The 144,179-nt window shown below is 41.1% G+C and overlaps 1 protein-coding gene across 1 annotated transcript; it reads right to left on the bottom strand.

Annotated features, from left to right (window-relative positions):
- Positions 1–27,309: 27,309 nt before the first annotated feature.
- suclg2 (succinate-CoA ligase GDP-forming subunit beta) lies at positions 27,310–116,627 on the bottom strand. The gene is made up of 11 exons (XM_056403339.1): positions 116,506–116,627; positions 95,293–95,434; positions 78,915–79,014; positions 77,763–77,853; positions 75,509–75,661; positions 74,307–74,396; positions 72,884–72,980; positions 68,728–68,889; positions 67,356–67,498; positions 37,045–37,165; positions 27,310–28,555 (listed from the first exon to the last, which is right to left on the bottom strand). The coding sequence occupies exons 1-11, from the start codon at positions 116,587–116,589 to the stop codon at positions 28,443–28,445; spliced, it is 1,296 nt and encodes a 431-aa protein (XP_056259314.1). The 5' UTR covers positions 116,590–116,627; the 3' UTR covers positions 27,310–28,442.
- Positions 116,628–144,179: the final 27,552 nt, after the last annotated feature.

Raw genomic sequence — 144,179 nt, 5'->3', positions numbered from 1 at the left:
AGACCCTGATTATGGTAAATAAACCATATGGGTTCAGATTATAGCTAAATCTAAACTACTAAAAGAGCAACTACTACCAACTAAAAGACTTGGTTATAGTAAGGGACAGGTTGTGATCAGTAAAAAAAAAAAGAAAAAAGTCAGAAGTATTACACCTTGATCGATCCATCAGCTTGACCTCCACATTCTTAACTTGCCAATTCACCACATGAAGAGCACAGTGCCGCCTGCACTGACACTTGAAGTCAAGACTTTTGCATCAAATTTGTCTTTCATGTGGTAGTAAAATACAAGCAGTAAAATAAATGCACACACACATGGTCAAAAACCCATAGTTAAGAACAGTGTGGCTGGACATGAGCATGTGTTAGACTAAGTCCTTCACTGCTTGTTTATCATGTTAATGTCAGCTGGAGTAATTTGCTTTTTGAATATATTTGACCTGGCCAGAGGGGCTTTTTAGAGGTGGTATGAAGGGTTTCAGTGTGATGAGGGTTATTCCTACTGACACCCAGTTCTGACGGTGTGTGTGGGATTGACTCAAAATAAACTACAGTGCCTGTATTCATCATATCACCCAGTGCAATGGTGTGGCACAAAGGAATAAGATATTGTTTTATAATAATAGTAATAAAAAAACAAAAATCCCAGTATTTTCTAGTGTATTTTCAGGGATAACAGTCACTCACTCATTGCTCCACTGATAGATGCACACACACACACACACACACACACACACACACACACACACACACACACACACACACACACACACACACACACACACACACACACACACACACATACGCACACACTCCTCCAGTGTGTGGCTCTTAATTACAGGCAGCCCTGGGCAGGACGGGAGTGACGGCAGGCACAGAGCAGCCAGTGGGGTCTGTGTGCACCCAGAGGGTCACTGCCACACCGCTCTCTCAGTTTACTGACAACCAGAGATGAATACTGATCACATCTCCCACACCGGAGGGAGAGAGAGAGAAAGTGGAGCCGCAGATTAAATTAAACAGCCTCTGTCAGCTTCATAAGGCTGTTTGGGTCAGTAGTATTCAAATGAGAAAGTGTGTGGATTTGTTTGTCAATGCGAGTGTATGTATGTATGTCTGTCTTACTGCGTGTGTGTGTGTGTGTGTCTGTGTGTGTGTGTGTGTGTGTGTAACTGGAAAACCTGAATGGATAATCCCATCTGTTCACACACTGTAAATCAGATTTGTTTATCTCTTTCAGTGAAGAAAGAACCATGAACCTGCTTTTTTATTGCTTCTTGGCTTCTGTATCTGAGCTTGTTTGCACACGTGTGTGTATTTTCGATACACTCGTGGCGTGGGTTACCTTTTTTTCCCCCTTGAACCATGGAGAAAAGTGCCTTCATTCGCCAGTTGTAGCAGCAGCCTCACAGCCCATGTGTTGATTACAAGGCCTGGCTCACATACATATGTTCCCTGTCCGTCTGGCTTAACAAGATACAGCCTGGTTACATGCTTTACTAATCATTCCAACAACACATTCTCTTCAGGGACACAAGCCAAACTCCATATTTCAGCACACACTTGTGTCAACATTATGCTATCAACAGTCATAGAAATACGATATTGCGTGAGAGAACAAACAGTGCGGTCTGCTGCCTGCCATCATCTCCTGCATCTGCAAAGAATAAGAGAAGTGTAGTACTTTACTCTATCATTGTAAAATTGCATTATTTTTCCAATTCACTGATTAATTGTTTGGCCTATAAAATGTCATAAAAAAAGCAAGAAATCCCAGTCACAATTCCCTGAAGCCTGAGGTGGCATCTTGAAATTGTTTCATCACACTAACAGTCCGAAAGCCAGAGATACTCAGTGTACTGTCACGAAAGATGAAGAAAAGCAGTAAATGCTCACAACTGAATTTATTGATTATCAAAATTAATTTTCTGTGAGTTGATTAATTGATTAATTTTTTCAGCTGTAGATTTATAGTCTTAAAAAGACTATTTGTAAGTTATTGTGGTCTTCTAGACTGGTAAGTAAACAGCTATTGATGCTAACACTGATTATGTAGCAATAGCAAAACTTATAAATAGCTCCTTTAAATGATAAATCTAAGAAATGGCTTCCAATGCATTGTTAATACCATGATAGTAAGAATGCAAGCCAGGGAAAAAATACTAAAAGATACAGAGGCAAATTATCATACGCACTTTGAAGTGCACATTTCAATTCAGTTGTATTGTATTTTACATTGTTTGGCTTTTTTTTGTTTGTTATCAAATGAGCCAATAATATGGCAGCAGTGCAGTGTATAAAATCATGCAGATACAGATCAGGGGCTTCAGTTAATGTTCACATCAAACATCAGAATAAGGAAAAAATGTGATTTCAGTGACTTTGACCCTATGATTGTTGGTGCCAGACGAGCTGGTTTGAGTCTCTCTGAAAATGATGATCACCTGAGATTTCACTCAGACAACATCACTATAAGATGATGCCAGAGGTCAGAGGACAACGGGCAGACTGGTTGGAGCTGACAGATAGGCTACGGTTACTCAGATAACCCCTCTTTACAACTGTGGTGAGCAGAGAAGCATCTCAGAATGAACATCATGTTGAACTTTGAGGCGGATGAGCTACAACATCAGAAGACCACATCAGGTTCCACTTCCTGTCAGCCATGAACACAAACCTGAGACTGCAGTGGACACACACTCACCAAGACTGGACAGATGAAAACTGGTAGAACGAGTGAATTTGGATTTCTGCTGAGGCAGCAGATGGTTGAGTCAGAGTTTGGTGTTAACAGCATGAATCCATGGACCCAACCTGCCTTGTGTCAGCAGTCCAGGCTGGTGGTGGTGGTGGTGGTGTTAAGGTTGTGGAGAATGTTTCTTGGCAGTCAGTCATTGTTTGAATGCCAAACCCTATCGTAGTATTGTTGCTGACCATGTGCATCTCTTTATGAACACAATGCACCATCTTCTAATGTCTACGTCCAGCATGATCATGCACCATGTCACAAAGCAACAGTCGTCTCAAACCAGTTTCATGAACATGACAATGCGTTCAGTGAACTTCAGTGACCTCCCCAGTCAGCAGATCTGAATCCAGTAGAACACCTTTGGGACGTGGCAGAACAGGAAACGGGCAGCATGAATGTGCAGCTGACAAATCTGCAGAAATGATGAGATGCAATCATGTCAACATGGAGCAGAGTCTGAGAGGAAAGTTTACAACATCTTGTTAAATCCATGACATGAAGAATTGATGCTGTTTTGAGAACACAGGGAGGCCCTACCCAGTATTAGTAAGGTGTTCCTTATAAAGTGCTCTGTGAGTGTACATGCTTTGATGAAGGCTTCATGCAGAAACACTTCAGCAAATTTATCAGCCTAATGATTGCAAATAAATTTACCCTAAAGACCAATGCACAAAGTGATTCTTTTACTGTTTTTGTCTTTGTTTTTTTGGAGTGCCACTAATTTTTTTTCAGTTTTTTCCCATTTCCCTTTCTTCTCTCTTTATTTGTGTTTTTTGCACTTAATTACTCTTTGTTTCTGTGCGCAATCACTGTTCAAATACAACATGCTAAGCATGAACAGTAATTTACTTCATTAAGACAAATCACACTGTGAACAGTGGAATTGCTCAGACGCGGACCAAAACAATCACTAACTGATCTTGAATCAAATATACTTAACACATTCCAGATAAATATCACAGTAATGTCGACATGAGCACAGCTAACAATCGCACATTCATTGCACACTTCTTACATTCCTACTCAAGCACATATCTTACAGTGGAACTTGCACCATTTAGTCTTATCTCAGCAAAAGAAAAGGTGGATATAGAGTTGAAGGATGAAGTCTCACAGACGTAGATATCTTACATTTCTTGAGAGTTCTGGTCAATGAATAAAAGATAGTAGATAGTGATAGTGTAATGTAATGTAAGATAATAAAACCCCCTCTGAGCTGAGAGTATATCACACAGACAGGACATTTAGCTGCATTTCTTCTGTTGGACAGCAGGAATATTTCCTACATTTTGCTATTTGCATAGTTTTTGGAAATGAATAAATTACACGAGAGGAAGTGTGGAAACAGAGTGAGGTTCCAGCACATAGTTCCTTGATCTCCTTGTTCTCTGTGTAAAGCTCTCTCTGTCTCTGTGGCGTAAAACTGGAGGAGCAGAGCGTTCGATCATCTTCACCCTGTCAGCACAAAGACAAAGAGCTGCCTCCGAGCAAGCAGAGCTAGTCATTGGTGAGTCACACACACACTATTAGATACACACAGATACAGAGACAGACCTGTGTGTGGGTGACACACCCACTCACAGACACACACACACACACACACACACACACACACACACACACACACACACACACACACACACACACACACACACTGAGCCACGAGAGAGGACACTGGCTGGAGGAGTAGCTGGCTGGAGCGCCCTTGGCTTGATCTTGAGGCCTGGCCACTGTTAATGGACAAAGCAGCTACACACCACAGTTTCCACACGCATACACACACACACACACACACACACACACACACACACACACACACACACACACACACACACACACACACTTTCATCATGCCCCACCATCGACTAACCTTTGTTGTCCCTCTGACCCCCCACCTCGGGGCCCCTGCTGTCCTGTCACAGCGATCTGAGCTCCCCCCTGCTGGGCAGCGGCGATGTGATTGGAGTTGGGGGCACAGTGTGAGCGTGCATTGGGGTAGAGGAAAAAGAAGACTTGGGGCAACATCATCTCTGTGGGCATCAGCAGTGGACAGCCAGCTGATAGCTTGTCTTTCTATTATTCCACTTCCCCCTTTCATTCTTTCATCCTTTCAGTCCATCTCCTTCCAAAGGTTAGAATGGAAACCTGCAGGATTGAGGGAAAAAAAAAACGAAAAAAAACACGTCCTTCTCCTCCAGTGACCCACTGGCTTGTCTGTTTGCTCAGGATGCATAATTCATAAAGCTGCTGGATAGGTCATGTGATCACCTGCTACCCACTGGCAGCAGCAAGCACGACCAACATGCAGCGCAGTGAAGAGGAGGAGGGGGACGAGGAGGAGGAGGAGGAGGAGGAGGAGGGAGAGTTGTGGTGGTGGTATTTGGTCCAGAGGTGAGAAAAACACCTCAAACGACCTCCGCTCAAAGTTCCTGACATGTTCTGTCAATCAATCAATCACAACCTGCCGATTGGATTCTCACTGTCTCTGCCTGTGTCTCCAGGGAACAGTTGACGTGTGATTGTTTGGAACAAGATGTTCCAGCGTGTTTTTCCCCTTTGAGTGTTACAACCAACCAATCAACCAACCACTGTCTCACTCCAACCATCCTACTCTAAGATAGATGTGTGGTGGTGGAGGGACTAGACTTGTGGACATGTACATACTGAAATCACAGTAATGGACCAAACTAGACAAACAGAGAAATGTTGTCAATGTTAATTACGCTATTTTGAAGTTGATATAAAGATGAAATCTGGAAGATGAAGAACGTAACCTGTATTCTATAGTGGCCTTGAGAGGTCAACGCACTGCAGCTTAAGAAAACACATGCAAATAAACATAACACAAGTATATTCAGAAAACATAATCAATTTTACAACACGTGCGCTGCAAATACAACACAGCGGAAGTGTTTCCAGGGGACACAAAAAAGTGATGAATCTGGCTGGGACACACTTGTTCAGTGCTTTGTGACTTTTGCAGTGAAGAGAATAAAACAAGTGCGCATGGATGCATTACTACACATCCATACAAATGGATCCCAGTCGGGTTCTTCCCTTTTTTGTGCCTCCTGGAAATACATCTGCGGTGTTGTGAGTACTTGGCTATATTCTGTCATTTAATGTGGGGTTGGGTAAGAAGGTAGTTCTTGAGTTGAAATAGATGATTTAATGAACAGAGCATATCTTAAATGCTTCTTGAATCAGCCTGTATTAGAATAACAGAGCAGAAAGAACCTGTCCGTTAATAATAAGTTTCCAAATTCTCTCTCCTTCTGCAGTGACCGACACCTCTAATTTTATTCAACATGGAACCAAAATCTCGGCAGCTGTGCTTCTAAGCCAGGACCACAACACCAACCAACTGTATTGCAGAGATATGAGTCGAGGCCTTAGGAAGTGTCTCCTGAAGGGGGATTTTTGGGGGAAGATTACAGAGTGCTCAGTAAACCCTGCTCAGAGGGAGGCAGTGGGCAGCTCGAGCAGAGGAGCAGAGGACGGATTAATTGGCGAGAACCCTCACTGGGTGTCCTCGCCAGCCTTTATAGTTTTTACAAGATTGCTTTTTTGTCAGCATTACGCGTCAGTATTTTCTTACTTTCCAGTTTTGCAGTGTCTATTTTTCTGACCTCGTCTTTGCCGAGAGTTTGGTTGACTTGTTATTTTTGGGCTTTTTCACTTGTCTGATTCCTCCGCTTGAGGATTGCCTGACTTCTGATCCTGGCCTGTGTTTCTTTAAGTTTATTTTGCTCTGTGTGGATGTGCGGGTCGTCCCATATGACTGTCTCCATCTCAATTTTCAAATTATGACAACCGGGATTCTGGGAATATGATGATACCACATAGTTCAAATAGAAAAAGAAAAAAAAAACAAGAGAAAAATGTACTGGCTTGTATTTCCACTTCTGTATGCATAATGTTCACCCATATGCATCTACACATGTATGTACAGTGCAGGAAGCGCTGCATGTGTATGCAGTGTACACATTCACCTCTCCCTACCACTTTCTTCCACGGAGCGGTAATTCCTGGCCAAAGAGGAGCCTGTCCAGAGCCGGGGGATCTGCCCTCTGCTCCCTCCTCCTGTTCCTGCTTTGATTTCCAATATGTCCTCCTATCACCACAGATGGCTGCAGAGGAAACATTTCCTGGGCCGATGGTGCTAGTGAGGCCCCTGGGCCCCCGAGGCTGATAGGGGGCAGAAATTGGAGAATAATGTAATAGAATCTTTGATTGGACTCTGATGTACAGGACACTGGGAAGACTGCCATAGTAATGTGTCTGGGCTTGGCTGGAAGGGTGCATTTCATCCCTCTCCCTCCCTCTCCCCTCCTCCTTTTTCTCATCTTCGTCTAGCCGCAAGTTATGATTTAATAATATTTGCTACTTGGCGCTGCAGCCGAGGGGTCTGGGGGCCCGGAAACAGGACCCTGTGCTTCCCGTGGGCTGTCAGAAAGATGCTAACAACATGACAAATGTTTGGCCTGGCTGTATAAGAATCTGAAGGTGAATAAGTGGAGGTGTCAGCAGAGGAATTAATGGCTTCACCTGGGCTGGGGAGGGGAGTGGGTGGATTGTGTTCATAGAGGAAATGAGATAATCCATTTGGTTAGGGACATGCGTGAACAAATACGCACATATAGTAAATGCATTGACCTCATGTTTGTCAGTGCAGAAATAGATTCCCGTTTAAATGTTGGACAGAAGTACAAGAGTAGCTGTAAGTGCTGCTCTCAACCACAAACACAAGAACAACAACTGCTGCAAAGAAATGAAACCATTACAGTAGGGTTTCCACCTGTTCTGTGTAATATGGGATTGTCCCATATTAGAAAATAAAATGTATTGAATCAATACAGGACACTATTTGTCATTGTAAATTTAAAAAAGCTCTTTTTTTTTAACTTAGGAAAAAAACTATCAAACTATCCTTTTGTATTTAATAGCCAAATCCATACACATTTTAAATCTAAATCGGACTCCTTTGTAGGTAACAGCTGCAGAGAAGACCCATGTATATCACACTGTTAAGTACAACCTAACTTATCACAGCGCTGATTGTGCACAGAAACTCGACCAAAAAATCTTGGCAGACTCAAAAAATTGTCAAGAAAATTTACTGTGGGAGAACAAAATCTGAGGCATTGGTAAAAGACATCCTTGCACCAAAGGCGGTGGATGAAAACCTCCAACTGTTCAAACCGATGCCTCCAACAAGGCAAACAGAAAAGTTTTTTTCGCCTCAAAGTGCAGTTCTTTACACCTGAAAGTGGAGTGATGAACAAAAGGGTTGATTTCATGGAAAATCCCAATGAATCTGCAGAAGGCACAGTGGACTTTATAGTACGACCTTTTGAAAAAACCTGCTGGTGAACATGCTGACCTTTTGCCTGTAATATGCAGCTTTAGCCTCAGTGTTTCACCGTTCTTGTTTTGAAATGAGTCTCCTGGAAACGGGGGCCTCGTGGGCCATTTCAGATCGGGCCCCACCACCAGACATTCATGCAACAATTTGTATACAGTGTAAATCACTATTTGATGCAAGACTGATACCCTCCATAAGAAGTGTGATAAAGGCCACTTCTTACAGTTGTACAATTTACAATTTTAATGGTAACATTTAATGGGAAAATTCTCATAACCAAAATTTCAGTTACTGCCATTTTATTGACTGAGATTAACTGCATACACCACGGAAGACATTATAATTGAATTACTTGCAGTTGCTTCTCACCAAATAACCACATTTGATCGGCATCAAAGCCATGGTGACATTCTGTGCTTTGGCCATATGACTTCAAGGTAGTTTTAACTTTGACTGTCACTTCAATATAGACTCAAACTGTCCAGCACCCAGCACAGTCTATTGGCTGTTTTTGTTTCATACAATGATCATTGTGTGGAAAAATAATTACAGTGTGTAAATTCTTCTCATCGAAAAAGATTTAATCTTTAAAAAAAAAAAGAAATTCCCATGCTCCCTTGGAGTTATAGCAATTGACATGTCATTCAACACAATGCTGCTCACCTCCTTCTACAGTTGGCAGTAGGGCTGGTTCACTGGTAGAGGTATGGGGATGGAGAGACAGGGCTGCTGAGCCTGAAGCTGCATCCTTAGGGCCTGGCACCAGACAGGGGCAGGGACATCTGCTGTAGCATGACTAGCTCGCTAAACATATGAATTGATCAATTATTGGCTAAAAGACGAGCGCAATGTAAAGACTATGATGGATGTTTCTTGTGCTCTTTATGTCCTCCAGAGCTAAAGCTCGACAGATCTGAGGACTGAAAGAAAGGAACCGGAGGGTCATAGCAGCTCCAGTTTTGAATAAAAGACAAAAATACCTCCATAAAAAACACTGTAAAAGAAATACTACCCTCACCCACTGTCATCTGCTACCTCCTCCACTGAGATGCCCAGAGGTACCCAAAAGGCCATCCATCAGCAGGGACAGGCGCAGCCAATCATGCCTCTTAAAACCAACCAGACGTTTACCCTCACTCACAGGTGGCTGGGCGGTAATTGCCAGGCGCAACTTTGCCCACCTGGGAAGCTGCCATGGGACACGGGGAGGTAGGGAGAAGTCTGAAATGAGTGGGGTGTGGAAGGGAAGGGAAGGGAAGGGAAGGGAAGGGGGGATATTTTCACGGAACAAACAGAGAGTCAGGACTGGCGGGGAGAAGTGTGGCGAGCAAACCTGATGACTCATCTGAGAGTCGCAGTACGACGCTCCTAATTCCATTGTTAAGTCACCATCTTGTCTCTGCGCCTCGTTGAGTTTGGCTTGCGGTGCCTGCTCCCGTAAACACCCTGTTTTGTAGCTCTGCCATCCCGGACCACTGTGGTGATTGTCATTATGCTGCCTCAGCAGCGCGGGGCCCTGAAGAGAAGAGCAATCATGCTGGTGGAGGATCTTAAATTTCACACCCGTACTGTGGGAGGGAATAGGACATGGGGGGCTTTGGACAAGGTGCTAATTGAGGAGGCGATGCACCACCTGTGTGTGTTCCAAGGCGAGCATTCATCCAAATAGCTGATGCAGGATGTGAGGCTTTGGCTCACTGCTTTCATCACACACAAGGATGCTGAGAGAAGCCAATCTGAATGGGACCCCAGATATACTACAAAATCCGTGTTAATTGCACTTGCATGTGGAAAACAGCCAGTTTATTGTTATTTCATGTCTGCGTGGGTGTAATACACCACAGCCGTCCTTTGAGCAGGCATTTTTAGCTTAGATTTTCCACTGTCTCAAAACAGAGCGGTGTAGGCAGTTCAAACTGTGAGATCTGCCAGTGGTTGTGGCGTTAGATGGCGGAGAGCCCGATTCAGATGTCCGCATGGCGATTGGGTCTGTCAGATAGGCTGGTCGGGGGAAATCAGAGCAAAGCTGAAGACTACTCCTCCAGTCATCAATCACCTGCCTGTGGCCAGCTTGCTAGCCAATCCGCCCAGGCCTCGAGCCCCAGGATTCATCAGAAGGGACAAGGCTTGACATCCAGAAAAATGAGCTCAACCCTCCACACGTCAGGACGTATTGGGGCCCAATGTCATCGACTCGCTCAGCATGAGAGGTCTCCATTCAAAGGGGATAAAAAATATAGAAAATGTGTATCTATATAGTTTCTTCTTCTATTTTTGTTGAAATTCTGACAGTCACTCCCTGAAGATCGGCCTTCTTGGCAGGCCTATGACAAGGAGTTGTAGTAGCACTGCACATATGGTCATATGTGTGTGTGTATGTCTCTCACTCACTTCCCCCATCTCACACTCACACACACTCATCCGGGCTGAGGAGATGAAGGGGAGAGTCATCAGGCTGAAAATGATTAATGCCCCTTTTTGTCCATCCTGGCATCTGGAGCACATCTGCCCCGCTGGGACCAGGACAGATATGGTAGCTGCTTCAGGGATTAAGCTGCCCTTCGCCCCCTCTCCTGAGGCTGCAGGTAAGGGATCCTTTCCTGTAGCCAGCACCGCCCCCTCCTTGAAAAACCCCCCAGGGTAGCGCAGTCTGGGCCCACCTTGGAGCTCAACACATTAAGCGGGGATGATATTTATGATGTGGAAATGGCCTGCTATTTATTCAGGGTACAGAGGATACGGAGACAATTGAGCGTAGTCCCTCTGACTCCTCATTCTCTCTCTCTCTCTCTCTCTCTCTCTCACTCTCTCTCTCTCTCTCTCCATTTATTTTTTCATAAATCTCTCTCTTCCCATCTCACCTCACTTCTCTGCTTACATTTCTCTGAGTTTATTACATTTTTGATGCACAGCTTACCTCACAGTCTGAGGGGCCTGAAGTGTGCCCGTGGGTCTGGTGGTCATGTGATAAAAAAAAAGACAGATGTGTCAGCTGAGAGAGATTTTATTTTTTGTTGCCAAACTCTTCAAATCTTTTGAATGTGCTTCAGCTGCTTTTGTCTGTCTGATTAGATTTGTGGTTTTAAGAGACTGGGAGGAGCAATTTCTGAGACGTTCTCATCTATTCAAAACGGACAGGGAGAGGGGAACTGTACTCTGAACTCACACATAAACAACAAAGGACTCTTACCTTAAATACTTTTGAAGCAGCCTGAACAACATTTCAGTAATACTTTGTTGGGCCTGTAATATCCTAATCATTTATAATTTCTTTTTCCTAACATGACTATGAAATTTTGTGCTGATTATAGAGAAAATAGACACAATGTTACAGTCTAACTGTTAGACTTAGAAATGAATGAATTCCAATTAGTGGTTTATGTAACCTACAGTAGAAAGAGCACAACAGGACAGCCGAACATGTAAAAATGAAAAATTCATCTGCCATAGATAAAAAATAACTTACATTAAAAAAATAGGTATAAAAAAAAAATAGGAATAACCCATGAATATTTATTGTTTACAAGAAGCCTTTTTTTTCAAAGGTATCCCTTTAGAAATCACAATCACAACTTATAAATTCCACTTAACTAGTGCGTAAAGTAAATAAGTAAAAAAAACTGTAAAAAGTTAAATAAATACATTTATAAATAAATCTTTTTTTGCTTTAATACTGTATTATTTACGGACATGTAAAATGAAGCGCTACCAACATTTGTTTATTTTCCAGGTGAATGCATCACATGAATCTTGATTGATTTGTTACATCTTACATGTGTCATGACATCATTTGATCTGATTGATAAAGCAGGTATAAAAAAAAAAGGGAGGGGGGGGTGCAGTAACCAGCATGAGCTCATCATGAATGAGTCACTGTTTTCCAGGAAGTCCTCATATAATGGAGTCTAAATGATCATAGTTCATATTTTGAACACATCTACTGAAGGGCATAGATGGCTATAAATAGAAAATAAAAATAGATTAAATAGAAACACAATGCAAAAGCCAAAGCCCACAGGATACACAGGCCACCAATAACACATCAATACCCCCAATACCACATCATGGGATCCGTGACCACTTTGGAGAATACTTTTTAGCCTGGGTGACACACACACACACACACACACACACACACACACATACACACACACATAGGCGGCTAAGAGAAAAAGAAAGGCCGAGGGGAGGAGTGTGTGAGACTATGACAGTGGATCAATAGTTGTGTTTGTGGCGTCGCTCCCACAGGAGTGGAGCAGTATATGAAAAGCCGCTGCTGATGGCTGAAGGTCCTCTCAGAACATTCCCTGTGTGTTTAGCCCAGAGCCAAGGTTAAACCCAGCACAAAGACGCCACAAAACCTCAGCCTGCCTCCCCGGGGCTACATACACTCACACAGGCAATGCTCACAGGAGCCTTTCTTCTTTCCATGTGTGTGTGTATGAGGCAGAAGATGTGTGCCTCATGGCAACAAAACTGTGAGTCCTCAAGTATTGCACAGCAAAAGGCCTTGACAGCATACTGCTTCACTGTTTTTCATATATTTTTAGTCATCATTAATGAGTTTCATTACAATAACTAGCTGTAATTAAATTAACATTAACATTGGGTCAGACTTCTCGCAGTGAAAACAATACAGTGAGAGATTATACAGTATGACAGCCACATTAGGAAATTACCATACGTGGGTTAATATTCTTGTTGTAAATAAAGTAATGAATTTCATTGATGGCAGACTGTAATTGTGAGCCAAAGCAGAGTTAACCTTGGTGATTTATCCAGACTTAATTTCCATCTTAACACCTCTTTATTGCTTTTACTAGCATTAAACAGCCCCTCTGAGAGCAAGGCAATAACTGCGGGGCCATAACACTGCTAAATCATGCATTTAAAGCAGTTCAGTGTGTATATGGAAGTTTCACTACACCCAGGGTGACTAGAAAACTACACAGGCTCAGACAAATATGAAGTATGACAAAAAAAAAAGTCAATCTCCCGAGGCTCATTTTCCTCTCAAATTATATCTTATTCACCAGATTCTCTGCAGACAAAGGATTTGTGTTGTTGTTAATTATAGCGATGGGAGAAAATAGGAAGCTTGTCATGCTCTCTACAGTAATGATAGGATACTCTGTCAAGCAGCTCTCAAGGTGTCTGCATTCCTTCACTTCAGCCGTCCTCCTTGCGTACAGGCCGTAACTAGCTGCGATGTGCCTCGACAGGCCGTCAGCGCCACAGAGGACTGATGGAATACTAATTAGCGTGCCACCACTTGAATTATTCATGCATCTTAATTAGGGGAGAGATTTCCCATTAGGCTTTTAAATATGACTGAAGAGTTTGGCTCCTATTTTGTGCAGGAGTCAGTGTGCGTGTAAATAGATGAGCACACACACAAACATGGGCTGCTATATGCATACATATGTGGTGTATGCATATATATATAGACAGCATATGTATATATATATAGTCATGTGAAGAAAATGGTCAATCACAACTACACATCATTTATCATAAATATACAGCTTTTGCAAAACTGAGCACAAGAAATGCTCGATCACCACAACTTTTTCTTCTTTAAAGTTCATGAATAATAAATAACAGCTGCTTCTCTGCAAGGCTGCACAGAAAACATACCAGTCCTGCTGCCCTGCTATAGGGTTCACCAATTAACTAATGTGCTACAGCTAAGACAGTAGACAGTAACTGCCAGTGCATGATGTTCCTCTCCATCTCTCTGCTTTCCTTTTATGCTGAGGTACCAAGTGATAGCCGGCTCGAGCTGCAGCCACATCCATCTGCTGCAGTTTAGCAGGGAAATTAGGCACTCAATGTAGCATATTTGTTTAAGTAATTGGAAAGTAATTAATAACCTGAAAATATAATAACATGCTCAGCAGCAGCTCTTCTTCTGCAAACCATTCAGGGGAAATGTAGTGGCTGCTGCCAAGCGTGTGTGTATGTGTGTGCATGTGTGTGTGTGTGTGTGTCCTGTCAGCATATTACAGTGCAGCTGCTTTACGCATATCTAGGAGTGAGATAAATAGAAATGACAGTAGAAAGGGGAGAGAGGGGAGAAATCAAATGTTGATTCATAGGTGAGGCACCGACAAAGTGCTCTACATGACATAACTCTGCAGGGTGCTCATTGGCCCGCCCATTTGGCTGTAGACACTGCGGCACAAGCTCCCATAACCGCACAGCGAGGAATAGGAGCCCAAGGATTAGGGCCGACATTAAACCCGGCCTCTAATTACGCTGTTCGGAGATTGTTTTTCATAAATATTTGATGAAATGTCATCTGCTGCTCTGAGGTGCTGGGAGGGGAGTGTGTGAAAGGGGCTCAGTTTTCACACTCAGACACTCACACACACACACACACACACACACACACACACACACACACACACACACACACGTATATGTAGACAGCATACAGCCTGTCTTTTCCCTTTCTTGCTCTCAAACACTTAAGCCATACTTCATTTAATCAGCTCATTGAATCTAGCTGCTAATTTTTGTATAATGCCCATCAGCTGATGAGCTGATTACATTTATTCGAAGGTTTTCATAACCAAGCTCTGACCTTGTCAGGCAGCACCATAGACAAACAATTAACAGCTAAACCAACAGTGTTTCTTTGCTGAAGGTCCAGAGGGATTTTTTTCTCCTTAGAAAAAGAACAAAGTGATGGAACTGTACATTCATGTGGTTGTTTTCCCCCAAATCTTCACACCTGTCATACAACTAAAAGTCATAATTACTGATGATCCTAAACTTCTCAGACAGAAACTGGCAGCTTGTGAGAACCAGTACTTGCTTTGAGAACATCAAAATCTGTCAATATATGTTATAAAATACAGAAAGTGATCTGTTCTGCAATTCTTTTGTTTGCCATTGATACTGCTTGTAAATCGCTCCATCAGTCAAACCTTGGGCTATTTTGTTGCTCCCCTGGGTCTCTTCACATGGATCCTCCTTTACACTAAGGATCTATTGCGATGCACTGATGCAGTATTAGACACACATTACAAATGCCTGAAAAGACAACTTCTGATTTGTGTGGTGAAATATCTTTACTTTGTATGAGTGACTTTAGCGTAATATTCATGATGCTCAGTGCAAAGTGTCCCATACATAGAAGAAAAAGTGTTTTTTGATGATTGGTTTAAACCTAAATTACAAACATATTGTCTCATGGAAAACAGCAGAGCCTCATGTGAAAAAGAATTGAACCAAATGTCACATATCAGTGTGCACAGTTGCAGTATGTTCAGGTACACTAGCATTAGCTGTAGACAAAGGCAAATTCTCAGAAAAAAGGTTTGTTTTGAGATTTATATGAAATTAAAGTCCATTTCATGATTGATTGATCATTAAAGGATGTTTTTAAAAAAGATGGTTTGACAGTTTGAGTTGGATGAAAAAATCACACTAATCACATCTGTGCAGCAAATACGAAGCTTTAACCAGCAGGAAGGTAGCTTAGCTTGGCTTATATGACGAGTGAAGCAGGGGGAAACAGCTCCATCCAAAAGTAACTATATCCACCCAGCAGTGCCTCTAAAGCTTCAGCTTATCAGTTTAATCTGCACAAACACCAAAATGTAAAAACCACAGTTGGCATTTTTAAAACTTATGTCTTGCCCAGAAGCAGTAAGTTTTTGCAGTTTTCTTTTTACACTGCAGCTTTCGTACTGATTAAACAAATAAGATATAATGTGATAATTAGTCAGTGGTATTGCTGCTGTTAAATGGATGGTGTTACCTTCGGACAGAGGCAGGGTAACTGTTTCCCTGTGTCTTTATTTCCAGTTTTATGCTAAGCTAAGCTAATCGTCTCCTGTCTCCTGCTACGTATAAAACTGACACAGCAATAAAGTGAATAAGCATATTTCTCAGAATGTTTAACTGCTTTTCAAAGGCCACACTTTAAAAAGGACTTTTGACTTTTGATTAAGGGGGGGGGGGGGTTGCTGCAGGGGTTTGCTGCAGATTTTATTTGCGAGGCTTGGGAGAGAATTAAATTCTTTGCAACAAAGGACATTTTTCATGGCAAATACTGTTACATCACTGAAACTGTGTTTTTGGCATAGACTGTAAATAAAGATAGACGTAGCCTCCGTCGTGACATCAACCATAAGTTTTCTGAAGGGTGGTTTTGATGCTCAGCGTGGGCTGCTTCACCATCGCCGTCTTCGCAGTACCTCACTTGTGGCTGATTGAGAAATGGTGGGGCATGTGGAGCAAAGACTTTGGTGAATGTGGGTTTGTGGCAAGCATACGCTCACCCACTCATCACTCAAAGCGGCACGCCCTCAATTACGCATGACTTTAAGCCTTCATTAAATTATACGGGTGAGTTATAGAAAAATTCACCCCCCGTACAGTTGTCATGAAGGAGGAAATTAGAAATTAGAGAGACCAAAAACGTTTTTTGTACCAGGCTGTAAACATGTTTCTTTCTGCAGTAAATTTGGACATTGTAACATGAAAGTCTATGGGGACTGACTTCCGGGGATTGGCTTTTGGGGCCAGTCTCAAGTGGCCATTTGAGGGACCGCAGTTTTTGGCACTTTGGTGTTGGCTTCATGTTTCAGCCCTGGAGGTTGATGCTTGCCTTTTGGTGTCTCAAGTCTGCGTGGGCTGAGCGCTTTAAAGTACATGATGCTACAATAAATAACATCTAACTAACTACCACTGCAACACCTGCTGCTATAAGCAGGTGGTGTGCTGTATATGTACAGTACAGGCCTGATTGGCACATTAGATCTGTAAATGTTCTGCTTATATAACAGGTGTGCTAAATATAATGTTATAGACTATGATGAGCCTCATGTTTAACTTTATAGCAGGTATTTTAACTCTGGAGTTTTCATGGGTCCCATGACTTTTTTTTTACCCACTCCTCCTGGGACCTTCTCATTTACAAATTAAGAAAGCATACAACCTGTTCTTGGATCACTTGATAAATCTACATAAACACTATCTCACACACACAAAGCTCTCCCTGAGCGGACGCCTAAGCAGCTGCTGGTTGGGGCTCTTCGGGATCATCGCTTACATTATCAAACTCCACCGTGGAGTTTTTCAGGTGTCCTTGGAAAAGTGTGTGTCAAGAGCGATGGATCCAGGTGGAGGAAGACAGGAGGGATCTCCCAGCTCGCTGCTGCCGCTTTGTAGCTCCACCAAGACGGCAAATTGACAGCTGTTTCACTGCTTGAGAGGCCTGCTTTGAAATTTCTATTTTCCTTCTCTCTGTTGAACGACAGTGAAATGACTCATGAAGAACAGTGGATGATGCAGACATGTTAGTGCAATGATCTGACCGATAAATTAGGGTTGTTCTGCTGTGTGGTCTTGGTGTCTACCATGTCTGTTGAAATGGGCCTGGGCATGAAAGTCAGTGGACTAATGCCTTTATACTGTAGTGGCCTGTAAAATGCAAGTATACTAATATTTAATATTGAGTGTTTCTGTCACATGGTAACATACTGTATTTGACAATGAGAGCTGTTAAAATCCTGTCACGACAAAAATAGAAATACTATGTTTTTACTTGTAAGCATCCAACAGGATTATGTTGCAACAAATAACATTTTTATTACATTTTTATTTCTAATACTGCCCCATGGCTAACTGGCTAACTGCCTCTGACTGACAACACAAGAACAATGCTGCTCCTAATTTATATGTCATTTACATGAGGGTGCTGCCTGAAATGCTCAGCTTCAGCCTCTGTCTTTTAGAATGATATCATGTATGTAGCTGTTGTGCATAATTAGGATTCTTTTATAGGTTTCTCATTGCGAAATAAGAGTTTTGAACCAATCATGAAATAGTCACTGGTTGCTGGCTACATTGATCAGCTTGCAGTGAAGTGCTGTGTCTCAATTAGCATAGTTCCATACTAACATTTGCTGTTTTGAGTGCATAAGTCCGTATGTATGGCAACACGTATGGCAGTGCCATCTTGGGTATGTAGCAGATGGGGAAGGACCCACCAACATATTCTCAATCTTAACTTTCAAACCTAATTACTATGTCGCATGACACAGGAGCACACATGGGACAGTAAAACCTTCATTTTCAAGTCAAGTGATTAAAGCAGCCGGCAGGTGGGCAACAATCATGGTCACGTTAAGGATCGTCATTTCCGGTGAGTGCACAACTGCAGTGTTTGATTTGGGATAACACTACCATGCTGAAATGCACTGCGCCAGTGAGTGTACCGTATGTGTGTACTCCGTGAGTGTACTGACTCAAGTACCCGATTTGAGACACAGCAAATGTGTGCCCCAAAAAGTAGCGAGATTTGTCACTAGTTTTTTAAAGTTGCCAAACCTAGCAAGACAGTCACTCAGCTGGTGACACTGTTGAGATCTGAGATCACGCCACATGGCAAAACCACTACAAAAAAGTACAACAAGGCTGGAAACACAAGCACCTGATGATCGAACTGGATGTAAACAAGGCTGCTGGTTACTCAAACTTGGCAAAGGGTGAAATCATTACAGTTACTGTCCATTATAAAACATCCATCACAGTTTACAAACCAACTTCCTGGTTCAAACATCAACAATGAGGGATTGTCAGAGACATTTTGACAGTGCTCACTTTCAGTTTTACCTGCAGAATAAATAACTTAGATCAAGTCTGACATACATTCACATACACATTCATTCCTCTTTAATATGAACCTGTATAAAACGTCCGCCAGCCACCGTGCAGGCCTCAGGGTGCCCTTCGATTTGGTGTAAAACACTAATCCTCCTCATTTATCCAGACCTGATAAATATGTGTACTTTTTTTTACGAAGCCGTACGCTGGGGGTCCAGTGAAGCCTCCATCTGAGACCAGCACAGACCTGACCAGGTACCCGAAAGGGTCAAGAGGGCGAGTGGGGTTGTTCCAGAGAAACATGTGTCTGAGGATGAATGAGTCTCTGTTCCCACTGACCTTAGTGGCAAGCCTGTGGCTTGATGTGCTTCCACACACTAAGAGCACAAATGTCGAAAGATGGAGAAATGAGCCTGTGCAAACACACTCAGTCTGCACATACAAAAAAGAAAATATATTTCCATGTGTCTGTGCCTCATGACCTTGTCGGCTCACCAGAGCTCATTATAGAGGAAAGCAACGGTGGAATCGGTGGCAATGAAAAAGCAGACAAGACCCTCGGATTGTTGGAGCCAACATGAAAGCGCTCAGCTATCAGGGAGAGAAGTCAGGCGAAAGGGTGCTGGTGGTGGGGGCAGTGTAAGAACGAACGAACGAGCTGTCCACGAACTGGAATATGAAGTGTACTGGTTTGCATAATTTAAGGTTAATGAGGAAACAACAGCAGATAAAATCTCCCTCATTTTATCCCGGGTGGCTTTGCTCTATCGGGGCGCTTTTCATTAAAAAGGCATCAGATGCAGTGCTTTAATGATCTGTGAATTCATCAAAGTTTCACCTCATTTTACATTACATCACGTTCGTGGAAGTGAGAGCGTGTTTCCTTTTCAAAGAGATGCTCAGACCTATTTAGCTGCGGTGGATCAGTGGAGCAAGCACGCTGGAGCTTCTCCATCCCTTTCCAACCAGTCTTTTAACTCTGCCATCGACTAATGCTCACATACTGTAAGATCAGATACATATTAACACAGACAGGTTTCCACTACTATGTTGATCTGCAATACATGAAGTAGTAGTCATTAATACGACTACAGTGCAACTGATCACACAGACAAATGACAGTATGAAATGCATCATATGCGTTACATTAAATGTACCAAATAGGAAACACATTTGTGTGTGTGTGTGTCTGTGCGTGTGTGTGTGCGTATATGAATGATTTTGTGTGAAAAATACACAAAACCTTGACTCTTAATGAGTGTTTTGTACGCAGAGGCAACCTTTAGCCCTCTCTCTCTCTCAGTTATCGTTACAAAGGTAATTCGAGGGACAATGAGGGACAATGCCCCACCCCACCCACCCACCTACCTTCATGTGCCTAATCACACCTCTATTTGCATGGACAGCCCTGAGAATCAGCCTCAATAACACTGTGCTGCTTTGAAAGATGAGTTTTTAATCTGGGAAAGGAGATGAGTTTCTGACCCGCACCTGTTTGTTTCCGTAGTTTCTTTCCCCGTCGTACAGAAGTGACCTGCGGGTAAATTTGCAGAGGCAGGATAGCTGCTCGGTTCCCTAAGTACTGTCATTGTGCATTCATTAATATCCCCATATCTGACATGGCAGGGAAAATGGTTCTTGGCGAAAAAGGGCACTTGTCGTGGTGGGTGAGACTCCCTAACAGGCAATCAGATGAGCTGACAGCGAGTGTCAGCCACTGTGTGTGTGTGTGTGTGTGTGTGTCTGTGTGTGTTTGTGTGTGTGCAGGCAACAGAGAAGGCTGCAGTCTTTGGGAGAGGTGTGGGTATTTATTCTTCTCCCATTGCCCTCTATTGACCCATGTAATGGAGAATTGTACAAGGGGAAGTGTTTGAAATATCCTTTGGATGTAGGTAATGTGTTCATCTAGGGGAGTGGACCCGGCTTTCAACCCCATACGATCTGTCTCTTTCTCTCACACACACATTAGCATATGGATGAATACGGTAATATACTGTGACATGCAGCATCCATATACTTACACTGTTGTTCTTAAGTTTATTTAAGCTATTGAGCAAACTATTCCAATAAGATGTTATGGTACAAATGCAGAAAATTCATGTGTGACTCAGGTTTGATTTTCTCAGTATGAAACTAGTAAAATGTGCTACAGATACCTTCAGTTTTGAAGGAAAGATGAGAGGTTGTCGCATTCAACTTGTGTCAAATAGAGTATAATTCACCACTGCACAGTGTTGCTGGTGGCTCAGGAGGTAGAGCGGGTCAGCTCCTTCAGGCTGCACGTTGAAGTGTCCTTGGGCAAGATACTGAACCCCAAATTGCCCGATGGCAGTTCCATCAGTGTATGAGTGTGTGTATGGGTGTGATGTACGAATGTGAGCAAAGAGGTGAATATGGAATGTACTGTAAAGCGCTTTGAGTGGTCAGTGTGACTAGAAAAGCGCTATACAAGTGCAAGTCCACTTACCGTTTGTTTACACTCATGGATCTACACGTTTAACTGTTCTTCCAAGTGTTTTTGGTCCAGGAACTGTGATGATCCACCATCAATGTGTCCATTAGCAAGGCATTTCATCCCCAGCATAGCATTAACTCTGCAGAGGGTGGAAGCCTCCGCTAATGAATGTGTGCTACAGCGCAAACACACTGAGCCTGTGTGCGCAGCAAAACCACAGCAGGTAAACAAAGGTAAGACAGAGTTTACAATTAGAGATTGTGCTGTCTACCGTATTCAGCTCATGCAAATTGCTGCCATATGATTTGAATACTCCAGGCCAAGATGCGTTAAGCTGGCACCAGTTTAACTTTTCGTGGAAAAGCAATTCACTTGCAACCCTGAATACAAACAAACCTCAAGCATATTTCACTACACAAACAGCTCATCACACCGTCCCACTGAGGATAAACACACACACACACACACACACACACACACAGACTCGAATATGCACAGATTTGCTGTTCATGTGGGTATTTTGACACACATCCACTGAACACAAGTAAAAATAAACACAAACACACCAATCCTGATTACCCACAGCTCCTGCATCAAAACAAGATCCTCAACGAGGCAGATCTGAGCGTGCACGCTAAACTTCATCACCTTGTTTACTGTGTCTGTTTATATCGCTGGATGTGTGAAGGCGCTTCAGTGCAGCAGCAGCCTTCATCTTGCCATTACTGCTCCGCTTTATATTGTTGCCAAAATCACAGGTGACAGGCCACTTTTCCCAGGTGCTCGACACAAACCCTCCTCTCAGCGCGCGCTGCAGGCAGAGCCATTTGACGGCGATAGCACCCGACACACACAGGTTTCATATATTCAGTCTGAGTATGAGACGGCAGAGGGAGAAAAGAAGGCAGTGAAAAGCTACCGTTATCGCTATTAACTGTCAAAGTCACCTTCACCCCGAGGCACAGCCCGCGCTGAACACACACGAAACAAACGCACACACACACACACACACACACACACATTCATAGGCTGCAAGTAGCTGTTGTTGGGAGTGAGTGTATGTTATTTTGAAAAGCTGAGATCAAAACCAGGCCAACACACCTCACTGTTCACCAAACACACCTTCAGCCATCAGAAAAAAAAAAAGATTAAGTGTGAACCATGTAGGAAATAAAAAAAAAAAACTCACAAAGAACAAAAAGTGTCTGTGAATTTCTGCACTGCATTGTCATCGCTGTGCCATATTTCCAGGACCTCAGGATCGCACCTCATCTTTATTTTTGCTCAGCAGACGGCCTGAAAGTGTGGCAATGGAGTGTCTGAGGGTGTCACCCGAACACCTGCCGAGCGCTCCACCAGGATAACTTGGGAGCCTAATTATCAAGCAATTTGAAACAGCATTCTGTTGCCTCTTCCGCCGTTTTAATTAGAGGTCACACCAAATGAGCTTTTAACTACTGTCATTCCAGGAGTGGAATCTTTTTTTCACCGAAGGCTGCTTTGTAGAAGACAGCGCCACGGGCAGCTCGCCAAAAGCAACAACAAAGAAAAGATTATCACGCAAATGGAAACTAAGGAATATTTAAAAAAAAAAAAAAAAGTGTTGCATGTATTTATCTCTTTCTTTCAATTGGCTCTGTTGCCGTTACTAAGGGAAGAGGCAGGTAGGAAGCAAGAAGGGAAGGTATGAAAGGAAGGAAGGGAGCAGCAATAAGGCACAGTGAGGTGTCATGAGGATGTGACAGATAAAAACCGGAGGAAGGAAGGGAGCAGAATGGCAGAATGAAAGGAAAACATCCTGAATAACAAAAAGGCAGATGAAGGAATGAATGGATGTCTGAATGGAAAGGCAGAAAGAGCAGAGGCATGGCAGGAGGGGAGGGAAGGAGGGAAAGGAAACGCGCCTCTGTTAGCAGTTGCTTTTTCTGATTGAAAAAGGGTCGTTACCTGCTTCCTCTACGGAGAGAGTAAAAAAGTGCGGAGACTGAGAAATGAGGCCGAACAGAGGGAAGGGATGAGAGAAATGAGGGACAGCTGAGAACAGTAAATGCATGAAGGAAGCATGAGCAGAGGAGTGATAAAAGGAAGTGTGGAGAGATGGAAGTGAGGAAGTCCGTAAAGTAGGGAAATGGTAAGAAGGTAAAAACCACAGGAAGGAGAGCAAGAGTGAGGGCCTGACAGGAAAAATGAAACATAAAGGAGGAAGGATGATGCACAGTTGTTGTTGTTGTCTTTCGGCTACAGTCGATCACCATGGGGATATTTTATTTGGCTCAGGTTTTATGCTGTAATGCCCTTCCTGGCGCAAGAAGGATGATGCATTAGTGAACATCCTAAATTTAAACAATGGAAGTATGATGGAGAGATGGGATGAACAGAAGCAGGATGAGGTTTAGGAAAAGGACAAAAGAAGGATAAATGAAGCCAAGAAAGAGAGAGAAAAAGAAAGGATAGATGAACAAAAAAGGAGTAGATTAAAGCAAGACAAAATGTGCAAAAGGGACAGAAGAGATAAAAAGTAGCAAATAAGAGAAGAAAGAGAAGGAAGACTGAAAGAAGGAAAAGAAAAGCACTAAGGGAGAGATGGGAGGAGGGCGACGATGGAAGAGAGAAAACAGCTCTACTGATAGAAGGATAGATTGATGCAGACAAGACAAACGGAGGTCTGACTGATGGACAGTAAAGCATGATGGGAAGGCTAACAGCTCTCCTGAAAACACCCCAAAAATTCTTTTAGACCAAACTTATGTGGTCAAACTTTGCACTTGAAACTAAAAGAGACCCTCAGATTTTATTGATTGTGAGAGCAGCGGAGTCGGAGGCTGACAACAAGAGATTGTCATGGAAAGAGGAAGATTCAGGAGGCGTGTTTGCTTATTGCAACTTTTTAAATCTGCCTCCACTTCGCTCAATTTCTGGAGACAGCCAAGGTAATTCAAATCGATTCTAAGTCCTTCAATTACAGACACACTGACAACAGTTTGGAGAGAGGGAAATGGATTTTTCATGCTCATCTGCGAGCCAAGGCCAAAGCTGAGGACCGCAACAGCAGCGCGGTAACAAAGCACAGCGCTCTGGCAGCCTTGGCTCCTCCTTCACTCTTGACGTTTTTACTCTCTCCCACCGTGTTGCTTTTCCTCCTTAACATCTGTCGACAACTATTTTCTATGATTTCAGGCTGGTGGTATGACAATAACGGCGGTGGACAGGAGAAGCTGGATCCGCTCTCTCCTTTTAGATTTCTGTGAATGAGAGGAACAAAACAAACACGCTTCCTTTCCGTGTTTGTTCGATCCCTTGGGGGAGGAATATGTTTGCTGTCTTTATATTAGAACCTCTGCATGAGCACATGTTCATACTGTACACAAGGATAGACACTGCACTCACACACACACACACACAAACTCTCGTGGCCCTTATCAGTCCGCCGACTGCTCGACAGATGCACAGGCAGAAAATTGTAAATATTGAGCAACTCCTTGTCCCTGAAAGATGAAGTACAATAGCCACAGGCAATTCATGCCGCTATTGCTTTTTTTTATGAACTAATATGTTCATAGTTGTTGCTTCCAAATTACTCAATAAATATCCAATACTTCCTGAGAGATGGCCTTGACCCTGTTGTCTGAAAGAATGCTTTTCACCAGCAGCGGCTCTCCCAACACACTTAAACACTGAAGGCAGCTTCATAAAGTGGCAATTACCGTTTTGACATCAATTCAGAAGCACATAAAAAACCTGCCGTGTTTTTTTGCGAAAGCAAAATGGACAATTACAGAGACAAACAAAGTGAAGCACCAAGGGTGAAAAGGAAAAGTCCCCCGCCATAGTAATTCAGCTTAATTAAAGGAGCAGCTCGCCCCAAAGGGTCGTTTAAAACAGCACTCCCTTTCTCTCACCTCCAGAGGTATTAGCTGAGTTAAAAGCAGCGGGCCACATGATAGGAGTCTTCAGGCTGACCTCCAAAGCTTCTTTCCCCCTCATCTATATTTATATGAAGAAGCGACACTAATTTTGCCCAGTAAATCAGTGTGCACATTTTATTGTGACCTCCAGCTTGACACTGAATTAAACAATATCAGGGCCCGAGAAGCCCGCTTTAACAAGCCTTAAATTCCTCCGTCCAATCCATCAGCGGGGATATTTCTGACACGCGGAGGGAAGAGCATGAAATAAGGCAATTATTGAACCCTTCAGCCCATTTCTACGGCTTGGCTGGCTGGCACGCTGCAGCACAGAGACACAGACCTCTGAGTTTGTGTCTGGAGATGACTCTTGCCGATAGGGACGCTGGAAATTAATATGTTACAAATAAATTATAGTAGTTAGCAAACAATTTCACTTGGCAGCTCTTTCTCTACTTCATGTCAAGGTTGGCAGCAGCATGTCACTTCTAGCTATATGACAAACAAGCACATGTAGCAACCGCAGCAATCAGCAGATGGCGTGTCTGGAGTCCCCTTGACTTTGTCCAACAGAAAAACAAGTCACCAGCGTTTGAGAGACGAGACTCGGTTTTCTCTGAGTGTTCCTCTCTGGTGCTCACAGGAGGGGAGGAAAAAAACCCTGCTATGCGTGTGTGTCTTTCATGGAGGTGGCAGTGGATCCTGTGTGTCTGGGCGTGCTCTCAGATTGCCTGACAGATAATCCATCACACAGTCAGTGTGTCTGACAGGAAGAGGTCTCAGTCAACTCTTTGTCTCTGTGTGCGGCTTCGTATAGGGCCTATGAAGGACAGTCGCTCCTCTCAAGTCTCCCTTGGGACGACAAACACTTGAGTTTCATTTGAATACTGAAGGTGGGTGATTTGAGGAGTTCGAGTCTGTGAGTGAACCGGTCAGCAGACGAAGAGCAAATCACTGAGGGAAACAGTGTGAACAATATAATATGCTGTGTGGTATACTTCTGAATTTTGTGTATACCTGAACGAGTTCTCTGAGCTCTTGTTTTTACACTACTGCAGATTAATCCAAATCAATGTATTAATTAATACAATGCATTGAAAAATTGTGTCACTTTGTTCTTGCGTCACCTTCGAGTAAAAAGTTCTTAAGCCACCAAGAACTGGATGTTGACATCAGGTGTTTAACTGAATGTCATTTTGCAGATCAAAAGCCAGCCATCCATAACGTAGTGATGTGTGTAAGTGTTAAGTAATGAGGGTGAGTGTATGTATTAATGATGATCTCTCTTAAGTTTAAGTTTCCCTTTGGTCGAGTTGAGCTGCTGCGATTAGTCGAATAATTGATCAGTCGACAGGAAATCAGAAATCGTTTAGCATTTGATGTTTGCAGCTTCTCGGATGAGAATTTGCTGCTCTGTTGTAAAATAAAAGTCTGTTACAACAATCCTTGTGTTTTACTTACATTTTCAAACCTACTGTATAATTTTAACAAACTGAATATCATTGTATATTGGACATCTCACATTTTTCTCTGGGAAAATGTGACATTTTTTTATTGTTTTCTGATGATTTATAGATTAAACACTTAATTGAGAAAAAAACGGTCAACTCATCAAATATGAAAATAATGGTTAGCTGCAGCTGTACAGAATTATCCACCAATGGTTGTAGTTTCGTAAATGTTCTTTTTAGTTAGCAACCACGACGTGTAACTGATTCTGTAACTGATTAGACTGTTTAGTCACAATATCTTTATACATCACCTTAGTCTGGGAGGAGGAAATTATTATAACATAATGTTATTGTTATTTTCCTAGTTTTCTCATAATTTATCAACAAAACAATTAACTGAAAAACAAACATTATAATTGTTAGTTGCAGCCTTAGTTTGAAACTAAAATCGGACTATGCTATCTTCCACCAAACATAAGTTCTCATTAGTTCTCGGAGTAATGTTGACAAAGATGACATGAATTACTTGGAATAAGCACTTACTGTATATTCAAAGTTTACCTCATGGCTGGACTGTGTTTTCTTTTGCTCAGGTAGTCAACAGTCTGGGCTCAAAGGCACACAACTATACAAACTGTTGAGGGTCTGCTTTTCCCCGCTGACGTTACATTTATTCTGCAAATTTACTCTCTCCAGTGTTGAATGTTTATTTCCATCTGTCTTTTCCTCCAAGAAACTAATGTGATCAAATAAACACAAAACTTGTCTTGAAATGTTTCCTTTTAATCTCTCAAATTATATACACAGTTTTTTCACTGTAACCAAGATATCCTGTCAATATACATTCATTACAATAAAAAAAGTAATATTATATTTTTTTTTATTTTGTCCCCTCAACACCGCTGTATGAAACTATTGTTACTATTGGACTGCAAGAGTTGGCAAGACAGTTTACAAATCCCTTTAGCCTTCATGAAATAGGCACAGATTGATGCAGTTAACACTGTATATCATAGAGTGAAGTAGCACTTTACAAATAAGACATGATGTACATAATTCACAGCATGGGTACTTCATCCATCTCATGTGACACAGATAAGGCCTTGGATCGATTAGTAGACATGAACCAACTTGGACAGTAAAGTAAAAAAAAAAAAAAAAAAAGCAAACAAACCAAAACAGGTATATGTGAGCTGCCATTCATTTCAGCTAAGTGCCATCAAATGATTTCATAACTCATCAACAGTCGAACTCTACCTTTGAAGTGCCTTATGGCAAGACTGGAGGTGAAAGTGGATAAATCCTCTCTTAATTCATATTCTGTACAAATGGCATAATATGCAGAGAGAAAGCCACGTCCTTCACCTTGGAATGGAATGCACAAAGTGTTGGGCCCTGTCTAATCTCTGAAAGAGGCCACTAGAGCTTTATGATTAGATGACTGGATTATTTTCACTTCCATTATGTAAAATAGTAATGAACATGAACATCAGAGTGATTTATCCCAATTGAAACACATGTAATTGAGAAAGAATTATGAATGAAGCAGCTGATCTGCACTGCGCACGCACGCACGCACGCACGCACGCACGCACGCACGCACGCACACACGCACACACACACACACACACACACCACACACACACACACACACACACACAGATGAGTGTAAAAGTTGAATTATATAAGGCGTTGAGGTGATAGACCACCTCAAAACCTGTGGTATGGATATTTTGTTGGCAAAGAATTCATGATTTGGACACTAGTGCCATGAGAGCAAAGGCTTGAAGTTGTGGAGGTCTGAATGTGCGACGGAGATGACGGTCTGAGGCAGTAATGAATGTTAATGATGGGTGGACGGGTGAAGAGTGTAGTGAGGTTACACTGTGGGTTTTCTATTTCTTGATGGCGGCCACCGCTTTCTTGGCGGCATCATCCAGGTTTTCTGCTGCTGTGATGGGCAGGCCGCTCTCCGTCAGGATCCTCTTGGCCTCGTGGACGTTGGTGCCTAACAGACAGAGGAGAACGCTGTTACAACAGGTAACAACAGAAATGACAAAAAACTGGCTTAACAAGGTTGAACCTGATCCCCCATCTGCACCGATGTTAAAAACCACGCTGTGTGAAAGACGAAGAGCTCCTTCGGAGGAATCACTCCACACTCATGACAGATGGATGGAGTTATGGGTGAGTGGTGGCAAATTCAACTGCTCGTCCAAACGCAGCTTTGTCTGTGAACTACATCAGCGAGGCAAAAGGGCAATTTGTGAGCAGTGTTTATGTGTGTGTGTGTGTGTGTGTGTGTGTGTGTGTGTGTGCTCCCCTGGCTGCACAGAGGTCATGGGTAGCAGGTGCTGGATGGTATGGAGGTGCCCATGGCCCGATAGGCCCGCAACCAAGCAGAGAGAGAGAGAGACAGAGAGACAGAGAGACAGAGAGAGAGAGAGAGAGAGAGAGAGAGAGAGAGAGAGAGAGAGAGAGAGAGAGACCAGCAGACACTATGCACAACCCTGAGGCTCTACAAAGTGAACTGGCTGCCTCCCAGCGCTGCACACTGCGCAGCCAAACACAAGCCTGACAAGCCTGTCACAACACAGGGCAGGGGGCGCCGCACTGGACGGAAGGACACACGGAGCGAGGGGAGAGTGAATGAGAAGGAAGAGAGACAGCAACAGAGCAAAAGGTCAAATGAAGTAGGATTGTCTCCTTGCTGCAGCAAAGAAACAGCTAAAACCAGCGTTTGTGGCATTTACTGATTTCACACACGAATATGGACTAAAAGAAAAAGCCATTTACAGAATCTGTCTGATCTGGTATCAGAAATCCTTCTCTCTGTTGGGTGTGAGGACTTTCATTTGTTTTTATTTTTTCATTCTTTTTTAAAGTTTTTACCATATGCCAAGTGTAAAACTGAAACCACTTTTCTTTTCAAATGTCGTAGAAAAATCCAGTAAAAAAAGACAAACAAACTATAATCTACTTCGAAATGAGTCGATCAACACAAATTTAACTGGAAACATTTTACATTTTATGATTTTTTAAAGCAAAAATCACTGGTTCACACAGATTTCTGGTTTCTGAAGTGTTGGCTGAACCAAACAATACAACTGAAAAAGTCACCACAGGTTCTGGAAACTTGTGACAGGCACTTTTTCACAATGTCTAGACATTTTCTGTAACTAATCAACTGATTTATCAAAAATGAAAATTAGCATTACTGTATGTATGTACTTAAAAATATATAATGTGATGCCACACTCACTCTGATCAAATGTGTTAAATGTTTGGAGGTGTGAATGTGAGTGTGCGTGTGTGTGTGTGTGTGTGTGTCAGTGCTTAGACACTTACAAGTTGACCTTAGCTCTCCTCGCTGGCGTGTAATTAAGCCTGCGTGATATGTGAATTCTCCGGAGGCCAGGCCACCCTGATCAATAGACCCTTCATGAGGAATTCTATTACCAGCGCCACTTAACGCCTAATATTTCATCTCTTTTGACCAGCCAGATAATAAGTCATTCCAAACACATTTCTGCAGGCTCACACTCCAAACAATCAATTCTGCAATGTAATTAATTAGAATAAGAGCAGGAAAAGACCTTCCTCTGGCACATAGACTGTGGATAGTGTGTCTGTAGTCATTTTCTCATTAGATACCATAGAATATTTTGTGTGTGTGTGTATGTGTGTGTGTGTGTCCATACACAAATTTATAGTCTCAACTGACAATGGTGTTGCTCAAAGTGAGGAGACAGGGACGGTACTATATGCGTTACATTCTACAGGCTGACCTATGAACTTCATTGGGATTTACAGATCCATATTATCATACTGACAAGTTTGTCTGTCGGATGATTACAACAAAGTTGCGACACAACAAACCTGACACAGATGAAACTCTGGGAGAGGCAGCCACATGTGACCACAGCAAATACATAATGCAAGAGATACTCTCAAAAGACAAATATGCCTATGGAAAGTGTATATAGCTCTGAAACAAAATAAACAACACATGCAGTTTGGCTATTTTTTCATTCCATAAATATTCATGAGCAGGTATTGTGTGTGCGGCTCTGTTTATACATTGCTGCATCTGTGGTACCTGTGTTATCCATGTAATGTGTGGGGAGGGAATCACACATCTGTGGGAGTGCAAAAGAAGAGACATGCATTTATGTGGATCTCTTTCTGCTTATGGTCAAGTGTGTGTGTGTGTGTGTGTGTGTGTGTGTGTGTGTGTGTGTGTGTGTGAGTGAGCTGACTGCAGTTCCACTGTGAGCGGTAGGGAGCACTAATAGCTCACAGCAGCACGAGTGCGGACAGAGCCCAGCTGGATACAACACCACCAGGTGTGTGTGAATGTGTGTGTGTGTGTGTGTGTGTGTGTGTGTGTTAGTGTGTGTGGAGTATGCTAAGTATATGTGTGTGTTCACCTGCAGCCACTAGGTGCTGCCAGAGACCTACTCACAGCCTGGATAGGGGCATACGGTATAAAGTACAAGGCATGCACACATGAAAGGCACACACACCAACAGAACTTTTATTTTGAAGAGAAATTCCATATGATTAACTTTAAAAAGTGGCATTAAAAAGGTGTAAACATAACATTTTCAGATTTTTACTGTTCCATAGCACAAACTGATCACATCTCCAGGGCTGGATGTGGTTACTCATCAGTAGCATTGAGCATGTGAAATCTCTGGATTTCATAAGTTGCTGCTCCGATCTTTGTTTTCTAACAAGTGTCTATTGGATTTTCATGTCAGTCCCAGTCCACATCAACACCATTTTCCCACAGCTCTGAAAGCTGTCCAAACTGCTGAACGACGGATCAACTGACCGGCCTTATAAGACAGCTCAGCGACAAGGCTTTAAACACACTGTTCCAGCCAGAACAACAAAGGACCAAGCAGCGCTCAGTATTTTGCCTTGTGATATATTGCCACTTCACAACACATTTCCTGTTGGATCTCTGCTCTAATTAGCAAGCGTACTTGTGACTATTGTGAAAATGTCACTTTAATGTGAGTCAATTGCAGGCCACCATATTTCAACAGGATAATAAGGCTTGGGGCGGTGCCAAACAGTTGTGCTGGAGGGATTCTGTTGATGCTGCAGTTCCTAAAATTGTGACTAATTCTGCCTGCACACGCTCTGTTTACTGAAGATAAGATCTGATGAGATAAGACCCACAGAGTGACTATAGTTCTAATCGTTCCCTATAAGAAAGGGTGTGTTCTGCTACTGTAGAAGGTAAAGATCTGAAACGAAAGGATGTAAAAGCTTGATAATGTATCTACAGCTGTTTATACATTAGTTCGGTGCAGTGTCAGGTCGATGGGTTCGCCCTGAACCTTGTTTTCTTGCATCAATTAAAGTGACGTGTAATTTTCAAAAGAAGAAATGAAACCATCTTCCTTCTGCAGATAAAAAGCTGAATTTAAAAACAATAAAACACATACTTGCATAATTCGATCCACTATTTTCTTACTTTAGTTTTTCTAATATGATCAGCAGCTAAAGGTGGCTAATGTTAGCTAATGTTAGCAAACTTTATCTTCGCTTTGCTGACATGGAGACTCTTCTCTACTTGTTACATGTATGTTTGAGTATTTACCTCTGGCCTTTTTCACAGCAGACATTTTGACCTGTCACAGGCAGAAAAGCAGAGCTGTTAGTAATAACATTAACAATGGCTTTGTGCTGTTCAAATGGCCCAGTAAGTTGTGACAGTGTGACAGCGAGCCAGCACGAACAATAATTGAGTCAACATTAATTCAATTATTTACACCTCTGCTTTCCCCACTGTGATGTGTCAAAATTTCTTGTGTGTAAAGGGCCCATTATCCTTGTCACTTCTGGCCACAGTGGCTGGTGCTCCAAAAAAACGTACACAGTCTTGAGTTAAGCACCTGTGCGAGAGTCGAGTATTGGGCACTTTCTAAAGAGCTTAATATTCGTGTCAGTGTAGTGACAAATTGTTTTTTGGCCTTTTTTTTTTTTTTTTTTGGTTAGCAGTGCAGTGAGGCAGCTCATGAAGTTACTTAGTAAAGCCAGTTTGAAATAGATGATGGAGAATCCTCATGTATCTCAACCATTTGCTCATGCTTTATGGGAGGCGTTCAGGCTCATTACTGGTACTCTCCTTGTTCTTGATACCAGCGCTGACACCAGATTAATCTGATAGCAGACGTATTAGTGGATATAGAGTGGATGTTTACAGGCAGCTGATATATGTAAAAATAAATATAATTCCAAACAGTCCATAACATCACTTCATATTGAAGAAGACAGATGTTACAGACAAAACCAGTGGTTTGGTGTCTTGCTATCCCTGTTACCTCAAATAATTGGTGTAAAAAAACATTTTCTTTCATCACTGAATGGCACAACACTCGCTCTGACTGTGGTTGTTAGTCCTCACAATAATCAGCATCAAACAGTGAGACTTTTTTCCTTCATAGCCAAAAATGGATCAGCCGTGCTCCTCCCTCCTGCGTCCGGTGTGTTGAACATCAAATGCATCTCATTTTAACGCAGAGCGGGATACTCCTGAACTGTGCAGATGTTTTCTTTCCTTTGATGGGTAAGCCAGTCTATTAACAAGAGTTTTCATGTTTCTTATGTTGTCTAGACTGTTGTTTAAGAGAGACACCCAGTATAGCTAAGTATATTAGATTTAAAGAGCATCACTGACACACCGACAGTTTATAAGATTCATCTAGTTATTTAGTTTTCCATTCGTGTTGACTGTGATAAAGAAACTCCTTGTAGTAACAAATCACATCACTGCTTTCAGAGGGTTCATTCTCTGAGTCATAAACGCTACAGAAACTTGATGTTCTCATCAAAATCTAGAGTCAAATTCAGACCGTGTATGTGTAATTTTATATATCTGTGTGTTTGTGTGTGTGTGGCTGCAGCAGCTATTTAAGCTATAATAACACTGTCAGAGCTGAAGGAGGCATCTCAACCCAACTAAAGGACCTCACGTCTCTTTTTAATTAAATGGGAGAAAAAAATGGCTAGATCTCCTTTTAAGGAGAAAACAGCCCCCACTGGTTGACAGACAGTTGTGAAACGACTCAGTAAATCAATAGGCCGGGGAACAGAGTTAAGTGAAAGCGGTCACCTTTTTCCGTGGACCCTGAGGGCTATTTAAGGGGGATTTTTCCCTTAGTGGCAGACACAAAACAATACAGTAAGTCCATGTTCACACTGCGGCAAAAGGGGGCAGTACAGTACTTCCTCAGGTATCTCTTCTTCTGATACCTTAGATGAAGTACAAAGGTCTGTACTTCCTGTCTGTGCTGAATCTGTGGCAAGAATTTGCAATGGATGAGGATGAGCGCTAATTCTGAAGCTCACGAGCGCGGCATATTTTAGCTAGGATCGCTATCAGCCCACAGCCAACACTCTCGATGCGAACCCGATCGACTAATTCAACCCTATCAGCATCTAGACCACATGGCCCTTGTCGTCCACATATGGGAATACATAGCTTTCCACCAATGCAATCAGCCCAGGCCTTTGACAAGAGGCTTCCCAATTAAAAGTGTGCCAGTTAATCCATCCTGATCCTGTTGAAGAGCGCTGGGCCGTTCTCACTGGCCTGCGGTCAGCCTAGCAAGCTGAGCTGATTGATTCTGAACCAATCTTCTCCAAAAGACTGCAGCCCAGGATGTAATGACCCACAGCGAAAGCTTGGATTAGGCCCGGGCCAGGAAAACGTGGTCGGACCAACCACCAGCAGTGACCTTCTGGACTCACCCTTTTTGGGAGTCAGGTTGAATTACATGGCGTAGTATGAGAAATGAGAAACTAATTAAGGGTCTGTTTTGGTCGCCAATGTAGTTGCTTGTACAGCGACACATTAAAGCGGCCGTGCTAGCTACAAGCCACAAGGCACATTTCAATGTAGTGCAAGTTCAGCTGTGCGCTCCATCAGCAACAGTGGGATTTGGGTGTAAGTCACACACACACACACACACACACACACACACACACACACACACACACACACACACACACACGTCCTTGTTAAAGCTGCACTTTTGGTTCAGGTGTGAAATTATTTCTGACAAAACACACTGTGAACAAATTTTTTTAAAGAGGAATAGTGAAAACAACATCACACATTCTTAAAGGTGTTGATCACTGTCAAATCATTAGCAGGTGAACGCACTTCTATAAATCTTTGCTGGTGCTGGGTGACAGCTACACAAATAAATAACAGAAGCCCCATACTGCTAACTTGTTTTCAGTTCTTCTTTAATTCTGCACTGACTTTTTACAGCCTTGATACTGAAACTACTGAAAATGTTAGTGTTCCAGTATGCCCATGTTTAATATTTAATATTCACAAATATGTGCACATATTCAATAACCATATGTTGAATATATTAGATTGCACACCGCGCCATTAAGACTTGCTACTCGTGTACTTTATTACATTTTAATTTTCAACCAATCTCACTTTATGCTAAATCCTGATTATGTATTTTTCCTATTATTTTAAAATCTAATGAGTTAACATACAATTTATTTCCTTTGAAATGTATGTCCTATTTTGTGAGAGCGAATACTTCTTGATTTTTTTCGCTATAGTTTTTCAGATAAAAATTCTTCTGAGCATGTTTTCATTCAATCGTTTCAATATTTGCATTTATTTATGTTCTGGTATTGTAATGTGGATTTTGGATTTATATGCATTGTGTGATCACCCACTAGTGAGATCATCAGCCATCTTGTAATCAATATAATATGAAATAGTTATATTGAAAATTTCCCAGTTTACGTCATCACAGTTATCTATATATCTATACAAGGTGGTTCACAGCATCAACTCGAGCTGAGGAAGACCTGTGTATGAGTGTATGTGTTAACAGGACTAGGACGAGGACAAAACCATCAGATATAAATATGACACCTAAACATTTCCGACCCTATTGTGCTCTGAACAGACATGTCCATACTGCACAACAGTACCTCTGTGCACAGTTGCGCTCTGGAAAGAGCTTACACGTCCTGACCTACAAACCATACTACCAGAGTGCATACAGAATACAGTGCGGAGGGCTGACACACGCACACGTGCCCGCACTCTCGCATGTGCACACACACCCTTCTCTATGCTCTGGACACACCACTCAGCAGGATCTTGACAATTAAGCTAACCACCGACTGGCCCCATGCCTCGGGGAGTCACTGCTGGCATCCCACACACACACACACGTACACACACACACATAACTCAACAGATTTCATTAGCATATATAGGTGAAAGGTGAGCCAATCAGAGCCGTCTCTGCTGTTTTTCTGGCTAGTGCTAATGACGGGTGCGGCAGAATGTGACACGTATGAGAAATGCATCGCTGTTCATGCTGGAACAATGGGCCACAATGAAGATGGATAGGCTCCAGAGAGAACAGCAGCAATAATACAAAGGCTCTAAAGTTTCAAACAAAGTGGGAAAGAGGTGCCTGCTGTTACACAATTACACAGAAGTGGTAATATACTGGATATATTTTTCACTTCAAAACAGTAGATCAACATGGTGGAAACTGTTTTCTAGTCACGGTTACGGTGATCAACAACATCAAAAAGCTTGAGACAGAATCTTTCCTATACAAATTTTGTTTAAATAATCCGCTTATAGTAATCAAATAGTCAGCTTACAGTGTTCATTCTGAGTCTTTTCACACATGACAACATATGGAACAAAATTTTAACTGTTATAGCCCACTACTGTTGCATACTGCTCTCTTCTAACTCATTTGTACAAGGTTTTTGGACTGACACAGAGTGTAACAACTGGTAACGCCTGTCCCTGTCTGCTCTCCCACCATAAGTTCACTCTGTGTGTGTGTGTGTGTGTGTGTGTGTGTGTGTGTGTGTGTGTGTGTGTGCACTTGCACGCCCTGCGATATCTTCATGGCCGCGGCTCACCAAGTTATTTTACCCTCCTTTCCACTCCTGCTCTTCTCGTGTTTTGGGACTTTTAAAGTTCATAATTATCGCCTTCTCTCTCTCACGGCAGCAGGTGTGTTACGTGAGTGGAGTGTAATGCTTTCACCTTGACCATTCAGATCGATTTGACTCAGAAGTGATCACTATAAGCGGTTTCCACTGTACATTTAAAATTAGACATAACTGGCCACAGTGTATAAAAGGGGCTTCAGCCTCAAGATGTCCATTTCAAAGCAAACAGGCCCTAAAGATGGTGGAGGTGTGAACTTGGTTGCATAGCTTTAAGGCCAGTGTCATTATCCAGCATCATGAAATTCTCATTAAGGTCAAGTGCTTTCGATACAATCTAAATGGAGATCAATGGTCTGTAATTTGGAGAGGGATGATGGACACGCGCGTGTTTTGTGAGTGGGAGTGTCAGCTGGGACCGGCTTACTAAGAGGGTCAGAGAGGCCAACCCTGTATTTCTTTGTGTGTGTGTGCGTTCTGTGAGTGTGTGTGTACGTGCATGAATTGGAGCTGTTTTCATACCTTCAAGCCTGACCACCAGCGGCACCTTGAGCTCCAGCTCTCGACAGGCCTTGGTGATGCCGTTAGCGATGATCGCACAGTTGACGATCCCACCGAAGATGTTGACTAGGATGGCCTCCACCTGCCACAGAGGAGACAAAGGAAGGATTTAACATACTTGTGGCCAAAATGCAAACTCAGTAATGATGAGATGGCTGTATATTATATAACAGATGTTGCCAAATACAAAAGATGCACATCTGTATTGTCCAAAAATCACTATGGTGACTGAACCAAGCTTGTCCAAAGCAAACCACATAGCAGTCAATTGCAATTTTTTTTAATTTGAAAATTTACATCAGTTTTGTGTCCATTATAGCCGTAAACACTCTTTACCACATTAGTGCAAAAGTAACTGTTTCAAGCCTCACCACCAACTTTGTGTACAGTCGGTCATGCGCCCAGAGGCGATACAACAGTGTCGCCAAGGAGGCAGAAGAAAGCGATATATTGTTTAAGTTAAGAGGCCAGCGGCAGGTGAGAGAGGCAACACTGGAACCAAATAATAAAGCAATATTTCAGTAGGAGGTGATGAAGTGACAAACAACAGAAGCTGCACACCTGGCTGGTTTTCAAACCTTCTGATGTAGCTGAGCAATGTATCTTATTTATCCTTTAAAACTGATTTACATACCATGTGTGGTTAAAAAAAAAAAAAAAAAAAAAAAAAAATAAAAAATCAGACTGCCTACTAAAAGAATAAAATACAATCAGGTACACACACAGTGGTCAGCAGATCAAATAGTCAGTTCCCACCCTACCAGTGACCTTGTAATTCAAATTCACTTGTTATCTTGCCAAGTCCACATTTCCCTAACAGCTATCAAGTACAAACCTTTGAGTTTTGAACATGCTCAGTTGCTCCAAACAACCTCGCCGTCTGTCTTATGTTCACTTTAGCTGCAGTTTCTTTGCAAAAGCTATCTTCAACTTTCTTACAAAATGAGCACGAAACTGATATCACTAAGTAGTGAAGCAAGGCAGCTAGTGTGTGTGTGTGTGTGTGTGTGTGTGTGATTACACTAACAATCTAGCAGTTGGTAATTACCCTGGCTAGCTCAGTGGAAAAGTAGACTGAGAGCACACAGGATTAATCCTCCATGTTTGTTTATAATCACTGCTAATCTGTTAGCGCCGATTTGGATGAGCAGCTTGTGGGTGTGTGCGTGCCCGTGTGCGTGCCTGTTGTGAATATGTATGTTTTCAGTGTGTGGTAATGATGTTTACAGGGAGAGAAGATCAAGGACTTGGATTGCTATCAGAGCGACAGCCATGGCATTGTCCCTACATGCTATCCAAATTAGCATCTCCTTATAAACAGCAGAGAGTGACATCAGACCAGGAGAGAGCTCAAAAGCAAACACAGATGTAGGCAGCAGCATAAAGACTCCGATGCCATGCGAGGAATTGAGCAAGCTGTTAGGTCAACACGGAGAACTGTTTCATGCTGATTAAGTATAACATGCAGGGATGTGACCAGGCCAAAAAAAAAAAAAAACACCAAAAAATAAAAAACAAGGGGAAAAGGCAGTCAAACAGTAGCTGCACACTGCAACTGAACACAAATCAGATGTTCATATGAAAAACTAATGAATCATGGCCTCCAGATTACATAAGTAATAATACATGATGAGATGTTCTGATGAGGTGGAGGAGAATCTTTTTCTATAGCAAGAGACATCATGGCATGTTATCTCACTGCCACTTTGTTATCAAATTATCATCCATTCTATAGCCTTTTGTTGTAATCAGTTTAAACTAGGTTAGGCTCATTTTATCATTCATGGTTACTTGTAATTTAATACACGTACTGTGCTCATTCAGACTAAAAACTCTTAAACAAAACTATGTTTCAAATGTCTTGATACAAGATTTTAAGAAAGCCAAGAATGGTATCATTTTTCATATTATTATTTAGAGAATGAAATCTTGTTTGCTATAAAATAATTATTTTTATTAGTGCATAACTATGTCTAAGATCAATAAAAGAATGGTCAAAATCAAAGCAGTTCAAGCTAAGATATCCTGACTTCAAGTTCCTTGTATGGGACAAGCTCCAAAAACACTGGATCCTACATTTCCCACAATACAACACAACAGCATCTTTCATTAGACTGTTCCTGCCTGGTAAATGCTTACATCTTTCAAACTCCATGTACCAAATTTTTATTTATGTTAAAAATCAGAGGTCAGAAACTCAACTTGAGATCACCCTGACCCCATCATTAGTCTGACAAGTAAATTGAGCTTCATGTGTAACAATTAGTGTAATGTCCCTTATTTTAAAGTGGCTATTAATAGGAGAAGTCGAGCCTCAAGGTATCCATGTTGTTCATCACTGCCTCTAGGACTGATACAACATTATTGATGGGATGTTGCTTCCAACACACACTCACCACACACTGATGTGCACAACCTGCAAGTGTTGACCGGCAAACCAAGTGGACATGACCGTGGGTGATCAGAGGTTCCAGCTGTACAGTTCTACTCCAGAAAATTGTGCAGATGAAAAAAAAGCTACATTCAGACTTTTTAAAGAGAGTACATGTGTGAAAACTGGCAGACAAAGAAAGAGGTGTGAAATGAGGCTGGCTTGCTGGTTCTCAAACCTCAAACGTATATGAAACAGTTATTCTGTTACGCCATTAGGTGTGATCTGCAGTTCACTATGCGTATGTATGTATGTGTATCTATATTGTGCTTTGCCTTAGGGCAAGTATGAGCGTGAATTCCCTCAATGCCCTGTAGAGGTGTAGCCCACAGCAGGGTGAAAAGGCCAACACCGCTGCTGCCTCTAGGAATATTGAGCACAGCCCCCCCCCCCCGAAAAAAAAAATAAAGCGTGACTGGAGTTTTAAAATTATTGAACAAACCCCTGGATTTGAGTCTGTGAATAAAATGTGTATCTTTTAGCTTCAACACCACTGATCTGCAATAGATTCAAATGACTTCATACTGTAATTGTATTACAATATGAATTTTCACAAAAGCACAACAGAGCACAAACAATGGTTTCTTATTTTATGCATGTATCAGCAAAGAGTAGACCTTGCAAAGTGCAAGTGCAAAGTGGTATGTATTTGACAGCATAAAACTGCTCCTCACGTTACACAACAGACAAGGTGCCGTAGCAATATCAGGCACCTCTTCATGATAATCAATGTAATTACATAAAGGAGACTATACAACATGGGGTCCTGGGTGGTTAAGACTTCACATACTGTATCACAGTGTTTGCCTCAGGGTCTCACAAACACACACACGCACACACACACAGAGAGCATTATCTGGTCCCCACTGGGGGGCAGCAGAGATTCAGATGGCTTTTTGCAGCCTCACAATGAAAGACTCTATTCTCGCCCCTCTGCAGCCCATTTTTCAACTCTGCCTCTGTTGGGAAGAACCATATTTCTTCCATTCATGCGTCTCCTATTGACACCCATGTATATTAATGATACATAAGACATGATTTATGTTGCTTGGCACAGAAGTAAATGCAGTTTATAGAAATATGGATGTGGCGAGGACTGAGTTACACTTTGCTGTAAGTTTTTCTCTTTTTTTTCTCCCACATAATTTCTCTGTTTTAGGTTTACAAGCAAGCGTACAGCCTGAGGGACATTATTTTCCCTGTGCAAACCAACAACCAAACATAAGTAGACATTTCATCTACAAGTTTTACCACTTCTGCCTATTCCAAGTAAAAAATCACAGATCAGGAGCTACAACACTTTCCACAATTGCGAGTGCACATTTGTTATAGAAAAACATAGCTTCTTTTTAGCAAGGTAGTGGTGTGTATGGGGTTAAAATGCGGCAGTGATGAACTGGCTAAAAAAAATGGGAGCCAAATGTAGGTTCAGTCTCCGTGCTTTGATGCCTTCTACAATCAGAAGTCTAACTCTGCTCTGCTCCATTCATCAGTATCTCAGAAATCCAGCCTTAAGGTATGAAATTGCATTGCACACTCCAATCCGTCTGAAATCTCCAACATCACACTCTGCAGCGTTTTACCTCGTGTCACAGAACCAAGTACAGGCTCTTTCCTTAAAGGCATTCATTTCAGGTGAGCTAACCTGGCAGCGGGGTGGATTTCTTTCATCAGAGCTCAGCATAAAGGCATCAGGTATAATGTGCCAGCTTGCTCTCTTAGAGGATCTTTGTGTGTTCTTTCAGGCAGTGTTACGGTATGAGCTGGTGCCTTCTACCTGGGTGACGGTGAAATGATTCAAATTTTACAATATACAATCGTTGCTACCGGCATTGCGTTACCGTGCCAAGGCTCTTTTGAGTCAAAGTCAAAAAAGGGCCTTCACGGAAGAAACAGGCTTTTCTGCCTGCTTTTATACGCCCCACTAACTGCATTTAGGACAAGAAAGAAATGTAACCCAGACAATTTGACATGGTCCTGTATTATACTCCTGTATCTACTCTGTGTGTTTTCATGAAATGTGGCTTCAATGCACGTATGTCAACATATGTGCTGTTGTTATGGACACTGGCAGATGTCTATTATAAAATAATCAAATTATACAGCTATGGTCATCTGTATGGAGTGAAACATGAAGACAAAATGGAAAGCAACATCACATGTTCAGAAAGTTGTCACATTCCTTCCATAGACTGATAACAAACAAACATGATGTCCTCTTCTCCTCAAAGTTTCAACCCGGAGGGAAATATAAGCATTGTATTCCTTCTCATTCTGCAAGGCTCCTTGTTACGGGTTGAGCGTGTGTTGCTGAATTATCACTCAAATACACATTTTCATGCCCATACCCCTGTTAAGCGCTGCTAATCTCTCTGCAGGAAAGAAAGAAAAGGGAAAGCATCTTGTTTCCTTTGTTACCAGCAAGCAGATAGGAGTAGAATAAGGCAGCGCTGGAGATGGGTGTGTGTGTCTCTCTGTGGCCTATTAAGGGCTATTGTTCTGTCTTATCTACTAGAGACAGCCTGTTCCGTCACCGCCTGCTCTGGCAGTCCTTGTTTATTTGTTTTCGATCTGCTGGGGGCCTTGCGCTTGGCCCTGGGGCCACAGGTTAACATGCACAGCTTTCAAATCAGGGTGGGCTTGCTGGCTCTAATCATACATCTTGGAGTGAGGGGACTGCTGATGGTGATGAGCAAGGTGATGGGATGTATGGTAGGATTTAATTACCTTCTATGATCGATCAGTGTCTTATTTGGGACTTCCTAACATGTATTTTGTTTGGATTTGATGTCTCAGCCTCAACCTGTCAAGTTGTATCCAAACCAGAAAGTATTGAACTTAGCTACCCAAGATTTTCTTTAGTTAATGGGACAGCCAAAAGGGACGCAAGAACTAGATACAGTATATCTGGGCCCCTGAAAAACCGATGGAATTACTGAATACACAAAAACAAACAAAAATAGTGGTGTCAAATTATCACTGCAGAGCATTGTTGATACATTTAAATATAGATGACAACAATGAAGAAATAAAGCCTTGCCTACATAGTCTGCACAAAAAAGCAATATCCCAACACGTTACAAAAGATAAACCTAACACTACCTATCACAGACTTGAGACACAGCCAGCAGTTTCTTAGAATCATTTCATTCCTTGAAACACTGTGTAATTGTGCTGTTACAGCAGTACGATAAGGGTATGGAAGAAAGGAAGAAAAAAGGAGCAAGAATTCATGTGATCTTTGTCACACGTAGAATCAAATGACTAATGCAAGACATGTAATAAAGATGCTCATATGGCAATCTTTTATGGAACGTAACTATTTTGAGCATCAGTTCTGTCAAACTGAGCAGCTATTTTGCCTGTGCAAATCTATTCTTAGAGAGGATACAGAACAGGAAAGAGAATGACACAAAGACAGACTGAGGGAAAAGAGGTTCTTGAAGTCAGAGAGTGAGGTGAAGTGAAACAGATGGAAGAGGAGAGATGGAGAAGAAAAGAGACGGAGAGAGGTGATGGGAAGTGGTGCGGTCCCTGGCTTCTATTGAAGACTAGGATTGGCCCTGGCAAGGAGGGATAAGAGGGAAATAATTATCCGGCCTGCTGAAGCATGACAGCCCTTTCTTGGGAGTGTGGAGAGACAGACTGAGCATTATGTCAAAGATTGGCCATGTCACCGGTGAAGACACCTCTTGACAGACAGTGGCATCTGAAGTTTCACTTGACAGTAAAAAACCCACCGCAATAGGCAGCAGGATACCTGCCTGATCGATGCTTGTGGAGACACAGTTTCATCTGAAGGACATAAAGGTGTAACCACTAAAATCAGTCTACCATCTATATACACTTGATTAGCTCCTGTTAACATGTACCATTTTCCAGCCTTTGTATTGATTTCATGTTTTAAAAATGACTCAAATATGTAATCCAGCGCTATAGATATCCACAGAATATATCTGTTTTGTTATCCCGATTTTCTTTCCAGAAAACAAATTACACTTATTGCCTAAGTGATTTCTTTCTTACAACCAAATCAAAATCTGCCTCTCTCACACACTCACACACACACACACACACTACAACTCCAGAACTCTCAGGTCCTGAGTAGGGTGCAGTGCCATTTTACAGCCTGAACCCTACTGTGCATCGATATAGGTCTCGCTCACATTTATTCACATCCTTGAGTGTTCTCACATCTGCCTTGGCCAAGAGTACTTCATGAGCACTCAGCCACCTCCCACCTCCAGCCCCCCTCTGGCTCCATTTCTCTCCACAGGCCAAAGAATAGAAACCAATCAAGGCAGGAATGGCTTTGCTGCCAGCCAAAAGAGGTTTGTGCAAAGGGATGGGTGAAAGGAGTGAAGAGGGAGTGAAATGAGGAAAGGTGAGATCTGGCGGAAGCCATGTGACCAGAGAATGGATCCTGGAGATGGTTCTTACTGCCTTAAGGTTGGCCATCTCTTGTGACTGAGCAGTGGGGTCATGGGCTGTGACCGCTGCATCACAGCTTTGTGTAACCAACCATTCTGTACTGACTACCTTTCAATCAATCAGTCATTGCACACTGGGGTTCATCAGTTTTATTTGTGCAGCACAATATCATGTGCAATGACTCAATGGGCTTTAACAAGCTTAGAAAAGCAACAGTTCTTCACGTGTTCAAATTCCCAGACAAGTCCAAGATGTCAGGTGGGCAGGGTGAGGAGTCAGTGGACAGGGCAGCTTGGAGGATATGCGATGTTATGGATGAGGTCACGGGGAGCCATTTTGGTGTAGTAGGGGCCAGGTTTCTTATCACATGGTCCCAATGGAAACATCTCTGTTGTTTGATGTTTGTGGCTAGCGATGTAGTCACAAAATTTATCTCTGATTCCAAGTAATAATAAAAAATAAAAAAAAACAAAGCTGTCATTTTTAGAAGGAGAACACATATATAATTTGATAATTTGGGTGTAATGACTGATAGGACCAAATGGGATCAAGTCCGTTCCATTCTGGACCAGTTGGTGTTGACAGTCGGGAGATAAAATCACACAGCATGTGGTGATTAATGATAGTAATCGTTTGGCTTTTGCCAGTCACTGTCAGACATTCCCACTGAGATTATTTCTAACACGTTTGACAGGTGTGAGTGGCACAAATAATATTAATTAAACAAAAACTGACTAAAATGGTGAGAAAACACAGAAACAGTGCAGTGTGTCGTGACTGAGGATATTATTTTGTACTGCCTCTTTGAATTTTCTCTTTGTTTTTTTGATGTATCTCCCTTTCGGTTTTTGCACTGCATTTATTATGTCACTCAACATGTTATTCTCTGTGAGTGTAAAGACTCCAAAAGGGGTTATTTGTAAGTTTTCTCTGCCACCGAACGTGGTTTCTTGCCGGGAGTGGCTGGTGGTGATTGTCACTTGATACAAGCTTTATAATACAAGAGGTTAAAATATAAACAGCGCCATGTTTTACAGGCATCTAATTACACAAGTGCTCCGGTAACCTAACGTAACCCTTACTTTCCAAGCCATGAAGATATGCTTTTTGACTACAGCCTCAACACTGGAGATAAATGTGCTGCCCTGTAATGCCTTGTCCATGTTTGGCATCAGGGCCAAACCATGACAGTCACACCGTATCTTGTGTTTAACTGACGGGTTCAATATGTGTGGGTTTGGACTTTTGTTCCACTTCTACATTCCTGTACTTATTTTCATCTAACAGATAGCACCCCCACTGTTTGGTAAAGGAACCATAGGGAGGCTTGCACTGTGAAGCAGTTACAGGAGACACAATGGTGTACCACTTTAGTAAACAACAGCAAAAAACACCGAAGTTGTTAGCGCCCGACGTTTTACCATTGCATCCTGTCATATGGAAAACTCACGCTGTGAGCACATCACAAGCTTGATTGTGGTCGCTAACCGCATGCATGGCTCAGCATGAGTGTTCCTAACTGTTGCCAATGGTTAATCGAAGTTAACTGGGACTTTGAGCAGTGATGCAAATCTGTGCTTTAGGACTTGAATCACTGTCTTTCTGGATGTAGTTGAGAAAGGGTTAATGGTGGCCATGAAAGAATGCACCAGGTCAGCTCTGTTGTATTAAAATGAAAGGGTGCCAGTGTTCTCACCCTTTCCATATGCGTGACTCTCATCAGAACTCAGATTTTTGATGATAGTTAATTTGTGTTGGAATTTTTGGTATTCCTCACAAAGCGTCACATGGCGCGCTCAAGTGGGAGTCGAGCAACCGATACTAATAACACAACATGACAAGAGGTTCAATGAAAGTGCAGTATTCGTGAACAAATTTCCAACAACACACTGGGAAAACATCCAGTCATCTTTTACATTATTATTTTTCCCATATAAAAAAGAAAGCTTTCATCTTCACACAGTTTGAATTTAAGACCAACTGTTTGCTGCCTCAGGCCAAATTGAATATGTTTGTGGAGATGCACTTGGTAATGTAGTTCATCTTGTGTGTACTACTGTCTTACAGCCTCAATTCTAGCATTTTTTATAATACTCTGGTAATGGAATGGTGAAAGGTTTTTCAGCACTGTAATATCTATTACTATAATATTGTCATCCAACTAATAATTGACTTATTTTTTTCTTAGTGTCACTGACTGTGTGTGACAGTTTCTACGTGTGCATAATTTGTGTTTTTTAATCCACCTGCAGTGCCTGAAAGCCTGGATGCTGACTTTGAAGGTCAGCTCTAAAAAAAATATACTTTGTCATACCTCACGTCTCCCTTTGTAATGGAGATGAAGGAAGGGTGTGCACGGTGTTGGCTCACAGGTACAGCAGGGGGAGGAGGTTACCTTGTTGTTGAAGGGTTTAAAAGGCCCATTCAGACACTCGAACAGCGGTGGACAGTTCAAATGAAGCAGGTCCTGAGCAAGCTATGAATGTGCTACATGCTGCTCATGTCCACATTCTTTTCTGTCACCAAAGAAGTTCCAGAGCAGCTTAGGGGAATTTCTGAAGAAATAAACACTCCGTACAGAATATACAAACACTGTTTCACTCCATTATCTACCTGGCCCATTAACAGGGTTGTAAAATTGTACAGCAGTAAAAATGGAATATGAAATCTTTCTGTTTTTTTCCCCCAAGTAATTTTTTGGCCATTATTGCCTTTATTATAGCTGCAGCTAGAGAGAGGCAGGAAAGTTTGGGAGTGAGAGAGAGGGGATGACATGCAGCAAAGGGCTGCAGGCCAGACTCCAACCCGGCCCCTGCGATAAGGACTGAGCCTTCATGGTACGCGCTCTACCAGCTGAGCCACTTGGCCGCCCCGGAATATTAAATCTTAATGGCATATCAGTTCAAGGATTTAGGTTTGGTTTCAGAAATGAAAGGGGTAAAGTGAAGTCTCAAGTGTTTAAATAATACATTATGATGAAACTGACGATGCTTTCAATTTTATGGTCACAAAAAAAGTAAAATGGAAATTCTGTAAAAATTGCTGTATATTTTAATGCAACATCCCTCCTTAAAATCATTGTAGCTGAAAAGCTAAAACCGTGAAAGTAAAGGGGGCAGAATTAGTGAAAAATTAAAGATATTTATAGCAGGTGGCAATAATTTTAGTGATCATGTGATCAACAGTGATCGATGGTCACCAAAAACTAAATCAATAACCATCTGAGACTGGGCTAAGTATAATTATACTCTTGGGAGCCAACCTGTGGTCTGCATTATCTACAGCTACTGACATATACGAAGATAGTTAACTGTGAGTCACACCATTATATTGTACTGCTTCCATTGTTTTGTAATATATTAAGGGTCTCCAGTGATATTAAAAAGTCTTACTATTGAAAACAATGTCTGTCCTAGTGGGACAGTCTTTGGTGACTTGTCTTTAATAGTAGTTCTCAGAGGTTACGTACAGTTTAAGACTAGCTGTAGGCTGACTACAATTACTGAAGTTTATCAAAGCCAGCCCTATGTTCTCAAATCTGAACTTATCTATTTTGTTCCATTTTTCAATTAAGGATTTGTACTAACTGCTGACAAACTGAAGTTATACCAGACTATACGTTTTTGGAAATCCTAGTTAGTTCTAGTTCTGGCATAATGTGATTATAAACATTTTTAGGGGGTTCAAAAGCATTCTGATCGATACATAGAAAAGGACAGAATATGATACAAGGCATTAGAGAGATGTCATGCATGACGCAGAGTGAGGAGGAGCGAGACAGACCTCTGCGGTGAGCGGGAGGTTTGTCAGATGTCAGTGAGGGATGTAGAACTCGTCTCCTGCTGCTCACGTCAGGGTATCAGAATGCCCCTGAACCCACACACGCACTTACTGTACATACACCTACCTATCAGCACACGTGTGCGTGCGCACACGCACACACACACACACAAACACACACACACAGACACACACACGCCCCCAACATGCACACACAAACCACCTTGCCGTGAATTGGATTCAACAATTGGAGCCAGTGTAGGGCAGTCATATTATTCATCCCCAGAGGGTGTCGTGTCACTGCTGACAGGCAGACATAAATATTCCTCAACCCTTTCACCAAGGGTTAATGGCTGTCCATCAGACAGCAATGAGACGTACAGAGCCACGTGTGCCTGGTGCAGACAGACACAGTATGGGTACTTTCACTGGAATAGCAAGGTCACTTATGGAAAAGAAGCCACGTGAGGCGGGCATGAGTGCTTTGCTTCAGCATGCTTACATGGACACAGATAAATAGATTAAAAAAATGCCACCCACACACCAGAAAATCTTCATACAAATTTACACTCGTATGCATCCGCTCAGATTTACGTGGATACTTTTTTTCAGTCAGATTACAGCCTTACCTAAGAAGTTGAGCATGCTTCTGTCTCTAGCTGTGTTGTGTTCTACTCTGCTCAGAGCAAGAATTATTTTATTAGACTGAAGAAATGCATAATAGTTGGGGAATGGCATACATAATCACCTCAGAGACTGGGTACAACAAACCAGCAACTGAATATAAAAGAGCCAACATTTCCCGCTTTGTTCCTAATGCTGCACGGCCAATCAAAATTAATTTATTCTAATGTATGCACACAGAAGGTCAATTATCTAAATGATTCCAGTTCAGATTGCACCTGATCTTGGGAACCAATGAGCCATCGAAAGGGCAGATGGGTGTGCTTTGCAAGGCAAATCATTGCCCCAACCCTCTTTTTTTTTGTCACCTCCCCACCATTTGCATGTCTAAATGTGCAGCTCCATCCGCTCACCTTTAGTGAAGTGCATTCCACTAATCGATAAACAACTTAGCATTTAACTTGTGTAGAAGGAGCCAGGCCACAGGATAAGATGCTGTAGGTGTTGCCACGGCCAACTGGGAGCTGTTACATGAAATTTTCCTGTGTCCTCAAGTCTCATCAAACAGACAAATGTGCAAATGTGAAGGGTTTTTAGTTGTCTTACAGGGAAGAGATGGTCAACTTTGAGAAGAAGAGAGAAATGATTATGAGAAATATACTGATTAAAAGTTATCATTTTCCTTCAGGTTATTTGTTTTATGTTATATTGTGTCAACATATCCAACATATTAATATTCAGTAGAGCACGCTCTACATCTTCACAGCGCAGGCATGAGAAAACCATTTAGCCCTGTCTCTGTGAAAGTGCACTAATTGTTCTTTGACAAGTAGACATGGAGAGTGTTTACAGAACTTCTAACTTCTTGACTTCACTTCGCTCCCACTCACACTAAATGGCAGACCTGCAATTTTCACCTAAAGGCCTATAAAAAGATTCTTGTGGCAACACAATGCAACAAGTTTCTACATTGTTAATATACAGCACCTCAGGGGCTTTTTCAAGCTGTGAGGGAATGCAACAGCAGCCAATTAAGCAAGGGCAAGCAAGTATTATATTCTGGTGTGTCTTTCACTGTGTGAAATCAGCCACATATATATCCGACACACAGTGTGTTACAGACCTTATGGCAAACAACGGAGAAAACAAACAAACAAAAAACATACTTAGAAGGATAAAGAAGGATGCACTGAAGTAAGAGGATGACCACCGGTGCTCTTAAAAAAAAAGAGACGGAGAGAAGGTGATGAAACACAAAGAAATGAATAAAAGGAAGAGGAGAGGACTTAATATTTTCAACTGGATATTTATCTAAAGAGGCACTTTAGCAGGGTTGGATTAACCTCAGACAGCTGTAATTCTGATGAATGGGAGATTATCTTCATATGCCATTCTCAAGCTTTGCCAACTCCTGCAAACCTCTATATACACACCCCTGATTTGTTTTTCATCCTCGTCAATGACCGAATCAAGGCAGTTTTCAAATGGCAATGACTGTTTTTCGACGCCACTCTGGCTAAATTAGTAATTTTGAAATTGATAGAATAGACATATTCCGCTCTCCACTCACACCTTCTCTTCTTCCCTCGCGTTCACCCCCTGTGGGTATTTGTGAGGTCTGCGTGTGCAGGTGCCAGAAACACCCAAACCTGGTTGGAACAGATGGGCGCAATCAGGGTTTAATTTTCAGAAAGCCAGACACAGATACACTGATTGGGCATGTTAACGTACTAACGCCATACTTTGTTCTGCAGTGGGAGCTGTTACATGAAATTTTCCCATGTCCTCAAGTGTCATCAAATAGAGAAGTAGTCTGCTCTCATATGCAAATGCAAGGATTTTTAGTTGTCTTTTATGGGAGGGGGGGGCGACCAATGGCTCCAAGGCTGACATTTTGCTCCACAGATTTTGATGGAGCTCTGGAGAACAGAGCAGCATATCAATTAGCCATTAAGGGTTTGCTCAGGTATTAGAGGGATCAGAGAAACCAATAAAAGCCTCAGGAGGAAAGGGAAGAGGCTGAGTAGATTCAAAATCAATGGAGGTCTCATCTAGGGGCTTGCACCATGTCAGGAGTGGCATATAAGGCGGACAAATAATGTGACCTTTGAACTGCAGGTGCATGCTCAGGCTAATATCCTAATGAAGACCTAAGACCTTCAGTTCTTTAAAAGTTCCTGATTTATTGTGGATGTTTGAGAGCTGTACTTAATAAGACCAGCAACAATAGACATAACAGTCAGAAATGGCATCCTTCCATTTTTATGTCGATTGTTGGTTAAATTCTGAAAACAAAAGAGCAAACTCACAAAATATTCAAATGCCAATAGCTAATCCAAAAGCACCAGATTCTTCAGTTGGAACCTATTTGAAAGAAGAAATCCTCGCAGTTTTTGCCCTTTCTAGTGGTGAATGGCAACTGAAATGATGCTTGATTATAGTGAAGACCATATAATTGTTGAGGAACGTCGCGTTGAATTCTTCTCAAAAGTTAGATAGCTTGCTGATGTGAAACATGATTATTAGTGCTCTGGCTCTGCTTCAACAAGCAAATACAGCCTGACAAACCAGATCTCAAAAGCAGAATTCAAAGAGCAGTAACTTTGCCAGTCAACAGCTGCCATATATGTTCACTATATGTTTTCTTTAAAACACTATTAGGGCCATCTTCACCAAAACAAAGATACCTGTTTTCTGAGTCCAAAACAATACACTAAACTGAAGCAACCCAGAAGACATAAATACAGTTGAGTTGTTCCATCTGTCTTTCATGTGGCAGATCTGGGGTCATTACTGTGAGGAAACTCAATCATTACCTACTAAACTATAATTAACTCTAAGCCTCTCAGCTACCATCCATAACGGCAAAGAAAAGAAATTTACAAATGGTAAATACTTCCACTGGAAGATATAACTATACCGTAGCAATCAAAGCTGAATTGTGATATGCGTTGAAGGACATTATTATTATTCACTGCTGTTCATGAAACTGGCTGCATGTATCATGTCACTAACTTTCCAAGCAACCATGTCTATACAATTCTCTCGCCCGTCTTGGACACACACTAGCACTGAAAGAGTTAAATTGGGGTTGGGGGAGTCTTTGGTCCCACATCTCATTCGTTCTACCACCCGCTATAGTAAAACTCCACTTAATTCATTTTTTTCCAGTCCATAAACCCTACCTCCAGCACCTTTAAAATCACCAGTGTGTTCCCCACTCCTGCCTTCACTGAACCAGTGAGTGAGGTACCACACTCGCCTCCCGTCCCCACCTCTGCAGATAAACTCTTTCAGTTCCTTCAGAATAGACAGGAACACTCCCATTTTACCACTCTATCAACCCACTGTCCCATATACCAGTCAAGCACAGATGGCTCGGGACTAGCCTGTTTGTGTGTGCATGTGTGGCAGAAAGCGAATGGAAGTCTTCTCCGGCAAGATGAGCTCCAGTGATTACAGGCTGAGACAGTTTTCTAATTATTCTGTCAAACATCAATCCTGTGGGCTGATGCAGGCCGTCCTGTGGCCTGATGGACAATGTAATCACTGCTAGAACCCCCCTCGACACCCCCCACTCCTCCACCTATTTTACTGCTCTCTACACCCATTCCCTCCCTGACTCCTCACCCACTGGACTCTCATTTTCCTTTCTTTATCGCTCTTTTCAACGCAGCTCTCTCACTCATTCCCTCTCTGTCAGTACACTTCTTCTCATCTCCTTTCCCTACACAGTATTTATGCCATTCCCATGTTTGCTACAAGTAAAAAAAGACACAATGATACATCCAGCTGTAGGAATAAGGAAACGATCAAACACACTACAAAAGAAAAGTATATGAATAAAGGAGAGACAGAGGGAAGGAGCAAATTCAAGGGAAGCTGCTGCAGTCTACAGACTAAATCTTAATAAGTGATGGCATCCCTCTGGAATGAAAAACAATTATTTGGTAAACTAAAGATCACATAGGAAGTTGAGACATAAGCCTTTAACTTTTTTTAAACACTGACTGCAACAACCTCAATCGGCTTGATGCTGCAACCTGTTGTAGCATTAAGCCCCCCCCTTTTAGTGGGGCATACAAAAAGATAATTTTAACATACTTATATATATAAACGATTAATCATTTTATATCAAAACTGCAATAAGTGCAATTTCCAAAATGCACAACTCAAAACTCAAACTTGGCTGCTGTCTGATTAATGTGCTTTCTGCATACCGGAGTGTGTACAATTTAAGCTTGGCCAAAGACAGTTTTGTTGAGGGTGAAACACCAGTCTGTTGGTATTTCATTAACAGATAAAAAGACACACACCTGCTCCTCCTTTCTTTTAATGTTTAGTTCTAGCAAAAATATTACATTTTCACTAATCCCATCATGCCATCATGTATTTCTCTGTCATATCCGAACTATGTCTCCAAACAGTCACATGGATACTTTGTTCAAAACACATGGACATGGCTGGGCACATCTTTCACTTTCGCTTATAAAAGCTTCTGGTTTGGTTTTCATAACGGAGCCACTGTGTCTTCAGTTGAGAGTTTACTGCTCCCTCTTAATTTAATCAATCTGAATGAAAAGAGACAGCGAGAAGTAAATATTACAAAATAGGACTGAAGTGGTTATCAAAATTTGAACTTCCTTAACAAAAGCAGCTACTAGCCTCCATTAAGGTTCCATTAAGGTGAAATAATATTTTTTCATAGAGGAAACACTGGTCCACATTTTGATCTTCACTAAGTCTAAGGCAGCTTTATAGGCTACCTTTATCGAGTATTTATTGAGAAATTAGAGTGGGTGATATTGTGTGTTATAGTGCTTTAAATATATCTGAGAGTAAAAGGCCTCAGAGGTTGTTGTCTTGGCAACCAAACATCTACAAAGCCAATGTTGTATCACCCTTAACCATGCTAGAATAGCAATGAAGAAAGGAAAATGACAGAGACATGAGTATTAAGAAAGTGTGGATGTTGTCTTGTTTAGTCTAAACCAATACATTTTAGAAAATAAAAGAAAGGCTGTATCTATTGCTCCAATATTATAAGAGAATGGCATCATTTTCTACAAGTAATTTTTAGTATTAACTGAAACCTGACAGTTTTTATTTATTACTTAACAAATTGGGATTTCATAAATATGCAAATAGTATCCACAAATATTTTTTTATATTCTACTTCTGGTAAATCTTGATCTACACTCATCCTTTACCGTACTTCTCAGGTTTCCCAGTGTAAATCTCTTGTCCATCACTATCCTCCTCTGGCAGTAGCAGAGATAATAGTGACTGAGATAATAGTGTAGGAGAGTCGTGTTCTACATTGCCTCTGCTGCTTCGTGAACAAGGCAGACTGCTGCAGCGGCAGACAGTCATGTCAGCTTGGACAGCGAACTGGGGACTAAACTGGATCATACCATCTGATACCAAATTCTTCCCATAGGCTGTGATTTATCAGGAATACAGGGACAATACGATCTGATTTAGGGAAATGTGAGGCGGTACAAAATGGTTGAACACAGACAATGCATAAGTATTAATTATTTACTTACTAACTCATGAAATGAAAATATGTATGAATGTTTAAATGCGAGTGAATATAAGGTGTAATGTATTTGTTTTGAAAATTCACCATCATTTTTCTTATTTTGTCTGCGTTATATGTGTGATGATAATATGTGTCTGTTTATGTCTGTATGTACGCGTACGTTGTGAGTGCTTCATCTTCACATAGATACACTGTTTTCTTTCCTGACCCGGAGCATTGAAACGAAAATGCGGGAGGCGATTTCTCTGGAGATATGATGAGCCGAACGTTTCATGTGAGCCTCGTCGTCTTTCCATTACGCTCGATAATAAAGAAGTGTGTGGATCAGACAAGAGGCTCGTATCAAATCAGGCCTGGAAAAGCCAATTACACTGACAATAATCTCTCGCTGTACTGCTGCCGGCATGTCTCACCATACAAAGCAACAAATACCTGAAACACGACGAGGAGGAGGAGGGGCACCGAGGGAAGACAGGACATTTAAACAGACAAAATGTACTTGTGGATGCTTGTTCATTAGGCTACGCAGTTGGTAGAAAAGAAACCAAATTTAAGAGCCAGTGCCACTGGGATTTTGGCAATTTTGGTACTTGCTGGCCATGAACAATGGCAAGAAAAACAAACTGAACCATTTGGAATTACCTGCATGATGATGGTCTGATCTCATTTAAGTCTCGTATATGTGTAGACAAACACGATGTTCTTTAGCTAATATCACACAAATATAATCTTTTTTCTTTATTAAACACAGCCATCAAACATTCACAGTGCTGGTGGAAAAAGTAAGTGAACCCCTGGATTTAAAAACTGGTTGAACCTCATTCAGCATCAATAACCTCAAACCAGCTCTTCCAGTAGCTGCTGATCAGACCTGCACAACGTTCAGGAGGAAGTTTGGACCATTCTTCCGACAGACCTTCTTCAGCTCAGACATATTCTCAGGCTGTCTGGTGTGAGTGGCTCTCTTCAGGTCATTCCACAGCATCTCTGTTGGATTAAGGTCTGGACTCTGACTGGGTCACTCCAACAGGTGGATTTTCTGTCTGAAGTCATTCTGGAGTAGATTTACTTTGATGTTAAGGATCATTGTCCTGCTGCATCACCCAGCTTCTACTGATGTTGAGCAGGTGAACAGCCACCCTGATATTATCCTGGAAGAGACCTTGATAAACTTGGAAATTCATTTTCTCCTCTATGATGTCGAGCTGTCCAGGCCCAGAGGCAGCAAAGCCCCAAATCATGATGCTCCCTCCTCCCTACTTCAGCTTTAGGATGTTTTCATGTTGGTATGCAGTGTCCCTTTTTACACAGTACATAGTGCTACATGTTCTTTCTAAACAATTCAACCTCAGTTTAATCAGTCCACAAAACATTTTCCCAGTTGTGTTGTGGAGCTATTTGGCAAACTTCACAGCAATGTCTTTCTTTGGAGAGCAGCAGCTTCCTCCGTGGTGTCCATGTAACCATGCACCATTATTTGCATATGGTTGACTCATGAGCAGAGATGTTAATGAGCTGCAGAGACTATTTTAAGCCTTTACCTGTTACTCTGAGGTTTTGTTACGGTACTGTTCATTCTGCGTTGTGCCTTTGGAGTCATCTCAGCTGGGCGCCCACTTCTAGGACGAGTAGCCACAGAACTAAATTATCGATTTAGACAGTTTGTCCGACTGTGGACTGATGAATATTTAAACTCTTTGAAATCACTTTGTAACCCTTTCAGTTTTATGCAAATAAACGACTTCTGAAATCTCTCTTTCACAAGGCGTGTTTCATATCAGCAGATGCTTGCTGTGAATAGCAAACTCAAAACGTTTAAGTGTTTTTATAAGTCAAAGTAGCTCCAATCCACACCTCCAATCTTGTTTCACTGACTGGAACCATGGTTTACTAACTCCTGACTCCAGTTAGCTTTTGTTGATGTCAATAGCCGACGGGTTCACATATTTTTGCTGCCCACGCTATGAATATTCTAATGATGTTTTTAGACAAATTTATACATAAATGCAGGTAATTCCACAGGGTTCACTTACTTTTTCTTACTACTGTATGGTTCTAGTAATTTAAGGGAGAAAATCTTGATTTCACCATTTTTCAGATTGGACAGAGCTGTTAAAACATAATAATAAACAAAACACTGCTACTGCCCTTGCAAGTGTCATACTGAGGATGTTGTGGAGGTGCATAGCAAAAAGGAGCTGGTGCGGAGTAACCATTATCTCATCCCATGACCCTGCTTAAAACCCAGTGGACTTCAACAAGACAGAGGACAGAAGGGCTGTTGGATTTAATTGGATTAAAATCAGAAGGTTAATGTGAGTTGGTACAAGCCTTTGGCCCTGTTAGAACAAACATAAGCTTCAGAAGCTTGGGCAAATGCATGTAATCTGCAGAAAGTACAAAGCAAACAACTGGATGCATACACAGGTACCAAGTTATGTAGTTCAAACATACCATTAGCCTACTAGCTAGGACTAAAAGTCAGAATATTCCAGCCTCATTAATGACAGGCAATCTCCAGTCTTTACGAAATCGTACATAATTTGAGCCTGAAGGAGTAAAAACGTCATGATGTGAGAGTTTGTTAATTTCACTGTGTATGTACTAAGTATCTGCTAATAAGTGATGGTATTACTGCATTAGCACTGTTCTACATGCATCTCCTGTGAATCATGTATCTTACAGTGAGTCATACTGCAGTTAATCAAGTGAGGTGCACTTTGACCACCACCGATCAAAGGGCAAGGAAAAAAAAAAAAAAGAAATTCAAGGTTTTGGCATGTTGCTTGTTTGTTTACTTTTTTGTGTTCTGCTAATTAATTTACAGCAACATTCAACAGCTGTCACGGCAAACAACCCGAGCTTCAATGCCGCAGATTTAACCTCGACAACTAACTTCAAAAATATTACCCACATTAATAGCCCTGGAGGACAGGAAAGGGCACAGCGTTTGTGGTGTCAGTACATGGCTCAGAGAGCACAAATGATTTCATCAACTGGGTGTTTGAGTGGCCTCACATAATCCCCCAGCATGTGCACACATAAGCGCCAAGGGAGCGTGAAATGAGGGGGGGGAGGTCCTAACAGTCACACTTCTGCCGCAATGTCTCCCAGCACTGGACAGGGCTGTTTGTGATGGTGATACTCCATCAAGTCTGGGACAGATAGAGAGATGGAGAGATGGAGAAGTGGAATGGTGGCAAAGGGTGGAGCGATGACGGCAGATGGTTTGGATGCAAGGAATCTCCATTTATAACACAGAAAACCGGAAAAAGCAGTTTGTAACGATAACACTGGCTAGCAACAGCATACCACATATAATATGAGGAAACATCGTGGGTTAGTGATCAACAACCACAATGAAACCATGTGAAGTGTAAACACAGCAGAACCTCCAATCTCATGCCATGGTATTTATAGCTAGAGAGAATCATGGGTTAGTGATGTTGCCAAGGCGATGATTTAAGTAAATTTTAATTTATTCAGATCTCCCTTGGTTAACAGTGGGATGTGAAATACATGCAAATGGATGCAATGACCATTATGCAGTGTTCTACCAAGGACCTGCCTCAGTGCAGCAATGAAAAAAGTTAAAAGAGTCGTTGCATGAAATGCATGATAATCATGACTGTAAGGATTTTGACTTCTAAAACGCTGCAACAGAAGAAGAACATTTCTATTTCCACCATCATCAGGTGATGAGCAAGAAACATCAAGCAGCTCCTACAGAGGCGCATGGGAATAAATGAAGCCTTCCTTTGCTATGCCCTTCCTCTGAGTGCTCGACTTCACAAGGTCGCTCAATCACACGAAGCTCCCCTCCCTGTGGCATCCAAAGGGCCTATCTGATCACTGGCTGCCTCCCCCTGGCCCCATGGTGTGAACCAGGTGCTGCGATGACAAAACGCTCCTGGCAGCAATAAGAGAACAGAGAGAGCAGAGCTCAATTAGCCCGAGCTCCAATCCCAGATCCTCTATTGATTTCCCACGGATGAGGAATGGCAGACAGGAGAAAGCTCAATCAGACATGCCCATGGGACCTGTCTGTGTGTGCCTGCGTGTGTGTGTTTATGTGAGAATCAACGGGGGACGAATTGGTGCCAGACAAGGTACTGGGATCAGGATGAATACATTAGCAATCCATAGTCTTTATGCATACATGATGGTTAAGTAATGGAGTTGTCTACTGATGGTGCGGTGGAAAATGACATGAGTCTTTAAAAACATGCTGCGCTGTTCTCACCAAGATCAAACGGAAAAAGAGACAGACAAGGCATTAGCTCCCTGAAGGGCAAATCAATCTGACAAGTCATCAGCTCCCTGGTGCATCTCTGGACAATTCCTTAACTTCCTCAATTTAACCTTCACGAGAGGAATGAGAGGGAGAATGTATGGAGTGCGACAACCACATTTGTCCTTCGCTTATGGCTTGGGTTTTCATTCTTATGTGTCAAAAGTGCGTTTTTGTCAAAATTCATGACATGTGCATACACTTGTTATTTGATCCATCACTGTGTATGGATGTGCAGGAACGACGTGTTTTCAGAGTTTGGGTTCAAGAGTTTAGACAACGGCGAATGCACGTGAGCAAGCGTTGATGTCACCTCACATGTTATCGCTCTTTGTTAATATATCAATGTTATAACAGATCTGTAACTCAAGCCCAAGGCAGCACATCAAATTGGAAATATAAAGTGATTAAAATGCAAACCACTAATTGTTTCTCAATTCACACACACGCACCCACGAATCATTCTCGCTCGCCCGCTTGTGTGATCTATGTCACTCTCTGTCTCGCTCCTGTTGGCTTTTTCTATCTTTATCTGACTGTTTTGTTTCGAGACAAGCTATGTAGTTTTATCCAAAACCTAATGTTGTTTTAAAATCAGTGTTAAATAAAATTCCAATCCCTATTAGAAAAACCTGTTCACTCAGCCAGAGTGTCAAGAGTTATTATTATTTTACATTTTTTACATTATTATATAAAAATATGTGTATGGCAAAAATATTAAAGTACTTGTAAAATTGCATAATTATCTTTGCTTCTCTACAGATGTATCATAGCAACATCCCCTATATAGCATAACATCACTACTTGTTATATCAATAGCTGCCTCATAAGGCATTCTGTTTTAGCAACAATTCATTTGAAATGTCTTTGCATTCTTATCCAGCTGAATCCAGAGATGGGGGCACCTGTAGGTTGATTTGAACTCTTCTCTCCACTTCTCTCTGTTCAACATAAATGTTCTTTCACTTCAAGTGACCCAGGCATAATTGTTGTACTGCTGCAATGAGCCATTTTTACTTTGCAGAACTCTGGTCTGTGTCTAAAACACTCCAACACTTGAGATGATCCTGTGCAGGTTGTGTGGCTGCAGCTTGCATATTGTGACTGGGGCGCAGCCATGTTTGCAAGTTTACGTTGTCATAATTGATGACATTGGTTACATTGAATGCTTCACCCAAGCCCTAACCGACTGTCATCAAAAAAACTGCATAGTCAACACTGCACTTCCTCGGGTCCTCAGCAATACATGCCCAACGTTTGAAGTTGATCACATGAGCCGAAGGACAGACAGAAAGATTTCAAGTATGATAATTGAGCCGATGAACGACAATGTGAATGCAAAAAACAAGGGACGAGGGAGCAGAGCGATTAAATTTAAGTGGGCAGTGAGGAAACGTTTTATATACACTACATCCATTTTGCACAATGAGAACAGATATTTGATGCCATCTATGATTCCATCATATTATAACTATAGTACAGATACACTTGACATGAAAAGCTCGAAGGCAAAACACGTAAGCTAACGCTTGCTGTTAAGTCAAACAGAACTCTACAAACTCTAATTTGACATTTGTACAAATGCTTTATTTCCTTTTATGCCAAACTGACTACAGACTAAAAAGAGAAAAAATTGAAAAATCCATATACTGTCTCGTAAATGACCGTAAGAAAAGCTTGTTTAAATTGTCTTTTGAGACCACCCTCTTAACCACTTAAATCAATACTTTAACACAACCAACACACATCTGCTGTCACTGAAATCAATTTCTCTCATGGCCCCTATAGGCTTATTCATACAACATATGGAAAAGAGGGAGAAATGTGGTTACAAAATAATAATATAATACATACAATCGAAAACTTGCTTCCAATCAACTGACAACATGTTTGAAGAATACAGAACATTTGTCACAGCTGAATTCAGACTTGTACCTTGCTAAGAAATGGGTAAGGCATGTTTATCTGATGTGTTTCATCTGACACATGTATTTCTGAGTTCTGGGATGAAACGGCTTGGCGAGTTACCAAGCGAGTTCACTCACTCCACGTCAGTCTTTAGATGTGTGCTTCAGTAAAGTTGCACAGCTGAGGTTTGCACTTTTGCCCTATGTGTTGGAGGTTTTGAATGGACAGCCTTGAAATCCAGACACACACACACACACACAGAGAAAAAAAAAAAATCCACACAATAATACAGTGGGCTGAAGAGTGTCCATATGTACGTACACACTGAGCAATTACACTTCATCAGGCTCCTGGTGAATATATTTTAAGATCCAACACAGGGTTAGTACAGTCTGGGTTTAGCCTATAACACATCGCTGCAGTGTTTTTAAATGTGCTGAAGCAGAAGCGGAGCAGAAGAGGTCCCACGATACACAAAATCCTAACCCTATATCTGTCACTAACACAGGATTTTAATGCACTGTAAGCAAATCTGCAGGAAAACCATTATATGAGGTGGACCCTTTCTCATATAATGGCAAACCAATCCAATGACCTACACAGCCCATAGCTGAAAAAAAGAAGAAATACATCACACAGAGAGCCACCTCTCTCTTAAAGCCCCTCCACCCCACCCCCACACACACACTATCTGCCTTTTACAAGCAATGCTCACTGTTACTGTGGCCTGGCCTCAATATGGCAGCCCCAGTGTGTTGGCTGGGCTAAGTACATGGCTGGCCCCCTATTCAGTAATATTCTGCACGCTGGGAATGAACTCCATTACCATGGTAGCTTGTTTTGTCCCTTCTCTCTTTTTGTTGATGGCTTTGCATTGCTTGTGTTTATAACACAGCGGACTGGCATCTCCCACAGGCCCTCGGCTTCAGGCAGAGAGGTGATTTCTTTCCCTCTAAAATAACACAGCACAGGGTTCTCACATCGCAGGTAACTCTTGTGATTAAAAGTTGTCGGGGTCCCTGGAGGGCTGCATGTGCGTGCAGATTTGTGAATGACGTGGGTACAACCATACAAGCATGTATTTGCACCTCTTTTTGTTTCTGCTCGGTGACTGACTGAGCTGTGTGATTTCAATCATAGCTGTGAGTCTTAATATCCAAAGGACAAAGCCTTGTAAAACAGGGCACCTTTCCTCCTTTCCTCTGCAGCCTGAGGACAGGATGATACACTTTTCATAACACATTTTCCTGGCTCAAGTGGTTTGGACCAGAGCCACTGGCTTTCTGTGACTCCATACATGTTGAAGCACATTGGACATGGGCTCAGACATCTCCATATGGGGATGAGAAAGACAGCGCCTGGGCTCCTGGAGGATTTAGCTAGGGGAGATCCTCACATTGACTTTAACAGGATTTAGCTAGATGAAAGGCAACAGGGAAGAAGAGAGAGATACAAAGAAGCAAAAAGATGCAGAGAAGGAACAAGGAGAAGAAGAGGGAGACGAAAGAACCACAAGAGGAAATGGTGAGATGAGAGACTGGTAGACAGACACACTGGGGAGCCACTATAATGTCCTGGTATGTATCACCACATAGGTGGTGGTGAATAATACTGATAAAGACTCTTTTCCAGAAAACAGAAGACAGGGCTGGAAAGGTAGTAATAGTGGTGTGTTCCCTGTAGAGGGGGAGATAGGACTTAGGAGTGTCACTGTGCCAAGGAGGAAAGTGGTTAAAGGGGGGCCACAGGTGAGTTAAAGCAGAGTCACTGAGCTGGAAAGAAGCAAAATAGTATGACGTTTTACTGGAGGGCAATGGGGGCTGAAGCACAGGGGGACACACACATAATAATCCAACACAAACAGAGCAAGAGAGGAGGAGACAGTGTAGGGAGAACTTACAAGGAAAAACTAAAAAAGCTTACACACACACACACACACACACACACACACACACACACACACACACACACCAACAAGCACACACTCACAGGTTAGCCTCACAGTTCCTATCACACACAGCCAGTGGGGGCTGAAATGGTGTATCATGATCAGCTCTGTGATTATGCAACATTAACACATGCGTATGAACATACCTCCGTGTTTACCTGGGAGGTGCTTCACCCAGCTGAACTGATGCTAATGTGCCAATCTGTGCCTCTTTCACCTCAGAGCGGCGCACGCTGTACAGCTACGGCAGCGTGCAACCAGCCAACAGGAGAAGCAAAAACATTAGGCGCTCTTTAACATTTAATGTATACTTTACGTATGAACACTAGGCCTGTCACAGTAACTATTTATCGACTTCTCGTACAATATATGGGCATGACCTCGATACTTTTTGCTGACCTCCATATTGCCTGTTGTGTTTACAAAAGAACGTCACCAACGTTTTAGCCAACAGGATGCCACAATGAACAGCAGGATTTTCACCACCATTATAAGATTTGAACGCAGCTCCTAAGGGTCTTTTCAGAGCTTAAGCTGAATGAACAGAAAAAAAAAATATGCTGACACACATTTTGCTGTCATTTCTGGTTGCGCTGCATCTGTCCTCTCATCTGCTCTCTGAGTCAAGAGTTTCTGTTGGCGGTGCCACACACACTCACACTCACACTCACACACACACACACACACACACACACACACACACACACACACACACACACACACACACACACACACACACACACACACACACACACACACACACACACACACATACACACACACACACACAGAGTGAACCAGGTGAAGGGAAAATAACGCCCTACTCGAGGCTAATAGGTGTTTTTCCTGACCTATAATTCCAGCCAGAAAGTTTGGAAGAATCCAAATCGACTTGATTTCAAAGCTGCTCTCCTCACCTCTGGTTCAGGAACATTTTGGGTTTAAGCCGAATGAAAGACGACAGCCAGCGTTTCCCACACATAGGCTCTATTTTGTCGGCCCGCCCTGATAGATAAAAACACCTTATTTCAATCTCTCTTCAAACTAACAGATTTTTGGACACACGCCTGTCTGAGTTGTGTGCGCTGAAGTTACTGAGCGGGAACTAGAGGCTTCTCTGTGCACAGCTGCCTAGCAAGCGTCTACCAATAGTCTGTATGTGAGATGTGTAGGGCACATCTGTAAATTGTAGCTATAGCTCCCCTGAACTGCATGAGTCTCTGCATGCACATAGGTCACATGTTGCACCACCCAACACCATGAGTAAATTGTCATCCGGTGAGAAACACTGAGATCCCATTAACAGAACTTGTTTTTATTATTGTTACTTGTGTTATTTGTTTTATTTACTGAGGATATTTTAATATTTTTTTACATTCCAATTCCAATGTCTTTTAAAAGTTCATTGTTCTTTGAAACTACATGTTATATGTTAATATATTGCCATTATATCAGTGGCATAAAATGGTCAATAATATGACAATAACGATGTTTATCGGAATTATTTTTGGGACAATATATTGTCGAATAAAAGTTAGTTATTGTGAGAGACCCAATGGACATGGATTAAGGGTGTCACAATATGCTGGTTTTTAATGATTGTCTTATCTGAAAAATCTGAGATTTATTACTGATTGTGAATAAAAACACAAAGATAGCCAGCAGACATAACCCCACAATTCATCTCCATAGTCATCACCCTGCTATTCTGCTAAATTATAATTACATTCAGTTGATCAAAAGCCGGTTTTGTGGCTACTCACTGACGACCCAGTGCGGATGTTTACACATGCATCGTACAGAATAGTGCCTCATGATTTCATTTACCAGCGAACTGCTTTATGTAAGAACACAAGTTCATTAAAATGTGTGTGGTGATACTATATCTGGCAACATGATATATAGTATGGTACTATATTATGCATTTGCACTAAAGATGGAAGATGTACTTTTCTAATTAAAAGTTGAAAATTAAGTTTTGATATTATTATAATGTGTTTATTGAGAGATAATCATTTTTTGGCATGATATCTAATAGTTTGATATAGCAGGAGTTTTAATACCGAAATACACCAACAAGGGTGTGTTTTAGAAAAATGTCATCATTTACTCTAGCCTTTAAAAATTACAGAAAACAGCCTTAAGCCCTGAGAATAAAATGGATGTCGAGTTGGTCAAAACATCCATCTGCCACTTTCTTTACGGCACAGGCACAAGGCAATAACGAGGTTATTTGGCTGTTGGTATTTGCTGCCTGGTTGTGCTTGCCTACAGGTGATGTGAGGGAAACCTCAATAAATTCAGCCATTCTGTCAACAGACTGTTCTATACGTGGATATGAAGAAAGTGGAGCTATTTATTTTAGCATGGAAAATAAATATGTCTCCGCTTAAAAAGCCGGGGGCCTAAATTCAAACAAAGCTGAATGGTCTAGTACACCCAGCTGAGCTACATAACATCTCACATATTTAACACACACTAGGCTGCACAATCGCTTTATGATTTACTTTTTTCTCCCAATCATTTCATTTTGACTTTTTTTTTCTTTTTTTCTTATGTTCACATACAGTATCCCCGTTTCATCTGTTTTCTCTTCCCCTTTCTTTCAGATAATAATAATGTTTAAGGTAATGAATGCTGCACGGGTAGATAGTGGAGAAGTGAGCAAACAAGAAAGAGGAGGCTTTGTCATCTCAGGCTCCGTCTCTGCTATTTAGTGCCAGCAGTACACTCACATCACTTCCACTCCTCTCAGCACAATGAGCCTGAGACATCAAAGCGGAGACCGAGAGGGAGAGAGCGAGAGAGACGGAGGCAGGGAGACAAAAGCATAAAAATGACTAAAGGAAGAAAGACTGCAAGAGAAGACAGACACCAAAATACCTGTTTTTGTGGAAATGTGTGGCATCATTAAAGCAGGATATTCCCTGCTGAACTGCCTGCCTGGCCACTGAATGCATTTCTTTCTTTTCCACAGCGAATAAACCATTTTAATCGCCCCAGTCAAAAGTCACAGTTGTCTCTAATAAAAAGCACATATTCATGTTTGCAGCAGAACATTAATGGCCTTCCCTACAGCAGCTATTGAGCCTGTTTTGTGCAGTACCAGTGAAAGTAAGCATCCTCATAATATATGCTGTCAAAACTATTAGCTGAGAGGAGAAGAAATGTTTAAAAAAACAGTAGAACAATAACAATGTGAAATGTGAGTGAATCAGTCCGTGTGGGACTTCAAAATGTGAATAAATAGTCAACAAAGGGTCTTACATTTCGAGGCCATAAGCACTGATTGCCTTGATGTTTAAGACAAATAAGGAGAACAGTGCTCTCACCATAACTTATTGACACATGAAATCAATAATTTTTGCCTTGTCACATTCACCTAGGACAGCATGATTTTAATTTCAGTTCCTGCTCATATTTTTGACTTTGGGAGTGGTAATTTGTGTAAAAAAAAAGAAAAAAAAAGAAAAAGAAACTAAATGCAAATGAGCAGCGCTCTCTCTGGCTCTTATTGTGAAATGATTAACATTCCCTCCACAGATCAGAGCAGGTTTCTCAGCTCCCCTGGTTGAAATGCTAATGGTGCTTTCAACCCAGTTTAATGTCAATCCTATTCTACTTTTTTCCCTGTTAGGGAGGAGCTCCCTGTCTCTATTTCCATACACAGCAGCAGGAGGGACAGGCAGCAGGCTTACTCCCCCATCTGGATCTGGGGAATCAGCCCAAGACAGAAAGAGAAGGAGGAACAGGAGGAGGGTGGAGGAGGATCCCTCTTGTCTGGGTGGGAGTGTTTTTGGCGGAGGGGGGTGAGTGCAGACTTTAAAATGATGAATTTGCTTCTGCAGAATCCCACCTCGTTTTAAAAGGGTTCAATAATAATAGATGGAGGCCCCATACCAGCAGAGAGTGACAAGTCTTTGTAGTTTTCTCTCTCCATTATTGATCACATTTCTTTTTTATCCACCATATTCATTTTTATTTTCCCCCACAGACCATTGGGTTGAATTCACGTAAAACCAAATAGAATCTACACACAGTGGAAATGTGAGCAAGGCAATGTATCACCTGCTGGGGTGTTAAAGGTTGGTGGGATTTTAACATTCATCTGCAAAGGTGTGCAACAGTGGTCTGTTCACTGCTGTGTGATTAATATGAGGCAGAAAGTGTCGCAACCATTTATACATCCTCACTGCTCACACTGAGCCATATGAAAGATTAGTTTTCTTGCAGTCTAATATGGATGGAATTATATATTTAAGGAGCAGACTGTGTATCACAGTCAATGTATATGTATTCAAAACCTCTCCATTATCTGTAGAAGTTCAAATTAAGCAAGCTAGCCCTACTCTAGCAAGATTAGAAAGCAGACATGTCATATGAAGGGAAAGTGTGAGCTGCAGGATGCCGCCTCGTGCCTCAATAACCTGTTGAGGTATACTTGCTGTGGTGGTCAGTATCAACAACCAGTAATGGTAAACTGTATATTTTAATATAGATTTCAGAAAATGAGTCTGAAACATACAGCATTTTTGAAAGCATGTAGTGCCAAGTCAAACCAGCATGTGTAAATAAAGGTTTTTAAAAAAGGGAGCAGAAGACTGAATTGCTATCAAACACTGCTCTGTATTCTGTACAACCAAGCCTTGCCAGAGATGCTAACACAGAGGCAACCGGAGATCAGTGCAGGGATGAAGGAGTGACAGCAGCAGGGGAATTAGCAGTGTGATGACTGTCAACACACAATCAGCGCTGCGGTGTCGTTACAGGGCTCACATTGTTTAGTTTGGAGTTATTAGCTTTCTGAACATAGAGCTGAATCACTTGTAAAACACCCCAAGCTGCCACTCACCCAGAGCAGCAAGACTTTCAGAGGCACGCTTTGATTTAAAATTGTTTATTCATTTTGTGTTGCATATGAGCCCGTCTTGTGTTATAATGTGCGCATGCAGATGCACATGTGATAACAAGTCTTTAAAAGAAAAGACGGAGGAGAGATTTATAATACCACTGCTACTGAAAATGATGCCGTATAATCACACTGCCTCCCAGAGTCTGTTTCCCTCAGTGAAACATGGACATATGCCAAGGTCCCTAGTCTAATGAGCGCTGTTGTCTCTGTGACAAAGCACTAACCAGACAGATAGGCCTTTATGAGTGTGATATGACAAGCTACATGACTGCAATATCAAATACTATTCAGCAGGTGGGGGAACTGTTTCTTTTCTAATCAGACTTTTTCTTTGAATATGGGCTTTAAAATAAACAACAGTATTATGTATTTGATTTGAAAATGCAACTTTGTTTTCCATACCTTAGGATCAGCGGTGAGCAGCTTAAAGGCCTCATACACCTGCCTCTCTTTGACTCCTCCACCCAGGTCCAGGAAGTTAGCTGGCTTTCCTCCATGCAGGTCAATGATGTCACATGTGGCCATGGCCAAGCCAGCTCCATTCACTGTGAAAATTCACTGTGTTCAATTGATATACAAAAACGTATTCTGAAATATAGAGGATAACTCAAAAGCCAAATGGGTGGGCCCTATTCAGAGTGAGACTTATGGTGTCAAGCATGTTGAGTGAGTGTTAATGGTGCTACAGCCTCACAATAACCTAATTCACAATGTATTACATGTATTTTGAAGTACAATGAAGATAAATCTGACCATTAAGTCCGGAAATTGAAACAAAAGTCCCTGAGTGTAAAATGTGACGCCAACAGCCGTGAGTTAATTAACATAACATCACCAGCCAGTGAAGGAAAGATGACATGTACTGTAAGAACACCCATAAAGGAAATCTAGCAGCAATTCATCAACCAAAGAAGAGCAAATAGCTGAAAGAAAATGTCACACTTAAAAAGTGAAGCGGTCTTCTAATCAGGAACATTCAATGCGTCAAGTCGGGCAACACAGAGAAAATTTGATTATGACTCGACTCTTGACTTCAGAGAAAAGAGTGTTGATTAAAAGAGGTTCTGCTGCACTTTTTTGCAGCCCGTGTCATCATTTAGCCAACTGCCAGTACGGCTACCCTGCTGAGTTGTGCATGAGCCAAGTGCACAAAAATGTCTTACCTCATTTGGTTTAGCCAAGCTGAACTTGTGTCCTGGCAAGCTCCCCGACCGAGGTCTCAATAAAAGGGAAATTCGCTTTAACAGCTGTCACTTTGGTGGCTTACAGAGCTCTCAAGGAAGCTGCAGGGCCTTAAAAGCTGTTGTTACTTTAAGAGAGGCTGGGAGCTGGGGATGCAGAATGGGGTGTGTGTGCGTGTGTGTGTGTGGGGGGGTAGTGCTAACAGACATCTAATGTGTTTATGAGGCTACGGGGTAAGAAGTGAGAGCACCTGTTAGTGCTGCTGTACACTGTAAAAGCTTTGATTTATGACAAGAGAGGGGGCCTTTAATGAGAATGCTAACAATCTGGCTCACTGGAGACTTTCTGGGCGGATTATAGCTAATTAGAACGCATTGGTTATGGCAGCATTCCTTCTGGAGTCCTCAGAAAGCTGCTTGTAATGTGGACTGGAGGAGAGCCCAGGCTGCCTTTACTTTGACTAAGTTTTAACTGTGTCCGAGCTTTTCACTTACGTGACTTAAGAGACACATTAAAGTCTTATGCCAGGAGGGGTTCACTTATTGATGTATGTGTGTGCGTCTGTGTGCAGGAATGAGGGTTGCTCCCATACCAAAACATGCAATGTTGCCATCCAGTCCAATATATTTGAGGTCCCACTTGGCTGCCTCCATCTCTGTGGGGTCGCTCTCAGTCATGTCGTCCATGGCGAACACGGCCTTCTGACGAAACTCAGCATTGTCGTCAAAGTTGATCTTGGCATCAAAGCAAACCACTGGGGCAATGGCATGAAGGAATGGAAAGATGACAAAGACAGAGTTAGAGACAGCAAAATAGGAAGCATAAAAGTGAGACAGAAGAAGATGGCAGGCGGGGGAAAAGGGAAGAAGAAGAAGAGGATTTCAGACATAAAAAAGCCCACTAATTATCATTTCTAAAACCTGAAATTAATGAACTGAGGGGTGTCCCCTCGGCCTACTGGTCTTAATTACTTCAGAGGATGGCTCACTAAGGCATGTGTTTTTGACACTGCCTCTAAGGGATAGACCATTATAGTAAGTGCACATTTCCTTTACACTTCAAAGAGAGTGTATTTCAAAGAGAACATACTTGTGAAGCTACCTGGAAAAATATCAGGCAAAAATTTTTATAAATTAGTTTAACCCTTGTGTATCCTTTTAAAAATAATTACACTGAGGTCCTTGAGGACAAAAATGTCCACCACAAAAAAAAAATTGACATAAGAATATTATATATTTAACGTTAATCTGCATTTTCACTGAATTCATTTTTTAACCAATATCAGTCCTGATCTACCAAATATTTATTCATTTACATTTAAATCAGTTTGTTTATATAAAGCCACTGTTGATTTTTATGAATTATTTTCCATATACTGAATTGTAAGGGGATCTTCAAAGCTGAACATCCGACATACAATATAATATATTACATTCAATTAAGTTTGAAGGCACTTGCATGCAGGTTGGGTGAAAGAGAGAGGGATAGAGACAGGGGGTTGGGAATTGTGACCTGCAGTAAAAATTACAGCTTTTGGACTCTTGGCAAAATGTGTGCCATATGTAATAACACAGCCAAAATGAAAAAATTAAAAATGAAAAGGACAAAAATGCCCCTAAGGATGCACACGGGTTAAGAGCTTTGTGTTTACACAACAGCACTTAAATAGAAAGTCGAAATAAAACAGTAAAGGCAAAATTGGGAGTAATTATAAACATCTATACTCTTATATACAAAATTATTTAGTTGTCCACTATTTGGTTTACACATGGCACGTTTTAACCAGTCTGTAAACCTTCTACCATTAAAAATATGACCATTATGGTTTAAAGAGAAACTATGGTAATGGCAGCCTTGGTAACTTAGATCACTAAGTTTCCTAATGAATGGCACATTGCAGGTTAACAGACAACCAGATAAACCACGTTACCTTTTCTCACTCTATAGAGAGATAGTGAGAAAAAGTAACAAAATATTGAAGCATGGCGACTGACTTCAGGATTGACATACAGACAAAGACACTTATAGACACACAGAACATGCAGCAGGCAGACTCTCCTGGGACTGGGGAGTAGACATACTGTGTCCTCCAGGTACAGTAGCTCTCTCACTACACAGTTCCTTGTTTTTGTTTTGATACATCTATTATTGTAGTCCATCTACAAAATATTATGGGTTATTGTTATTTCCAAATGAGACAAAAAAAAATACAAATTCTTCATCCTAGAGAAATTTTCCTTTCCGATACATGTCTGTTGAATGCCTGGATAATAGCTGCACTCCCTTGTGACGTGAACAAATCGAACCAAAGACTGAGTTGATTTTAATGTGAAGCTTGTCTACAAAGCCTGCCTCAGTCACAGCCACTGCTTCTCCCTGCTGGTAGAAAAAGGGAACTCGTACCTCTTAGTATAAATCCACCGTTTGAAAGGATTCATTTTAATCATTAATATTCATAGGAAGTCATGAGACAAACTCCTTTTGTCAATCTTTGATGAAGCATACTTTGAACAAGAATCTGTTTTTTGAGGAGACTAAATAACATCAAAGATGTGACGCATCTTCAGCGTCTTGTAATACCTCTTGATAGGATGCATCACAGTCAATCTGTGTATAGTCCCACAGACAAGACATTCACTCTTATTTCTTTGGGAGACAAACAAAGTTCAATGCAAGTTCAGCATGTGCAGCATCACAACTGCTACAATATCCTTCGTGACTAAGTGTTTCTTACTTGAATGAAGAGCACCTAAAATGTTAACCTGCTAACCTCCACTTGTGTCATGTTGTCAACTGGCAACACAGGGACTGAAATTTTTTTTCTGATTTTCTTCATGAATTCAAGCGTTTTCAAAAAGAGGAGGGGAAAACATATACAAATATTATAGACAGTGGACTGAGGCAGGCTCTGAGCCTATGGTTTGTACCTGGAACCATAACTATGGTAATTAGTGATCCAAATCTCTAGGCAAACCATTAGACACAAAAGTCGCCTGGTACCAGCTACAGATCTTGAAGACGATTTAGAAAAACAGGCAGTGACAATTAGTATGCCGTCTTTGAGGGGTGTCTGCAGATATCAGTCAATTTTATAACTTTTAAAGACCTTTTCAGGCCCAAATATAATACAAATCTAATAACATGTTCTGAGCAAATCATGTGGGGAGGTTTCAGTTGACAAGTGGCAAGAGGGGCAATTCTGGGATTCTTTTTAATGCAGTGCAACAGAGACGGTCGGACGCTTGTTGAAATAGTCCAACTGCCAATTTAGAGCTCCATTCAACATTAGTACCATTTGTTACACAGCCTTTACTGCATAACAATGATGAGATGAATTTGGTCTTCAGTCTCATTGTGACTATTCATATTTGTACAATGCATTATTTATTTTCTACAAGACAATACATTTATTCTCAAGCTAATTACTTGAAGTTAATTTCAATTGAATATGTAACAGGCTGCATTACAATAAAGAATCGCGAATGATCATTCTAAACCTTTTAATTTGTTATAATCCCCCCTTTCATCCACTCAAAGACATTAAACAGAAGGGTTCCTGGTTAGTGTATGTACAGTAATGTATTTTGGGTTTAGCACATTGTTACATTAGGAATAAGGTAGATGTACAAGTAGGCGAGATATAGGACACAGAGAGGTAAGTGATAGTGTGATGATCTAACAATTATTTCTGAATGGGGCTTGACAGGCAAATATTTTATGTTTTGTTTGATTCTCAGATAAAAAGTTTGAAACTTAAGCTCTTGGTGCTGAAGACTTCAACTATTTATGCAACAAAAAGATAACGGGAATGGTACTCAGAGTGCGCCAGTGCGCATACCCTCGCCAAGGTGAAGTATTGAGGAAAATGTCGGAAAATGCACAACAATGTTAAGGAAAGTGATTAAAAATTCCTTTAACCGGTTCTCCACCAAAATTGGATAGGTTCCTCCCTGGCCTGTGTCCCATTCCTGCACCAAGTGTGCAAATCTAATCAATTTAGTGCTTTTTGCATAATCGTGCTAGCGAATAAACAACATAACCTCCTTGGAGGAGGTAACTATTGAAATACATTTGATACAATGTTGACACTGAAAATAAAACCTCAGTGCAACTGTAACAGTTCACTGACTTATCACACTAGATATACAGTATGCAAAATGTAATTAAAGTCATTTCTTAGTACCTGCTAACACCCCCAGTGTGATGCTTATAAGATGTTTTCCAACACATACATAGAATATCCCTGGGAGGTTACTCATGACGGATGTGCTTGTAGCTGCTGCTGTAATTTGTAGTTCCTCATTACTAGTTGATGATAGACTGTACGCCTTTAGTTAATCATCAATAACTAGGAAACATCAAAAAACATCAACATGCTATAAATATGGAAAGCTCTGCTCCCTGAAGCCACTTGGATTTTGATCCAGACAAAGTCATCCAGACAAGAATCTGACGTCAATGTGTTGCAATTACACTTCACATTCTTAAATTCATTCAGACCTGAGGAGATAGTGTGCCTGTATCTCACAGTCAGTGATTAGTGGGTGGCTGCATGTTCATCGTGAAATTTTGAATTCTCTATTTAAAGTGTTCAAATATTACAGCGCTTTAGTGTGGTTTAAGGACAGTTACTGACAGGAAGCACATACACACATAATGCACACAAGACAGAGACCAAGTCAACACACACAGACACAGACACAGACACACATACACACAAAACAGGCACTTTCTATGATACAAGGTACCTTGTCCTTCGGGAGTCTCTCCGAGAGGATTGACTTCGACTTGAGTGGCGTCGACTTTCAGGAACAGATCATAGAGCCTCTTAATCTGATCTGCTGCCTGCGTGGTCCACAGAGGACAGTAATTACCTGATGGTTCGGCTCTGAGCAGCCGGCCCCGCCAAGGCCACTCAGCCTCCCACACAGGCTACATAAAACATGGCAAATCACCTTCAACAGTGCTCTGTCTGAGTTTGTTTTTTTCATGAATGTGTACGTCTCTGAGCTGAAAATTTTGTCACTTCACAGTAAGCAAATAAGACATGGATTCAAAGCTAATGTCATTGCAAAAATATATACGATTATAACAAACGTTTCAGTAGATTTCATATACCTGTAAGTGCTGTAGTTTTTTTTTTTTTTTTTCTTTTTTAAAATACAGGATTGATATTTACAAACAATAAGGCAGTAAAAGATGAATACAGCAACACAGAAATGGCAGAATACTAAAATCATCACGGTCAAAATCCCTATTTTAAAAGGGATCTCAACTGATATGTCTTTTTGCTGCATTCCACGCAATAAGGGTGTTTTAGAAGAGCTGTAATTATATCTGAATTAAACTGTCCAGCAACCAACTCACAGCAACCAAGGAAAAACATACTGACAATGCAAACACTTAACCAATGACTTTCTATTTCTCTTCTTGCCTGGTTAAAATCAATGCCCATTCAGTATCCTGCAAAAGAACAATCAACTACAATGGGATGTAACCGAAGATGAAACATCTTCGACTCTCAGTTTGTTTTAGAAGTAGATTCGTTTGGCTCATTTATGCGTATTCCATGTGTTAAAGATTCTGAGCTAATCTGATTTCTCATGCCATGGAGCCTGTGGAAAAGAAAACAAATTAGTGATCTGATGCCAAGAAACAAATGGATTTGAGATGAACTCTACGTCTAAGCCCACATACCTATTCTGAATCTGAACTCGGGGTGTCACTGTGCCGTTTTCCCTTGGCTTCATATTTTAGCAGATAATGCCGCCTGAACATCGTAAAACTTAAGCTGACAGGAAAAAATATTTGTTTCACTGTCCTGAAAATCATAGGTTGTCCATTGAGATGAGTTTTGTTTCTTGCTGGATGATTCACTCACAAAATCAATGTGCATCATGTTCTATCAAATAATGGTATCATTAGTGATGTCGGCTCCCTCAGCCTGGCACAGTACTATGCGTCACTGCCAGATATGACAATAGACCACCTGGCAAGTGTGTAGTGCAATGACACTTTCACAACTTGCCTTTGGAAAACTAACAATAGTTACCAAAGTTTGGTTTGTTTGTGAACCAGCATGCATCAGTCTTTGTATGTGTGCGTGTGTGTATCGTAGATCTTTCTGCCTCTTCTTTGCATTGTGGCTTTAAAGCCTTCAGCACCCATTACCTGTCTCTGCAGAGGTCCTTTGAAACCCAAATTAGCTGCCATGCGAAGCGCCTGGTCGTCTCGCACACCTTCAAATATATCTATGACTTCCTATAAGATTTGTAGTGAAGGAGGGAGGGAGGGAGAGAGAGAGAGAGAGAGAGAGAGAGAGAGAGAGAGAGAGAGAGAGAGAGAGAGAGACGCAGAGAAAAAAACAGAGAAAGGGAGTGAGAGAGAGAACAGGAGGCTCAAACACTGGGCTATAATTTGACACAAAGCGGATGTTCATATTAAACTGCCGACATCATAATTAAGCAGTGGCAAGCTGCCAGACATGGAGAGAATAGACAGTTGGGACTGAAATGGTAGATTTATGATCATTAGACCCTCGTTTCTTCGGCTTTTAGATAGTGAGAAGCTCTTTTTTTTTCCATAAGATTTCAGATTGAAGAAAACAAGAGAATACAATTGCAACTGTCGTTAGCAGGTATGGACCAAATCTGTATAAAATAGGTCTGGACCATATAGATTTTAACGAGATGACTGAATGGTGTACTGCACTATCATGTGTGTTACATAGCAACACTATAGCTGTGTATTACATAGGTAATCTGAAATCTTCAGGGCAATAATGAATGATAGAAATCAGCTGGATCTTAACTATTCTAATGTCTATAGACTTAGAAGAGAAAACTATATAACAATAGTAAATGCAGGCATATTCCATCTGTGATGCTTAAGTGATACGTCTGTTAACAATGACCTGTTGCCAAGCAGCAAAGTGACTACAATGGATTAAGGTCTGTAATGAAACCTAATGAATAGCAATATAAAACACAGAGGGCTTCTTCGTGTGTGTCTGTGTGTATTTGTTCATGTTAAGCTCTAGTGTGTGGTTGTTTGTGTGCGTTGTGTTCAGCTGCTGCTGCGTGCATGCAGACAAGGACGATGAATTCATTGACTTAACAGAAAATCTGAACAGAGCACAGCTTCCATCTGTAAGACCCACTGGGAATTCCAGTCCTGGCGTGATGTCAAGTCAGATACAACTTCAATTTTAGAGTGAGATCATTGAGCAAAGATGGCGAAGGGTCTGCACTTTTAAGTTCCATTGCTCCAGACAAGATTGATCGATTTAAACCTCTGCACCGTCTTTTTAAGGCTGATAAAATGTCATTCTCTTATTCAGCTCATTTAATATTGTACCACCACAAATCACATACCTTAAAGATGAGTTCTGGGGTGCTGGCAGCGACCTCCTCGATATCCATACCTCCCTGGGGACTTCCAACCATGACAGGACCATTACAGGAGCGGTCCATTAAGATGGCAAAGTAGGTCTCCCTGGTAATGTCAAGGGCCTCGGCGACCATCACCTGGACATGGCACAGCAGGAGAAAGTGATGCCAATTAGACTCACGATCACTTTAAGACAAACAAAAAATCCCATTTCAGTTTTTGTTGATTTCTCCTAGTGTTTAGCAAACCTCTGAAAATCTTGCATTTTCACAACTTACCGACTATTTGATACTGCACTGAACACACAGACACATAAGCGGGGTCAAAATCTATGAAGCATCTCTGTTGTTGTGAATGAGAGAAATGGGGGGGGGGGGGGGGGGGGGGGGCGCATAAGCAGAGGGGAGAAGCAAGCAAGAGGCTCCTTTGGAAAAGAAAGAAAAAAAATTTGCTACAAAATATAATTTGTTTGGTTGCGAAGACGCTGCAGGTTTTCTAGATGGAGTGTTTATTTGAACATGCTTCTGCTTCCACCCTATCGCCCAGCGAATGAGGATGGATAGCCTTGTCTACACTCCATGTTAACAGACAGCACACCTTTCTCGCTGTTCAAATGCTGTCTTCTCGGGGCGTCGTGTAGCGTAGTGGTCTAAGCAGGCGCCACATGTGTAGAGGCTACAGTCCTCGCTGCAGTTGGCCCCGGTTCGAATCCCGCATCGGACGGCCTTTCGCTGCATGTCATTCCCCCTCTCTGCCTCCCTGTTTCCTGTCTCTCTCCACTATACTATCAAATAAAGGCATAAAAAAGCCCAAAAAAATATACTTAAAAAAAAAAAAAAAAAAATGCTGTCTTCTCCAGTCACTCAAACGTCCCCTGTCATTTGACTTGTAGCCTGATTCTTCAGTCAAACTAAACATATTCTATTCCCACTGTGACGGTCCCCTTTTTTCCCCTCAAATCCTGGTTTTGTCTCAGTCTTCTCCCACAGCCATCTCTCAAACCTTTCCTTATCTTCTCTCTGCATCCCTCTACTGGTGTCATGACAGCAAATCCATGTAGCTGCAGATGTGCTGCCCTTTTTTTCTGCGGTGTTCTCTGCTCTGTGGTGCAGTATGGGTAAAGGATTGTTGCGAGTTCCATTGGCAGGTTGACAGCAAAGCGTCTCAGTACACCGGTGTTTCCCTACCATTGCCTGGGGGGATTGCCCCCCCCCATGCCCACAAGAAACCGAAGGAAAAAAAATAAATAAAAAAAAAAAAAAAGAAAATTTAAAATATTTTAATTGTTTTTTGACTAATTTATGTGCACTCGCTTAATTTTAGAGATTGCCCCAACTTCAGAAGCTAACAGGCCTTTACTTGAAGCAGGCTTTTATTAGAGGCAGGTCTTATTTTGATCTGCTTCTGTTTGCCCTGCTAAAGTTACTGAGTTATGGTGTTAATACAATCTAACAAGGCTTTTACTGTGACACATTTGCGGCTTAAAATATGCAACATCAGCCGGACAGAATAAAAGGATGACAAAGCAAAGTGGGTCAAAATGAATGAATCAAATATTTTAGATGAGTAATACAGAACAACAAAGTGTTGAAAACACCATGATTATATTGTTGAATCTATTAAATTAAAGTGTAGGAATGTACATTATGCCTAACTGGCATAGGGAAAACACTGCTCAGTATTCATCAACGGCTGTTCTGTTCAAATGAATGAAAAACAGTGTGACACACATTTGTTTCCATCTAGACGCAGCAGTAGAAGCAGGAGCAGCAGCCCCTGTTGGGTGTAGCCGGGGTGAACAGAAATGAGGAGAGACAAAGAAAAAGTGCAAGACCCACAAACAAGCCACAGGCTGAGAGGGCTTCATCACCTGGAAATGTCTGTTTTGAGGAGGCACTGCATGCAGCATGCGAGTAGAGAAAATAATATTCCTGCTTGTTAGTGGCACATAGAAACAGTTGTTTACCAAACACTTTAAATTCACAGTGGGCCTTTTATTTATGCAATGAGCCATAACATCAGCCAGCACAAACCCACAGTAAACAACAGTGAACAGCTACTATTTAAACCTAGGGAAAAAAAACAAAAAAAACAAATACCATAGAGCCAGACTGCCTTCACAGTCATTAATTTTACAGAATTATATTACTGGACTCAAAATGCCTTGAAATGAGGTCAGAAAACAACAAGAAAGAGCTAAGTATATCTTTCTACACTTCAGTCTGCATAGCGCCTCACCGTTTTCACTTTCACTCCATCTTTAGGTGTCTGCTTGGTAGTCAGGTTGAAACCCAGCATCTTGTTGGCCAACTCGCCAACTACTGCAGGGCTGAAGGAGAGAGGTTATAGGTCACACAATATCCTTCTTTAAACAACAATCGTTTTCTTATATATATATATAAAACAAGAATCACAGAAAAATCATACACTTACAAAATGAAAGATGAGAAAAGCAGGTGAACTGACAGATGAATAAGTATTTCTTTATCTCTCCAGAGCTTTGTTCAGTTGAAGAGAGATATGCCTACGCACTTTCTGGGCATTAATGTAACATATTCTGACAAAGCACAGTTTTTGGAGACACATCGCTGTGAATGAACCTCTACTTATTCTCTCTGTTTAAAAGCAGCGCGCATGCCGAGTGTGCTTCTGTAAGCCTGCTCTGGTTTTATAAGTGAATACAAATGAAGCCAGGGGTTGTACTCATCATTTGATAGATGAGAGGAAGCTGAACTGTGCGCTCATGTCACTGTCTGGGGACTATGAACTTCAGCATATCTCACTTCGAAAAAGTTTTTGGCCATTCCAAACCCTGAAGTAGGGTGACGATGATACATGCATGGGACAGTTGTCATAAATCACCTTTTTGCCTTTAAGGCGGCAGTAAGCGGTAGGTACCGTTACTAAAACAGGTAGCACTGTTTTAGTACATGGGAACTGAGCAAAAAAAAAAAAAAATCTCCTTCAAGGTGCTGTGGCTGCTTAGCCTTTTGAAAAATGCAGAAGATTTCAGACTGAGCCCTTATTGGAGGAATGCAGCTATCACATTTTGTAATTCCAAGATAGAACAAAATGAACCACAGCAGAGGCACAAAACCCAATCAACCTGAGAAGAAAATTCACTATGGGGTGCATAACTCTTCTGCCGACCTTAAAATCCCTTTTTCAACATTTAATTGAGGGTAGTTGTTCCAAAACAAGACACTGGAAGAAAGAAAAACTGTTTATTTGCAGCACAAGTAATCCTGACTGCGTCTTTGTGCCTAGGGAACATCTTCAGAGAGCTCTTTGAGCCTCCTCACTCTAAAAGCCGCTGTCGTAGGAGAAAATAATATGAATGTATCTCCCACAGTAACTCACAGTGTGAAATGCACATAGGGGGATACTTACTCCTTTGTTAAGTGCACTCCACCTTTAAGGCCACTGTCGAACACCCCCTTGCCTCTGCCACCGGCCAGAATCTGAGCTTTCAGCACAATCTCCTTGGCATCTGAAAGACAGGGAGAGACAGATTGAGAGAAAGGAAAAGAAAATGGAGGGAAAGAAAGACAGAGAAAAGTGAGGCAAAACGCTTAAGATATAGACCTTGAATGCCCCCTTGAGTCTGCCACTTATCTGTCTATCTAATTGAATAAAGGAGCAAAGAGAAGAAGAGAAAGGTGAGTGTAATGTGTGAAAAGGATTGTGGTGGGAAGGGAAAAAAAATGTACACACCAGAGCTCAGCTCCCCTCCACAAGGAAAATTAGCCCTGCACTACTAATCACAGTGTAGTACAGGAATACCCATCTTGTAATGGACATCTTTTAAACAAGACTAAGAATTTACAGCCATGTTATTGCCTGTGTGGAACTGTATTTAGTGCACTGAGTGTCAGTTTCCTAACATGCTCACAGTGACAATGCTAACATACTGATGTTACATGCTATTTGCTAATTAGGGCTAAACACAAAGTATAGCTGAGGCTGATAGGAATGATTAGTTTTGCAGTTATATGGTCATAAATCAAAATATTGGACAAATAAGATTTTTTTGACCTAATGGTGGCACTAGATGAAAAGTCAGGGTATCATTAAAAATCATTGGGATTCATCAGCTGGGCACAATGGATATCTGTACCAAATGTCTTGGCAAGCCATTCAATAGTTGTTGAGATATTTCACTAAAATCAACCTCATAGTGGCACTGAGGGAAAAGTGATAGGATCACCACAGACAGTGGGCGTCATCCCCTCATGAATGAAATTCATTTATGGTAATCTATCTATATACTGTTGTAGAGATATTTCCGTTTAGACCAGACCCGCATTTTCATCTCTAACCGCTCTGCCAGCATAGCTAATAATACCTTGCATGTACAATATCCATGTACAAGTGTTTCCTTGTAACTAGCATAGCAAGAACACAATCTCAGTGCAAGAAGCAACTGCGTAACTGCTGGAAAACTTCACATGACCTTGCTCCAATTATAAAACCACCCTGAATCCCCTTTGCTGTCACTGCCACATTACAAGAACTCTCACATCAGGAGGAGGCCCCTCGGCTGTCTATTCAGCATCCTGCCTAAAATCTCCCTCTATTCAAATGGAGTGAGGACACATGATGAAAGATGGTCTCTGGCTAGGTTATTATTATCTAGGTGGGGGAGTTCAGCCATTAACAGGTGGCTGCCATCGGGGTGGTTATAGGGTGTTAGGGTGGAAGGAGATGATCCACTGTGCAATGTCTGGAAAGACACCTTGACCTTGGGGGTTCGAGACAAGCTCCTCCCTTGACTGCATTCCAAAAAAGAAAAAAAAAAAATATGAACAACATGAACCTCTACAAGCAGGATGGAGAATGTCTAGACAGGAGCTGGTGAGTCTAAGAACTCTGAATGTGCTCACAGCTGCTGTAGTAAGAAAAGGACCCCGAGAAAATAGCCTCTGACAGGGTGGCAGGGATTAAACCAACACTGCATTAGTGAGGCCCGTTCTCCGTGGAGAGCTGAGAGGGGAGAAACGGAGAGAGAGAATGAGAGAATAAAGGTGTGCTCTTATGCAAAGGGCTTTGAGAGGAGTCATAAATGAATAAATATGTTAATAAAAAACTGCTACTGTGCAAAATTAAAAAGAGTTCAAAGCAAGATGAAATTGTGTCCTGCGGGCATGTGCAGTGGAGAAGGACGGTACAGAGGAAATGACTTTTGCTTTAAAAGAAGAAAAAAAAGAAACAAGAGGAAGAACAAAGATGTAGTCCAAAGGGGAGATTGCATTGTTTGAGGTGTGGACAAAGGTAAGAGTACTGACACATTGATGAGGTCCTTAAAAAAAGCCAGATATGGTTTTAAAGCGAAGACATATTAAATATATTAAAAGGGATGTAATGTGCCAGGGAAGGTAATGGGGTGAGAACGTGGCAGGTGTTCATTCCTGCTGCACTAGTAATTGATAGAAAACCTGCTTATTATGCGGCACACAACAAGATATGTAGCAATATCAGCAATTATGAATGGGAACTGAAGGAGCAATATGCTGATAATAAGAGGGAACTTTATAAAAGAAGAGACAAACCGAGAAGAACAGATAAAATGCATTCACATCGCAGCCTCAAAGACTGTGTCCAGAAAAAAGTCTATCATTCTCACAGAGAAAAAAAAAAAAAATCACTGTAGAATCAAACCAAATCCTCTGGTTAACACTGATACACCACTCTCTGCCCTAATACAAGGAGAGGATAATGATGTCCTCAAAGATCACAGTGGACATGGTGCATGTTAAAGAGCAGGGCGACCATTACCTCGTAGTATGACAGACATGAGATGGCCTCTAACATTCAGACAAAGGTTGGTCCCTAATGAGTGTAGGAGTGGATGGAAATCGGGTAGTAGCAGTCGTATATAAAATCAGTCATGCTTTTATGTTCAACCCAGAAACTCGGGTGAACAAGTCTGAAGTTAATCAGTAAAGACAGCACCAAGCACTGTTGAAGAGCCGAAGCTCAAGGTGTTTACACAGTATCAAACCTAACCGAGAGGTCACGCTACTGAGGGTGACACACATCGCGCACTATGTTCAGACAGCAATATATTGTACATCCTGTCCGAGACGCTTCCTTAAATGTGTGTTTTTTATATGGTGAGTATGCGATTCACAGAATTACAGATGCACTAGATACATAACAAATCACTTCTTTGCTTGTCCCAACCGCAATAATTAGACAAACCTCCTGCAGAAAGTGTTTTGGTCATTAGCTGAATGAAAACCCTTCTCGTAGGGGGGGCGCGGGAGACATTGTTGCGTAATCAGTTCTCCACTCCTATTTGTATCATACATGGCCCACTGTGAAGATGCGGAGAAAGATTTTCATCTCCATTTATTTTCTATATCTTGGGGACACAGGGGAGGAGATTAACATTGCACAACATTTCCAATCACATCACATGCAATCGGAGTAATGCGGTCATCATCCTCGGGCCTTACTCATTTCCCAGTAATGAGTGCAAATCAACTCCCAGTCTGCTTGCCAGTGACAGCAGCTGGCAAAGAGAATGTTACTTCTACAATCAGTGTCTCTTTCAGCCTCTTTCTTTATGTGGACTTTTAAAAGGCCTTCTACTCCCCCCTGCTCCCCTTCCATGTAGCCCGTGGGTGGCCAGCAGCAGAGTTAGCGTTGGTCTGATAGTTAATTAAGCCTTCGAGGCTATGCCATGAGGGGAATGTTGGCTGGTAAGGGACAGATGTAGGCTGTGCGCCAATCCAGAGGGACTAACATGGTGCTAAAATCTGCATGGAGAGAGAAAACGACCAGGGCGGCCACTCCCCGGCGTCCATGTATGCTGTAATGAAAGTAATGTGGTGGCTAAATGGAGAAGACTAATCAACCTCTTGGGAGAGTGGCGAAAACAAACACACAGCGCACACAGCCACAATCAAACACCACAGGGAGCGTGAGCCTTCCTATGGATGGATGCCATTAACACTAAAGGGAAGGAAAAATGAAACCCAAAGACTTGTTATCTTTCAGCATCTGTGCTCATCATGACAGTGTATCTCCTGGCTATGATGCAGGAGACTGTTGATTGCTGCCAAACAGGCGGAAATAAGTCTTTAGGAAAAAAGAGAGGTCTTAAATGTCAGTCTCTCAAACCATTAAAACAAATAATGTAGGCGTAATTATTCTTCTCCCAGCATTTTTTGGAAATAGTTCCCAGCATCTGAAATACAATTTATAATTCAGAGGTATTCCAGTACTATAAGTAGAAAGAACAATCTGTGATTCCATTTGCTTCCATCTAGTGGCACATGGCGAGTCATTAAATAACCTCAATTATGTTGTCAACTGCATATTGATAGCTGCAGAAAGCTATTGGAGCAGCTCTAGCTTTTGACTCACTTCGCCTCAGGGCTTTTTGCTGTGTCACATCCATGGCTCACTGATATTGGGAACAATGAACTCATAACCTACTGTAGCAAAAAGTACCATAGGCAACGCAGGATATTAATGACTTAAAACAGAATTAGCCGATAAGCTTAACTAATTGCATAAGCTGAAAGATGAATATGTGCGTGCTGTTTTCCCTTGCATGTGTATAAAGAAGGTCAAGTTAGGCCAACGCTTTTTTCCGTGCAACATTCACTATAATAGCCTTGCCAACGCATAATTTTTTTCATTAAACTTTGGCACCAGCAGGGCTAAGAAATGGAACAGGTCGTGTTTAATGTTTAGACTTCTTGTGTGAAGATTTTGTTTAACCACAGTGGTAAAGCTGATATTATCTTGGACAAGTTCAGCTTTCCATAAACCTTTACCATTTCCAATTTTGCCAGGCTGTGAAAAGGTCACAGAGAAAATGGCTCTTCAGTCATGCAGTGATGGCAGGTGAACCAGAAGGAAAGATAGGAATATAAAATCTTTACTTTTTCATCTACCTTGACATATAATGGCCTTGGAATTCTTAAAGCTAAATGTGTTCGCCTGTTCAGTTGAGGTTGAAAAGTCAACAAACATTGATAATTCCTACCCACGCTCTACGAAGCCCTCTTGCTAGTGGCATGTCTGTATGACCAAATGTTGGGACTTGTACAACAAACGGACAAACAAACCGATGTAGACACAAAAAAAAGTCAAACATAACAACAATTGGACTTCTTTGTTCAACTTGTACAAGTAAATATATCATTACCATCTCACTGTCTTGTCTGGTTAATCCCCCTGTCCCCCCTGTTCGTCTCTGTCTATAATGATGCCATCTCAGTGTTACTCAGTGGAGGAGAATATCAGTGTCCCGGACTGACAATGGCACCTGTGTTTGACACCTCCTCCAGTCACTGCTTACATGACAGCTGAGTCCTCATTAGAGGACAAGTCCACCTGGCTTTCAGAGATAGATAGCACTTCTAATGACATCCTGAGATGGCTCTGGTCTCCTCTCAGTGACAGAGAGGTGCAGTTCAAACCTCTGGCGGAGAGTTTTTCATTGCCGTACAACCAGAGGGGTGACGGTAATGATAACGATGTTATGGAACGATGGGTGCTAAATGACCACGGGGGACATCTGTAGGGAGAATCATTTGTCTCGGAACGAAACCTCTGCGAAAGAATTTACTTGTATTAAGCCACATCACGGGAGAGTTAACTGGCAAAATACAACTTTGGTTACAAACAACACAGAACTGTGGACAATCTCCATAAAATTTTTTTAAATAAGTGACCGAGACTCTACACAGACATGAGCCGCTCCTCACTTCTCATTACTGACTGAACGGTTTTCATCAGTTCAGCATCAACAACAGCAGATAAAACCATTCAAAAAGCCGCCAACATCTGCTGCTGCTGATAGACTGCTGGGCAAGAGGACTGGTCGCAAAGCTATTTCCACTGATGAGTAATGAAGCGTGTCCGATGGCTGGAGCGCTCTACAACAAAGCACAATGGTGTTTGTACATTTCACTCTACTACGATTTCCATCTCTGAACCTCTAAACTCCTAACTCCAATTCATGCTAACACAATTAGGTAGGCTGCATTTATGCAGAGTACGCTGACAACAAATAATAGGCTACATGTTCACTTCTTCTGGCACATTAGTATCGTCCTAATATGATAGAGGGGATGTGTGAGAAATAATTCCATGTCTCACCCACAACATGAATAGGTTAGAGTGCGTAATGAGGAGGTGGAAACACTAAGCTGCTTACAGAAATCAGCTCTTTGAGAGACAGGCCGCTTTACCCTGCAAAGCCTATTTACAGCTGTTAAGACAATTTCAGTCGCATGGCTTTTTCTTACCAAACGAGAGACCTAAGAGCCAGCTTGTGTATGGGATGACAACAGGTCCTTGGAGAGGCCAGAGAAACAGTGTCTCCGAGCTCTTGTATTGCAAGTGTTTAAGTGTATTTTTGCAGATTCTCATTTCTGTGCACGCAAGTGTTTCTGCATGGAATGTGTTTCTGAATGAAGCTGCTGCTGTGTATGTCAGCAGGCCACTGTGGCCATCTTAATACCCTTCTGTTTCAAATCAGCCCCTCCCCATCTTCTCTCCTCATCGGGTGTGTGTTATCTTGGCAGGTAGTGGAGACAGGAAAACTGCAGACTAACATCTGTCTTCCTGTGTGACAGGCCAGCCCCCTGAAAGGACGAGAGATGTTCTGTCCATCAGCGGAAGCCCTGCAGGGAGTGGGGTGGTGAGCCACAGATACCTGCAGCTCGCTCCAGCAAACTGGACTCATTTATTTCCCCTACGATGTGATGAAAGTGGCAAACAAGGACATGGAGGTACTGCTTTAGTACTATGTTTATTTTACAGGATGGTGGGGCATCAGTTGAGGGGTGCTAGGCAATGCAGACAAATACAGAGGGAGTGATAGAGGATAAGTGGGAGACAGCAACAGCAGACGGACAGAGATAAGAGATGAGAGGGCTGAAAAGAGAGGGAGTTCAGCACAGGAGAAGGTAAAGGTCAGGATGTGTGGGTAAAATGCAGAAGAAAGAGCAATGATGTTTTGACTTGACATTACCAGTTAATAGCTGTGTAAATGAGCCTCAACCCATTTACGTCCAAGTTATTAACATAATACTTGTTTCAAACGCTGGCCATGTAAACAGCAGCAGCATGGTTAATGGATGTAAATTTGTCAAGTAAATTTCTTTTATTATTGTGCACAGACCAGATCAGTCTCATAAGTATATATAAGCTTCAACAATAATGGCTAAATATTCCACACAAACGAACAAGCAGCAGCAAGGTGAATTAGAACAATCTGTTGTTCTACAGTTAGGTCATTTTGTCCTCTTGCAAACTGCACATTTGCAGTGTAAAGCTGACAGAAAAACATAAAGTACTGAAAATGTACTACGGACCAAACATTCAAACACAAAATAGCAAAAGTAGTGTAAAAATAAGTAATCTCAGTTTAAGTGGAAGCCAAAGGCTCAAGTCATGAAACAATCAAATCAAAACAAGCCTCTTTGCTCTGTCTTGCGAAATCTTAGTAACAACAAATCATGAATTTCCTTCAAACTAGACGATAGTGCACAATATGCCACAAAAAGGACTTCAAACACAGGTTTTCCATATAAACCCACATGTATAAAACACATAGTGCCCACACCGCTGATCTAATAGTATTATTTGAATCGGCCGTATTACAGTGTATATTACAGCATTGTAACCAACCGATCAGTGTGATATTTGGAAGGAAATGTAGCTATAGCTTATGGGTAGCCTGCCCTGGGACTGTGCTAAATTTCACCAGTTATGAGCAGCCTAATAACTATGAAACACAGACAGGATCATGGACTGGTGTCTTAAGACCAGGTCAATTGGCAGAAAATCAAATGAAACCTCTGACACAACAGGCAAGGTGCAACAACTTGATGCGGGTAGTTGATAATTAAAACTCCCAGTTGACATTCTTCCATGCAAGTTTCGCCACAATACTGTTGAAGTAGTAGGCCCAATTGGTTTTGGGGATGTTTGGGTGCTAATGTTAGGTGGTCCGTGAATGGTTAAATGACAAACACTGTTTTAGAGTCAATGTCAATTTTTTTCTTGACCCTAAGCTGGTACATTCTGACCGCTGTATTGACTTCTCTTGTCAAGTGAGAACATCTGTGATCTCAGAGCTCTCAAAATAAATGGAGAGAATCATATTGTTGAGCTAAAACAATATCCTGGCCTCCATATCCCCCGCTCCTCAGATTACTAACATATTATTGAAGAAGAAATTGGCTGACAAGCCATTGCTTGGGAGATTGATATTCAGGTGAGTAATCAAGATGAAAAATAGTCCCCACTAAAACTCCTGAATCCACAGGTGCAACCAAAATTTGCTTAACTGTATATAATATGAATTAAGCTACATATGCTGCATAAGTCTGTTGATGATTGCTAGTGGCATCACGTGATGCCTCATATGACAAGTGTGTTTGGGACTTAGGATGTCCACCGGACCACCAGTGTAACTAAGTTTTCTAAGTACACCGACCTTAAAGTCATCTAAGTTGCAACCATCAAACACTCTGTTGCACTGTTGTGGTTACCTCATTATGAAATGAGCTAGTTAATTTATCTTGCCATGTGTAGCTGTATAACTTGATAAAATATATCAAAGGTTCTTTGGGCATCATGTTACCGATTGACTTCCCCTCCCACGATGACTCACAAGCTCACCCATTTGAAATGGACATCATTAAACAGGCCCTCTTATTATTGTTACAGCTGCTAGTTCAACCGGGCTACCACAGCAATGGTAACTGCTCACTGATGGAAATGGAATGGCTGGCACTAAGCGCATGAAGATGGCAATGATACAAGTGCAATATCCCTAAATATATAATAAGACTGAGCCTGCATATTCTTTTGAAGTTGAAGAACCCATTGTAAGATTGGTTGCCTCGATAGATGAGCAGCTGCTTCAGTGGCCTCTGTCCAGTAGACCAACGAGAAGAGAACATGACATGGGCTCCAGCTGGTGTACGTACGCAGACAAACACAAAAAGCTCTAAGAGGGTCATCGTATCCCCCACCACTTCAGACACAAACAGAAGTGAAAGGGTCGTGATGGAGCCAACTCTTTTCAGCACTAACTGCTACTGTCAGCGCTTTTCACCAGAGACTCTGCCTCATTTTCTGAAGGGGGAAGATGAAAGTGGTCTTAAAAGGCGCTTGAAGTGTTGAAGTGCACGAGGCAGCTCCAGTGGGGACAGTGTGAATGAGAAAGGAGGGGATGTGGGGATGTGCAGTGAGTAGAAGTCTGGCCATGTTCCATGTTTTAACTGTGTTTGACAGTAATATATTTGTCTGTCCCTAGTTGACAAGGAAGCAGGTCCCATGTGTCCATAAGGAGTACACGGCTTTAGTTTTCTTCTATTCTACACTCTACTGAAACGCTAATGTGTCCAACTGTTTTCTTAGTCAATGGTGAGACAGGATTGGTATCACACACACAGAGAGCTGAGCATAATACATTTTTATGACAAAGGATCTCGGCCTTATACAACACTGTGATCCAAATTCAGGTAGGCAAAAATTGGAGAAAAGGCACAGAGAGGGAAAGCAATATGGGAAAAAATATCACTGCATTGCTTCTTACAAATTCACTGCTCCGTGAAGCATGGAATAGCCCTAATAAAACATCCAATCTAAGGCCAGTATTATCAAGATAATGGCTCTATCACTGAGCAAGTGTTGGGACACAATGACATAAAAGGCGAACTGAAGCGCGAGTGATGCTAATGTGCCACAGTCGCATATCACTACTCAATGCTCACGACAGGGCTTGAGAATTTCTTTTTGATTTGTGATGTGATGTGTGATTCTACACTGCACATCTTACCACAAAGTGATTAACAACTACATTTGGAGAGGTATTTCATAACATTTCAGCTTAGAATATATTAAAGAAATTGTGCAGTACAAATCACTTCATCAACTATGGTCAAATAAAGTTAAAGATAAATCTATTGTGTGCATTTGAAGGTGGCATCTTCACATGTCTTGTTTTGCCTAAACAACACCCCGAAACCCAGAGATATTTTTTTTTACTATCATAGAAGACTAAGGAAACCAGAAAATGAAAAAAAAAAAGAAAAAAAATAGGAAGAATTAATGCTTTTTGGGATTTGGACAGATAATCACAGATTAAATATTTACTTATTTCCCATGTTCAAACAGTAGTTCCAGTTCGCACTAAAAGTGACAGCCCTACAGAACATGTTCATTACAGAATAAGTCTACCCTGAAATAGTGGTAGACATCAGAGCTTAAAATTGTCTCCATCCACAACAAACAGGTGGGGCCTTCCAGTTGCCACACTGACAGTGAATTCCCCTCAAATACTCTAATATGGAAAAAGCAGATGCAACACTATAAACTGAGGAAGCATAGCAGAAAATCCTGACTGGCCTGTGGGGGAGAGAGGGAGTACGAGGGAGGACTCGAGTGAGATGCAAACGACACACATGGGTAACGAAGTCCTCAGAACGGCTTGTGGTGATGCCCATGGTGGGAGGAGCGTTTCTGTGACAGATGGTACAGGCTAGGCAGTGTGTTGGGTTGGTGGAGGAGCATATGGTACTCTCTAGATGATCTCATACACCAGCGCCAGACCCAGTCGGAGGTGTAAATGCTTATCTGCACTCTGCCAGAGAAAGCGGAACCATTGACATCCCCAGCAAAAAAAAAAAAAATTTTCACAGCCTTACTAATAAACTATTCTGACGTATCACCACTACTGAGAACTTAACCTTTTTTAGACATATGTTTCTTTGAATGTTTACTCCCTGCAAACTCTGAATCCAAAAGTCAATTTAAACCTTTTTTTTCACATTCACCATAACATACTATCCATGCATACAATTTTCAGTACTTTTAAATTTTCATCTATCTTTTTACTACACATACTTCACAACTGCAGAACCGCATCGATTTACAGCATCGCCTTTTAATGCACTGCACTCATTGTGTTTGACCATTCATTTCTGGTCAGTGGCTAAGATCCATACTTCTGTGGTCAAAAGAGAACTATAAATGCAATACATTCAAGTGCAGGTACAGTACCTGCCGTGAACCTCGTTTCTCCAGCTGTAGTAAGGGAGGAATTGGAATATAATGGTATTCTGTCCTCTCCACACCAAAGCGTAAATATGCAGGTTTTTTTACGGCCCAGGAACTTCCCGCCTGTCCTATCACAGTTACAGCTGCCCTAGCCCTCTACGCCGCTGGGTCCTTCCAGCATGCCCTTGGCTCTGTGTCTGGTGAATCCCATGTCTCTCCACACTGTTAGTGATGGGGAAATGCAGTGGATAAGTCTGGGAGTCCATCCAGTGGAGGCTGCTGTGCAGGCAGTCTCCTCTGCACTTCAGTGCACAATGGAAAACCCATTCCACTAGATTCCATCCAGCGAGATAAAATTATCTCACCCATCCTTGGTTTGCTGGTGCATGCCATCACTCCTTGCATGCTTTCTGGCAGGTTTTGATGATGTAGCATATATTGATGTGAAAATCCAATATAATTTTTAATAAAATGTCTACTAACATTATCACACATACATGATGACTCAGAATTCAACACCAAAATATATCACACAATAGGTTGGCTGTGATGAGGCTGATAGATCCTGTGATGCTGTGAGAAGCTTGCTGCTTGGCCGACATGAGATATTTTAATCGTTAATGATCTGAACACGCATTTTCTCTAGATTTTCCTCATGCTTTGGATTTGAAACTAAGACATGATGCTAAGGTCTCCCTGTGAAGACTGGCATTAACACTGAGGCAAAATACACTTTAAGCCAGCATTGTGTGGAAAGATGCTAGCTAATGGTTCACTATGATATCGGTCTCAATTTGCAGATCACAGGCCAGAGGCATAGAGGGGGTCTGAGCTGCCACAGGGAGCAGACGACTAAATGGGCAGACTGAAATCACACAACAGTGTCCTTGGCCTTGAGCTACATGTATTTACACATCATCTGAGGCACAGTTTGAACCTCATTTACTTGACTCAAGGGCATTTGAAGATCCCAGTAACCAAAAACGAGTGTCTCCTTTCTGGAAAAAAATAAACAACTATATTTAGCATGGCCAGTAAAATGTTTCAAGTTTTTTGATGCAGCAAACTTGTGTTTACTTCAGCCAACTACATTGCTGAGTTCTTTCAAGCATGTTGACATATAAAAGCAATACATGGCAGATTGAAACTGATGAACATGTTTGTGAAATGAGTGGATCCTATAGATCTCTTTATTTCTGTCTCCTCAACAAAGCCACAACCAAATTTGCACACCTACATACACACACACGCACACACCTGCCTCTTCAAAGAGCTGGCTAATGTCAAGGTAGCTCATATTATTCTGTAAGCCAACATATCAAACTAACTATGCCTCTAATAAGCACACATGAGATTTGACAGCCATGCATAAAAACTGCTCTGTTTACACTGAATATTCATAGCTAGGTGAAAATAAATTAAAATGATTCCTACCTCTGTTAATTGTCATTCTGGCAGTGAAGCTGTGCTAAGCACAAAGAAGTGAAAAAGAGCAGCAGAGGTAGACTGAGGTGAGTGAAGAGTGGGAGAAATTAGGTAACTTTAAGAACTGAAAACAGGACGGAGAGAACAAAAAACAAAGATACAGATTGCTACACAATCTTTCAGGAAGATGACACTAGTAAAGAGGGACAACATATTCCTAACTTATCTGATATGAATTGTTTATACACACACAAGTATATGTTGCTCCCATTCATCACACAGGCTCACCATGCAGAGAAGATAAGAATCCAAAGCAATGTTTTCTTCCATTGCTGCTTTTTCAATGAATGATTGCTGGGGGAGGCAGGAGGCATGGCAGACATGAAGGGCTCTTGCAGCAAGGAAGGGGAGGGAAAATGTGGTTTTGATTTAGAATTCAGCCTGAAAATCCATCAAGATTTGCTCCACAGATGCATCTGTCAAGCAGGTGGCAACACAAAAAGTGGACTGCATAATCACATTCTTTTTGGCTGTAGCAGGGCACAGGTATGTGTATATGTATATATTCGAAGGCAAACACAAAATCTATATTCATTACTGGAGTTGGTGATATATCAAGGCTGCTAGATAGTGACCATGCTAGATAGTAACCAGGTGTCTGAATATCACACACACAAATGCGTGTGTATATATATATATATATATACACACACACACATACATATGTATATATTTATACATGCACACAAACCTACATACTATCACAAATATGTGTGGCTTAATTTTTCTGACCTCTTTCGGGTCACATTTTAGGAAGACATAACACCCATCAGTTATTGATTCTGCCCGATAGACATTTACTTGTACTTCTTGTACTCCTGAACAGCGTAGCACATTTTTGGCAGCATGAGTAGGTATCGTCATACTGCTGTAGCCACAAAAAAGAACTAGACACCTGGATGCCTAAAATCTGTTGAGAGAGAACTACGACTCAACAAAAAGGAAAACATTTAAATGTATGCTGTGTAACTTCAAGGTCCAAAAGTTTATTTTTCAAACCTACAGCTGCTTGAGCTGCCACACACATACACACGCAGACACAAAACCAGAATTAAAAGGGTATGTGTGTGTGTGGATCTGGGTCATTGGTTTTAGACAGACAGCAGGCGTTAGTGTGCCATTCTCTCAATGTCCCAGTGGAGCACACATTATAAAAACTTTGGACTTTCTGATAACTCCCTGCGCAGCTCACCCAGTATGGGGCCACAGAAATCAAACCCTATTCTCCATAAGCCATTAGCTGGTTGTGAGTCACCCATCTGCCACAATGTAAACTCTCCCCTAAGAGTTGTCATTCAAGTTTAAGAGAATCAATGGTCCATGTCGGATATTTTATTTTTTATGTTTTGATAGAGAAGGAGAAAGATATTAAGCTATTTGTCCTCACTGGTAAAAGAACGAATCAATCTGTGTCCACTTTAGGAGAGGTGGACCACTCTGCAGTACATGAGAGGAGCGAGAGGAGTTTCTATATAGCATAGCTGCAATTGAACTGTCAACTTAACCACTTGATGGTTAAGTGAGTGTAGCGGAGAGGAGAGTACTGGCTGGTGTGCATATGTGTGTGAGTGTCTATGTGTCGGCGTGCTCATATGGGCAAACTTATACTACGCATGTCATTCATCTGTGACTGTGCTTCAACGCTTGACTGGTTCACTCCATTGTGTATGCAGGGAACCGGGAGCTCACCGCAGGATATCAGCACCACCCAGAAATCCATTTGCTCCTGGTCACTTCAGATACGCCAACCATACACATCCCCTGCAAACAGTACCCCGTGTGCTCTCCAGTGGAAAGCCATGAGACCGAGCTTCGTCCAGAGCTGGCTTCACACACTGACTCCTCCTGGGAGTCAGCGCTTGGCAGCCTCAGTTTGCATTTCAGCTCAACAGATCTTAACTTAAGAGGTTACTGATCTCCCTCTTTCTCTCATTCTCTATCACATTCATGTATGACCTAACATAGCCCAAGAGTGAGCCATACACAGACACATTGTGCATCTGATGAAATGAAGCATCGGGGGATGCTCTCATGCATGCTTTAGTGAGCCAGCAGCGGTCACAGGATACAAAAAGTGTGAGAAATAAACACACACGTACATGGACACTGACCAAAAACTTAGTGCATAAATAGAGATAAGACGATAAAGCAGCTGTGTGAATTACACTATGGGAACAAAGGGGTTGATTTACTAAGCCAAGCGCAAATTAGTGTCAGAGCTGCAATAATGTGCGTTGGCACGTGTTTTCAATTTAGCTGGGTATTTACTAACACTCATGATATGAGTGGTCACAGCCACAGTGGAGTTAACTTGAATGCATTGCTACTAATTAAGACTGGATGCTTGGCTTTTTAACACGTGTCTTGTCCATTTATGGAAAGCAATGAAGTGCAAAAGAAAGTGGAACTTCTCTGCTACTGGGGTTGAAATATTGGTTGAAGAGACCAATAAAAATATTTCATAACTGCAGTCATGCAATTACCCCTACTGCGGTGGACAATCTGCAATGATAAATCACTTTCAGCCATCTTTTCCCTCTGCACATATTTTGCAGTTCAACATAGAGATGACCTGAAATACATATTAAAATAACCCACAACCACCTTTCTGTTGCCAGTACAAAACTTCAATGCAGCACCATGATGTTGTTTCATGTACAAATGTTATCTGACTTTTTAGCATCTAAAAAAGCACTGACAATCCTGAGTTGTAAGTAAATCGACCCTTGAGGTCAGCCTGGGTTTTATTAAGCTGTCTATTCCCTTCTAACTCGTCTGTCCTGAGTTTTCTGTCTCTCCATTTCTTCCCCTACAAAGCAATATAGGTACTGTCATGAAAATATATATCCTATTCCTCCTATTCAGTTTATCTTTGTCCGCATCGTAACCAGGGCCACTGAAAGCAGCGCCCCGGGCGCTGGAGCCTAAAGGCAGCAGTAAGAGTCGAATCTCATGGTTGACAACCAACCTGGATACACTATCAGAAAGGCGCTGCTGTAGTTGGAGAGGACACTGAATAAAATATAAATCTGAGGGTGGAAATATACACTGTATGTGTTGGGCAGTTTGGTGTGTGGGAAGAAAGTAGAACAAGGAAGGTAGGGAATGGAAGCGAAGGCTATGTGTGGGTGCATATAAATGTGTGTTAAATCATCTTTGCTCATGCAAGTAAAATGCATTTGTGAAGATTTGTGCTACAAGAATAAAATTAGAGTTCCAGTCACTTCCCTACATGGCTCTGAGCGAGTGTCTGGGGGCAAAACCCCAATTCTAACCAAGGATTAAAAATAAATAAATTACAAAAAAAAAAAAAAAAATTAAAAAAAAGCAAAGCGTGAGAAGCTGAACACGAGAGGTTGTGAAACAAATTAGCGCGGATGAGTGCCATGATGAAAAACTGAGTAGGCACAACCACTAAGCTCAACAAATACAGGCTCACCACACATAAGCAAACACGTAAAGATGCGATTAAACTTGATAAAACTTCAGCCCTGATTAACCACAGGCATCTGCACGTGCTGTGGCAGGGCCGAAGAGCAATGCTGCACAAATAGGCCTGTCAAAGTTTCACAGCGTACAGCAGCACAAGTACACAGCAATTACATCCAAATCACAGTTTACTCAAGATCTAAATCATTATCAACACTAAAGTAATAAAGAATGAAAAAAAAATGTTTACGGTACAAATAACTTTCTATGTATTTCAACACACCTCGTGTTGCAGGAGCAAAGAGCTTGTTGCATTGCAGTACAGCAATGATGAGACCATTTCTACTTATTGCAATGTCATCAAAGAACTCAGATCACCATCATGTCATTTCAAAATAGTTTCAAATAAAAGTCTATCCTGGATCATATATTTCCTGTATGTAGGTTGTGGCTGCTAGTGCTACAACAACATTAAACACTGTTGTTTCAGAAGTTGAGCTAACTGTGTTAAATAATCAAAAAGGATTAACAGAAAACAAAGGAAATAAAGAATTTCCTCAAAGTAAATATTCTACAACACAATGTATTAATGAAAGGACTGTTTATAGCATCATTACCTTGACTTATTGATTTGAAGATATCTTACTGACACCAGTATCGAGCAATTTCCATTCCTACTGAGGAATGCTGCTCCTTTCTTTGCAGAGGAAGGTGAACTGGATGATTGTGTGTGTGTGTGTGTGTGTGTGTGTGTGTGTGTTGTGTGTGTGTGTGTGTGTGTGTATCTGTCTGTGTCTGTGTCTGTGTGTGTTCTACTCACCGAGTCTCTTTGCAGCCTCCAGAGCCTCAGAAGCCGTGTCAGCCACATAGAAGCGCTGGACAGCGACGCCACTCTCTTGCATCAGCTTCTTGCTCTGGTACTCTTGCAGATTCAGCCATCTCCTGGGACTCAACCAGGTGCACTGAGGAAGAAGGGAATGGAAGGGGAATGGAAGGAGGGAGGCAGAATGAGTGAGTCTGACTTTTAAGTAAAAGAGAGTTAACACATTGCTATAAGGTACCCATCTCGAGGTTTCCATCATACCTAATGATCACAATTTCTCCTCTTCAGCTCAACATCTCCCCAAGCCTGTGCGCTCTCTGCTAAGGTGTTTTACATCACACAACACCAAAACATGTCTCACACCTGCCTGAGTGCACAGGCTACTTCCTTTCTCCTCTTCGCTCCTCCTTGTCTCCCCCCTCTTACCACCTTTCTCTGTCTCCTTTTCCTGTAATGAGGCAGGCAGCCTGGCCTGAGCTGCAGGACAGCTCAGAAGCTGTTTGCTCCATCAGCAGACATGGGCCCTGTCAGCTCCAGCTGTTGTTGCTATTAAAAAAAATTGACTTTTTAATGTGACGGAGAGACAGAGGCTGTGTTAGAGTTGGAGATTCCCCCTGCACCAGCCCACACTACCATGGGTGTGTGTGTGTGTGTGTGTGTGTGTGTGTGTGTGTGTGTGCGCGCATGCAAATGTTTTCACAGGAAAGATCTTCAGGGAGTCGTTAAGAAGAGAAAGGCCAATAAAGTAAAGGGAAAACAAGGACTGCGAGGTAAATTATGGTTCAGCATGTAAATGATGGTTCAGTGTGTATATTTCTTTACCCAGTGAGGATAAAACTAACATGATAATAACATCGGGATCGCACCGCATTATGTTGCAGACTAAGTCAAGTTAAACTGACCTAAGCTGTTACATCTGTCACGGCTAAACAAGACATTAGTTATTCAGGACACCTGCATGAACATAAGGGGCATGTGCATATCATAATGTAGAAGATAATGGTATCTTGTCATCATTAAGATGTTGTAGAGTATGTTGCTGGCATATGTCACCATATTATATACCACCAGAATATTCTTAGTAATAAATTTTCAATACTACATCAATGCAGCAAAATCAAGTGCTCCATCCCACCAGCTGTGCTCAAGTCTGCACAGTCAATAATCTGCTCTTAACAGTCATCACCAGTTTTTAAAAGAAGTAGCCAGCTGCTCCAGGTTGGTTCTATACCCAACAGTAGGAAAAATACATTACTGTGGGGACGGGCACAACTAAAATATGGCAATAGAATCAAGCAGCGCACCACACCTTGAAATTGAATCGGAGTCCTTTTAAACTGCCTGACAAAAATGATGGCAGTCGTAAGTGGAATTATTTCGCTCAAACACAGGGCTCCAGACTGCGACCAAAACGGCTGCATATGCAACAGTTTTTTAATATTAAAATTGAATGTGGCAACTGTGCAAGTGCTTGATGATCATTAGGCTTTGTTTTGGTGCCACTGCGTACTCTTTTCTTTCTCACTGACTCAGTCGGTCTCTCTCTCTACCTGCACTCTCTCTGGCTGAACACGCACACTGATGATGAATTTAGCTGTTCCCATGTTCCAAAGATGAAGCAGTCTATAGCTGATTATTTCCAAAAAAAAAAAAAAAAAAAAAAACACAAAATGAGGAGAGAGAGGAGGAGGCTGGTGGAGAGGGAGAGCCAACGAGAGGTCCCGACACACACAACTGATGGTGAGAGTGCAGGCTGCAGGGAGAGACCAACTGAGCCAGTGAAGAAGAAAAAGTAGATACTACTTTCAATCACCATAGCTAACGCAGTACCAGTATCAGGGTGAAAGGATATATTTAATTTTTCATTTACTTTTCACTTACTTTTATTTTAAATTAAACCACTGTATAGGTGATGAAAGACGAGCTGATCAAGCAAATCAAACATTTTTTTAAGAAGATTTTCTCACACAGTAGGAACCAAAAAAAAAAGAAAAAAAGAAAACTGTGCACATCATGGAGGGAGCAAAATGTAACCCCCACTAACCCTTAGTGGTTATTCATGATTAAAGGCTAATGAGCTTGGGATGGTTGCTCTAATTGGGAAAGCCAAGTCAAACCTTTTTTTTTTTTTAAATCTAAAACTAAGCACAGTCAACAGTCAATGGGCCTCTGAAAGCAAAACCAATCCACAATCCATGCCAAAACCAACCCTCTGTGTGCCACAGTACACTGTATTAGCATGCTTTCTCCACTCCAACTCTCATGAGAGTCTGTCAGCAGACTTCATTAGAGCCAAAATGGGTTGTTTTCTGGGCGAATAGTACATGTTGATCCATATTGGCCTCTTCTCTTGCATAAATGAATACAGTAATGAGGGGCATGTGAGGGTCACCTCTGCAGTCTCGTCTATGATACCATATGTTTCAGTTATTGCAGTTTGTATGTTTACATGTAGTGCTATGCTTTCCAGTTTATCCTCCATAGTAGCACTCTATAGCAGCCGATGCTGATGATGTGACTCTCTCCCAGCAGTCTGGGTTCAAAGGCAGGGCAATATATGAATTGCATAAAGATCTGAAAAGCAACATGAATAACAAAAGAATGAATGTAAAAAAATAAATAAATAAATAAAAAAAAAAAAAAATATATATATATATATATATATATATATATATATATATATATATATATATATATAGGAAAAATTATTAGATTAGATTAGATTAACTTTATTTATCCCACAACTGGGAAATTAATTTACCACAGCAGAAAATAAACATCTATAGAATAAAACATCTATGGAAATATACAACAAAAATATACCAAATATACACTAATAAATACAATATACACAATACACACGATATGTACATGAAAAAGTGCAAGTTTGCACATGGTCAGGAATTAGAAAAGAATTTAAGAAAAATTCAAATGAATTTGGATAAAATGTAACTGTTGTTTCTGTCTGCCTATCTCGGAAAAACTTGGCTGGTGTGGAAGACTTAAAGCATTTACTCTTCTTCTGCCTGTCGCTTATTCCTACGTGTTCATTTCAGCGGAACCCATCCACACAGCCTTAAAAAGCCAAGCTGCAGAACAGGTTTCCTCTGTTTTGTGGACTCATTTGACTGCTGTCAGATACCTGCAGGGCCTCCACTCTTAAAACATCCCCTTCCCTTGCCATTCAAACTGTTCGCCTTGGGAGGATCAGCATAGCGAGCATGATGCACGTCTATCTCCTTCTGTCAGTCCATCTTTTGGTCTACATTTGACTAAAGAAACTGTCATAGGACCCACACCTTTTACACATCTTTTCAACAGCAGGTATTATCAGATCACATTGAGACATATTAACTAGCACATCCAACCATTCGGATAAAATTTTTTCCAAACAACCAAAAAATATCAAACTATGGTCAAGTCTGCACTGCGATCAGATGTTGATAAAGTGTGGAAAGTATTCGAAGACTGATGGGGACACATTGGTGCCTATAATAGCAATGCCACTCTCCAGAGTCAATCGCAACTCTACTGGTTCAATATTTGCATGTGAAACTCATACAACAACTTTGTGTTGGAGATAACAATCCACCAGTGACGTCACTTTTGGCTTCACTTTTGGAGAAACTGAGAGGTTCAAGATAACAATAGAAGCATAAATCCCCCTGCCTGCTGTAGTCTCCAGCACGACTAACAATTATTTATAACTTATAGCTTGGAAATTTTAACAAAAGTTTGGTAAATTTGGTACATAGGATCACAAAAGATCCATTTCAAGCACAAGTGAAACCATTTTTGTCAATACAGGAAAAGTCCCAATAAGGTTGAGAATACAGGAAACAATGACTAAAGGAACATTACTGCAATACACAGACTCATATGAAAAAACATGGACAGACATGGGAGTATTGTAAAATGACAATAATGTGACCTGAAGTCACATGGTCTAAAAGGACAAGAATACGTTCATCTCAATTCCTGCTAAAATATGGACGTGCCTTTGTAGAGAAAGAGTCAAAACTCATGCCCTTCCCAAACCAGTTTACTGGTAATCTAATGCAAATACATTATCAGACCTCAATTGAAATGGCTCCCCTGTCTCCCAAATACAGGAGGAGTGAGGGTAAGAGAGGAAAGGAAGAAGGCAGAGTTCCCAAAATAACAGCTGCTGCTTACTGGAGAAGTCAAATGCGGCTGGAGGTGTCCCTCCAGGCACTGACAGTTACCTTTGGGCAAAACACCAGAGAATGGAAAGGAACCTAGGGCACTTTTTAGTATGTACCAGACACAGGGATAATCTGTGTGGATTGAAATGGATGAAACTGACATTTTTGCTCATCAATCTACACTCAGCAACCCATAACAACAAAGTGAAAATGTGTTAAGAACTTTGTGCAGATCAAAAATCATACACCAAAATCTACTGAAAATTAGTATGAAATATTCAGAGCTTTAATTCAGTGCTTTAATCAGAATTTAGGGAAGGATGAATGCAGCCAGTCTCTCTGTTCCTGCCACTAAGAAGCACCTACATAGCATACTGTATGTTGGCACCATCATGCTTCACTGTAGGGATGATATCATCCAGGTAATGAGCTGTGCCTGGTGTTATCCACACATAGTATAGGTGTCTGCCCAAAGGGTTCAATTATTTTCCCTTCAGACAAGAGCATCTTTATCCTCTTTCTCTCAGATTACTTTTACTCAAAGTGGCTTCCATCTCACGACATAAAGGCCTGATTTGATGGAGTGTTGCTGAGATGGATGTCATTTCAGCAGGTTCTTCCATCTCTGCAGAGGACTCCTGAAGCTCTGTTAGAGCAACTGTTGTGTTCTTGGTCACATCCACGACCAGGTCCCTTCTAGACAAAAATGACAATTTAATCAATTTAAAATTAAATCTACAACACAATAAAAGAATACTTTCTGAAGCCACTAGCCTGCATGGCACTAGTCACGTGATGTATTGACCACAACGTTGCCTATAAGTGGATATAATCATGATAATATATTGGTAATAATAAACTTTTCTTAAATAGCACTTTTCTTGACAGGGTTACAAAGTGCTTTACAGTAAAACCAAAAAGGAAGTCAGGCAGACACTGCCATATGTACCTCAAAAAGGCATTTAGAAAATTTCTGGTGCCTGACTGATAAAAACTGGTTTGTTATGTAACTTGTTATTCAGGCTGCAGTTTCGTTAATGACCTCTGTGGCCATTGTAACCTAGTTTGAGTAATTTACATCCTGTTATCTTCATATCATCTATCACTTCAAACAAGTTTAACATTACTACATATCTACAAAGATATGAAAAAACAATTAGCGGCTGAAATATAAAGAATAATGTTGTTATATAATCTTTCCCTCCCTTTGTACAGACATTTTGAGAATTTACCTCGGTACTTAATCATTTAATATGTAATTAGCAATCGTGATGGCACTGAAATTCATTTTAACCCTAGCCCTCTATATTTTACAATGAATTCTTTATTTATAATTAGACCTTAAGTGTAATAATATCGCTATGTTTTGATGGTGTTACATTTATTATATTTCCAAATTTCTTGTTTTTCAATTTATAGCTTGAGTACTGAAGCTGAAGACAATTTTCCACATTGGTAACAACTGAGCTACCTGACTAACTAACTAAAGCAAACCACACTGCCCCACTAGGCTGGCAGGTATACACTGCAATGTGAATGCAGGAGAAAGATCTCATCAGAAACAAATTACAATTTTTTCCTTGATGATTTTTAATACACCATAATAAATTCAGAATCAATATTTATAGTCAGCATATTTGAGGCATGTAATTGTTTTTCCTTTTTTTTTTTTTTTAACTACCTTCAAAGTGCATTAAATGAAACCTGGCTGGAACAACACATTCACTTCCAGGTCATACTACCAGAATATGGATAATAATAATAATAATGAGCGATTCATTCAAACTTCATGAATGATGAATTAAGAACTTATTGCCTACGTAAATCTTTAAACTTACTATATGGTAAATACTATAACTGTTGACTGGTATTAAAGGATGATGTTGACTTTGTCTATTTTACCTGACTTCCATTATTTGTGATGTGAATAATGACACATGATTAGCTGTATTAGTGAACTCTTTGAACTCCACCTATGTGTGAATCACTTTTTCTCATGTGAGCGTTCTTCATTATGCTCTGATATCAGCCTGATGCCTGAAACTCAGTTATTAATGAGCAATGAATGACAACAGCAGTTCTTTTTTTGTATTGTTTACTACCCTCCTACTGCTCTACAAAGACTTTTTGACATGCGTAGGTATTCTTGACTACTGCAAATCCTAATTAAAATGATGAAGTGAGGCTTTATATTACCACAGCTGTTTGTGAAATCTGTCATGGTAAAGTCAAGCAATGCTGTAATACAACCAGCATGCAGGCACATCTGGTTCGACACCATTCAGAGGTAAACAATGAGTAACAAAACAGGAGGCAACCTGTTGCTTTACCTGCCAACATATTCTGGAAGAGATATTCTCATTATTTATAAAAATAGATCTGAGCCCCCAAACAGTGCAGCACACAGCATCTTGAATTATAAGAATTATTTATTAAAATATAATTAAAAGGGAACGTACTGAATGATAAAGATTTGCTATAATGATGCAAAGTGTGAGGAGATATTTCAGGAATCCACTGTTTTTGAAGTAAAAATTCTGTTTATTTTCAAAGAGACAACATAAAGTGATCATTATATTCATCAGTAAAAAATATAAATACCTGTGTTAGAAAATCTCTCACTCTGGGGTGTTGTGCTAGATTTATGGTTAAGACACATACTAAATACTATGATTACTATATTCTCTGTTGGATTTTAGCTGGGGACCTCTGTTGAACGTCTTATCTCGTCTTTCTCCCCTCAATTGCTGTCAACTTTCTCCTGTCTATTTTCAAATAAAGGCATAAAATGCCCAGAAAATCTTCAAACAAAGAGAAAATCTGCAGTTCTTTGATAAAAAAAAAAAGTCTGTGGTACAAGCCTGTGGACATAAAAATGTGAGGAGATAGGCCAACTCTGATTCCCAATGGGCATTTTGGTAAGAAACATCCAATCACAGAGCTCTGTTTCATGCGCAACTAATGGTGATCTGAAGCTAAGGATTACACGTGGTAGAAACCAGATAACAAACTCAAAAGTTTAAATCAATCCACTTTTAGACTCCAGGTCAGTGGGATTCATCAATTATAGTGTAGTTTTGCAATAACCAACCATTCTGAATCTACTATAGCTCAGATTCTTGCATCTGACTGGCTTCATCCCCATAGCATAGCAGCTGAGGCTCGTGGGTACCATAGTGATCACAGCGATTTGCCATCCTAAAACTGAACTTCTCATTAGCTAAGATAAGGTCAAATAAAACTGGAAAAACATTAACCAATACTGTATAAAGTATTAGGGATGCCACAATCACATTTATCACATCTATGCATATGTGACAATTTTTTGTGAGTGTGCGAGTTAAAATTACACCTGGTCGTTGCATGATTATTATTCATTAGGCTGTTTTGGTGCCTTGCATGTACTGCATTATAGCTGAAGGTTTTGGTTTTTCTTCCCTTCAATGGCTCGCTCGGTCTGACCACATGACCTCTCATCAGAATGCAGGCGCAGACAGGGACAGACAGAGAAACTGGGCTAACTCAGTACCCATGGTTGCGGTACGAGGGCAATGCTATGTTGGGTGCGTAGTCTAAGCAATGTGATCCATTGATTGCAGACAACTCTAAACTTGTTACTAAGTCAACGCAATTTAAGCTTAAACTCCTGCAGTTTAAGCACAAAACCTGCTGGAACTGAGCCCCTCCCCTCTTCTTTTCAGGAGAACAAAATGGTAATCAAATTAAATTTTGCCAGAGCCAGGGGTTAAATTAGGCCGGGGCCTGCGATTGGTTTTAAGGTGATCGGTGACTAGGAGCATAATTTGCCCATCTACCGATCACATATTGATAATGAAAATCGGCCGATCAATCGGGGCATCCCTATAAAGTAATATTATTGTGTATGTTGTAAAGTATTATTTGTGGGCGGCTGTCGCTCGGGAGATAGAGTGGGTAGTCAACTAAGCAGTTGTTCGATCCGCAGCTCCGCCTCTGCATGTTGAAGTGTCCTTGGGCAAGATACTGAACCCCAAGTTGTGTTCCAGTGCATGTATGGATGTGATGTGCACTCGGAGTGGTCGATAAAACTACAAAAGCACTATGTAAGTGAAGTCCATTTATTAGAAATCACCAAGGATACTCCCATGAGTGTTTCAGTGTTGAGGAACATGAATAAAGGAGCAGAATAACACTAAAAGAAAAGTTTAAAATTGGCAACTGGCTCCTCCAACTGTGCCACTCTGTGTTGTCTTATAGAATATTATAATACATATCGATTTGCCACTTTAAGAAGAGCTATATTGTAAGGAAGTCGCTCCTGTAGAAAACACTTAATCATCATAGACTAATCATGACTACAATTATGGTTTCAGTCACTCCTAGTCCTGCTTAATGCTATCAAATAGTCAAATCATGATACTGCTGAGGTCTTGACAGGAGAGGAATAATCCAAGTGCAACATGTCTGCCCTGGAAGAATGCATTAAGTGGCGGATGGCAGTGTGGCAGCAGAGCAGGCAGGCAAGCAAGCAGCTGGCCTCCAGTCCCCTGAGACACTCTCTCTACAGTAATTATCATCAGCAGCACTCTAGAGACAACCCTACCCATTCTTTCTATCTAACTACTGCTCTACTTATTCTTAATACACACACGAAAAGAAGACAAGAATAGACACACATGGGATGCGCTGTGCACACTGGCGAAAAGACACTGTGGCAAAACCAAAGTTGTATCTTCTGACATGAGTCCAAGTTGGGATAAAGTATTCACAGCAAACTCTTCTACACACAAAAGCACTCAAGATCTTTCTCATGAATGTATCCAAGAGAAGAGAAGTGGTACGCAGTGGCAAGAGAGAGTGGTGACAATGATATACAGCAATATTCTCTATTTATATATGGAGATGAGCAGAAAAAAGACATTTAGGGAACAGGTCTCATTCATTCTGCAAATCAAAATGGATAGGATGTCTCTGTAGCACTAATGTTACTGAACACAAAAAGAAAATTACTTAAAACGTGGAAACTTGATTGTAAGCTTTCACTTCAGTAACTATACCTCAGCTAAAGGTCTGTCTCCTTTCTCTTTCTCTTTCTCTTTTAACAAGTTTTTCTTAAAATATGCACAAAGCATTTGGCTCACTGTCAAAACACCAGAGGTAGTTTCTAAAATAGCAAAAGATGGCTTAGACCTGAAAAGGTTAATTCTTAATATACAATGATGTAAAGAATAGTTAAATGAATAAATAAATAATGCTACATGATAAATAGAAGGCTTCAAATAGACCCTGTGATTCATGATCGGTATCATCTGATACTGCCTCTAGTGATGGGTGATTGGCCCCCAGAAATCCTGATCGGAGCACTCTCAAAAAAATTAGGACCTGGCTTTTCCTTTAGGTCAGGGACACATTAATTTACAGGAGGTAAAAGTATGCCATTGCTAAATCCATGATGACATTGTTAATGTAACACCACTCTAATAATAGTCTCGATTGTGTTTTTACACCCTTGCAACTGCACTCGCTTCTGAGCAAAAACTTTTATTACAAAATTCAAACATGACAGAGGAGAAAGAAGCTGAAGTCATACTGAGGAAGCACTTATTCCGTGGAAGAATTTTGCTTTCAGCAGGCTTGCAGCAAGAGTCTTGACATTCAGCGAGTGATCACAAAATGTCACGGCAATACTTTAGCAGGGGTGGATACTGACTTTTTTTCCTTTCTTAAAAAAGGGGCTTCTTGTTTTAAGCCAAAAACAAAAGTCCTACCTTCAGTCAGATCCTTGTGGTGCTTTTGATTAATGTTTTGATCAAAGTTTCTAACTTTGGGAATGCTCACGTAGTGAGGTGCAAATCAGTGTTAGTTTCAAGTACATCAAAATCAAGCAGGCTGTTGTCTGAGGTTACTTCTGGTAAAGCAGAGGGAACATTTGATAAATAAAGCATGGTGTACTGGATGTTACTGTATTATAAGTGATCAAGGCCTTCAAAAGAAATAGAGACAACATTATGAATGTAAATAGAGGATTACAGTCATTGCAAGTTTGCCACAAATTAAATAATTAAATAAAAATAAAAAAATTGCCTTTGAAATAGAAAATAATCCACAGATACAGGGCATGCAAAATTCATGCAACCCTTGAAATCTGCAGTCTCATCAATCATATATGCTTATATTGTCTCCTTAAACTGATATTTAGCCTAAATCATGTTTTAAAACACTTCATGTTTCCCAGGTATATGTTAGTAAAACTCAGAGCAATTGACACAGTGACAAAAATATAGCTGCAAGCAGGGATGTGGGGGCCAAGCAGCCCAGCACTACCACAGAAACATGATGTTATTAAAGGGCATTGTTGTAAGCACTCGCATCAAGTTTCATGTCAGTTTATTAAAGATTATTATTCAAGTTTTTTCAGGCTTGGTTTGAAGTAAATCTGTATCAATTTTGGTTAAGATCAGACACAAAAATTTAGATTTTAAGGAAAATGCATCAGCAGTCAAGAGGCAAAATGCAATTTGCTTTATCTCATTGCCCCCTAGAGGCCAAAGGACACCTGATTTCTTGATGGGGACCATAGTCTGTGTACAAAGTTTAGTTGTCATACATGAGCGTTGCTCAGATATGACTTCACTTCCATTGTCGAAATTATTATTTTTTTTTTAAATTTAAAAAAAAAAAAAAAAAACAGGCGATAACCTTTGTGAGGCTTGGTCTGAAGAGTATCTGGGCCAATTTTAGTGTAGACTGGACAAAGTTTGTCTGTGAAATAGCGAAACCTAATATGGCGGAAATTACTGGACATGCAGTTCAAAACTTACAGGCATGAACACTGAACACACCTCCAACTTTGACCTGTTAGTGGTGCTATAGCACTTGACGCACAGACATGAAACTTGGTCAAAAGCCTCACTGTAGTGATCTCCAATCAGCAAGCCAAACATACCTTGGGGCTGCCACAGACAGACAGAAGAAGAAGTTTAAAGAAGAAGAAGAAGAGGCAGAAACACAATGGGTTTTCTTTAACAAAATCCAGCATTAATAAATGATGCAGTATGTTAACACGATTTGACCACAAACTATGTAGTGGCTTAATGTTAAGGTAAATGCAAATTCTATAGCAGTAAAGTAGGTAAACAAACCTCAAGACAACAACTCACGGAGACATTTCCTACAACTAAATTGTGTTGACACGCACAAGTTAAAAAAAGAACAGAGGAATAGCTGGAACATTAAAATGTGCTGAATAAACTATGTCACCATACGGCCACTCTCTTCACAGAGCACCCAGAGTGGCGTTACCCTCACACAAAGGCATACAGAGGACAGACAGTGCTATGGCAGCAGCTGCATCAGGTTGCCAAGTCCCTGTCTCAGCTGTACTAATCCACGAGTGGCATTGAAGGACAAAATCTTGGTATAGTCAACGATACTCGAACAACACTTCTTTAGCTGGTCCATATGGTATTCAGCACAGCATCATGCAACATCAGGACTCCTCCTAAGAGGCACAAAATTGTGCAGTCTCATTTTTGGTTGAGAGCAGCATGCACAATGTCAAACCACACTTGTTATGAGAAGTGTCATCACATTGAGGATGTCTGATCTTGGCACTTTCCAAAGTCATTTCAAGACATGCCACTACTCTGTCGTTTGCCCTTCTGTTAAACTTAAGGAGTCAATATCCTAGGGCTAATTTAAAGCAGTTGTCTTTATCACTAAGAGAGAGTGGAACAATGTCAAAAAGTCACCATCTGACAGAGTGGTTCTGGCTCCCTTGGAAATTTATTAGAGCCATAAGCCTTAATTTACAGGGGAAGGTTACAAAGCAGGCAATCACCTTTGATCAGGCCCATAAACAGCAGCCAGTCGATGCCGTGCTGCTCGTCAATCTGTCACTCAAAAATTCAAAGGGTTGACATCGCAGGTTAAAAAACGCATTTGTTTCTTGAATGGCAGTGAAACCAGACAGGATCCAGCGAATAGTGAGTGAAGATGTGATTCTGCCCTGGCAGTTGTAACACTAAGGGAACATTAGCTCTGAACACAGGCTATTTATCTAACTAAGGACATCAGCACTGTGGCTTTGACAATCCAGCTCAGGCTATCTTTCAGTAATACCACAAAGTTCATACAGGCTGGTGTGGTGCTCTGGTTATGTTCGCTAATAATTAATTATGAATACATGTAATCATTACACACTGCATGACAAGTAGTTAACTGCAAAGATTAATTTGATTACTCAGCATGTGATTGTGCATGTGTAAGGCATTTTGTGATATATATCAATATTAAATTAAACCTTTAAAATGACTATGATGTTAATTTCACGTGTATTACAAAATGTAAAGACAGTGGCTGGATACAAGATCACAAACGCCTACATGTAGAGGTGAAAAGATAAGTTGATTTATCCACTGACACAAATTTAACCTGCAGCAATAATGATAACAAGTACTCAAATTATTAAGCCCCACAAAAAGTATAAAACTATAATCTTTGTTTCCCTTCCTGTTTATTTTTGCATTAACTACACTCACTTATACTTTAGAGGGGCACTGAAGGGCTGGAGCAATCCCAGCTGACATTGGGTGAGAGGCAAGGTACACCATGGACAGGATGCCAGTTTATCACAGGGCTGATACATGGATACAGACAACCATTCATCCTGACACTCGCACCTATGGCTTGGTGGCAGAGTCACCAATTAAGCTAATCTGCATGTCTCTGAACTGCAATCAGAAAATAGTAAATCCATGAAGGCACAGGGAGAATATGCAGACTCTACACAGACTCAAACCCAGAACCTCAGTGCTGACAATTGCACCATGCAGTATAATGTTTTTTGTTTTTAAACTGTGTTGATTCGGGTATTTATGATGCTATATAGCCTAGACTTGTACTGTAGAGTCTACCACATATTTGGAACTCCAAATTTGTCAACTTTTCTTGGATAGCCTCCATTAGAGATGATCAGAGTGATCTGCTGGTGATTGGCCAATCAGTCTCAGATATCTGATTCTGTGCTGGTCAAATCTACACTCATGCACCACACAATGGTTCACATCATGCACCCAACAGCACAGACTCAGCTACATATGGATTTAGACACAGATTCACACAACATACCATCGGTGTGGAAGTTCCGTGAAGAAGACACAAAACTTGCAATTTCTAATAGCCCCCCTTTAGAGCCAAAGTAAGCCATGGAGGAACAACCACAAAAACATTCGGAACAATAAACTTAAAGACACTTAAAACACCATCATGTACAATTCCAAGACGCTAGCAAAGGCAAAGAGGGTAAAACTAGTGCCTGTGCATGACGGCTACCTCGCTGAATTGCTGCTGCATGCATGTGTGTCCACACCACAAGCGTTGCTACTGGGCCTTGAATAATAGCCATCAATATTAATAATCATCCATCGATGATGTGCGGTCCGAAATGTGACGAGCTGTAAGCAGAAAGCAGTCACATAGCTGTCAATTATAGTTCTTAGAAAGAAAATTGGAATTGTTCAAGAAAACTGAAATTGGTGCATCTCTACCCTCTGTTGGACCACAAAGCAAACTACTTCAAACACTCAGATGCGTTTATGGACTGCACACTTGATATCAAACAAGTTGTTAGAGTTTGAATATTTAATTTTTTCCTTCGTTTGAACAAATGTTCAAGGTGTGAATAAGAAGTGACAACATCTGTAAGAGGAATAACAGTAGCAGGCGCATTGGAGACTGCTCTAACTGATGACGTGGAAGACACATGCAAAGTAATTCCTGCTGCATGAGCCAAATCGATACCTTATAAGACACCTGAACAAGTTTTCATCATTCACCACCTTTCAGAAGTCAATAAAAAAGCAACATATTAGCTTATGGTGTTTTATTCCAGCTGTTTCTAAATTCGCTTGTAAAGCTTTTACATCCACCATGAAGAGCTGCATTAAGGCAGTAAAGAACTGGAGGGATTCAGAATATACCTTGAGCACAAGACTCAATCCCACTCACACATTGGCTATTAGTAAACATAGTGTGGCTCCATTAAGGGAAAATTTCAATACGCAGATCCAGGATTGATTCATAAAGAGTATAAAAATAAAGAAAAGCTATCAACACTTCTGAGGTGAAGGCACAATTTTAAGCAGGTACATTCATGAGAACATTGTAAATCTGCACTGATGTAGCCTACATGACTGCATTAAGAACAAGAGGAGAAACTTCTCCTATCAGGAGTGTTTCAGAGGGGCCTTTGAGATCATTTTAGGACTCTCTGTGTCCTCCTACTGACTGTCATTCTAGTAACCACAGGGTATTCCCTGCCTAACAAAATCTGAGATGACCTGTCTCAGTGGATTTTTTTTCCTGAAAAAAGCATCCCAGAAAAATAATGCATCAGAAAAACAAGAGAAGAACAAGACAAAGGCCTTTTAGTAAATGTGTTGTAGATACTTTTACTGTAAAAACCAATCAGTGAAGTCTGTTTTTAACAACACATGTGATATGGCTCTATGGATGGCAATGTCAGTCTGTCGGTGAGTCTAGTGGTCTGTCCATCTCTCCACTACTATTGAATGAATTTGCAATCATCAGGTCAAATTTTTAATTTGTCCAATATTTTGGTCTGTGACCAAATGTTATAATGCTAACAAACTAAACATTCTTAGCATTGTCATTGTGAGAATTTTAGCAAGCTGACATTAGCATTTGGCTGCTAGCATGGCTACAGGCTCTTAGCCTGGTGGGGTTTTTTTATATAGTTTCTTTTTTTTTTCCCTTTCTCTAAAGTCAACTCTTCAGTGTTGTGTTTCAGTAACTTTTTTCAGCAAACAAACCTTTTGAATGAAAACTAGGTTTTTTGTGAAAAGGAACCTTAATGGGGACATTTAATCTGATCGTAGAGCTGGGGCATAAAAAAATATTTACATCATTTCACATATTATTTATCATAAATTACCACATTGTATGGACAGAAATTGTGGTGTACCGTTCTGCAGAATAGGGTCCTAGAAAAGACGCATTTTTTTCCTGCCCAAACAAAAATCCATAACTCTTGCCTGTACAAAGCTGTGCACTTTGTTCTAACCTCCTAACCACAGCGAGGGGACAACTGGAGTTTCCAGAGGCACTTAATATCTCATATTATAAAGCGGTATCCCCAGATGTCTGGTGAGGTTAAAATCCTCATTACTTGTCATGGCTAGACCCTAAGCCCCTTTGAAATGACACTGCCTAATTAGTGACGACAAATGACTGCAGAGTTAATTAACCAGAATGCTCCTCAAGGGGCATTATCAAATGTTTAAGAAATTAACAGATTGCCAGTTCACCAATTCTATGTAATTGATTTGTTCCCATTCAGGTTATGAACCCGACTCTCTTCTCCATCCATTTAGCTAACCATCCGGGAAGAATTTAAAAGGGGAACTTTATAGTGTCCACTTCCATGAGCACTGGCTGAATCAGAGAGAGCAGTACTCACAGCGCCTATCAAAATCATTGCCATACTGATTGCAGTCGACTGCTTTTCTGCTAATGAGGTGGCAGTTTGCTACTTAGTTGCAACTCATAAATACAGACTGTCTTGTATTTAGACAAGCACTGTGTTACTAAGCTGTGATAGAGGTGACATACAATAAAGAAAATGGAGGAGGCAAAGAAGCAGAGCTGATGTGGATTTTCAGCGTAAACAGGCCAGTGTGAATCACAGGCATATTTCCACTAAAAGCCAGCCATGTAGCAGGAACATGCCTCATGGAGCATTAGTGGGCTTATTCAGAAAGCCATCCAGCCTGGTCTCCTTTAATTAATTAAGTACTTGAGTGCTGATGGCAGAAGTTCATCTGTCTGTCCTAAGCTTTGGCACTGCCTCTGTAGATTTGGATGAAAAGCAATGGCAAGGATGGTAGGGATGTAATACTGGTAAAACTTAAAGCTACTTTGCCATTTGGTTTAACAAAAGCATGATGACTTGAGCATGTGACTACATTTAAACTACTGATATGTATGTAAAGTTATTCTGATTAATTAGCCTATACCGAAGACAGTTGAGAAAGGAGACGGCGCACTTAGAATCATTTCCTGAGGGAGAACTGAATGTGATCACAGATTATGACGATTCTCTCGTCCCATAGTCACCGAAATAAATACTGGACCCATTTTTCACAAGCCACACATCTTACATTCTGACAGTAAAAGACAGACAATTTACTCAACATTTAACTTTCACGGCCTGTCTCTGTCTCAGCAACACACTCTTGCGAGATCTGGTAACACAGATAACTCTCTGTTGGTTCTGGTCTGGTTTCACTGCTGCAGTGCTGCCAACGTCGCTTTCCAACCAGATAAACAGATGTTTAGAGGGAATTATACATGAAACCATTACTTAAAAGTTAAAACTCAAAGAAAACATGTTTCTTTGCTTAATAATACTATTATTGTTATTATCTAACTGTTTTTGGAGGGGAAAAATTTAGAGAATATTGGACTGATATGATCTTGTATTGGGTTGATCAGATTTTAAGTTAGCAGATAAAAACGAGCGACAAAATCAAGCTCAATTTTTTACATCGAGAGCTGTACTGTTTTGTATTGTATTGTTATGATTTGACAAGGACAAGCGATCACGACGACGCCCACCTAGGAGACAGGAAGTGTATACCATTTCATACTATCGCTGCTGCTTGTAACGAGTCATCTTTGTTATAGAGTACCTTTGCCTATACTCAGTGCTACAGAATGGTTTTAAACTCTAGTACATTTCTTTGTAAATCTCATGATTTCCAGGCTGCTTACTGATGATATCAAAAATCATTGGCTATAAAGCTAAAAAGGGGAAAATGATATAAAGTCGTACGCATGACTCAAATGATCTACCACTTGCTCTTATTACTGCTCCGATCCACTTGTAGCTTTGTACATCCTTGCCTCTTAAAAGCTAAGGTCGTGCCCAGACCATTAAAGTATGGAGAGAGAAATGACATCTGTCTGTTAGAGATCCATGAATAGAACAGAGGAGCAGAGATAGAGGCGGGAGCAGTAGAGCATGGCTCCAGGATTTAGATCAGTGAGATTTGCATCATTGGCAGGTCTTTAGGCAGGGCAGGTCTAATCTCCTGCAGACAGGCTTAAGAAAAGAAAACCTGACTGTTGTGTCTCTACAGATAGGGATTTCAGTAATTAGCATAGTTAATAAGAGAGGGTGTACAGAGTCATATTCAAAGGTGTCAAGTCTAAGGGGAAGATAACACAGGAATAAGAAGGCAGCAATACAAGGATGCACAACTGTGCCAAAGTTCAGCCCCATATACATGTATGAACTTGGCCATAAACATCTGCTTGGAGCCACAACTCATGAATCGCTATGGCAACTATGGCAATCTACTCATGCTTGAAAAGTGATTCATTCATGTAACCCTGTGCCTTAACTGCCAGGTCAATGTCACAAATTAAAAGAAGCGAAGGAACTTCAACGTAATTGTTTTCACCACTTTAATAATTATCATGGCATCCACGCCGAGGCTAATCAAACTAGCAAACAGTGTGTGTTCACTCATACAGTAACAGCGCCATCATTGTTTTTATGTCACAGAAACCAAATAAACAGATGACCAGATTGACCCAGTCCAAATTTCCTTGCATTGATGAAGGCAAGTCAGGTCCACATGACTTGGAAAAAAAAGTTCACAGGGAGTGGCTCCAGGCAAACTCAATTATGAAATCCAAATGACACTTACGATATGTTTGAAGATCTAATTTCAAAGATGATTGATAAGCTTGTATGGCAGCTGAACATAATCTTCAACATGCTGCACTTTTAATGAATTACAGCTGTCAGCAATCACTGACACTGTTTTCTCAACTAATTTTCAGCATCACTCCCACTTCTCCCTCATTATCTACACTGGAACAACAGCAGAAGTTAAGCTGATAGGAGTGCATTCACTCATTGCATTCCTCATTTCCGAGGCTGCCAACAATTCCTAATGACTGCAGCCCTTCTAAATTATTGAAAAAGCCTAAGCACCTCACCAGCTACAGAAATGGCTATTAACCTTGGTGAAGCGATATTCAAATCCAGTTAGAGCTAACTTTGTCCTCCAGTATCCCTTGCGGGGAGGAAATGTAAATGTGTTCTTGCTGAGACAGATGGGGAAGCTGCCCGTCGTTTGAAGTTCCAGCAAAAGAAGTCGTTGCAAGCAGAGGGCTCTCCACCCCCCTCTGTAAAATATTCAGGACTGAGTCTCATTGAGCCACCTCTCTTCCCAGTGTTTTCCTTCAAACCATGCTGGGCTTCAACACTGCTAGATTATTAGTAAGCAGAACACCTTACAAAAAATAAAAACTTAAACGTTTACAAATTCACCACTGTGCAGCGACAGTGAAAAACAGCCTGAGGATTATCTCGCTGTGCAGACAAGAATTCAGGAGATTTGATTTATGAGAGAGAGAGAGAGAGAGAGAGAGAGAGAGAGAGAGAGAGAGAGAGAGAGAGAGAGAGAGAGAGAGAGAGGGCAGGAAAAAAAAACAGAACATCCCACTCGCCCTTTAAGAGCATCCTGGAGCGTAACCATCTGAAAATTGTGATGTCCTCTGCATTGTTGTTGACATATCATCACAAATTGAATTCCTCGGCTTAGCTGACATTCTGTCAAAGATGATTTGATTCTGTTGTAGATATACCTGGTTGTCAATCAGTTTAGGCTCTGATACTGTGCTACAGACCAGAGAGAATCCCTGATCATTACTCTTATCTCCTGGTCCAAGAGAGAGAGGAAGAGAAAGAAAGAAAGAAAGAAAGAAAGAAAGAAAGAAAGAAAGAAAGAAAGAAAGAAAGAAAGAAAGAAAGAAGCACTAAAGGGGAAGCAGGTACAAATTCCAATAAATATGAGATTACAAGTGTTTGCAAGCCTGTACTTTTTAAATCTATGTCACATGTGCAATTGCAAAATTAAGAAATACATTCTGGGACATCCAAGAGAAAAATTCAACAAAAACAATATTATGATCTCAGTATCATCATAAGTGTTTGTTCTTATCTACTCAAGCTATAATACATTACTTGGGTTAAATGTTATTAGTTAATTTTGGATGGAAGTTCATGACAATGGCTGTGTGGAAAAACTTTTTAAAAAATTCAGATAAATTTTACATTTCCCGCAAACCTCTACAAACTTCTTGTAATTTCTAATTAAATATATCAATCTTAATTTTATGTGTTAATGGGCACATACCTAAATACCTGACAATTCATCTCAGCAACCTAATTGGGTCTCCCTTTGCCGTCAGAGCAGCTTTCCCTGTCATACGCACTCTGAACAGTGTTTCCTAGGATACTGAATCATTCTCCAATGAGACATTTCTTCAGTTGTTTGAGGAAAAATTTGTCTTTGATGCATGGCTAAATCAGTAAAAGGTCACATTCAAAAAGTACGGTCACACCTCCAACGGAGAGACTTTATTTATCTAAAACCAACATGGTAAAAAGTCAAGTGAAAATGTCAAACATTTGTAGATTCCTTCTCCAGTGCAAACAATGGTCATTCAGTCAAAATAAGCAACTGGCACTATGGATTACTTAATAGACTGCTACCCAATTACTATGTTTATTTTAACTTTATTATAAGCAGGAGGAGTGGGATTGAAGAAAAGTGAGATTTTTTTTAATTGACTGGTATTGCCTGTATAAAACATAATACACAGTTCTATGTTTATTACAATAACAACAGAAATCCTGGTTCTGCCCAAGGTTTCATTTTGTTGCTGATGGTTGAATGTTGGTTTTGTGTAAATAAGTCTAGACTATATCTGTATGAAAATAGCCCTAAGATAATTTCTGTAATGATTTGGTGCTGTATAAATAAAACTGACTCGACTTTACCCCAGTTGTCAAAAAAAAAAATCCACTCAGTCTAAAACAGAGCTAAAGACAGAGGGCTCCGTCCGTACCAGAAACTATCAGGGCAATGCAGCAAAAGCAGATATTAAAAAAGTAAATATGACATGAGATTAGAAAAGTCCAACTGTACTATTTTAACACAGTACCAAACAGTATGTCTGCATGACTGGACCAATGTTTACAGTATCAACAGTTTCCTGCTTTATTTTTTCAGTCAGGACATCAGCACTAGTGTTACAAACATTTATACAGACACACTTCCAATAAAGACAAGATCATTCCTACTGACTGAGAAGAAACATATCAAACGGAGGCACAGCTGGCAGAAGAACATGATGATTTATTTATCCGCTTGTCCTGAAGCTTTTAAAATTAAATTACAAAACACAACTCTGCTTTTCTTCTCTGTAAGAGTGAATTTGTTTGTTAAGGCAGAGGGATTTATTTCGGGTTCCTTTTTTTGTGGCTTTGGCAGCATTTTGTTTTTAATCATTAGGTCTAATGCTTTGTTTTCGAAGCGTATAACAATGTAACTATAATCATTTGCCATTGCTTACACAGACAAAGCAAAATCGGATGCATTCTGCCAAAAGTTGTTCACAGCTCACAAACAGATACTGCAGGATCAAAGTGCAGGAGTTAACCTTTTCACTGTGTGGTTATTATAACTACACTGTGAACATGTACTGTCCGTGCTGTTAATGATAAACCACTTCTACAGCCCATTTTAGAATTATGATTTAAATTAAAATTTGAAACTATAAACCCTGACACATTTTATATTTAAGTCAAGAGTGACAGACAAATCTATACTTAGCATTTTGAAGTAATCAGAAAGGACTTCATTAGTGACCAGTTTGGTGAAGTTTTACTAAAAAGCTTCTGTCAAATAGCTGTAATTTTCAAGTGGAGCACTTAGTCCATGACATATGATTGCAGTTATTACAGGACCTGTAGGGTTGCAGTGAAGAGAGGCGCGTTACATCAGCAGAGGACTGTTACCCTCTTCAACTTTGATCTGTCAAACCTCTCTCCGCTGTGACATGCTAACATGCTAGCAAGGTAGCGACACTAACAGCTCCCTGAGACGACGACAACGGACATGCGACAGCAGAACCGGCTCGTGACAGGAGGGAAATGCATTGTCGGTAACGTGACCGGTAAGAGTACCTTGAGTTTGTCAAGAAGAATGTGTTTAGAGGTGGCTGTCCTCAGTCCTCTTGCTGCAGCCTGGGATGCCATGGATGCCGCCATGTTGACACGGAAAACCAAAGAGAGATGACGTCGCGAGCATGTGCGTGTTAAACGCGGGGCCGTTCATAGGTCAACAGGCAGACGTGGGCGGTGCTTCAGAAAGAGGCACACATGCACACAGTCCAAAGTTCAGGATGCATGTGTGTTCACATTTGTCCATACAGTCTTGTTAATGTGTTCAGTAGTAGTGGTTCAACAAAACATGATATTCAGCTCTGTTATTCTTTGAATGTTCAGTTTGAAAGTTTTTAGATATTTACCCAAATTAAAAGGAAAAATCCTCACCTGCACGGTCAAAGCCACAATAACATTCAGGTCATGTCATTGATAACACTGGAAATTCAGTGAAGTTCACATTCTGAAGTGACATATGTTACAGGCTACATGAGTCTTTTCTGCTTTTTCTAGGGTCCAAACTCTACAGTTACTGTTTCACCAAAAAAACAAAGCGTACTAAAGGGATCTTGTATTTCTTCATCAGTTATTGATTATATGTTTATATGTTTGCCTTACAAATAAGGCTTTAGAAAATCTATTTTAACAGTTACATTAGTAAAGATTGTTCTTTTGTTTGTTTGTTTTTGTGTGTGTGTGTGTGTGTGTGTGTGTGTGTGTGTGTGTGTGTGTGTGTGTGTGTGTGTGTGTGTGTGTATATATAAATGGTTAAAACAGCTTAGAAACTTGGATCAAACACCTACAGTATGTATGACTTGAATTGGGCTTATAATATGTTATTTGAGATTAACTGGCTGAAAAGTTGTATGAATACATGGGCAATGATGTATGCACATATTTATTTAAATCCCGATGTTGGAAACCTTTTGTGGTTTAATATAAGCAGGTTGTCTGTATATGTTTAAACATTCATGAGCTCAATGAGTTATTTTTCTTAGTTGCTGTGCTATAAGATGTTAATGGGAAGAGCCTAAATATAGTGATTTTAGTTTGTTGCTGATGAATGTGTCTGAATAATCCCATGAAAGATTAGTCAAGATCAGCATGCATCATGCATACATTCATATTTACTAGTTTATTCATATTCATGGCAGTATACTGTACACTTAAAGTGTATGGTAGCAATTTATCAAAAGTTCACTCAGTCCAATGAAAACATCGATGTCTGAAATTCTGGCTGCACTGCAAGGGGAATTAATTATTTGTGCTGTTAAATGTTGATGATGTGTATGGAGGAGTTTTGGTTTTGAGTAACCCGAGGAAAGGATCCTATAAATAAGCAGACACAAAAATGCAGCTATTGAACCCTGTAAGGTAATCACAATACATCTTTATACAGTAATTGTCAATGGATTTGAGTTAAATACTTGCTCATTTTAACCATGTGATTTACATGAACTGATTAGACACTGAAAGGCCTAACATATATTTAAAATGTCTGAGCATCATCCAGCGTGTGACCTTGTGAGTGGGACAAACAATCGCTGTGCTCAGCTGAGCAGCATTGGTAGGGAGTCGAGTTAGAGAGCGTGGGATGTGTGAGCTGATCTTGTCTGAATAGCTAAATAGCCCACTCACACATTCCTCCAGAGCCCTCATTACATGCCGCATCTTGAAAGGGCAGAGAGGGCAAACCGATCATAAAGAGCAGTGATTATGACACAGGGAGAGAGAGAGGGATGAGATACTCACTTAGAAACCATCAGTGTCAGCAAGCTGGGGAGGACAAGACAGAGGGGAGGAGATGATGATGAACAGCTACAACCAAGAGCTCTTTCTCTAAGGCATGCTATGGTCAAATACTTAAATGTAAAAGCTTGAAAAACTTTTAAAAAGTGCAAATGTGAAGCAATTTAATATCAACTAGGGTGGAATTTGCCTCATGTTTATTTGATATTTTTGCTCCCAACCCCCTTATTTTGGGTGAGAGCTTTTGACAGTCAGTGATCCATATTCCACACGGTGAAATATTCTTTGGTTGCTGGCCTTTTTAACGTAACCACAGTAAGAACACAAATGAAGTGAAAAGTGCTGCACTGGCATAATATTTCAGTATGTCAACAAATCCTGCCGAATGCATAAAATGTCTGCTCTTGTCTCTTTGTGTCACTGAAGAGTGGCAACGCTCATCTTAAGTTTAAAAATTCACAAGGAGCCAAAGCCACGCAGAATGACTAAAAGATGATTCACTTGAACATTTTCAGGATCTTGTTTCTTTTTTTCTTTGTCTCACCAGGGACATTTTTCTCCTCTCAAGGGAATTGCTATTCAGACAGGACTGTCAGAATATCAATGGCCCTTACTAATGCAATTCAACTTTTCTCATTTGGGATGTTGTCCTGTCTCGCAGAACAAAAACAGTTTTTGTCTGCAGTGTGATCACAATCATGTTATCATTCTCCCAGAATACAAAGCGACTAGTGCTGCTTCTTCTTGCATATAGACCTTAAATCTTGAATTTATGACAAATTTTGGATTTTGAGTTCAAAGGTCACTTGACAAAGAAGCTACATTGTATTATTTCATCCAAACCTTCATAATGGCCTCTATTGATACACTATTCTAGAATTAAGAAAATGTATAAAACAATCCATAATGCTCAGTAATGCACACAACCAGAAAAGCAGGGTATTTAGTTCTTGTACTTGCCTCAAGGGTTTAATTAAAACAGGAAACAAATTAAAGAATAAAAGCCAACACACTAAACGCAGGACTTAAAAAGTCTTAAAGTTTTGGCCGGTTAGGTATCAAGCCATTGCCATAAAAGAGCTGTAATACAGTCATGTTTTCCTTCAACACTTAAATGGATTACATAAGATGAGTTTATATGTTGCTTTTCCTGTCACTGTAGGTTTTCTTGTTTAAGGTGTAATTGACATTTTATGACACTGAATAAAGCTTAATTCATATGATGCCAAAAATATATTGCCCCCTGCTTAGTTATGTTCCCATGAATGTCTATGACTCTGGTAATTCATCATTCGAGATATTATTATTAATAAATCAAAAACAAGCTTTTTGTTTACTGATATGATGTAACTGAAAATGGTAGTGCATGGAATTCAAATAATACATGTAATACAATATTTAGGATTTTTGATAATAATAATGCATTGTAATACAAGCAACTAAAACTTAACTGAGAGGACAGAACAGCATGTGTGGGTAGATATCAAACATCTGAACTTTCACAGATACAGCGTACAGAGTAGCTGTGTGCAGCTGTGAAAATCCACATTTTATATCAGTCACCAAACATAAGTGATGAGTCAGAATTCACACATTTTTATCGTACTTCCTGATTATTTTCCCTGTTGTAGCCATTCCTCATCCCTCTGTTCCTCTACCCCCAAGGAATGTGAGCAAATGTGGAGGCGCAGCAACTAATTTGCGGCTTCCCTCAATAATCTATCGTCAGTTTCCACTCAGTGAGCTGCAAGCTGTCAGAGTACCAGAACCACAGCTCCCAACAGGCCGTGTGGTCAGCTCTGACCCCTCCCTGATACTCCTAGCAGCACGGTGCTCGCAGCTAGGAGCTGATATCCTAAACCTGCCCGGAGTCTGGACTGCACTGTCGATCTGTGTTTATCTGCCCTTTCCTTTTCACCTCAGTATCAGGTGTCTCCCTCTTTCTCTGTTTCCACTTGACGTGCTACTTTCACTCTTAGCTTGCCCTCTTTTGTTCTCCCTGTGTCTCTTTGTTTCTACTCTCCCTCCGTCTGTGTGCGTCTTCGTCTCTCTGACCCTCCTGTTAACCACATTTCCCAGATGTATGTTCAAAAGAGAATTCTGCACAGTCCTCCTGACTGCAGGGCCCTCTTCAAAAGTCAATGAGACAATTACAGCGAGGCTCTGTCCATCTCATTAACGTGACTGCCTGGACAGCGTAGCATAGCAGAATACCAGAAAGAGAAAGAGGAATCCGCAAGCATTTGAAAGGTTTTGCTTCTCCGTGTGTCTGTCTGTCTCACACACTCGCATTGGAGTCTGGACGCCTTAATGACCCTTTCTCTGACTGAATGCAGATAGGTCCATTTCTTTTTATTCACCCTGCACTCACACTGCGTCTGTCAGACTTTAAGAAAAGCAGACATTTTCCAAGCACCAACTTACTAGGTTTGACCTCTGTGAATATATGTATATGATGCACTGAGGCCAGAAGTACACATAGTGCATACAAGTGGGCACATCGGTGCACATAAGTTGTGAAAGTAGCTATTCAGCTTTGTAACAGTGTTGTGATCCTACTCAAAGCTTGAGTTTTAGACTCTGTTTTACTATATGTTTACATAAAGATTTACGTGGTATTACCAAGCCAGAGTACAGTTTTGTTTTTTATCCGACAGAATAGCAAATGAGTGAGAGAGATGGGGAATTAATGCACTTAACTGCTGAGTCAACAAGCAAGGAATCTAGCAGCTTAGTCACAGAGAAAGCGAGCAGACTGCCTGACAGGGAAATTAAAATAGACAAGAAAGACGCTACAAGACACCCGAGTGACAGAGATTGGACAAAGAAAGCAAAGAGAAAAGTGAAAGAGATGGGCAGAGGAGGGGATGGTCATTGCCGCCCTGTGCTCAGCACATCTTTTGAGATGACAGACGGCAAACATAATTAGTCATCATTTTTTGTGCTAACCCTTGGAGTTCACAATGTCACCGCTATGCATATGTATGAGCTTGAGCCCTCTCTTTCATCCTTCCATGTGTTCCCAAAGAGTTTGGACAGATTAAGACACAGTAAACATTTTTCACTCCAGAAGACGAACAGGGCAGACTTTTCGCTGGGTGCTGAGTGCCATACCTCAGCATCACCCGCAATAACTTTCACTTTTCCACCGTAAAATCCATAACAGCCCAAGAACATAAGATTGCCAAAACCTGGCTTGTGTCTGCTCTGAATGTCAGTGCTGGAGAGTGAATCAATACAGCGACAGGAGCTGCCACATCTTAGCTATCTCTCTCCCCCAGATGTCTGTCAGCCACGCTCAGCTGGAGGCCCTCCATTAATGTGCTGTGGAATAACATAGTCAGTGGGTCTCCATGCTCAGAGACAGAAGCATCAAACAGAGCTTGTGAAGTGCAGGGTCTACCAGTGTGTGATGTTCCTGCAGATTTTGCGGCGGTTTCACTGGATGGAAATAACCAGCTTGGATCAAAGCAGGAGAGACATAATATTGTGATATCACATGAGAGAAGCTCTCATGGAGATGATTGATCTGTTAATCGTGTATGCGAGTGAGCGGGTGCGTGGATGAACATTGGAGGGGCTTCTCAGAACATCTATGCGGTGGAGATACATATGCAGTGAAGGGTTTTGCTGCACTGCAGAGGGAGGGGGGTTATGGAGGCTTTCTTGTATTCCCACAATGGAAAACTAATGCTGACAAACCTCAACAGCATGGAGAGGTGACATCTGAAATGCTGGCTTCAATAGATTGGCCTGTTTTATTTCAGGCTCCGGTATCACACAGCATGGCTCAGTGCACTGGGGAGCATGGAACTCATAACCCAAACAAAACCAAACACTGCACCCGATAAACTCACAAACACGCACATGCCCACACACACACAAACACTCATAAACACAGTGGCAAGGCCAGCAGAGGCTATAAAGTGCTTAGATGTGCATATGAGAGAGTAAGAGGAGCCAGATTCCCTCACAAGCCTCTCAGCGCACGCTGTGTCACCTTCGTCACCAAAGGGGAATGGGTCATGCTTTAAAACTTTTAGCTGCTCCTCTCCTGCCTTTCATTCAACTTACAAACCTCCAGCATATCAGCAACCCCCCCCCCCCCCTTGCTTGTGACCTCAAAGAAGCAGCAGGATGCCTCTCATCCCCTTCTCTCTGAAGGTGATATCTTCACATGGACAAGAAGATGTGCAGAGACAGACAGAGCTGTATTATCCAGCCTCTAAACCCGTGGAACATACCTAAAGTAAACATGATTGTAACATATAAAGCTCCAGGCACAGTATGAGAGATAAGGTGTCTTTTTTTTTGAGTGTATGAATGTTTTCATGACTATCATCTCTGGATGCATGCTCACTATCCCAGGACAAGCATGAAAAATGCATGCAGGTGGGATGGTAGGAAATGTCAATAGAGAAATCAAAGCAATCAGGCAGGTGCTGAAGGGGATATTGGTGTGATAAATCATGTTGTTCCTGATGGAGGTCACAGAGGTGGAAGGAGGAGAAGGAGGGTGGGGCAGGCATGGTTGGGAAGAGGAGTGTGAATGCCAAGGTGCAGTGTGCTCAGCCATATGTCTCAGGAGTGGCTTGAAGACGCACTTTATTCAAGGGTGCGATTCAGAGTGTGACTCTTAATGCAAAATCATTTGTGACACTGTGACCTTCGAAGGGCCCCGTTCTCTGCGTGTGTTATTTCTCTGATTTAAGCCTTGTGCTACTGCCTCTCTGTCTCTTGGGAAATGATGACAGATACACCCATGGGCTCGAGATTAGCTCAATAGGACATTATTGCCTTCATCAGAAAAGCTGCTACACTCCAAGATCATTGATGGATGATAGTTCTGAAAATGGGTTTCCGGGCGAAATGATATCCAAATGCATTTTTTAGTAGCGAGAATGTTTTCCGTTGTTGCTGTTTCTGCACACTGACACATGATGATTAAACTTCTTGGTTTTCATCACATAATATTGCTGGAAAATGCAGTTGCTTGTTTACCATACTGCCATTTCCCATTGCCAACTGAAGTATTACTTAAATAATGCAATGACCGCAAGCAGATGTGAATGTCATCTCAATGGCTAATACCTACAGTTCAAACTCCCAAGGCAGCCAGCCCTTCCACCTTAAAGGCTGATGAATAACTAAGGCACAGTAACAGTCTCCATGTGGATGCATGTGGATGCATGTGGATGAGGGAAAGAGAAGGAGGGAGTTATCTGAGGCTCCATTAACCTTGTTTGTGTAGAGGCACCTCCACTATCCTAAGCCTACATCGCGTGGGGAACCTCGGGGGAACCTCAACTAATTAACCTTGTGGAGACACCCTCGGTAGAGCGAGGCTGGGGCCAGAATAATAAGGAGGCCTTTGCCAGGCCATTAGCAGGAAGATTATCACATCCAACTTTCAAGTAGCTTTTTGACACAAAACCAATATTTGTCTGCACTGGCCTGGTCCGGGGTGTGACACAGCTGAATTCTAAGTGACACGTGTGTTTCAGCCACTCACAAAACTCAGTCATCATACAGCATTTTTCTCGGCAGCTCGTGTAAGAGGAGAAATGGTGTTTTTGTAAATACCTGTAAACAGAATGTGTATTTTTTTTATCAGACCAATCATTCCATGACATGTTACATGCTGTTTACACTGACAGGACAGAAGACAGCATAGCATCTGCACTTTGACCAGTGCTGCTGGTGTGACAGTAATATGGTGCACATTTGGTCTGTTGTGTCATGGGGGCAAGGAGCCCACTTCTGTATTCACTGGGAACAGCAGGGAATAACCATGATTGATTACAGTCCAACACAGACACACAAAAACAACATTCTCACCTTCACACCTACAGACTGTTTAGATTCATCCATTCTCCTGTCCTGCATGTCTGGAATGTGGGAGGAAACCAGTGTGAACACAGGAAGACCCCGTTTCCACAAACTGGGAAATAAACTGAGGAATATCTTCCTGTGAGATGAGAGTGCAGGCTGTAGCTCTGGGTCCTTTATACTGAAATTTTTCACTCAAATGCTTTGACCGGCCTAATTTTCACACATTCCAATGTGGTATTATGTAAATTGCATTTTGCAAGTGGAGTCCACTGGGAACAGTACATCCCTCTGATTTAAATCTCTGTTTGTGGTTGGTGAACAGTGTTTTCTTAAACCCTGAGAGTCAGAGTCCACACAGTCCACATTCCCAATGCAGCCCATGTGGTCTTCATTTCCAGAGTGGAATGTACAGTATATGTTCAACCAAATATGGACCATAGCTGTGTCCCAATTCAAGGGCTGCATCCTTTGGACTGCAAGGATGATTGCGTCACACCAGTTAGACTAGGCTGTCCTATTTCGAAGACTCCTTCAGTTGTGACTGATAAATGCAGTCTTCTTTTCCTGAGCAACTAAGGCTTTCAATGGGTGGATCCTTCATAGCCCAACCTATCCCAAGACTTATTGTACACTGGCAATGAAAGCAAACAATGCCGACAGAGAGTTCGCATATTGCACTTTTAAATGTAAGTACTGGGTTTCATCTCAGCTGAACATGTAATGGCACTTTGCTACGCAACGGTAAGGGCGGTCACAATGGGTGACGCAAAGCAGAAATGCTCTGCAGGTCAGACCATCTCATTTCGCTTTAACCTCCGTGGTCCACAACAGACACGAAGGCCACACCTTTGTCGACCGCGTCCTCCAAAGGATGCAGCCCCTGAATTGAGACACAGCTCATGTTGAGATGGCTGGAGTGGAATAGGCACTAGAATATGAACCTTGGCAAATTCTCAAGTCCCCGTGTGGTACATGTAAACGAAAGACAATGGTAAAGTGTTCAAGTGTGAGATTTTTCTCAGATAAAGATGTGCTGAGAGTGAAACTGAGATCAGACAGTCAAAAGGCACCGTCTTACCTCGTACTGATTAATGTCTCACTCTTTCTTAGCTGCAAATTCATCAATTGCAAATCAATAAGGTCAAAAGTATATATGAATGAATTAACAGTGTCAAGACTGCATCGTGACATGTTTTTCAAGTAATGTTGTCCCTCTCTTTATCGGCAGATTTTATGAGAAGAAATCTTGAGTCATGCAGATGAATAGAGGAAAAGGAGACAAAATATGTCCCTCGAAGATTTGAAAACTGTCAGTATAAACATGCATGTCTTCAAGCAGGTGAAAGTTAAGATCTTTGACTGGTTTTTATCTCAGACTGCTTGACATGCCGTTATTCTTGCCACTAGTTGTGTTATAAAAAAAATGCATACAAAGGTGAATGTGGCTCTTTCTCACCAGGTCTTTATCGGGAAATGCCATCACATAACTCGTTCTGTGTATGATCTGATTCAGGTTTTATCTTTTCCTTTACTTTCCCTCCCAACAGTGTGTTTTACCCCAACTTTATCTGCAAAACACACCTGCACAATGTTTGGGTGGTTGCGACATCCATATCTCGCATCCCTTCACTAAACTTTACAGCAGAATGAGAAAGTTTTGCTCTTTTCCCCAAGAGAAAATCCACACAAATCTGAAAAATCCAAGACAGCACTTTGAGACTTCAAAAGAAAAGGACACAATGCATTTGAATATCTTTTATAACTCCAGCATGCCATTTTATTCAACCTCCACCCACAGGGAAAGAGATGTCATTTCTGAAAGGTGACTGGCTGTTAGTCACTATTCAATAGGGGCGGTGAGGAGGTGGTCAAGGTTGAGAGCTGTAAGAATTATCACCTCTTAACCTCTCATTGATTTGAACATATTTTATTGTGTTTTGCAGCACTGTGAATTCCTAGAGAAATGGTGTCGGAGTGACTTTGTATGGTGGAGCTGGGCGACAGCATGGTGCGTGCTCAGAGACCTTCTGGGCTTCATGCATAATGCTCTTTGTGTTTCCTGGGAAGGATGGACGAGTGACAGGGAGGACTGAGTCCCCTCCAGAATCTCAAATGGATTACGCTCACTTTCTCCCTCCTCTCGCTGAGCTCCCTCCCCCTCTCTCTTTTATGCCATTCACTGGAAACAGCCAACATCATTGATGTGGCCTTTTCCTGTGTGTGGCATGAGAACAAAGGATTGAACTTCCTTAGCATGCTATTCCCGTCTCTTTCTATCTCTCTTTCTCTGTTTATCTCCCCCTCTCTCTCCAGCCTATCCTTCTACCTTTCTTTTATCTTTTGGATTTAATGATTTATTTTGCAAGAACGTCTGACCTGTGCTCTACCAGGGTCTTAAGTGTCACTTCAAAAGAGAGATTCATGTCAATTATTTCCATTGTTGACAGGGACAAAGATAAGACAAGACTGGATATTTCACAATTAAGTCCGGCTGTTTTTCTTATAATCCCGCTCATTTCTTTTCCAGCTGCCAGTTGGATATACAGTATATTCTTGATTAGCACCTCACCTTGAGCAGAAAGGGGGTTGTCATGCGGAAATGAAATGAGCCTGACACGTATAGCCATAACTTCCAACTTCATTAGAAAACCCCAGCTCCTATCACAGGGGTCAGACAATATTCCTACATTTCATTATGCTGTGTTTCATTACATAACAGCACATTGCCCATTAGCCCGTTGCACCCACATTTACAACTCCATGAATTATGAATCAGTTTCCTTTCATCACAGCTGGAGCGCTCTCCCTGATGTGCAAATTACACTCAAGAAAACAACCACAGCCAAAGCAGAGTTAGTCCACTTCAACACAGCATCCAGGCTTCCAGACCAGTCTGGACAGACCACAGACTTTGAAAAAAAAAAAACCTTAATGTCACATGGTTCATTGGCTGGCTATAGCAACATTTCAAAGACTCCACTACACACCATTCCCTATACACTGTATGTCTGCAGTATAAAGTAGATAGGGAATTCAAGAGTCCACAATCCGGTTTTAACATATTGTGGTTTGCTCTTTCACTGACAATGAGTTGGAGCTAATAGATAAGTGCAGCCCCCAACGTGCCCCTGGAGGTGGCCTCAAGGCAGAGGACGTATTAACAATAGATGTATACTCATAGCACTGCCCCATCCTTACTATTTCTCAAAGCTGGAGACTCCCTGTAGTGCTTTATAATGCTCTCAGATATCCAGGTCAGACACCAGCTACATTCACACTCTATACAAGCCCACGAGCTGAGATTAGTGCAACATAAATCAGAGAAACAAAAGACAAATGGGCCCCTGGCGTAATGCAGAGGCGATTATGAACTCAAATGTGCACTCTTTTCAATAAAAACATGAAATATGATCTGGCTTCAGGAGAATTGAAAGACACTTACAAGAACATTAACATGAGGTGTTTCTGAGGTTAGGGCGCGGTTACAAGACCAGTTCTGATTCAGCCTACTGTCGTGTCAAGTTCAGAGTTTTTCAAAGCACCATGAAAGTGTCATGACAAACCTTGCATCGTTTTATTCCTATGACCCTGCAGCGACAATAAGATAGATGAGAAAGATTTTTTTTTAAAGAATATTGAACTGCATTTAATCATTTAAAAATAAATTGAATTGATTTTATGTATTGCAAGAGAAGCATATCTACTTCCCAACTAATAAACCTAAGATGAATTGCTCCTTCTGTGTGAAAAGAATTGACTGTTTGATCATGGGTAAACATGAGCCTGTGAGAATGTTGACGGAACAAGGTTTTACTGTGTATGTGCACACAAATACACAGGCCAGACTCAAAAATAGAGGTACAAGTGGGGTACATTTTATTCTGAAAAGTAAATTTGTCATAGATGCATCATAGCAGGCACACAGGCATAATGGGTCTTCTTCAGAGCAAGTTGCCTGTGCTTTTATCCACTGTGCAGGTACAAAGGAGCTTTGATAGTCCAAAGTACATATTTGTACCATTTCAGTCTAAGCTAAAGGTATGGTTAGTGCAATCAGTTAGAGAGCAAATGGATCGGGGAGCCTGGATGTCGCAGCCGAACAAAGCACTCACCCACCACCACAGATACCTGAGGTAGACGCCAGACAGCAGTGCTTATCGGTTGACCCCATCAAACACAATCAGTTGGTGGGAAGCCAGTTAGGGATCATGTCCGTGTTGCAGAGCTAGCAACCCCTACTGACTGCTTTGCACACACTTTTTTCTCTTTCCATTGCCAATATTTTGAAATGTCTTACTTTCTACAATATCTGTGCCTGTCAGTCATGGTGTGGTTAAGCTTAGGGAAAGATTGTGGTTAAGACAAATAACCAAATGTGTGGTTAGGTTTAGACAGCTGAGAGATTAAGGAAAGGTTGTGCACTGAACATTTGTGTTGTGTTGGTGCATAATCGTCCAATATGAATTTAGTTCAGGCTGAAGGACTGCAGATGAAGCTCTTGTAAATCTGTGAGAAAGAATGAATGAATGCACTAAGCTGGAGGATGTTTTTCAGCATTGCCTAACCTTACAAGTTCTATTTTAAAGGAACATTTTGGTCCCTCCATGTACATAACTGTTCTTTTGAAGGTAACAATAAGCAGCTCACAAAAGTCACTTGCAGGAAAGGCTACCGCATATATGGTTGCTGCAGCAACCAGCTTTTGTCCTCCAGAAGGTACAATTCTGCTGTACTTTTTTCTATGACGGTGAATTATCCAAATCCTGATTCATATAAATGGACCCTTTGTATTAAATAACTATGTCAGATTTGCCACCATTCAGAGATTTTCACAGCCAAGCATACAATCTCTATCTTAGCTGTGACGCAGGGTGAGATGGGTACTGATGTGTGTTCACAGAATCTCATCACACATGCCGTTCCACCTCAGCTCTGCTTGTCTCTCCTTTAGTATTGCTCTGATTGGGCCTCTAAATTGGATTCCAGAGCGGTTCTTTCATTTTTATGCTGTTTTGTGTTTGTGCACCCTCCCCTACCCCTCAAACTCACGCTCCACCTCTTACTCTATCTTTTTCAGCTTTTTCTGTTTGTGCAAACTCAGCTTTCGTTACAGTGAAAGGCTGACATTTCAGTAGACTGGGCTATTGTAAGACTTTGCCATGAAGTTCAGATGATGTGACAACAGAACACATTTTCTACCATTGTGTGGAATAATGCAGAGAACATATTTTCCAGAGTCCATGAGCAGTGAGTCCATAATTCTTACACTACAATATATGGTCATGACAATTGATGAACAAACTAACACACTCTGTGGTCAGCCTCAGTTGACTTAAATGAATATATTTATTCTGGGCCCAGGAAACAGACTCCACACAAGAGAAACAGCATAATCATTCCTTCCCCCACAAGTCCAATTAGAACAAACTGCAATGAGGACAAGGTCATAATTAGGCTCTTAGCTCCACTGAGCATAGTTTACAATAAGCATATCACAGACACTGAGACACTGTGATCTTCATGACTGGACAGTCTGTATTGAAAGATTACAAAGGCCCAACACAAGCAAATTCGACTGCAGCCCCCTCTTTTTGATCATGAGATCAACATCAAACAAAACTATGTATCCTACAGATGGCCTATGGGTTCCATCTAGCATGCATACAACAATAGTGGCCACATTCACAGTATTACCAAGCAGTTAAGGTCCCTGACAGAGGTCATAAGTCAAACAGTAGGCACACATTTGGCCAAATGTGTTTTGCTAGTCTATCTAGTGCAAACATGGGAAAACCTCAAGATGAGAGGAAGAGGGATAAACCCCTAAATGCCTCTAAATGCAATGTATAAGTCACATAAACATAAGTCAGTTCACTTGAATGGGTAAATACACTGATAAAGCATGATTGCAAAAGGATTTTTTCTAATAGCAAACATTCCATTAATCATTCATTAGCTGACTTCAAAGCATAAATGAAAGGGAACCAAGCAGAACAACATTCACAGTCTTATAGCCAAGTACAAACATCTCAGTTGATTGTGATTAATTCTTTTAAGTAAAATTAATTCAGATTGTAAATACAACAACCCCAAACCCCTTTAAGAACCATCAGATAACGAAATGGAAGCACCAGTGACAGTGTACCAGCTCAGAAGAAATGGGGGGAGTTTGGTTGAAAGAAGCTGATACGATATTTTATTACTGCCTCTCAAAAATCCCACCATGATAGTAACCTCTCTGTTAGCTGGAGAAACTGTGGAAACCACCACCATATTTTTCTGGGACTTCCCTGTCATCAGAGGCTGTTGGAAGAAAATACACAATGCCCTACAAGACATTTTTGAATGTGAAATGCCTCTAGAAATTAATTAATTAATTATATGTTGGATATATACCTCTGGAGTGGTTGAAAAGAGATGAATATTTAATGAATTTATTGCTGGTGGCTTACCAGGAAATGGTTATCACGAGAGAGCCCAACTTTAAATGCATGGAGGGAAATTTCAATGGACAAACAGGGTGTGAAGCATGCATATTCAAAGGGACTTTCATAGGTGCTGGATGCACACACTGGGCTAATAGCTTCCAGCGTTTACTAAAATTGCTGGGACCTGGCAATTACAATGGACATTTATAAAAAAAGAGAAGATACCAGCATTTGTCAGTCATAAATTGGAACAATTTACAGCATACTGGGGAAAACATAAGGTAAGATATCACTCTGGTGTTCCTACCTGTCTCTTGTTGTTCTTATATGTGGACATTATGGACAAACATACAACAAATTTGTGCAGTTGCTATCTGCTGGTTTAGAGACTCAAACAATCTCAATGCACATAATTAATTCCAATAGTCATCCTACAGAAGAAAATGATTGACAAATCAATGTGGTACAAGCCCAAACACTGTTATGATAACAGAATAGGAAATCAACAGCATCTCATATGGCGCAACAATAAAATCTAAGTCCTTATAGGTTTGATGCGTGGACTGCCAAAGAGCCTCTTAGGGCGAATAGAGGTTATTCTGCCCTTCTGACATCACACCCGAGACTAGCCTCTACACTAAATCTTACAGCTAGTTTTCTCAGGTTGTCTCGTTGCAACAAGGTTGGGAGTGGCTAGAATTTACATGTAACTTAGCTGAATCATAAAATCTACTTTGCTAAGTATGTTGCCATCTTCTGATGGCCAGTGATAATTGTTGTCTTTTATTGTGAAGTCTCTGACTTCTTACACCAGTGCTGCTGTCCTTGCACCCTGGTTCATGTGTGAAAAGAATAAGTCTCTTTGAGGAAAGCATGCACACTGTGGTGACTGTCTTCCAGGAGGACATAGATAACATTACCTGGAGAATGAAAGTTGCACACAGTCTCTCAGGCTATTCTGTCAGTTTGTACTGTACATGCCCTCCTTTCCCTTGCTTAAATCTTTTTGGGACCTTGTTGGAAGGATCAGTTCTGCTCTCCTTTCCACCTTTAGGGTAGTCCTTGTGGTCAGCAGCACCTGGTTTAGTCCTTCCCACCTAGAACACAGAGAAACTTTTATAAACACAAAGTCTTTGTGCAAACCTGCGAGTGAAACTTTCTCTGCATGTTAGTTAGAGCTATGGATGGTGGTCGGGTTTGCTCCTGTGGACGTAGGTCATCAGCACTTGATGACATGTGGTTCTGTTAGCTACACTTCTGATTTTATATATATATATATTAGTATAGCACTAAAGGCAAAGCATCTGGCCATTTCAAACCTGTTGTACGCATCATTTTTGTTAGCCTTTCTGGCCTTGCTGGCCCTTGATTGTGCCATTCATTCCCTCTACCTGTCCTGAGCTGTGACAGTGCTAAAAAATATACAACTTCTGATCTATCGCTTATACTTTGCCCAGCTGTTATCAAGTTGTGGCATTTTCTTTTCTCGTGGCAAATGTGTCAACCCACTTTGAGAACATACCTCCAATAATATAACCTGGAGATATTTATATCTATTTATATATATATATATATGGAGGCATCTGTAGAAAGTCTTTTTGTATATATGCCAATAGACCTGATGGTGGTGGGTTGTCATGCTTTACTGTTTCCTGCTCTGGAGTGAACCATCAGGTTCGGATCACATGACTAATCCCTCCTTTTCCTACATGTGTGGCCCCTGGGCAGGGCTGGACAGAATGGTGACTTTGCAGCCTGATCTATGAACAGCTGTCACATGCTGGGTGGCGCAAGTGTGCAGAATATGCTAAACAACATCAAGAACAAAACTTTACACATGACATAGCCCATCACAATGGGGGCTGACTTTTCAATTAAGAAAGCTGTAGCAGCAACAGCTTTCAAACAAGCTGGCATTCCCTGCACTACAGGAGGCAGCGCAGAAGAACAAAAAGCCACAGGGCAGTGATGAGAACCATGTTTCTGAACCAAAATGCCAGAGGTGAAGTCATCCTTCTCATGCAGGTAAAAAGGCAAGTTTTAGTATGTCTGGCCCAAGGGTGGTGCAGATGTTAGAGCAGCCTTCAAGTCTCTGAATGCAGCTGTCATATGTTCAGTCCACTGAATAGTGTCAGGCGCAGAGTTCAGAGTGGCAGCGTGAAAGACAGACAGTGTCCAAGTGTGGCAATTATCAGCCATACTTATCAGTCACGCCCAAGAAAGAGCACATTCCTGTTTTTGTGCGTGGAGGGGAGATGGCACTGTGGACAATGTACCCCAAGTTTGGCTGACAAAACCGCATCTTGGCAAGCGATGTCCTATTACATTGCTCTGGCATACTGTATATCTCAATCAATTTGCAGAAACTCTGGACAGTTCTCTGCCATACTGACTCTCAAAGGTAAAACTAAAGAGAAACTGGCATTCATGAAGCAATGAGATAGAAAAGAAGGCTGAACACATGGCTGCGACTGCATCGAATTAACATCAGGCACAATGGGTGTTGTAAGAGCAATAATAGCATTAATTGATTTTCAGATCTTGCACAAAGCAGTATTCTCCAGGTCAGTTGATATCAGGGATCAGTGAAATAAGTCCATTAGAGCTTAAAGTAAGATCTCTCTGTTTGCATTTTTACCAAGTTAAACTTAAATAAAACCTGGATTAAGTTTTTCCTCTATTTCATTCTATCCTTTTAAACCCTATAAATCAGTCTTTTATAATGTGTCTCTTTTCTTAGTGCCTCTGTGTTTTATACTTTAGCATTTTGGATTGCCTTGTTGTTAAAAGGTGCTATACAATTAAACTCACCTTGTCTAATAAAGGGGCTTGAAGCTGGAGTTAAAACACCCTGCTCAGGAAAAGAATCAGTCTGTGAAATCAATGACAGCCTCAATACCTACTCCTTGTGATAAATTATATTGTTGAATTTGTGCCAACACAAGGAGCTCTGTGTGTGTGTGGGTGTGTGTGTGTGTTTGTGTGCGTCATAATGAAAGAAACTTCATTGTCATACAGATAGTCTCTAAGGTTGGAGCTGATTTAGTTTGACCATTTAGCCTCAACGGGGAAGACAAATGATCCGATTGAACTGGCCACCAATATACAGTACAGTAGGTTTTTTTTACAACACAGCTGAGTGTCCTCAAACTATTCTTCATCAAGCGTACAGTTCAGTCAGTGCACATAAAGCATCTCTCCCCAACAGCCTCACAGGAGCGTGGGAAGAAATAAAAAACTATTCTATTGAATGAGACTGTTGATAAACTTGCCCCAGAGTCATTCAGCATAAATATTCTCTTCCCATTAACAACAACATCTCATCTCTGGCCCAATGCATCATTCTACCAGGTTTATATTTATCCCTTCTCTTTTCTCTGTGTATGTGTTTCTTTGCAGGCTGATTGGATGAAGGTTGTCTGAGAGGCTGCTTCTGTTGTGCCCCTCCCTCTCCTGTTGCCGGAGCAGAGAGGGAGGGCTCCTCTCCTTTCTTATTTTTTTCTCTTTTCGGTCTCTTTTTTTTTTCATGTAAATCATGCCATATTTTTCCAAACACACAAGTTGTGTGTGTCTCCCCTACAGAATTTTTATCTGCCAGAATGGTGGAATATAGTTGAGCACTTAAGAACAATTTTGTACAATTTTCAGGTACTTGTACGGTACTAGAATATTTTCTCTATGAGACACTTGACACTTCCACTTCACTGCATTTTAGAGGGAAATATTGTAGTTTTTACACCGCCACATTTATCTGACAGCTGTAGTTACAAGATGCTTTACAGTGCTATAAAATATAAAGCCTTGCAGTGAGTTGCTACTGTACCTAACTATATACACAAGTAGAGCTGAAGTGATTCGTTGATTAAATTAATGGCAACTATTTTAATAACCAACATTCTTCTTGGAGAAATGCCAAGTATTTCACATTTCTCAAATGTGAGAATTTCATGCTTTTCTTTTTCATCATTTCAATTAATTTTTAAGAATTTCGAGGTTTGGATTGTTGGTTTTACCAAGCAAAGCATTGTGAAGGTGTCACTGTTTTCCGATTTTTCAAAAGCTGCCGCATGTTCTACAAATCAGAAGAATTCACTGGTTGTCTTGGATCAAGGCCAGGATTTGGATTTCATCATACTGAAACAACTCACATTATTTTATTATTTTATTCCTTCAGAAATTAAATGTTGTCTAATTTTCCATACATGAGTGAGGCTGTGATTCAGCTTCAGCCTGGCCTGAATTGTTCCCCTTTATCAGCTCTGTTTTCGTCTGCAAGTAGCCTAAAGGCAGAGCTCCAGCACGACTATAAGCACTTATTTTCTGAATTTTTTAGTCTTATCTCAGTTTTTTCTTTCCTTTTAAAAGACCTCAACAACAAACAATTGAATCTCCTGACCGGACTGTACAATATGGTTTAAATACATCTCATCTTTTGGATATTTTCCAATATTGAAAAAAAAAAATTTAAACTTCTCAGTCAAAATATATTATTGATCAACCCTGAAGCAAATAATTACAGACAAGACTGTTAAAACCACACTAGTCTAAGACTGAAACCTTATGAATTTCAAATAGAGTTGAAATAGGCCTGATATTGAAACCAGAACAAAACAACAGCTGAACAGTCTCAGCTTCAACCCACACACAATACTTTCCAAGCCTGTTATCTCAGAGTTAACATAATATTACCTAAAAAAAAATCACTTAAGAAAACACTGGTTTTAAACATTCATTAGGAACTCATCAGCAGTATGGCAAACAAAGTCTGGTAATTTTCCTCCAGTTCCAGGCTCATTTGGCACAGATTAATTACATCCATAAGCCTACACATGCAGAGACCTCTCACTGATAATATGCTCTTAAACTGCCAGCATATCATTTCCCAGACTACAAAGCCAGAAAATAGGGTCACAACTACACACTACAAAATATGAAGCTGATCATCACCACAGAGGACACATCAGCTAATTTAACAAACACTCCCACACGCCGCTCTCTTCGCTTTCTCTCATGATTCTTTGGTGTGGGTGCTTTGATATTTTGGACCCTTTAAATTCTTCCCACTCTGATTCTTGGAGCTGTCGGACCCTTTGATCGGCCATAACTGACTTACAGATCTGCAGTGACGGGTGACAACTGGAAAATTATCCATCAGTTTGATGGAGGCTTTGCGGAGTTATTTAAATTTGTGACTTCAGTAACTATGGTAAGCTGTGGTCTCTCACCTGCTCTCACCATTTTTGTAACCCCACCCAGTCTCTCTTAGACTTGTTACTAATCTGTTACATACCAGAATTACTCAAATAAAACACTTTTCTTTTTCTGATCGGCACACTGGGTAAGACATGTCCAGCTGTTTTCGGATCCTGCTTACATCGCCAAATTGATGAATAAAACAACACACTCTGGCCAGTCACTATTGACCAAATAAATGTATTTATTCTGGGAGCAGAAAACAGACTTCACATATGAGAAACATCACAGACTCTTCTTTACCATTCCTTCCACCACCAGCATATTATACCAAACTGCAATGAGGACAAGGTCATTGTAAGCTCTTCTCAGAATAACAAATTTCACTATGCACACTTTACAATAAGCATGTCGCAGACACTGAGACACTGCAGTCTTCTCCACTGGACATCAAAGGTTACAGCGACCCTGATGAGTTATTACAAGAGTGATTCAGGAACCATTCACAGACATTTCACTAAATCCTACCACATCAACTAACCATTAAACACACTTTACTCAAGCGATATCTCATCACTTCATCTATATGAACCCTCCTGTGATTAATATACAACATAAAATGCATCAGAGGTAACCACAGGAAGAAATTACAGTAGTAAAACCTTTTACATATAGCACAGTGTGTAGCGTTGCATCAAATTTGAGTAATAGCGTTCCCTGTTTTTATTTTGCTTCCGTAGGTCACTTGTCTCATACAGTGGGACTAATGTGTCGCTTACAGGGGATCTGGGCATTTATAACTCACAACAGCACAGTGGTTAGAAGATTCTATCTCAGGCACGATTTCAACATGTGCCAGCAGAGCACCTTGGTGTATGTCAAACATCAGCGTAAACACAGGCCAAACTATCAGATATCCACTTGTTCCTTGATGTTTTTGGCATATCATCTCACATGTCCTTTCAAAAAGGAAATGAATTAAGGAATGGCAAAATGACATAATCCCTATGTTAATATACAATGTAAGTATAACTGAAATGTTCCTCTGCCATTCACACACCCCCACACCAACACAAAGCTTTCACAAATCTGAATGTTTCAAAACCTATGGTGGTGCTAAATCTAGCACTCGATGCCTTTTTTTAAATCCATATGTGCCAGGTCTCCCACATACAGATACTTTATTACGCTTGCATCTTTTTGGGCAGCCGCCAGCCCACAGCCCACTGCATGGAGAGGCAGAGTCAAAGATTTTATTGTTTTTTGGAGGAGGGAGAGCGTGGAGGTAGGTGATGAGTGGGGTCACCAGCTGAAAAAAGCCAAACAGCCTGTCATGTTGCTCTCGCCTTCACCACTCTGCTTCCACTGCACGTTTCTCTTGCACCAGTACGGTGCTCACGCATACATGGGCATAAATTCTTGAATATATAAATCCACATGCGGCAAATAAAAACTAATATACAGACTGTTTGCATGCATCCATGAACACATAGGCGAGGCCTTGCATATGTATGCACTTGTACATAGCAAAACAGTAAATAAAGAAATCTAAAGAGTTCTAAAGCGATTGGCTTTAGATTTATGTATATCATGAATTATGGATTTATGTATATGTGTTGTTTATGATATCAATGATGTGAAGTGTTTTACCAAGAAAGTGCAAGAAATCAATGCACTTTCTCTGACTCCGAACTTTTAAGTTTGATTTGAGTCTCAACCTTTGGATCTGGACTCCATGCGGGACACTCAACATTAAGATCGCATTACTGGAGATTTCTAAAAATGCGTCTAACCATGAGGCAAATACAACATGTCCAGGCAGCGCAAATGCGCCCAAAGTGAATGGAAAGATGTAAACTGAAGCAGAATTGCTTTAGGCTGTGCAAGACGAGGGAAAGACCTCAGTCTCTCAGTCAGCCTTGTACATCTACCTGGGATCTGGACTACAGGGTTCTTCCATTGATTTGCTGCTGGGGGAAATGGCTTCACTCTAAAGGTGATATGGATGATAGTGAGGCGACTGAGCTTCCTCATTCTGAGCACCATGCTCACAGGGAAAAATACAGTTATATCTGAGTCCTGATCTCCTGCAGCAGTGCAATAAACAGAGGGTGAAACCTGTAAATAAAATCTACATGCTCCTGCAGCAGCTGCTTGTCATCAGGTTACTCCTCCCTCTCTGCAGGAAATAAAATACCTCATTGCTTGTGTCGGGTGAATATTGTGGCTCACAACACTGGGTTGCCTCTTGGCTTGGACCACTTTCTGTACATGACAGTGTTATAGACAACACAGAGAGATCCTGCTCACAGCTCCCACTGCTTCACTAGCCCGTTTGGATTTGTTTTGGCTGATGCCACTTGGTGTTTCCAGTCTACAGAGTACAAAGTATGTTGTTGGTACAACACTCTGTTACCACTGACTCACTCTGAAAGCTCCAATCTTCTCAGCTGGTGTCTCAGCAGTCTGTGGCAGCAGAGCTACAGTTCCCTCATAGAACCAGAAGCAGAGTCCAGAAGCACAGGAGGGAAAGTTACATGACGAAAGTTATGAAGAAATCCTGTCCAGCAGCAGAAGGAGTGACCTGGCATCATCCCAGTTTTCTTATTGTGCATTTGCACTGTTCAGCATGAGCCCTGCTCGGAGAAGGCTGGAAACCATTACCATTCATCATAGGAAGATCGGATAACTCAAACATCCCACTACGCCTGGGGGGTTTTAAGGAGCGCTATGCTCAGTGCGCACTGTTTTCCTGCCTCCCACTTTTATACGTAGGAATGTGTGAGGAGAGGTGTCAGTCATGTTTTCTGAGACTACCTCTGCTACGATGTTACCAAGCACCAGCATGTCCACCATTGGCTTTTGTTAATTCCTTTTACACACTGTGATCCTTATTGTAGGGATCATGAAGTGAAGATAATTGTAAGCTCAATCAGGAAGATGATCTTTATGTCTCATTCATTCACAATTCTCTCTTGCTCTCTCCCTCTCTCACCCCACTTTTTGTAATCAGCTGACTTCAGGTATTTTCGCTAACCAATCAGACTTCGCCACGATCAACCAGCCAAACACGTCGTCGCTGTCAAACTTTAAAATCTGTTCTCCTGTCTTCTGCTGTCAGCTGTCATTTCAGTGCGTATTGCTGCGACCCCCCTCCACCCCATTCACCTCCAGTCTTCACATCCGGTGCCAGGTCGAGCTCCACCACTACACTTCACATCACATCACCACTCCAGCATTCTCTTCTTCCCGTCGCCCCCACCAGTGTGTAGATCCTGGATGGTTCCCTATACCTCGCACAGCCTCACCCCCTATCAAACATGATGACATCACGACGGGGTCTAATCGCTCTCACATCTCTCACTTTTCCTCTCTTGTTTTGCACAGGGCAATAAAAGTTTATTTGTTGACTCAGAATGAAGTCTCTCCTAACTGAGCTGATTTTACACATGAAGATAAATGTATTCGTCAGGAGCACTACAAAAACAGTTTGTATTTCTCCCCTTTCCTCCATTCATCAGACTTGTGTCAGTCTGCCAAAGCCTTAAATAATATCACATTAAAGCTAGAACACCATCCTGAGCAGAATGTGAAACGTGAACCTGAGCAAATAATGTCAAATTGATAGTGGTGATGATAATCCCATTTCAGATCTCATTTGAAACATTTAAAGCCACTTAGAGATCATGAAACAATGAATTCCACCACGGTAGTGCTGCCAAAATTATGATTCATGGGAGACCACCTCATATTTAATGTTTTTTAATCATGTTTACTGGTTGCTGGTGCAGAATTCTCCAGGTGTGTAATTGTAATTCTGTGTCTCTTCCAGGTCCTGAGCAGAATCTATTTCATGTCTAATAAACACCTGCCACAAGATTTGATAAAAACCATCTCAACTAAACCTTTCTAATTAAGAAGCATTGCATTTTGCTTCTCCAGATCAGATTCCCATTCATTTCTGCTGTTGGTCAGTGGTTGTGGAAACTGTGCCATCTTCCTCCCAGAGCACATTTCTTGCCCATGACAGCTCCTCTCTGGGGGAATGACACTCATTCTAGTCCAGTGGAGTGAGAGCAGAGTCTACAATACACTTCTCACACAGCGGTAAAGCAGACTATACACCAGGGCAAAAGAGACTAGCGCCTCACCTTTACTTGACCTTGTATGGACTAAGTTTCTCTCAGCAGGCAGCAACCGGGTGCTGCTGCTCCGAAAAGTAATACTCAGTCAGAGCTGGTACACAGCCACGGCAGCCCCTCAGCAGCAGACTGTCAACACTGGACAACTCTGATACAGACAATGACACACACATCCCCTCAGGGCGGCTGAATGATATCACATGTCGGGTTCAGATACAGGTGACAGTCTGTTATAAGTAACTAAATGATTATAATACAGTGGTTGTATAAGCACTGACCTGTGAATAAATGAAACATCATAAAAGTACAGCAATTAAGGGAATCATTTATCACCTCCAGACAGCCTCTTTATGAAACTATAACCGGTAAAATAAATTGTCGATTAACTGCCCAGAGATCAAACTGATCTATGATTATTTCACAATAGAAATGTAATTCTGTGGAAGAGTTTCTACACGCCACACGAGTGCCCTTTTTGACTTTCAAAAGACAGGGCTCCAGGCAAAGGTAATTCATGCCAGAGAAGAAAAGAAGGAAACCTTTGTGCAGGCAGCAGAAAGTATTCTGTGGCTCACAGCCTACTTTACCCCCTCATCACACACACTGAGGCTTCATTTTACTGGGGCACAAATCGCCCATGAACAATTCTATATTCCATAATAGGGACATAACTGGTCTGTAACATATGAACTGTACATTATGATTGATTGTGTAAAATTATCAGCATTCACCCAGTCTTTGTCTGCTTTACCCCTATTCAGGAAAATCAGAGCCATTTATCAGCATGCTTGGAGCAAAAGGAAAGACTGACAGTCGATCGCAGAGCACACATTTACATTCAAAGCTACACCTGTTGATACATAAATGCAGCGAGAAGAAAACTTCACAAGCCCCGAGCATTCTTGTTGTGAGGCAGTCTCTGCACAACTCCGCGAGCTCTCATGAAATCAAATACATCATTGTCAGTTCACAGACATACAGATTATTGCTTGGTTACGTATGTACGTTCACATTTAGATGCAGTATTGTTTTGTCACTAATAGGCTTTCTAAGGGGAATGCGTGTTGAAGCTTATGAAATGACATTATTGTGACAGAATGCGAATCAGACTGCTACATACAGATGTATGTTTTCTCTTTAGGGCTGTGAGCTTGTATGCCATACTTTAAATGGGAGCAAAATTCTTTCACACTCAGCCTTTTTTTTTTTTTTGGTGTAAATCTCCTCTACTTGTGCCTGAGGTGAGGAACAGAGAATTTAAATGTTCAGCGAAAAAAGGATATAGAGCTGGAACATTACACAAGGTTGTAGAAATGAGGCAGGATCCTCCAGGCGCTTGGTAATGTTCTGACCCCAATGTAAATCCATCAGTGCCATTTGGCTAATGAACTGATCTATGATTTACACTGTCAGTGGAGCTCGTTTCCTGCCGCTGCCTCTCGCAAAGTGCTGACAGCGCCTCTCTGTATTCGGCAGACCCTTTGTGTTATTGTGAGTAAGCTGATTTGTGTTATTCATCTTAAATCCCTGATCCAGTCTGGTTGTCAGTTGATAACTTTGGGTCACAGATACATACACACATACACAAGGAGAAGAAATACTTTGGGGGAGAAGTTTTATCACATAAAACCAATTACTGAGCATTTCTGGGTCTGTGTGTTTGAATACAGAGCTTGTGCTTACGTACATAATTCATGATGCATAATCGAGATGCCTTATGTAGCACATACAGTATTAACAACAATATCCAAATGTATATAGCACTTTTTCAAACTTTACTATTAGTATTATTACAGTAGATTTATTGAGTGACCATTAAGGGCAAAAAAGTTTTGTTCTTTAAAATCTTAATTTCCATTGGCAAAACAAATCCCTGTGAGCTCCTTGGTCTCTGCTCAAGTGATCACAAGGTGTGATGGGAGACAGCAAGAGCAGTGGGACATCTGCAGCCTAAAGTGAACATCCTGAGGTTTAATGAGGCTTAATGTTGCAGATGCATGTCTCCTGCTGAGTGATGCCCACCTAACACATCCTGGCACCTTTACAGGAAATGGGATTAACCAGTGGGAAAAGAGGAAAATGGGAGTGGAAAAGGTAGGCCTACTTAAATATTGTAGAAAGCATACACTAGGTTTTCTGCTTCTTTTTGAGCAAAACCCAGAGAAATCTCAACATGAACAGTGACAACAGTCAATAAATTAAAAAGTGACATCAAGTGTCTTCAGTATGAGGTGTTTTTTTTTTTTTTAATGATCTACAGTGCTGCTGTTATGGTAACCAGATAAGACTATACGCTATTGGAGCAAATTTGTGGAACTTTTTGTCCAGTCTGCATATAGAAACCCTCAACACCAAGTGTATCAACTGTGCAGATGTTAGCTGTAAGCTAGTTAGCAATGTAGACTAACTAGAGTTTTAATCCGTAGAAACTATGGCTCTTCCTGTTATATCTTCCTCCTTTCCTTTTTGCGTTTGGAGTTGATTCATAAGACTCTGGACAGAGGCAAATAGTTTGGCAAATATGAAACTTTGTCAACATGTGCAGATGTGTTTTCGTCTCACTTCACATAGCCCTGGGAGAATTTGCATCTAGTCTCTACACTGACTTCACCTGCAATCACATCACATCTTAATTTCGACTCACTGAACACACCTCCAAGGAAAAATCCAGTTTATTACAACTTGGGTTTTACTTCCGTAGTTTTGTCATCGCAGTTACCAAAGTAAGAGCTAAAATACAGTGACCAGTTGTCACCAGTTTTCAAGCTGAGTGTCCTGAGTCCACACAAATATCTGTAAAAAACTTTAATGTCCCTGTGTTCGATATTCATTACCAACTTCCCGCTTTTCCCCGCAATCAACATAACTTATAATATTATACTTGTTTTCATTACTTACATAAGTAATGTAATACGTTACTAATATAAACATTACACCATCCGTCTGATTTCAACACTGATTGGGTGGTATGTGTGTCAATCAATCAATGTGTCGTTGTCAAGGCTGTTGCTAGCCTATGAGTCACAGGCAAGTGTCATAGGCTATGACGCTGGATAGCTCTTTGTGATAGAACCTGTCAGTATGAGAACTGTTAACTGTCATGCAGAAACAGTCAAGTCTTTTATGAAGCACTCCAGGAGGTTTACTCTTTCCTTTGTAGGGTACCAGGCAATGAAAATGCTGCGTTCATGGCATCTATGAGGTTGAAAGCTTGGTAGGTGTGCTAGAGGCTGAGATAATTGTTCCCCATTCTGATGAAAATGTCTACCGTGAGTGTTTAAGTGCATGTGCATGTGAATGTGAATGAACGTGTGGTATACTTTATGGTTTGGAGGGTGGAATTTACGGTCACCCTAACCAAGTACCATCTTGCAGGTCACACAAGCCTTGGCATTGTCACATCTTGGCTACTGCCCAACAAAATCCACCTTGTTTAACCAACAAACAAACAAACAAACAAACAAACAACAACAAAACATTCAGATGGTCACATAACAAACTATTGGAATACATGTGCCTACTGTGTAAAGCCAGAAAATAAAAATCATTTAATCTGGAGAAAAAAAACTCAAAGTGAGTGCACCTGAAATGCAGATGATAATCCCTTATGGCACAGGAAAAGTATAGGCACATACAACTACAGCAGGTGTATAGGTCAAAGGTGAACCAGGAGGTCGGTCTGTAAACTGAAGGTTTTTTAAAACCCTACTGCTCATGGTTTTTGTGCTGTCAGATTTCTTAATGATGAACTGCATTATCTCAGAAACTATTAGTATTACTAATGGGAGGGTGCCTAATTGGTCTATGGATAATGCGCATACAACATAAACACCATACCCATGGTCTGATTCCAGTCAGTTTCCTTCTTCCCATGTTTCCTGTTTCTCTACATTGCTGACTAAAGAAAAATACATAAAATAAAATAGATAAAAAATGTAAGTCTTACCAGTAGAGAGCTGAAGTGAAACCAGCACTACTGCATTCTGAAATAAGAAAACCTCTTCCAAAATCCCACTGACATTTGTAACAATGTCAAACTGAACAAAATGTCAGGGCTTGGAACAGAGCATTTCTCAACAGTATGTCAAGTGAATTCTTTCGTATGTCTAGATGAGGACGGTATTTTCTTGAAAAAATGAAAAAAAAAAAAAAATCATTGGTCATAAAATGTTTCTGTTTTTTTTTTTTGGCCTTTAACAAACGCCATTTCCCATAAGACTTAGACTTTCGGGTGTATGGGCCAGACTTGGACCGAGGACCTGTGAGGCATGCGTTCGGCCAGAAGTTTCATTTTGCTGTCTGGGAGAGTAGCAGCAGGACAGAGAGGAGAGAACCATGTCAGATTGCTTTA

This window comes from Seriola aureovittata, chromosome 2 (genome assembly GCF_021018895.1).
Source record: "Seriola aureovittata isolate HTS-2021-v1 ecotype China chromosome 2, ASM2101889v1, whole genome shotgun sequence".
Lineage (NCBI taxonomy): Eukaryota > Metazoa > Chordata > Actinopteri > Carangiformes > Carangidae > Seriola > Seriola aureovittata.
This window is presented reverse-complemented; position numbering and strand designations above follow the sequence as displayed.

Coding starts and splice junctions, on each gene's coding strand:
- suclg2 (XM_056403339.1), bottom strand. CDS start 116,589: ATGGCGGCATCCATGGCATCCCAGGCTGCAGCAAGAGGACTGAGGACA. Junction 72,981..74,306: donor AAGGACCTCTGCAGAGACAG/GTAATGGGTGCT, acceptor TGGACCACGCAG/GCAGCAGATCAGATTAAGAG. Junction 37,166..67,355: donor TGCTCACCGCTGATCCTAAG/GTATGGAAAACA, acceptor CCTCTGTGGCAG/GTGGAGGCCATCCTAGTCAA.